Source organism: Anabrus simplex, chromosome 2 (assembly GCF_040414725.1).
Source record: "Anabrus simplex isolate iqAnaSimp1 chromosome 2, ASM4041472v1, whole genome shotgun sequence".
In the NCBI taxonomy this organism is placed as follows: Eukaryota; Metazoa; Arthropoda; class Insecta; order Orthoptera; family Tettigoniidae; genus Anabrus; species Anabrus simplex.
The window spans coordinates 931940255-932084433 of record NC_090266.1 but is presented as its reverse complement, the minus strand read 5'-3'; the positions used below and the strand labels follow the sequence as shown (position 1 = coordinate 932084433).

At 41.5% G+C, this 144179-nt stretch overlaps 1 protein-coding gene across 1 annotated transcript; it reads left to right on the top strand.

The window, feature by feature from the left end:
- The first annotated feature begins 29518 nt into the window (after positions 1–29518).
- On the top strand, positions 29519–129362 carry Hs3st-A (Heparan sulfate 3-O sulfotransferase-A). Its single transcript, XM_067139557.2, has 3 exons — positions 29519–29742; positions 101133–101604; positions 128763–129362. The coding sequence occupies exons 1-3, from the start codon at positions 29714–29716 to the stop codon at positions 129360–129362; spliced, it is 1101 nt and encodes a 366-aa protein (XP_066995658.1). The 5' UTR covers positions 29519–29713.
- Positions 129363–144179: the final 14817 nt, after the last annotated feature.

The following is a 144179-nucleotide window of genomic DNA, read 5'->3' as shown; positions in this document are numbered from 1 at the left end:
GACAGGGAAAACCGGAGTACCCGGAGAAAAACCTGTCCCGCCTCCGCTTTGTCCAGCACAAATCTCACATGGAGTGACCGGGATTTGAACCACGGTATCCAGCGGTGAGAGGCCGACGCGCTGCCGTCTGAGCCACGGAGGCTCTGTATTAGTTAAAATGCATGAATAAATCAATTTTGGCATTGCATGTAGATTTTTAATTTTTCTAGTCCTGAGAAGGGGTTAAATACATGTTGCAGCTCGCGAATGGACTTACCGGGAAATGGTAGATCACGTTAAAGACAAGTTGGCCGGCCTGGTATGGACCAAAGAAAGGAGTGATTACAACATCATTACATTATGACAGTGTTCAGCCCATCTGTGGCGCAGAACACGATCACCTCGAAGGACCACCTCGTGCCTGAATACATGCGCTGACGGGATTCAAACAGACGTGTGTTATCCCGCGGTAGATTTGTACTTAGTTGCAGCAAATTATCTCCAAATCACGAGCAATTCGACTTAGCGGAAGCTCGTGTGACATTAATTTCTTTCCACAAACGGTTGAAGAGTGACAAAACAAATGCCTGAACAGGTCAATGAAGCGTTAAAGCATGGCGTTAACATTCCTGTCAAACCCGCGCTGTGTACTGGGAAATGGCTCCTGGACATCCGGTTGTGCGAGGTAGCATACAGTGGCACAAGATTTCTTTTTCAGTATCCAGATACGATCATATACTATGGCTCCCAAGATCATCACTAGGGACCAGAAGTTCATACATTTGCGTATATTTTTCCCACCATCGTATGAATATGCTGGTAAATTATTAATGCAAATCGCTAAAATTTGAACATAATTTGGCCTATTTTATCGTGCATAAAAATGCATATGTTGTCGTTTTTAATAGATGAATCATAGTTTGCGTGTTATGCCCTAAAATGGCATATTAAAGGGATATTGTAATTTTTATTGTGCTAATAAATGCATGTCCTGGCATTTTATACCAAAGTTTAATATGTTCTGTGAGTGCCAGGATTGTTATTGATGACAATGATGACTCATAGATAAGAGTGCTCATTCAAATAAGAAATGAGCAATTCTTCTGAAGGAGTGGGAAATATGCTACAGCAATGCATAGCATCACAGCAATCAGGGGAGCATGACTCACCAACGATACTTGATAAGCGAAGCAGACGTCATGTGTCTTTGATGCAATCCTGGTGTTTCCCCACACACGCTTGGGAATCAGTTTTGCCAACCAAGCGATTTTGAGTTATTGTTTTGCTACAAGAAATTGAAAAGTCAATACTGCTTGTATAGGGAATTAGCTACTTTTTGAAGACTTTCAGCTACAAAAAATGGACTTATCGTTGTTGGTATAGGGATTTAGCTATTTTTCCCATGGCTGAGCAGCGATTTCCTCTTTATGGAAGTTGAGAACACTGTTGATAATCACAGTATGAGGGCTTCACGTGGCAAATCAGTCTTTCACATTAGTAGTGGCGCAGCTTCGGTACCGGCTGAAAGATATTTTGTTTAGCCCAGTCGTCTTAACAGTGCTGTGTGCGTTACGTGTGAGTTGTGGAATGTGACTAAGTGTTAAGTGTGTGCATACATTGTTGTTTAATATTCATGCCGAAAACTAAATTAAGTAGTGCAGGTGAAGGGGGCTTAAAGGATACCAAGACGAGTTTTCTTCTGAATTTATTTCTACAGATTCTAAAATACTGTATTGTGAGGCATGCGAGAAGGAAGTAGGTGCCGGTAATGAAAAACGGCATCAAGTATTGTAGCATATAAACACATCAAACATAAGGATTAAATCAGGGACAATGTTAAAATGTATTTTCCCTAATTTAATTCATTTAAGGCGACACTCCGGAGATAAAAAACGATATATTATTCATTTTGGTGAATTTTTTTAATGACTGAAATTGAAAGGATAGAGTTTCGTTTTTTTTTGTTTTTTTTTGTCACGAAGTTATTCCGCTGAATTCAAACAATTTATCACTGTAATAACGCTTTGTTTGCCAATTGTAATTTAACATTTAAATCCCATTCCCCCCCCCCCCCATAATATTCTGCCAAATGTAACAAAATTTGTGTGGTATATGTATCACAGCTATATTAGGAAACCTGCGTATGGAATTTTTGATTGGAAATTTTTTCAAGTAGTAAGGATTTTTAAGTCCAAAATTTTAGAACATAAAAATTACACAAAATTTAGTACGATATATCTCCTTATATAAATTATGTACAGAAAAATCAATACGTAGTGCTTTAAAAAGAAGTTATTATCTACCTAATTACGAATTTACATTAACATGTCAATTAAATTTCAAGTAAAAACGAAATTAAAAATTTCAAAAAATTATTTTGGAAAACTATTAATTGTATACGAAAGAAATGTTCGTGATATCTCTACTTTTATGTAGGTGACATTCCCGCAAATTTTCGTGAAAATCCATGCATTAGATAAAAATGTATTTTATCTAGCACATGGACTCCATCGCATAGCAGAGACTATTTATTCATGCTTTCCATTACTGTTAAGAAAATATTTGTAAAAGCTCCTTCACGGTTTCAGATATTCAGAACAAAAGCACCTGATACTCCCTTACCACCACAACCTACAGGCTCTTTATTTATGCTTGGTAAGAACTTTCAACGCTCTGGGGATCATGGCTTGAGGCTGGGATCTATTATTAGTATTATTCTGAATATTTACCGAATATTATAGAAGTCGTAAAAACATTAGATTCTAATGAAATGGCGTATGGCTTTTAGTGCCGGGAGATCCCAGGACGGGTTCGGCTCGCCAGGTGCAGGTCTTTTGATTGACGCCCGTAATTAGATTCTAATGAAACGTCATCTATTCAGCTGGCTTAGCAAACACTGTCAAGCAAAGAATTAGGAAGTAACCTTGTGTTTATAACAGCTCATTTTCATTGTATTCTTAAAGCTATTACATCATTGGAAGCAGCTGGAATTCCTTTACACCAGTCATTTGGAAAATTTGACAAAACCGTGTCCACTTTAAAAACTGTTCCAAGGGTTGGACGAGAAACAGTGAAACAGAAGGGTTCTCTCCAAAAATCCTGGGTATAATGTACTGCTTGAAATTGTATATCTTCTAGAAGGCAAAGCACCCACAACACCAACAGAACAATCATTATCTACAGAACATTTAGCAGCATTTGTTAATTCCCCTGTCACTTCGTGCGATGTAGAACGGAATTTTTCGCGCTACAAAGCTTTGCTGAGGGTCAACAGACGAAGACTGACCAGTGAAAGCATCCATCACTTCCTATTTGTTAACTGCAATAGTGTCCGACTCGTTGGCTGATTGGTCAGCGTACTGGCCTTCGGTACAGAGGGTCCCGGGTTCGATTCCCGGCCGGGTCGAGGACTTTTAACCTTAATTGGTTAATTCCAATGGCCCGGAGGCGGGGTGTTTGTGCTGTGCCCAACATCCCTGCAACTCACACACCACATATAACACTATCCTCCACCACAATAACACGCAGTTACCTACACATGGCAGATGCCGCCCACCCTCATCGGAGGGTCTGCACAATTCACCGGCAATCGAGCTGGTACTTCAAAATCCATAAATAAAGACGTCAGTTACGGATAATAATTTGATTTTATGGAAATAAGCTCAAATTGATGATTCATATTTTCTGTCATATTTAGGTACTTTTAAGGCATAAATGCATACATATTTATACAGTTTTTAGGGCATGAACTTTCGATCTATAACCATCACACCGGTAGCAGAAGATGTGTGCCACTTGAAAATGCAACAGGTATTGTAGCGCTCAACCACGGTCCTCCATACTCCGGCATGGTGGTCATCCGCTCAAAGCCGGATTCGTTAGTAAAGATAGTAAGTCGCCATTGCGTAGCATTCCTATTGCTCTCTGCTGACGGCAGTGCAAGAAAAGGCGACGATGTTGAGATGTTAATGGCAGAAAATGTAAAGGTACCGGTAGTCGAGATCGCTCGACATCTGGAACTTTTTATACTGTAGTTGCGACAATTTGCCCTAGTGAAGCTGGCGCATGTCACTGGATGGTAGACAAAGGAAGCCTTGTATCAGTTCTTGCCTGTCTGACGAATGGTCCTCCCTTTTGGTGGTTTGTCAGCGTCATCCAGAACTGATCCATCGTGCATGGTTACCTTAACGTATGCAATGTTTCCAACATGACCTGACTGAAATCCGAAAGGCTCAAAAGACAGGCAATTCTGCGCATCGTCCACCCTTTCTCTTGTAGTCTGATTATACAGTGTCTCTCAAATTTCCTCAGCTTTTCGTACTGATGTTTCCTGCTTCTTCTAGGAATGTCTGTTGCCCATGGACAACACCTGGCAAGTACGGTGTATACACATCAAATGCGAACTGCTCATATAATCCACAAGAAAAGCGTATGAAGTTCCTTCGTTTGACATATAAAAGCGCAAGCATCATGTATTGAATCTTTAATCGGTGGCATGTCTTCCATCGATGTAACTATTTACTAACTCTCGCTGTTACTACATCCTTTTTAATAGAACGTGCAATTTTTGTGTCAACCAATATATATTTTATAGCTGGAAACTATACAGCATACGTAAATGTCTATGGCAACCTATACATTTTTGGAACTAGAAACCACACTGTTATTAAATTCTCGTATTATTTTCCAACTGTTTCTTCACTCTTGCGTGGAAAGTATCATTCTGGCATTTGCTTTCCTTTCAGTGAGTATGTCAGTTTCGGTAAAACTCACTCGGGATATTTCTTTCACATTTACTCCATGAGAATTCTGGGACAGAATACTCGTTTCCATAAATGTCTTGTCTGCAATGTGCCCCTTGCGTCCCCAACACTGACGTGGGATAGAACACTAGTTTCTGATACTGGCAAATTTACAATGAGCACATCATATCCGTTTTGTAGTAGAGAAAAGTTATACATGAGTGATCAAGAATTAACACATCTGAGCAAAGTACAGTAATACTGTGTGGCTCAGACGGTTAAAGCGCTGGCCTTCTGACCCCAACTTGGCAGGTTCGATCCTGGCTCAGTCCGGTGATCTTTGAAGGTGCTCAAATGCGTCAGTTTCGTGTCGCTAGATTTACTGGCACGTAAAAGAACTCCTGCGGGACTAAATTACGGCACCTCGGCGCCTCCGAAAACCTTAAAAAGTAGTTCGTTTGACGTAAAGCCAATAACATTATTATTAGTAATACTGTGCTATGTATCAAAATACTGCACTCACGTAAACGCTAGGGGGCTGCCTGGCCGAGGTGGTAAAGGCGTGCTCGGCTCATCCGGGTAGATGTGGGTTCGAATCCCCAACAGGAAGACGAAAAATTTAAGAAACAATATTTCCATTTCTGGATGTGCAGATGGCTCTGAGTTTTACTCAACCTACACCACAAATGAATACCTGGTTAATTCATGGGAGCAAAGGCGGCCGGGAGTAGAGCTAACCAATCTACTTCTACCCACCAAGTGCCGAGATTACCGATAGTGGAAGCTTTCTACCACCCCAACGGACTTCATGGCTTGTACGAAGATGACTTTGGTTTCTTTATGGGTTATAATTTGTTATCTTTCCTCATCTCTCGGTCTCACCCTTGCCTATGACAATATGTAAGTGAAGGAAGCCTAATTTATACGATGCCAGTCGGCGTTCCAGTTGAGGTTGCCGGTCGCTGGAATCAAGTGTGCCAGGCCAATGAAAGCAAACATGTCTGAATTGACTGGCAACCACCGCTGATACCGAAGCCCATGACATTGATTGACCTCTTGTAAAGACACCTAGGAATTGCATTTGATGTGGAAGCTTTGGAGATGCGAAGAAAAAACACTGATAACATTCGAAAATTGATTCCTGACTCTGGAAGGCTAGTGTAAGGTAGTGCACTGTGCAACACAGTATCCGAACTTGTTTTAAATTGGCGTCGTTAAACGCAAGAGTGACTCAGATTGAGCTTGTGTAAGCCCCATCACCGTTTTGAACATTCTTACGATACCTGCAGAAGCTCCCAGAGTTTATCATTTTACGCATCCAGTCTCATACAACATTCTTCGCCTTTTTCCGTTCTGTTTCTGATCGATTCCAATAACTCGTCACACACCACAAGAAACAAACAAAAACAACTTGCTGTCAAGCTCTACTCCCTTCGGACATTCTGACAAGGTTCAACTGGCCGCCAGCTCGTCCACATTCAACTGCCTTTGCTATCGCTGGCAACGTGTAAATGGCGATGGACAGTCCTATATACAGTTACTGTCAAACTGGCATTCTAGTCACTGCCATCGTGTAAATTATGCTTGAGGTATGAGCAATGGAAGTAACGCCATTTCATATGCAGCCAGTCGCTGCCGTGAATGGTGTGTGTCACTCATAGGATCGCTGATGGTAGAGCCGTTGGAGATCTAAGTAGTCTTTGGGCTGAATTACTCAACATACCTGCACTATTACTTTATTTATTTAATCGTGTCAGAAATCATATACGGTACCTTAATAGAATTAATCTCCGCAGAGCTCCAGCGCGACTTCCGATTGTAGTAGCGTGCATTCGGGAGAGCGTAGGTTCGAGACCTGCCTCGCCCAACCTGAAAGTGATTTTAATGGTGTCCCATCTTTAACACCAGGCAAATACCGGATAAGTACCTTTGTGATAGGCCACGCCCGACTTCCTTTCCAAATCCTTCCCATTCCCATCCGTGAGAAAAAACGCTAAACTGAGCGCAACTTATTACATGTCAAAACAAAACAATACAACTTTAATCTCCCTTCCCGTTGTGTGTTAGCCAGTCATACAATAACGTTGCACACCCAGGGTATGTTACGGTACATCACATTATGTTTACAGTACATGCCTGGTATTCGTTCTGTGGCTGGAATCAAGGCCAGCAAGCAGCTTGCGCCTCAATATGTCCTTGCCCGACTTCACGCCGTCTGATGCAGCAGCAAAACCGCGCATGCTGTTCTTATTTACAGTCACTCCCATAAATATTCGGCCACTGATAAAATCCGCGAAAAAGTGATGACAATAAAGCACCTATGAACCGAATGTGAAACCAAATGTGTCCAAGTTATGAAACTACATTTGGTTTCTTAGGCCGAAGAGGAATCACGGAACATTGATGTACAGTATTCTGTAAAAGAAAGGACATAATGGTCATGGGTGAAATGGCTCGCCTCAAATATATTCGGTCACCTCAAAAGGCCGGGATTGCCGTTGTGTTCATTGACGGAGACAGGGCAGATAGCGTTGCAAAACGTTCAGTTCAGGAGTGCGGTGCCGCGAGATACGTCGTGCAGAAATCATTTGCTGCAGTGTTGCGGAATGGTATCAAATGGGGTGCAAAAGACAACACAATACCACTTTTGAAGAACGCCAGCTCGTGATATTCCATCGTGCTCGAGGTAAATCGCATAGAAAGATATCGCAGATGCTTAACATAACCAGAACAACAATTGGAGATATACTACGACGATGCAAAAATGAAGACAGAATTGATTCAATTCCCCAGACAGGCAGAGCAAGAAGGCTGACACAACGAGAGGAGCGGTTGTGCTTCAGAATGGAAAATGAAATCCGAAAATTAGTGCTCCGAAACTGGCAGCAGCTGTTTTGGAGGAGTGTGGAAAAAAGTGGGTACTGATACCGTGCGAAGAGCACTGCGAAGGAATGAGTTCTTTCGGAGAAGAGCTAGGAGGAAACCATACATTAGTGCAGTAAATGAAAACAAGCGGCTAGAGTTCGCAAAAACCTTCGTACGCAAACCCAGTGCTTGGTGGGAGGATGTGTTATTCGTTGATGAGTCAAAGTTCAACGTCTTCGGGTCCGATGGAAAGCAATTTGTGTGGCGGAAACGTCACGAGGAACTGAGAACAAGCAATTTACAAGCAACGGTAAAAAAAAAAATGTGGAGGAAGAGCAATCGTGTAGGGATGTGTAGCATCGAACGGGGTTGGTGCACTGAGTTTCATTGAAGATAATTTGACAAAAAAGGGGGTATTTGGCTATCCTCAAAAACAATTTGCGACAATTTGGGGAACAACTTGGTATAGAGTGTACTTTCAAGTTCTACCATAATATCGACCTCAAGCACAAGTCGTAACTTGTCAGGGAGTGGCTGTTGTACAACTGCCCAAAGGTCTTGAAACTCCACCACAATCACCCGACCTGAACCCCATCGAGAAGGTATGGAGTAGAATGAAGGCAGGTCTGCAATTGCAGCGGCCAAGTTCCTTCAGAGACTTGAAGAGGAGACTGTTACAAGAATGGGCGGCATTAAGCCCTGATTATATCAAGAAAGTTATCGCCAGTTTGCCGAATCGACTGGAATAGGTCCTAAAACATCAAGGTGGACCTACAAAGTACTGAATGTATAACATTGTTGTGAATTATGCGAGTTTATGTTGCTTTTGTATAGTGGCCGAATATTTTTGAGGTGGCACTGGAATTATTGCTTTTATTTAATGTACGACAGAGGGCGTACTAATGACTGTCAGAAGATTTTGAATTACATCACAATGTTTGTAGAATGTGTCACTATGTTTTCCTACATGTTTCGTTGTATTAAACGTTATCATTATAGTGTAAGAATAACTACCCAATAAATGTGTGTGAAAAATCAGACTGACCGAATATTTATGGGAGTAACTGTATATCTCAAAAAGTAATTGTCCGATTTTGAAAATACTTATATCTTGTACGCAGTTGATCTTTTAGGCCAGCTGTACGAATTTGTGCCATTGTATTTAAAAATATGGAGTTAGTATCAATATCTCGGTTGTTAATTATCCCATGAGACTAAGTATCACGTTATTTTACAAGGCCCAGGGTACCATTTACGAATATAAAAACAGAACGCCGATATCTTTAATGGTTTAGAAGTTATTTCCGTGTAACATGTTAGGTGAATAACCCTGTATATATTTGAAAACAGAGTACCTGAACATTGAAATTGTTGCTATAAGTAGTAATGACATTTCTATAAATAAAGGTGACTATCCCACATACATGCACTGTACGCCGTATATTGTATAGTGCAAACAATTCAAATGGAGTTCGGCCAGTATTTTACCAGCTCGTAGGCTTCATGCGTTTCATCCTTCAGTTCCTCTGGAGAGCATAATGTCGGCTACAATTTACAGACGAGCAGATGGTGTATAAGTCGTTCTTCATCATATTTGCACAGGTTGGAGTCGTAGGAAATCCCTACTTCTTCAAGTTAGTCCTTGACCTGCCAACTCCTCCAGGGCGGAGCCTGTTGAGAGTTTTCCATGCCGACCAGCTCTCCTCGTCACCAGAAGGGAAGCTTTCACATGGTATCATGCATCCTGCAACGTCGCTGGATCTGGAATGCCAGGAATTCACCCTAAATTCCGAAGGTGGAACAGGCTTTCAGTTATGTGAAGAAAACTTATTTTCGATTTGAGCCTTGGTGTTGCTGGTAAATGCTCATATGCAGGGCATTTTTTCTGGAAAAAGAGGTGCCGGAACTCACAGGAGGGAAATTAAGGAAGAAGACATGGGATTTACCGAACATTTAAGAAAGCATGTAATTTTCATCGAAACCTACTACACTGAATTCAAAACAATTTCCAAATTTTTGACATGTCATCATCCTCCTCAGTTCGTTTTCTGGTCTTGCTCTTTGTATCCATGGCTGAATGACGACCTTGTAACAACATAAATACTAATGAGGTAATGGTTTTCACTGACAAAGATGATCTTTCTGGAGTCACAATCAAGTTCATCTGAGAAAATCCCCTTTCACACTCACTTGAAGATATAGCTATTGTGTTGAGAGTCCTCCGAACCCGGGAAAGTTCCCTGGGCAATTCTTCTCTGAATTTCATATGATCTCTGAAGGCTCGTTGGAATCTTCTTGCCAGTCTACCTATTTTTGCTTCTACATACAGAATATTTTCTCTTGAGTTTGCTGGCCAATTCTTAGAATCCAGAACTCTTGCACATCTTGACAGTTCAGTCTCTTCTTCGGAAAGTAACCTTTTCTGTAGAGAAGTTTTACGTTGTTCATAGAAAGCATTCGGGGAGACTGGTGGATCATAATTTCTGTTTTACTTATGCAATGGAACATCCTAAAACTGTAGATTTGCAGTTGCCTCAAGAGCTTTCTGATAGTAAGGCCCTGGGACAGACCTCCTCTTCTCACAAATATAACAAGACACTCAGTCGTGCTGTGGGCTTTGTAAAGATCAGCATTTCTCTCCTGCAGATCTAAGCTTAGTTCAGGCAGTTCTTGCAAAGCATCGCAAATTAATCCCAGATACAAAGTAAATTCCACAGGTGTTATTTTCCTGTGAAGACCTTCATAAGTGCATTTTTCCTTGCTGTCACAACAATCTTCTGATTTACCTCTTTCAAAATGAAGTACCAGTGCTTCAAAATCCTGCCAAACAGCCAAGACAGTTCTATAGCTGGATGCAATCCACCTTGTGGACAGAATTCTTCCAATTTTTAAAATCTGCATCTCCAGTGTAGCTGCACATGACTGGAGTTGCCTTGCATTCTTTGGAGAGGCATGATATATATATATATATATATACAGAGTGAAGCGTAATTCGCGCACTCGGGCGTCGCAGCGCGACTCCTCACATGCCAGCAATAAAAAAATGTCTCTTACAAATTTTCGTCTTGCGAGTATATCCGGTAGAAAACGGACGTTGAAGAGTAGCAATCTGGCAACACTGTAACCATATGTAGGGTAACTACCGCTGTCAGCACGTTCTCGTCGTGCTGTACAGTTGGTGCAGAGGGTAGAGTTTTTGGTTGGCATGCAGGAGGTAGATGGTTCGATCCTGGGTTGAGGCACATTTTTATTTGCTAATTTCCATCTGACATTACCTACTGTAATACAGTAAGACACCGTTTCTGAGGTCACATGCATCCTACATTGACAACATTTTGTAACGCTGAAACAACAAATACCTGGTTAGACTAATAAGAAATAGACAGCTGAAACAAACAGGTTTCGCATCTAGTAGATGAAGTGGTGCGAATAAATTCACGCCCACGACGTGGAAAGGGCGCCTTACAAAGCTGACCAATGAAAACGACTGTTTGTCCATTTCTAGGATCGTAGTATGTAAGTGCAAATGGTTTCTAGAGTACCCACTGCAGTCGCTGATGACGATTAAGATGTCAGATACCACACCACCTGGACTACATTTACGAAATAAAAAACAAACGCCTCAACCCAGGATCGACCACTCGACCTCCTGCATCATCATCATCATCATCTGTTTACCCTCCAGTTTCGGCTTTTCCCTCGGACTCAGCGAGGGATCCCACCTCTACCGCCTCAAGGGCAGTGTCCTAGAGCTTCAGACTCTTGGTCGGGGGATAGAACTGGGGAGTATGACAAGTACCTCGCCCAGGCGGCCTCACCTGCTATGATGAACAGGGGCCTTGTAGGGGGATGGGAAGATTGGATGGGACAGGCAAGGAAGAGGGAAGGAAGCGGCCGTGGCCTTAAGTTAGGTACCATCCCGGCATTTGCCTGGAGGAGAAGTGGGAAACCACGGAAAACCACTTCCAGAATGGCTGAGGTGGGAATCGAACCCACCTCTACTTAGTTGACCTCCCGAGGCTGAGTGGACCCCGTTCCAGCCCTCGTACCACTTTTCAAATTTCGTGGCAGAGCCGGGAATCGAACCCGGACCTCCGGGGGTGGCAGCTAATCACGCTAACCACTACACCACAGAGGCGGCATGACCTCCTGCATGCTAACCCAAAACTCTATCCACTGCACCAACTGTACAGTATGACTAACTTCTGCTGACAGAGGTAGTTACCCTACATGTGGTTACGGTGTTGCCAGATTGCTGCTCTTCAACGTCGTTTTTCTGCCGGATATACTCGCAGGACGAAATTTTGTAACAGACATTTTTTTATTGCTGGGATGTGAGGAGTCGCGCTGCGACCCCCGAGTGCGCGAAGTACGCTTCACCCTGTATATACTAGCTGATGTACCCGTGCTTCGCAGCGGGATTCTCAGAAAGACTGTCTTTGTGGTTTTCTAACTTACAATAAACGTCAGTAGGAATGTAGCGATTAAAAGCAATGTTATCATATAAAATACTCGATCAAATGAAAAACCGCACATATTCTCACTTTTAATGAACAGTACTACGGTGCCGATATAACAGTCCAAAGTCCCAGTGCTGGAATGACCAGGCCGCAGACAGCCGTGAACACTCCTCTGCCATTGATTATGTAAGTGAGCACACTGCTCATTTAAATCAGTGCCACAGAGTAGGGATTGAATAGCTCGAATGCTATGATGAACCAGTGTGTTATCTAAGTTATCTAACTCCTCAGCTACTTCCCGCCAATATTCAAGCAGGCTGTTACTCGGCACGACCGGGCGAGTTGGACATGCGATTAGGGGCGCGCACCTGAGAGCATGCATCCGGGAAATAGTGGATTCGAAACCCACTGTCGACAGTCCTGAATATGGATTTCCGTGGTTTCCCATTTTCACACCACGCAAATGCAGGGGCTAAACCTTAATCAAGGCCACGGCCTCTTCCTTCCCACTCCCAGCCCATTCCTATCCCACCGTCGCCATAAGACCTATCTGTGTCTGTGCAACGTACAGCAAATTTTAAAAAATACTCGGTACGCAACAGTAATCCCATCTATCGGAAGTGAGTGGCAACAGAAGACACAAAGCATATCACAACAAACAATGGTCAATGTCATGTTATTGTTGATCAATTTTATGAGGCCTTCAGATTTAGTTTTCTTTCAACTCTGTGATATTAGGGCGTCTTATAAAATTATTTACAGCGTAGATTGTAGTTCCTTATTCCCCAACTTTACATACCGATTTTCATGAAATTCTGTTCACCCATTTTCTCGTGACTCGGCGCTGATATGGACTTAAAGCAACAAAAATCAAATTCATGAATATCTCTGTTATCATAGCCGGCACGGCAAAAATGTATAAGACATAAATGATCGGAAATTTAATACTATATAACTTTAGTTATGTAGTATTTATCGACAGGACCACTAATAACATAAATATTTAATTAAATATTAGGCCTTCCCCTGAACTACCATTTTACTCAGTGTGAATAAAATTATTTACGGCCTCGATTATAGTGGCCCATTTTCCGACTTTACATACCAATTTTCATTAAGATAGAACCCCTAATAACAAACATTTGAGAAATAAATTTTAGGCCTTCCCCTAAACTACCATTTCACTCAGCGTCAATAAAACTATATATAGCGTAGATTATATAGACTTATTCCCCGACTTCGCATACCAATTTTCATTACGATAGGACCACTAATAACATAAATATTTCAAAATTAAATTTTAGGCCTTCCCCTAAGCTACCATTTCTATCAGTGTGAATAAAATTATTTATGGCCTAGATTGTAGCGACTTACTCCCCGAATTCGCATACCGATTTTCATTAAGTTCTCTTTAGCCGTTTTCTAGTGATGCGTGTACATACTTACATACATACATACATACATACATACAAAAATTACGGAAAATTAAAAAGTGCATTTCCTTGTTACTGTGGACACGACCGATACATAAATACCAACTCTTTTTAAATTTTGACCAATGTACAGACAAAACTCTTATTTTATATATATATATAGATTTTCATTAAGTACCCCACTGTCAGCAGCCCTGAAAATGGTTTTCCGTGGTTTCCCATTTTCACACCAGGCAAATGCTGGGGCTGTACCTTAATTAAGGCCACGGCCGCTTCCGTCCTAGTCCTAGCCCTTTCCTGTCCCATCATCGCCATAAGACATACTCTGATCACAGCCGATATGGTAACAATATATAAGACATAAATGATCGGAAATATAATCTACATCACTTTACTTATGTAAATATATGTAGTATTTGTCGATACGACCACTAATAACGTAATCATTAGGGAATTAAATTTTAGTCCTACTCCTAATCTACCATTTCATTCAGCGTGAATAAAATTATTTGTGGCCAATATTATAGCGACTTATTCTTTGACTTTGCATACCGATTTTCATTAAGATAGGACCACTAATAACATAAATATTTGAGAATTCCATTGTAGGCCTTCCCCTGAACTATCATTTTTCTCAGCGTGAATACAATTATTTATGGCCTAGATTGAAGCGACTTATTCCTCGACTTCCTCTACCGATTTTCGTTAAGATTCGACCATTAATAAGAAATATTTGAGAATTAGATTTTAGGCCTTCCCCTAAACTACCATTTCACTCAGTGCGAGTAAAATTATTTACGGCCTAGATTATAGCGACTTATTCTCCGACTTTATATAACGATTTTCATTAAGATATGACCACTAATAACATAAATATTTGAGAATTTTTTTTTTTTTTTTACAGTTGCTTTTACGTCGCACCGACACAGATAGGTCTTATGGCGACGATGGGACAAGGAAGGGCTAGGAGTGGGAAGGAAGCGGCCGTGGCCTTTAAGGTACAGCCCCAGCATTTGCCTGGTGTGAAAATGGGAAACCACGGAAAACCATTTTCAGGGCTGCCGACAGTGGGGTTCGAACCTACTATCTCCCGAATTAAATTTTAAGCCTTCCCCTAAACTACCATTTCAGTCAGCGTGAATGTAATTATTTATAGCCTAGATTGTAGCGACTTATTACCCGACTTTGTATACCGATTTTCATTAAATTCTCTTCAGCCGTTTTCTCGTGATGTGTGTACAGACAGACAGACAGACAGACAGACAGAAATTACGGAAAAGTAAAAAGTGCATTTCCTTGTTACTGTGGGCACGACTGATACAGAAATACCATCCTTTTTAAATTCTGAGCAATGTACAGACAAAACTCTTATTTTATATATAATAATAATAATTTCGTGTGGCTATTTCTAGCCGAGTGCAGCCCTTGTAAGGCAGACCCTCCGACGAGGGTGGGCGGCATCTGCCATGTATAGGTAACTGCGTGTTATTGTGGTGGAGGATAGTGTTATGTGTGGTGTGTGAGTTGCAGGGATGTTGGGGACAGCACAAACACCCAGCCCCCGGGCCATTGGAATTAACCAATTAAGGTTAAAATCCCCGACCCGGCCGGGAATCGAACCCGGGACCCTCTGAACCGAAGGCCATTACGCTGACCATCCAGCCAACGAGTCGGACATTTTATATATATAGATATATAGATATATATAAAAATAAGAATTTTGTCTGTACATTGCTCGGAATTTGAAAAGAATAGTATTTCTGTATCGGTCATGTCCACAGTGACAAGGAAATGCACTTTTTACTTTTCCGTAATGTCTGTCTGTCTGTCTGTCTGTCTGTCTGTCTGTCTGTTCACGCATCACTAGAAAACGGCTAAAGAGAATGCAATGAAAATCGGTACGCAAAGTCGAGGAATAAGTCGCTACAATCTAGGCTATAAATAATTTTATTTATGCTGATTGAAATGGTAGTTTAGGGGAAGGCCTAAAATTTAATTTTCAAATATTTATGTTATTAGTGGTCCTATCTTAATAAAAATTGGTATGCAAATTCGGAAAATAAGTCGCTACGATCCAGATGATAAATAATTTTATTCACGCTAAGTGAAATAGTAGTTTAGGGGAAAGCCTAAAACTTAATTCTTAAATACTTAGATTATTAGTGGTCCTATGTCATTGAAAATTGGTATGCGAAGTCGGAGAACAGGTCACTACAATCTAAACTACTGCATAAAGGATTTAATTCACGATGAGTGAAATGGTAGTTTAGTGGAAGGCCTAAAATTTTATTCTCAAATATTTATATTATTAGTGGTCGTATCGATAAATACTACATAACCAAAGTTATATAGAATTAAATTTCCGACCATTTATGTCTTATACATTTTACCGTACCGTTTATGATAACACAGATATTCATGAATTTTTATTTTTGTTGCTAAGTCCCTATCAACGCCGAGCCACGAGAAAATGGTTTAGCAGAATTTAATGAAAATCGGTATATAGAGTCGGGAAATAACAAACTACAGTCTAAGTTATAAACAATTTTATTCACCCTGGATGAAACTGAAGTTTAGGGGAAGGCGCCTAAAATGTAATTTTTAAATACCTATGTTATTGGTCCTATCGAAAAGTACCATGTAACAAAAGTTATAGAGAATACAATTTCCGCTCATTTATGTTTTATTCAGTTTTAACGTACCGACTATGATAAGAGTTGTACGAGGGCAGATCAGAAAATAAGTTGCATTTCCCAGTTATAGCCATTTATTACACCATTACAACAGCAAGACGACTATAACGACATACACTGTAACGTCATTTTTGCACATAGTTTCCAAGAGACTCTAAACATTTCTGCGAACGCACAACCAACTTGTCGATGCCAGATGCATAGAAATTTCCTCCAGCGTTCTGCAACCACTCGGAGACAGCGGCCTTCACCTCCTCATCGGTCTGGAAACGTCGACCACCGAGCTCCGTTTTGAGCTTACCGAACAGATGAAAGTCACATAGCGCTAGGTCGGGACTGTAGGGTGGATGTTGCCAGACCTCCCACTTGAAATGCTGCAGCAGTTCTCTCGTTTGGCAGGCCTTGTGAGGTGTTGCGTTATCGTGCAACAAAATGACACCGGCGCTCAATTTCCCCCGGCGCTTCTCTTTAATCGCTTTACGCAACCGGTGCAACGTTTGACAATAAGACGCCGCGTTGATCGTCGTTCCTATCGGCATGAATTCCACGTGCAGCAAACCCTCCATGTCAAAAAACACTGTCGCGATAACCTTACCGGCTGAAGGTTGAACCTTGGCCTTCTTTCGTTGTGGTGATGAAGGGCGCACCCATTCCATTGATGTTCGCTTCGTTTCGGGGGTGAAGTGGTGGACCCACGTTTCGTCGCCTGTGACGATTCGCCGCAGAAACCCGTTGCCGTCTATGGCATAGCGTTGCAAAAAGGCCAGGGAGGATTGGAAACGTTGTCCCTTGTGCTCATCGGTGAGAAGACGTGGGACCCATCTTTGACACAGCTTACGATATCCAAGGTCCTCGTGAACAATGGCGAACACACTGCCATACGACATGTTCAGCTGCGTCGGGATTTCTCTCAGTTTGATGCGCCGGTTCTGTCTAATGATCGCATTCACACTGTTGACCTTTGCACGGGTCCTGGACGTTGCGGGCCTGCCTTCGCGATGGTTGTCCGCGATATCCGTGCGTCCGGCTTCGAATTGCTGACACCACTTTACGATACCTTGTCGGGAAATGGCCCGCTCCCCATACATAGCACTAATTTCACGATGAATGTCCGTGCAATTCTTCCTTTTGGCCCATAGGAATCGGATTGTCGCACGCACCTCATAGTTGACGCGCCACTGCATTTGACCGCTATTCACACAATACTAGACGAGACACCACAGCGACCTGTCTAACAGACGTGTGGGCAGTGTCTATATCTTTCTCCTCCGCTGTGCCCACGTTTGCGACACACAGCGCACTGCTGCGGCGCGTTCGCGCAACTAACCTTTTGATCCACCTACGTATTTCAGATGCTGATGATGATGCTTGTTGTTTAAAGGGGCCTAACATCGAAGGTCATCGGCCCACGTATTTCAGAGTCGGAAGAAAACTAAATGTGAAGGCCTACCATATCGAAATGATCAACAATAACATTACATCGACCATTGTTTGTTGTGATGTTCTTTGTCTCTTATGCTGCCTCTCAACTCCGATAGATGGGATTAATGCTGCGTACCGAGTATAATAGCCTGGCTGAATTTTGGTGGGGAATAGCCGCAGAGTTAGAAAACTTTCTTCTTTAGCATGCCATTCCTCTGGTTCATACATTTTCTGATAGAGCTGGTACGTAACACACTGGTTCATCACAGTATTCCAGCTATTCGATCCCTACTCTGACGCGCTGTTTTGAATGAGCAGTGGGCATACTTACGGCAGAGGCTCACTTAGTAGAGTAGTAGTAGTAGTAGTAGCATGGCCTGGTCTAGAATAACAATTAGCGCTATTCCAAATTATAGCACACCGAGCGATTTGGTCGTGCTTGTAGAGGCGCGCGGCTGTGAGCTTGCATCCGGGAGATAGTGGGTTCGAATCCCACTGTCGGCAGCCCCATTTTCACACCGGGCAAATGCTGGGGCTGTACCTTAATTAAGCCCACGGCCGCTTCCTTCCAACTCCTGGGCCTTTCCTATCCCATCGTCGCCATAGGACCTATCTGTGTCGGTGCGACCTAAAGCCCCTAGCAAAAAATATAGCACAACAATTCGCTAAATAACTCAAAATTCAACCCTCTAAAGAGCCGTTTCATAAGAAAAGCTTCTTCCTCTTCATTTTTATTAAATTCTGCATTCATTTTATTCCAAATTAGCGGTGAAGAGGGGGTTTCTCCTCTGGCTTGGAGGAAAAATTTGCCTCCAAGTCAGATAGATTTCTCGGCCGCCAGTGTAGTGAATTGATACTTTCCGACTCATCGGGTACTCCTAGAGAACATATTAGTAAAAGGGCATAGTTTTTGCCCTGGGAGTCGCCACTATTCGACCCCCTCCCCGCCAAAAAGGGACGAAGTGTGTTCACGGCTCACGGCTGTCTGCGGCTTGGTCATTCCAGCTGTGGAACTTTGGACTGTTAGATCGGCAGCGTAGTACTGTTCATTAAAAGTGAGAAAATGTGTGGTTTTTCATTTGATCGAGTATTTCATGCGAAATCATTGCTCTTAATCGCGCCATTCCTACTGACGCCATTGTAATGACCTATGTTCATTTCAGTTGGGAAAACCACTAAGACAGCCTTTTTGAGGATGTAAAGAGGCAGGTGGAGAGTGAGTGTCTACCATTATAATGAAAGCTCCCCAACCTAATTGTGACTGATGGTATGCAAGCAGGTCTACCATTACAGTGAAAATTCCCTAACTTAGTCTTCATATGAGAAAATTTTTTGGTGACTTCCCCGTCACGTTTCTAGGGTAACGTTAAGAGCTATGCAATTTCATACAATCTTGCTCACAGCGTGTACACTGCCTAACCTAGAATTCCGTAGCGAAGCACGGGTACATCAGCTAGTAACTCTTAAATCTATTGATGACAGAAACCTTTTTCACAACATCGTGTACTGATAATTCCAGTCTATGGCTAGCACAATGCCACAAACAATGGAAGGAAATCTGTCTTTGAAAAGTTTTGAAACTCCTCCACGTACTCCGAACATTACTGCGGCACCATCACACGTCAGTGAAACTAAATTTTCCTTTAGAAAATCTTGTGTACCCTAGTGCTCCTATAGAAGACATCAAGCTTTTGTAAATTCCATTTGCTGTTACGTCGTCTAACTCAATTAAATCAATGAAAAGGTTGACCGGTTCTGCCATTTTTATTTCTTCAATGTAGGTGCGAACATATACTATCAGAACAGACTTTTGACTTAGAGTAGTTGATTCATCAAGAATAAGAGAGAACTTGCTCTTTGAATCAAGTACATTTTTATCAATCTTGTTCTCATTTCACTGCCTCTGTGGTTTACTATATTTATACGGGTATTACATGAATGCAAAATTCTCCTCATATCAATCCCGTTCAATTCTTGAAAATCAATTTCAGTTTCAAAATTGTAGAACGACTGGTTCTTTTTTGCCACCTTATAAGCAGTACGAAATACTTTACAAGTAATTTCCTTTTCTCTCTCTAATGACTTTAGACATACTGTCTCAAGTTTTTCCTTTTTCCCTTCTTCAGTTATTTTATTAGCACTTTTATGTCCAGCACTTTCTTTGTGGTCAAAAATCTTTTTCCTGAGAGATGTTAGCTTCTGTTTACGATTTTCCTCATAAGACACAATTTCACAGTTTGTCCACTCTTTTGATAGTCGCATGCCCACATTCTTCTGTACACCTAAACTCCAACATTTTTGCACACTGAGCAACCTAACTTGCCGAATACAACCAATCGTTTTTCTTTACAAAATCGTTCTTTTGTTCTATAGTCCAGTAGCTAGGCCACAGACTTTGAAATTCACTTTGAACTTTACAGACCGTTATGGATCTCGTCGACACATCTATTGCTTCAAGTTCCACACTTGAGTTTGATGATACTCCATCTTGATGGACTGACGAACTGCTTGGGCAATTTTTGCGTTTGGTGGTAGGCACACAAAAATATTCTGAAATTCTTTTCATTCTCGCCTCGTGGTCGACAGATTTAGGTTATATCTATTGCCGCGTAAGAGTAGTACAAACTACTGCTGAGAATGCAACAAATACAGGCAATTATCTACATCAACGAACAACATTACTCTATAGTGAGGGCAATTATCTACATCAACGAATAACAGTACTCTATATTGAGGGCAATTATCTACATCAACGAATAACAGTACTCTATAGTGAGGGCAATTATCTACATCAACGAATAACAGTACTCTATAGTGAGGGCAATTATCTACATCAACGAATAACAGTACTCTATAGTGAGGGCAATTATCTACATCAACGAATAACAGTACTCTATAGTGAGGGCAATTATCTACATCAACGAATAACAGTACTCTATATTGAGGGCAATTATCTACATCAACGAATAACAGTACTCTATATTGAGGGCAATTATCTACATCAACGAATAACAGTACTCTATATTGAGGGCAATTATCTACATCAACGAATAACAGTACTCTATAGTGAGGGCAATTACCTACATCAACGAACAACAGTACTCTATATTGAGGGCAATTATCTACATCAACGAATAACAGTACTCTATATTGAGGGCAATCCAGATGAAATGTAACTAGAACTGGGACCAATATACAAAACAGCTACAAAGTGACCAAAGAAAGAACAAGAACGAATACCGTATAACTTATCCATGCTGCCCGCAAACCGGAAGAATGTTTTCGATTTCGATTGATTTCGATTCTCGAAATAACAAGGCGATATGCGATATTTACTTTTCAATTAAGGTCATTTAGCGCGGGAACAGTAAAAATAATATTTTTAAAATTCCTTAACCTGAAAAAAATCATATTTGAAGTCTAAATATTCTTTAGAGATTTGTATCCACGAAGAGGTTCCGGAACGCCGTTCCCGTGCGTTCCGCCAGGAAGAAAGCCCTGCTAATATGAAGTATAGGTCTCAGATTCAGAGCTTTAGATCTCTCTAGTCTGGCTGTAAACTCACAGCGGATACCTGGAGGTGGGATACTTGGCAGACAGTAAATCTTTTCCAGCGATGAAAATCTCAAATAGCCTGTAATGATTCTATAGATGTCACTCAATGCTACATATACCTGCTTAGCATGGCGAGATCTGTACCGGACAGGACAGGTGTGTTCTGCAGCAGAATAACAAAGGGCTATAGCTGAAGTTCCTAAGGTCCGAGGCTGTGCCTCCAAAACTGTACCAGATAATTTCCGGTGAATATTCCTCCTTGCTAATACCTTACTTTTGGTGCACATGCAGTGCGTTCTGTAGGTAATTGCACGATGAAGACTTTCTCCTAAATATCTGGGAGTGAAGCACTGTTCTAGCCAGTCCAACAAAAAGGCAAGTCTGCCCCTTTCATCTCAAAAGCAGGCAGGCAACAGGGAAACTGCAGTTGATCTGAGATTCAGGTGGTCCTCATACCCCACATCAAGCTCCAGGAGTGCCCGGCTCCTTGGACGAATGGTCGTCGTCAAGGTCTTCGGTTCTGAGGGTCGAGGGTTCGATTCCCGGCCATGTTGCGCATTTTAGCCACGTCTAATTAATTCCTCAAACTCGGCGACTGGGTGTTTATGTTTGTCCAAAAATACGCCTCTTCATACACACACAATACATCACATTACCAACCACCACAGAAACATGCAATAGTGAACACATCCCACATCCCCTCCCATGGAGTTGGCGTTAGGAAGGGCAGCCCGTCATAAAAAAGGACTAAGTCCACATGTACATTCCGCATCCGTGACTCCGCCAGAGTGTGAGAAGAGTAGCGGAAGAAGAAGAAGAAGAAGAAGAAATAAAGCTCGACGGGTAAGAATTATACATATACAGGAAGTCATACGTTAAAGTAGATGTAGCATGTTGGTTGAGCTGTTTGTTACTTTGTACATTTGCATAAACTGCTTTTTTGTTAAGGAATGGACTCATGGGCATCCTAACCAATGAACTATGAGTCCGAATGTTTTCACCTGAGCCGTTAGGCCGTATTTATAAGTTTCGACATGTTTCACTAATCTAAAATATTATTTAAGCATCAGTTCGTATTACTTTCCTGCGCAACTTCCAGATAATGGTGGAACTATCATCAGGAAGATCCCTCGGAAAAGTATGAAAAGTCTAATAAGCTACAAAGAAATTGTATGTGGGTATACATTCGTGAGACGAAGGAACGAGGATCCACCTCCAGTGAGGAAGGTGAAAACCCAAAGGAATATCATCTGTCACTGCCACCCAGAGGTATCAAATCGGAAGTTTTACAGCCAAACGCCGCAGAAAGCGTATTTCTAATTCAAATTAATCCTGAGCCAACTAAGACCAATGCAGCAAGCTAGCTTGTGTTTCTTTACGAGACTGTAGATATCGTAATCATAGCTACAAGACTGCCAGTTGTATAGGGCTTACCATAAGGACGTGACTTTTCATTTCAAAATTTCCACGTGCTCGAACCTCAGGCGCCTTAGTAAACTAGGAACGACGCCAGTCAGCGAACTGATTTGGGATGCAACTTGGAGAAGTTAAAACTCGTCTGTCCACGCAATGCGGGAGAAGTCAGTATGATATACGTACTTTCTTTCTTTTTTAATCTGTTTACACTCCAGGGTTGGTTTTCCCCTCGGACTCAGCAAGGGATCCCACCTCTACCACCTCAAGGATAGTGTCCTGGAGCGTGAGACTTTGGGCCGGGGGGTGAACTGGGAGGAAGGATTAGTAGCTCGCCCAGGCGGCTTCACCTGTTATGCTGAATAGGAGCCTTGTGGGGGGATGGAAAGATCGGAATGGATAGACAAGGAAAAGGGAAGGATGCGGCAGTAAGTCAAATACCATCCCGGCATTTGCCCGGAAGAGTAGTGGTAAACCACTTCGAGGATGGCTGAGGTGGAGAAACTCCCTCTACTCAGATGACCTCCCGAGGTTGAGTTGACCCCGTTCCAGCCCTCGTACAACTTCTTAAATTTCGTGGCAAAGCCGGGAATAGAACCCAGGCCTCCTGGGGTGGCAGCTAATCACACTAGCCACTCTGCCACAGAGGCGGACTAGTATGGTATACTAACAAATAATAATAATAATAATAATAATAATAATGAAAATCTATAGCCCGTTTCCAGTCACTCGACCGGGTCATGAATGGAATGAATGAAGCCCCCATGTAGCGGCGAGGATAGGAATTGCGTCGGCTGCCGAAGCCTGTCGCACACCTCTGGGGCAATGATTAATGAACGACAGATTAAATGAAATGATATTGAAGAGTGTTGCTGGAATGAAATATGATAGGGAAAACCGGATTGCCCGGAGAAGAACCTGTCCCGCCTCCGCTTTGTCCAGCACAAATTTCACATGGAATGACCGCCACGGAACCCAGCGGTGAGAGGCCGGCGCGCTGCCGCCTGAGCCACGGAGGATTTCAATAATAATAATAATAATAATAATAATAATAATAATAATAATAATAATAATAATAATAATAATAATAATAACAGTTTTACGTACCGTACCGTTAACTACTTTTGCGATTTTCGGTGACGCCGAAGTGCCAGAATGTTGTTCTACGGGAGTCCTTTTTAGGCCTACGTGTCTGTAATATACCCCAAGCTGGTATATTTCAGTACCTTCAGTTACTACAGGACTAAGTCGGGATCGAGCCCACCAAAGCGTGCTGAGTGGTTCAGACGGTAGACTGTTAGCCTTCTGAGTTCAAGATGGCGGGTTCGGTTCCGTCTCAGTCCGTTGGTATTTGGAAGTGGTCAAAGACGTCAGCCTCGTGTCGGTAGATTTATTGGCATGTAAAATAACTCGTGCAGGACAACATTCCGGCACACTGACGTTACTGAAAACCGTAAGGAAGTAGGTAGTGAGACGTAAAACCAATAACATTACAATGAACTCGCCAACTTGGGTTCAGAGGGCCAGTTCTCTACCGTCTGAGCGACCTAGCACGGCCAAAAAAATTGACTAAAGTAATTTTTTTTAACTAAAATAATTCTGACGCTGTCCACCTGTTGCAGTTTCGTGGTGGATGCAGTATTTTCTCATCTGTCTCTTGGCACAAGCCGAAGCAAAATGAAGCTTCCACTGAAGTCTCAGTCTCATTTACGTCTGTGACAGAATGGAAGCTGCTGAGGAGTGAAATTCAGAGTCATGGGCGCCCGCAGGATCTTTTCCAAGGGGGAGCACATTAACAATTTTCTTGAATATAAATACCAATATAACGTCAGCAACATTAAATTGTTTACAGAAATTTGCGAATATAACAGATGCTGGATGACTGTCAGTAAGTTCAGTTTATGAAATACTCTGGTATGATATTAAACAATTCAACATCAACTTTTTAGAATTCCAAGGGGGGAAGCTCCCCCCTTGCCCCCCCCCCTTGCGAGCGCCCATGTTCAGAGTGGAAGTAGTGCGTCTGTATATAATGAAAGGTGCTACTTATAGGACCAGACGTAAATGCAATGCCACTTTCTAGCCTAGTGAGGAAAGCAATGGCAAACTATTTCACTCATCATGCCTTGCATGCCACATTATAACGTCTCTATTGGCTTTTTGCCGTTTCCTGATGGTTTTAGTGGTGCTACCTGAGGATTCCACCGGCCTTTGGGATGAATATTTAGCAGACATATCAGCTTAGAAATTTGACCAGTAAGCTTCAATCATATGTCTTTCTTTCTTTCTTTCTTTCTTAATCCCTTTACCCTCCAGGTTTGGGTTTTCCCCCCGGACTAAGTAAGGGATCCCATCTCTACCGCCTCAAGAGCAGTGTTCTGGAGCGTGAGACTTCAGGTCGGGGGATACAACTTGGGAGGAGGACCAGTAAATTGCTCAGGCGGCCTCACCTGCTATGCAGAACAGGGACCTTGTGGTGGGGGGGGGGAGATGGACAGATTGGAAGGGATAGAAAAGGAAGAGGGAAGGAAGCGTCCGTGGTCTTAAGTTAGGTACCATCCCGGAATTTGCTTGGTGAAGAAGTTGGAAACCACGGAAAACCACTTCGAGGATGACTGAGGTGGGAATCGAACTCCCTCTAGTCAATTGACCTCCCTAGGCTGAACGGATCCGGTTCCAGCCCTAGTACCACTTTTCAAATTTCGTGGCAGAGACGCGAATCGAACCCGAGCCTCCGGGGGTGGCAGCTAATCACACTAACCACTACACCACAGAGGCGGACAGGTTCTGTCATATATGGTTCAATAGTGTGGGAGTAATTTCAAAGAATTCCCATCCTCGATTATATACTGTGTGCTGCGGGTCAGTATTTCTCCCACAACAATATCGCGTGGCGGTTTCCGCAGACGCAACGACGATATATCTAATTTATAATAAAATACAGTAATTTAATATATTAATGACGTCCTAGAAAACTGCATAACCAACACTGTCTTTCAAATGAGCAACCAATGGAATCAAGCACCATTTCAACTCAAAGAGTTTGTAAATTCAGTTGGTGAGTAGCATATGCAACGTAGTCTCTTTGGAGTCGAGTATTCGTGTTGTGCCGCACCGCAATAGCGATACAAGTGAAACACGGCCAGCCGTCAGTAAGATCTTACTTTTGTTGTACTACTGACGCAAACTTACACAATACTGATGTACCTCTTCCCTAAAAGAAAGTTATTTAAGAAGGTAGGTAAGGGTTATTCTGCCCGAAGGCAGGTCCGAACCTCCGCAGAGGTGTTCCTGAGCCGAAGTTTACGTGCGGTAGGGTGGCCAGTTCCTTTCCGCTCCTCCATTCCCTCTCACGGGATCCGGTGTTTCAACACGGCTAAGGCCGTTGGCATTTAAGAGGAGGCTTGTACTTTTATGTGACCGTTGATGTCGTGGTAATAGCCACAGGACCTCCAGTTTCACGTTCAGTCCAAGCCACAGAGACGTAATGCTTCAGTTCAAAAATCTTCTATGCATTGGCTGGGATTTGAACCGCGTTCGCTATGTCACTCAGCTATCTCATACACCCTCATGAGTATTTCTTCACGAGCGAGGAAACCTTAAAGTAAAACGTTAAGAAGTGGTGAAAATATTTTTTTCAAATTTTGTAAAATATGAAGAGATATCTTGCAATTTCTATTGGTATGTTGGCATTTTTTTCAATAATTGGCTTTACGTCGTACCGACACAGATAGGTTTTATGGCGACAATGGGATATGAAAGAGCTAGGAATGGGAAGGAAGCGGCCGTGGACTTAATTAAGACACATGGCTGCCGACAGTAGTGTTCGAACCCACTATCTCCGAATGCAAGCTCATAGCTGAGCGTCCCTAACCGCACGGCCAACTCCTTCATTTATTGAAACTCAGGGCCTGCCTATCCTAGTAAACGTGCGCTCGATTCACCCGGATGGACGTAGGTTCGAATCCCCGCCAAGAAGTCAAAACAATTAGAAACGAGACATTGACTTCTGGATGGCATATAGCCTCGAAGTTCACTCAGCCTACATTAGAAATTAGTACCTGTCTAATTCCTGGGTGCAAAGGCGGTCAGGCGTACAGCCAACTACTCTATCCCGCTTACCAGGGATGTTTGAGTGGTGTACACAGACTTTATCGAGCTTTCGGTTTGGAGTCACCATCGAACCCTATTTTCTTCCTTTAATTTTGTATTTCCTTGCTTTCCCTGTCTTCTTATTCTTCTTCCTCTCCTTCTATAACATTTTCTCAAACGTGTGGGGTCCCTTCCTAACGCTAACCTGATGTGGACGGATGCAATCACTATTGCGTGTTTCTGTGGTGGTTGGTAGTGTGGCGTGTTTTCTGAAAATGAAGAGAAAAGTGTTGGGACAAATGAAAACCACAGTCCCCGTGCCAGAAGAATTAACCAGACGCGGTTAAAATCTCCGACCCGGCCGGGAATCGAACCCGGAACCTTCTGAACCAAAGGTCTCAACGCTGACTATTCACCCAATGTGTCGAACTCTTTCACTTCTCTGCATTTCATTAAATTATATGCTTTCAAATTTATTAACTCTTTTGTACTCTGTTATTACTGACGCGATACGTCTTGCAGTAATATAATTTCGTGTGGCTATTTCTAGCCGGGTGCAGCCCTTGTAAGGCAGACCCTCCGATGAGGGTGGGCGGCATCTGCCATGTGTAGGTAACTGCGTGTTATTGTGCTGGAGGATAGTGTTATGTGTGGTGTGTGAGTTGCAGGGATGTTGGGGACAGCACAGACACCCAGCCCCCGGGCCATTGGAATTAACCAATGGAGGTTAAAATCCCCGACCCGGCCGGGAATCGAACCCGGGACCCTCTGAACAGAAGGCCAGTACGCTGACCATTCAGCCAACGAGTCGGACACGTCTTGCAGTAAAATGTATCAATTCTGCATTAAATGCTACCATAGCAAAATCGTGTACCACCGTCAAGGAGTTCTGGACATACACTCAAAAAAACCAGCAGGGAGTGAAATTAACTTTAAAATTAAATTAAAAATGACTTGATGATGACTGGACTCCGAAAAACCTTACATTATGGAGCCAGCGCCGTGATGAGTAGGCCTACGCTTTTTTGAATGCTGTCTTATGTAACGGCTTATAATTTATTCTTCTTCTGCTCTTTTCCTGATGATCTTAGGTCAGTACCAATGCCGATAGCATCTAGTTTCACGGCCGAATGCCCTTCCTGACGCAAATGCTACGTGCAAGAATGAATTCAAATATATTCACTGGTGTGTGTTTCTCGAATAGTTAGTATTGTGATATGTTGTATGGAAATGACTATTAAGACGATCACAAACACACATTCCCCGAACTAGAGGAACTAACAAAAATTGGTTAAAATCCCCAGCCCATCCAGGAATCGAATCCATGGGCCTCAGAAGCAAAAGCCACTACGCCGATTATTCAGCCAAGTAGCTGGACTCATGACTGTTAATAACCGGTGTTTGAAAAATTGAAACACTGAAATCTCGAAAATTACGGTTCATTCGCGGAAATGCTTAAATTAGTAGGCCTATTGAATTTGCACCCATGTAGATTAACCTCGCGGAAGCTCAATAAAGTCTGCGTCCGCCACGTTATTGACTACCCTTCCAAGTTCGCAGGTTACATCTAGTGGAAGCCTTTACCTTCCATTTCTCCAAGGACTTTCATGACGTACTTTGCATTGGTTTGCTTTGTTCTATAGAAAAGCAGATATCCAGTATTTCTCTGTCTAGACACATATAAGCCTACGTTGTATACCATTTTTTTGCAAGTTTTTACGTCGCACCGACACAGATAGATCTTACGGCGACCATGGACAGGAAAGGGCTAGGAGTGGGAAGGAAGTACCGTGCCTTAATTAAGGTATCCCCAGCACTTACCTGGTGTGAAAATGAAAAACCACGGAAAAACATCTTCAGGGCTGCCGACAGTGGGGTTCGAACCCACTATCTCCTGAATACCGGATATTGACTGCAATTAAGCGACTGCAGCTATCGAGCTCGGTACGTTGTATACAGTCAACTCGTACGAAGCCACTTGAAGCAGTGGTAAGTTCCAAAAGTAATTTTATTATTTAGTGTCCCATCAATTGCCATTGATTTTGAGAGAAGCCAGGGTGTCGGAATTTTGTCCCACATGAGTTTATTAATCATTTTGTGTGGCTGTTGCTAGCCTGGCGCAGCTCTTGTAAGGCAAACCCTCCAGCAAAGGTGGGCGGCATCTGCAGTGTACAGGAATCCGTGTGTTTGTGTGGTGGAGATTAGTGTTGTGTATGGTATATGAGTTGCAGCAAGGTTGGGAACAGCACAAAAATCCAGTTTCCGAGCCAAGGGAATTAACTTTTTATGATTCAATTTCCTCAAATCAGCCGCGAATCGAATCCGGGGTCCCCTAGGACCGAAGGCCAATACACTGACCACTCAGCCATGGATTCGGACACAGGAGTACTTTAACGTGCTGGGAGCCAGCGACACGGAGTTGTTTAATATTAACACCATCAAACACTACTGACCTCAGCCGGGATATAACCCACGATCTTGTGAACAGGACAACTTTGCCACTGAGGCCGACGGCAACGTTCAAGCATGTAAACATCCTCGTGGGAGGAGGATCAGGAGAGATGAGAAAGTGACCACGCACATGTGCACATGGCTGCACGGCGCCTGTCCCCTTCCACTAGCGGCTCGACGCGTCATACAGCGCCAATCTCTCTCAGTTACGTACGCGCCTCAGTTCAAGCGTGTCTTCAACTTGACAACTCCTTCACGCTAATTGCCATGCGAGCGCCAAACGATCGCATTTATCCGAGTAATTACACAATATCAAGGGCATGTGTGTAACTGTATGAAGCTGATAGGATGAGTGAAATACTGTATACCAGAGTATTTAGATCGTCGTAGCTTCAAGGTGACAACCACTCTTATCAATAAGTGTTCTGTACAACGTGTTGTTATTTCAAAGGACCGGACTGTTTCCTTATCTTAGAAACACGTGTGAGACTTACTCAAGTTCCCATCACATCTTTTCGTTGACTTTTCTCCAAAATAATCCATCATATTAACAGAACACCGTAAACCGTTCTTCATGCTCAGACCGTGACAGCACGTTTGTTTCAGGAATGCGCCGATGGAATGTTCTTGGATGCCGGTAAGTAGTCTTAAAGAGGCTATTGTTGTTCTGTATACAAACTGAAAAATCTTCTGAAGGTTAGTTGTCTTCGCATGTCTGTTCACTAAGGGGTTTATTTATTTATTTATTTATTTATTTATTTTTGCTAGTTGCTTTACGTCGCACCGACACAGATAGGTCTTATGGCGACGATGGGACAGGGAGCGGCCGTGGCCTTAATTAAGGTACAGCCCCAGCATTTTCCTGGTGTGAAAATGGGAAACCACGGAAAACCATCTTCAGGGCTGCCGACAGTGGGATTCGAACCTACTATCTCCCGAATACTGGATACTGGCCGCACTTAAGCGACTGCAGCTATCGAGCTCGGTCTAAGGGGTTTATGCACGCCCTGAAATATCATAACATTCACTTGCTGCAGTTAAAAAGAATATGATAACAGTCTAGGATTCATCTGCAGCTCTCTTGAAGACGGTAAAATGAACAGATGCAAATCGGCGCTATGCATGCAAAATGACGTTATCTTCCTCAGCAAACTCTAAACAACTGAGCAAGTTGGCCGCGTGGTTAGAGACGTGTAATTGTGAGCTTGCATTCGGGAGATGGGGGGTTCGAATTCCACCGTTGGCACTCCTGAAGATGGTTTTCTGTAGTTTCCCATTTTACAAGAGGCAAGTGCTGGGACTGAACCTTAATTGAAGCCACGGCCACTACCTTCCCAATCCTAACTCTTTCCTATCCTTGCGTCGCCGAGAACCTTCCACGTGTAAGTACGACGTTAAAACACTAGCTAAAAAAGAAGCACTCAAAATTCTCAAGTTGGCGGGTACTAAACTGTTTCAGACCGGTGGTATTCAAAGGTACACAACTACACCAGCCCCATGCCGTTGGATTTACCTGCACATAGAATAACTCACGTGGGACAAATTCCGGCACCTCGGGGTCCCCGAAAACCATAGAAGTAATTAGTGGGACGCAAAATACCCTCATGACAATTCAGCCCTGATGCGCCTTGGCCTACAAGCGACCGCTGCTCATTCCGAAGCTCAACAGATTACGAGATGGCGTGTGGTCAACATGACGAATTCTCTCCACCATTATTCTTGGATTATTAGACCAAGATGGCTATCTTTCCGCCAGATAGTTACTAAATTGTAAGTACGTAGGCGGAGTGGACCTCGATCAAGCATCAGGTCCAGCTAAAAATCCCTGACGTGGTCGAGAATCGAACCTAGGGCCTCCGTGCGAGAGGCACGCACACTACACCTAGACCGCGGTGCCAGCTTGGACGCAAAATTATTATTATTATTATTATTATTATTATTATTATTATTATTATTATTATTATTATTATTATTATTATTATTATTATTATTACAATTGGCTTTACGTCGCACCGACACAGATAGGTCTTATTGTGACGATGGAATAAGAAAGGCCTAGGACCGGGAAGGAAGGGGCCGTGGCCTTATTTAAGGTGCAGCCCCAGCATTTGCCTGGTGTGAAAATGGGAAACCACGGAAAACCATCTTCAGGGTTGCCGACAGTGGGGTTCGTACACACTATCTCCCGAATGCAAGCTCACAGCTGCTTGGCCCTAACCGCACAGCCAACTCGCCCGGTATTATTATTATTATTATTATTATTATTATTATTATTATTATTATTATTATTATTATTATTATTATTATTATTATTATTATTATTATTATTATTATTATTATTATTATTATTATTACAAAACACTGAGTTTCAAAAGTTCGAATGTTAATTTCTCCGCCAGAATTTGACAAAAGATCGATCTGAGAATTACAATTGTGGACCCTGTTAAATCCAAACAGTACAAAATTATCATTTCTTAGTAGCCTATTCTGCAAAGGATGCGATGGACGGTTAGTATATTCTTTTGCAATTCTCACGAACTTCAAAAACTCAGAATTGAATCGGATTAAAATGTTATTTTATGTTATGAAGGAAAGCTTTCTTAACAACCCGTAACTGGTACACCTAGGCTCTGGAGACAAAAGAGAAATTCTTTTTTGCCAGTGCCGGGAAGTGTGTAATTTTCTAGCTCTGAAGTTAAATATCAGACTACAGTGCAGTTGCAGATGTGTCTTTGTAAGTTTTGCTTGCATAAAGGCGATCGAGTCCCAAGGACCCAGGTGTGCCATTAGTGAAAGTATTTTTGTTTTAACACCACTATAAATATTTTGCATTTGTGCCATTAGACTGCAGAAAAATTAATGAGGAAGAGATCATAGGCGCTCGAAATGAACCAGTGGACAGTGATATCGATGATATAAGCGGAAGTGATAGCGACTGTGAGAGCAGTGAACGTGATCAGAATTTCGACATGTGATATTCTAGGAATGAATCGCTTAGACTCCAGGAACATCCCAAGCTCACAAGGAAAATTCTGCTACTTAATCAAAGAGGAAAAGATGCTCAGTGTGCCCATATCAGTAGAACAGGAGAGCATCACGGAAAAATGGATATATTGAATATATATTGATTAAAAGTCATGTTTAACATTTAAAATATGCTTGTGACTAGTGCCGTGATGACGACCATAAAGCATGAACCGACTAAAATATACTTTTACTGGTTGCTTTACGTCGCAGCGATACAGATAGGTCTTAGGGCGACGATGGGACAGAAAGGGCTAGGAGTGGGAAGGAAGAAACCGTGGTATTAATTAAGTTACAGTCCCAGCATTTGCCTGCTGTGAAAATGGGAAACCACGGGAAATCTTCATAGCTACCGACAGTGGGGTTCGAAGCCACTCTCTCCCGAATACTGGATACAGGCTGCACTTAAGCGACTGCAGCTATCGAGCTCGGTGATTAAAATATAGGAAATAAACAGAGCAGACACATATTACGTAGAATGTGTACAAAAATCAGTCCGCCTCTGTGGTGATTAGCTGCCACCTCCGGAGGCCCGGGTTTAATTCCCGGCTCTGCAACGAAATTTGAAAAGTGGAACGAGGACTGAAAGGGGGTCCACTCAGCCTCCGGAAGTCAACTGAGTAGAAGGTGTTTTTATTCCCGCCTCGAAGAGGTTTTCCGTGGTTTCCCACTTCTTCTCCTGGCAAACTCCACGGCCGCTTTCTTCCTTTCCCATCCCTTCCAATTTTCCCGTCCCCCACAAGGCCGCTGCTCAGCATAGCCGGTGAGGCTACCTTGGTGAGGTACTGGTACTCCTTCCCAGTTTTGTCCCAGGCCAAATGTCTCACGCTCCAGGACACTGCCCTTGAGGCGGTAGAGGTGGGATCCCTCGCTGAGTCCAGGGGAAAACCAACACTGGGGGTATAAACGGATTTAATAATAATAATAATAATAATAATAATAATAATAATAATAATAATAATAATAATAATAATACCGAGCTCGATAGCTGCAGTCGCTTAAGTGCGTCCAGTATCCAGTAATTGGGAGATAGTGGGTTCGAGCCCCACTGTCGGCAGCCCTGAAGATGGTTTTCCCTGGTTTCCCACTTTCACACCAGGCAAATGCTGGGGCTGTACCTTAATTAAGGCCACGACCGCTTCCTACCACTTCCTAGGCCTTTCCTATCCCATCGTCGCCATAAGACCTATCTGTGTCGGTGCGACGTAAAGCAAACAATAATAATAATAATAATAATAATAATAATAATAATAATAATAATAATAATAATAATAATAATAATAATAATAATAATAATTTATACAAAAAACTCGAATTGCTATTGGTATGTTCGAGGTTCCACGCTAGCATTCAGAGTTAATGAAGTAACGTAAGTAATGTTCGATAAGTGCGGCCAGTATCCAGTATTCGGGAGATAGTAGGTTCGAACCCCACTGTCGGCAGCCCTGAAAATGGTTTTCCGTGGTTTCCCATTTTCACAACAGGCAATTGCTGGGGCTGTACCTTAATTAAGGCCACGGCCGATTCCTTCCCACTCCTAGCCCTTTCCCGTCCCATCGTCGCCATAAGACCTCTCTGTGTCGGTGCAACGTAAAGCAACTAGCCAAAAAAAAAACAAGACAAAAGTAATGTTCGAAATATTATATGCACAGATTGTAATCTTGGGGAATTTCTGGGTGGTGGAGTACACCGCGGTGCGTTTTCTAGCGAGCAAAGTTGACATTCTGGTTGGTAGTGATTCATGTAATTCTGATCGTTGCTGAGAACATCGGTTGCACTGAAAATATTTATGTAAGGACACGATGTCACACATACAATACGGAGTGCCGGTAACATGAATGCGGGACAAACGACTGCGAAAGCTACCGCTGTTGAATCTTGTTTTAATAATCGTTCTAATATGTTGCCTGTTCGAATTCCATTTGTAGTATCTTTAACATCTATGTTATTACTTCGTAAAACGTGTACTAGGCCCGTCTTTTTCGCCGGGCTGTGTGGCTCAGGTGACAGAGCACTGGCTTTCTGAGCCCAACTCGGCAGATTTGATCGTGGCTCAGTCCGCTGGTATTTGAAGGGGCTCACGTACGTCAGCCTCATGCCAGTAGCTTTGGTTAAAGAACACCTGCGGGACAGCATCCCGGCACCTCGGCGCCACCGTAAACTGTAAAAGTACTTAGTGGGATTCAAAATCAATAACATTATTATTGTTATCATTATTAGGCCCGTCGCTTCCTCCACATTGACAAAAATATAAATAAATTAAAAATTGAAGAAATTACTTTGAACGAAATGAAAACGGACATAATTATTTTCGGTGATACTTTAAGACGACGTCATTTTGACGTCGAATCTTTAGAGTTTCCCCAGCTCCGCGATCTTCGTTCTCCCCACACCGCCAGGAACTGCATCCCGCTGCAAGTAATTCTGCAACATGTAAACTCAATCGCACAAAAATTATCCGTCGCAGAAGATGATTTTCTTTCAAAATCCTTTCGTTTGAAATAGGGTTAGCATATTGTGCAGGGGGGTAGGATTCCTACGAGGGAACACATACATCTGTTACACTCGGATTCGGTTGAAATTTGGTAGGAATATTCGTGGGAGGCAGTAGAATGCTAAGGTGAAAACCGCATGTGCCCAGCGCAAGATTAAACGCCAAAATTTAACAAATAAATAGTCGTAAAATTAGAAGTTCCGCGGGCGTATCGGGGTGTGGCGGAGAGGTAGGGAAGAGCGAAGCAGCGGACGTGAACCAACCGGGCTGCGTCGAGCTGCGCCAGCAGCCAGGCAGCGTATAGTTAGCGCGTTCCCAATAACTTCCCGATCAGATGTGCAAAACGTAAATATGAAAACATCGCATGAAACAAGTGTACTAAGGACGATGTTTGAACGATTCCAATAAGGTTTGAAAAATTACAACGAGTAACAAGAACTCGGCGGTGAATTCTTCAAACCTTATTGGCATCGTTGTTCAAACATCGTCCTTTGTAACTTGTTTCATGTGCTGTTTTCATATTTACGTTTTGCACATCTGATCAGGAAGTTAAGGGGAACGCGCTAACTGTACGCTGCCTGGCTGCTGGCGCAGCTCGTTACAGCCTGGTTGGTTCACGTCCGCTGCTTCGCTCCTCCCTACCTCTCCGCCCCACCCCGATACTCCCGCGGCACTTCTAATTTTACGACTATTTATTTATTCAATTTTGACGTTTAAACTTGCGCTGGGCACATGCAGTTTTCACCTTAGCATTATACTGCCTCGCACGAATATTTCTATCAAATTTCAACCGAATCCGAGTGTAACACATGTATGTGTTCCCTCGTAAGTAACATCTTTTCGGTCACCGCTTATCCACAGTTGCGAATATCCCCGCGTTTCGAGAATGTAAAAAATTAAATATTTCTTTTCCGGCCAATTTGTATGTGCTTCAGGGTACATACTTGTGTCATAGTGATCATCATTGCCACAGTTCACAGATAATCTGGGAAGTGATGATGACTCACATTGGGGACTGAAGACATGATTGGTCATCAACCTTTTGTATTTGGGTATCTTTGTGTCTGTATGAAGGTGTGTGCGGAACTCATTCTCTAACTTATTGTATTTACTTCCGGGTTTAGGAGCGGTGCCTCATGAATGAAGTGCTGTCAAATACCTTCTTCGGGATTGACTAGATACATAGGTGAAAATCGTTGAAAGTTCCGTTTCTGAAGATCGAAACACTCCACCTTGGCTCTTAAATCACATTATGGGACGTACACTCATGAACATAAAATCCAGAACACCTTGAAAGACTAGAGATAGGAAGTTCATACTCATAGGAAATGTGCATTACTATTTGCATCTTGTTGACCCACAGGTTCAGGGTCCACATCGATATCTCGGCGCACCACCACCGACTGGTAAAATGTGTCTGCGGCTCTCGTTGTAGCTATAAACCGAAGGTAATTGATCAGTGTGACTTGAGCAGACGTGCAGGATGCCTCGCAGACGTATGCGAGAGCCGTACCGTCAAATGAGTGAGTTTGAAAGAGGGCGCATTACTTGGCATGAGAGAACGTGATGCATTTATCCGGGGAATTGCTGCTTGTGTGGGACGAATTATGTCGGCAGTGCAACAGGTGTGTACAGAATGGTTCACAGAAGGCCGTAGAACATGACGAGATGGGTCTGGTCGCACCACCCAGAAACCCCCCTCCCCCCGAGAAGATCGGCACCTCATCCGAATGGCATTGCAGGACAGATCTGCGTCCTCCTCGACTCTGCTGCAACAGTGGAACAGTGTAACACATCGTACACTATCGGGATTGACAGTCCGTCGCCGTTTATTACGGTCTGCGTTACCGACGCGACGTCCACTTCTCCGCCTACCATTGACTAGTGTGCATAAATATGCTAGACTGCAATGGTGTACGGAACGACGTCACTGGGGACAGGAATGGCAGCAGATAGTGTTTTCGGACGAATCCAGGTTCTGTCTGAAAATGATGGCCGCATTTTGGTTCGCCACAGACATCACATCAAGGCATCACATTGACTGCATTCGCACAAGACATACAGCGCCAACTCAAGGCCGTATGGTGTGGGGTGCTATTGAGTACAACCTCAACCACAACCACATATCACAGTTGGTGTGTGTCCAGGGCACTGTGACCAGTTTGACCCACATGAATGATATCCTGCGACCCGTAGCTATACCCTTTCTGCACGACACCCCAGACGACATATTTCAGCAGGACAATGCGCCATCAAATGTTGCTGCATGAAAACATACCTTCTTATTGTCACAGGCTGTCAGACTGTTGCCCTGGCCCGCCCGATCACCGGACTTGTCGCCAATCGAAAATGTGTGGAATATGGTGAAACGGCGGGTGCGGCGCTATGACCCAATGCCAACCACTAAATATGAACTGTGGAACCAGGTGAATGCACGATGGATGGCTACATAACAGGACGCCATTAGCGCCTTATAGGCGTCGGTCCCATCACGCATGGAACAGGTTATCAGTGCCCATGGAGAATCCAGTGCCTACTAGGCAACAGGACACATGCTGAACCTAGGTGATTGAAATGCTAATCTTTTCTGCAGAACATACTATTGAATATGTCCTGTGAATGTGAACTTCGCACCTCTAGTCTTTCAAGATGTTCTGTTTTTTATGAGCATAGTGTATATTTGCCTGTTCGGCGCTAAACGTGACTACTCTACTTTGGTGTCCTTCACCGCTAAAGGGGATATGTACGGTGTCCTCTCAGTCCTGTGTGTTAATTCTGACCATCCTATCTAGGTGACACCTTACTTTGTGTTATTGCTAATCTTGGGTCTATTTGCTGAAGTATGATGTCATTTCGGCATTTTTGGAAAATAATACTCCCAGAAACTGTCAGCTCCAGTATTCCGTCATGCTACTGCCCAACTCAAAATAAATAAATAAATAAATAAATAAATAAATAAATAAATAAATAAATAAATAAATAATGTCAACTTCTGTGGTCTAGTGGCTAGTGTGAATAGCTGCCACCGCTGCAGGCCCGGGCTCAATTCCCGGCTCCGCCACGAAAATTGAAAAGTGGTATGAGGGCTGAAACGGGGTCCACTCATCCTCAGGAGGTCAACTGAGTAGGGGGTGGGGGTTCGATTCCCACCTCAGACAACCTCGAAGTGGTTTTCCGTGGTTTCCCACGTCTTCTCCAGGCAAATGTTGGGATGGTACCTAATTTAAGGCCACGGCCGCTTCCTCCTCTCTTCCTTGCCTTCTCTTCCAACCTTCCCCCTCCCCACAAAGTCTCTGCTAAGCATAGCAGGTGAGGCCAACTGGGGAAGTACTGGCCCTCCTCCCCAGTTGTATCCCCGACCAAATGTCCCATGCTTCAAGACACTACCCTTGAAGCAGTACCGGGCGAGTTGGCCGTGCGCGTAGAGGCGCGCGGCTGTGGGCTTGCATCCGGGAGATAGTAGGTTCGAATCCCACTATCGGCAGCCCTGAAGATGGTTTTCCGTGGTTTCCCATTTTCACACCAGAAAAATGCTGGGGCTGTACCTTAATTAAGGCCACGGCCGCTTCCTTCCAACTCCTAGGCCTTTCCTATCCCATCGTCGCCATAAGACCTATCTGTGTCGGTGCGACGTAAAGCCCATAGCGAACCTTGAAGCAGTGGAGGCGGCATCTCTTGTTGAGTCCGGGGAACAAAAACAAACCTACAGGGTAAACGAATTTAATTAATTAATTAGGCCTAATTAATATTTTACATCCCAGTAACTACTATTACGCTTTTCGGAGGTGACGAGGTGCCGGAAATGTGTCCCGCAGAAGTTCATTTATAAGCTGATAAGTCTACTAATACGAGGCTGGCGTATTTGGACGCCTTCGACCACCACCGGATTGAGCCGGGACTGAACTCGCCAATTTGGGCTTATAAAGCCAAGCTATGAGATACGTTATAAAGCCAACGTATTATCGTCCGTGCCACTCGCCTCGACAGGCTGCGATACTCAATTTTGTTGAAGAATTCTTCTGATTACAATCATTTTTACAACAATAATACCGCTGGAACCAGTAACGAGAAATTCAAATGGTCGTTACCTATTACAATTAGCCTCTATTTCAGGAATTAACGTAGTGCCTATTTCTGAGGCAGGCCGACTGAATCCTTTGGCGATAGGCCCTATGCCTCTCCAGATGTGTTTCTGTCTGGAAATCGAATCTATGTCCTCCCGATCGAACCAAACGCGCCTACTCAGTTTGAAAACCATGATTATTAATTAAAACCTCGTATGACAGGAGCAGACGTAAGACAGCGTATCGGTAAAGGCCTACCCTCCACACAAGAAGTCTGTATCTGCAATCACAAGCCATTTCTTACCGCGCTCTGAGTTCCTTGCAGTGTTGTGAATTCGTCGAGATTGCTATGAGATCTCCTTATCCAGACAAAGTCCGGCTCCATAGCTAAATGGTTAGCCTGGTGGCCTTTGGTCTAGAGGGTCCCGGGCTCGATTCCCGGCCGGGTCAGTGATTTCAAACTTAATTGGTTGATTCGTCTGGCTCCGGTCGCATACGACACCAAAGACATTTTGAACACTTAATAAATCCTACAGACGCACACCCGATCACTGTCGTGTTTACTTCCCGTCACTATCTCGCCGCCATATTGGAAACAGCTGACCGTAAGCTCCTCCCCCGTTTCGGACGTCAATAGCAGTGGCATTGCCCTGCCTGACTAAGAGTAGCGTACGGTGGTCCCTCATAATGCTGCATCAGGGAACCATCACCTTGCTGCACGTGCTGGACAGTGTGCCTAAAACGTGAAGCCTGCAGACATGTTGCCGACGATTTTCGGGAACAAGCCTTACCGTATGTGACACTCATCGGCGAAAAAGACTTTATGCCAATTATGAGGAGAACTTCAGCATAATATTGGACCCATCTGCACCGCGTCCCGCCATGGGTGTCGAGAGTAAAGCCGTGCCTCGCGCAAACTGTTTCTTACATTTTTTAGTTGAAAAGTAGCGAAGATCATTATTCTGCACGGAGACATTGCGTCCAGGTTTCCTCCGAGCTGAAATTCAAAGGTAACGGTCATGGACTGCAATCGTAGCCCTTGGACGACCTGTACGAATCAAGACATTAATAGTTCCTGTCTTCTTTTACCGCTTCTATGTTCGAAACAATCACTCTGATTAGGGCTAACACGTCGAGCAACTGCCCTTGTTGACCATCCTTCTTGACATAATGTGATTAGGTGTACGCGTTCGCATGTCTACATTACAGGTCATGCCATCCTAGTTACTCACCACGCTGCTTAGAACACACCTCTAGCGCTTCCACAACATCAACTGAAATACTACCTCGTATCTGTAGATTTACCAGTACAGTACGTAGAAGAACTGCAAGACGACATTCCGGCACCTTGGCGTCTACAAGAACAGCAAATATTATTATTCATGTGTAATTAATTTAACCTTTCCTAATGTGTTGTAGATGTTAAGATAAGTCAAGGTACCACAATGTTATCCCGCAGGAGTTCTTTAACGTGCTGGAAGTAACCGACACTGAGTCATCCCATATCAATACCGCCAACCGCCACTGACCTTAGCTAGGATCCAACCTCCTATCTTGGAGACTGAAAGACAACGACTGACTGACTGGCTGACTGTGACAGTAAGGTCAGCACAAATACTGGGACGATACCGAACAATGGCTTATGGTCGCTTCCTGGCCAACCAAAAACCAAACCAACCCCCATGGCGTAAGAGCTTCGAAGGGCCATGGCCTACCAAGTGTCCGCCGCTCGGTCCGAAGGCCTGCAGATTACGAGATGTGGTGTGGTCTGTCCGACGAATCCACTTGGTCATTATTCTTGGCTTTCTAGACCGGGTCCTCTGTCTCACCGTCAGATAGCTCCACAATTGTAATCACGTAGGCTGATGATGATGATGATGTTATTTGCTTTACGTCCCACTAACTACTTTTACGGTCTTCGGAGACGCCGAGGTGCCGGAATTTAGTCTCGCAGACGTAGGCTGAGTGGACCTCGAACCAGCCCCTAAGATCCAGGTAAAATCCGTGACCTGGACGGGAATCGAGCCCGGGGCCTCCGGTTAAGAGGCAGGCACGCTACTCCTACACCGCGGGGTCGGCTTCTTGGCGAACATTAGCCGTAAATTTTTGGAAACATAGGCTACTTACTTGTACGGGCATAACAATCTCAGAGTTTATTAGATTTTACACAGCAAGTAGTCGGGGCCGTTGACCGCAATGCTCGAAGATCCTCACACAAAGTAATCACAGAAAACCAAAGAAAGCACGTGAAAAGTGTCACTGACGTTTGACATTCCAGAATCTGACTACTCACTTTACTCACTTCCTAAGAAGTGAGTTAAGTTTTCAGTGATCAGGTGATGTGTTGGTGAAAGTCAGCCTGTGTTTCGTGGGTGTATACTGTAACGGTGCATTTAACCCGAGGTATTCTTGTGGGGTCACTGTGTTTCATCTATTTTAGCACAAATGTCAGCCTCCTTTGTCCGGTGTTTTGCGGCCTAAATTAAATCGGATAAGCTCATTCACCGTAGGAGGAAAATATGCATGCTCCATAGGATCAAAAGTCACCTCACCATTCTCGTGAGCCGGCCGGCTCGAGTGAGAGTGGGGGCATAAAAGCCTCAAGCCGTACGGGTTTGACATGACTATGCTGAGAATGTACTCACTGAAAGGTGAGTTCGATGATAAGAATGTGATCGAGTTCTGTGACCTCCAGCAGTGTACAATTGTGTAAAGAGGTATAGGGATTTCTGATCTTTTGACGTGAAATTGCCACCTTTCCTCTCCCTTCCTTCCATGCCACGTCGAGCGTACGTCCCGGGTGAGTGGGGTGACCAACCGTCCCGCATTTAAGGTATTTTGTAAATGTCCCACAATGGTTCCGTTTTCTGTCTGAAAGAATTTTCGCGTTGTTATCGGTACGAATTTTCACAATACCCAATTGTCCTGCCATCTAGCTTCAACTAAACATAGCACAACTTTGCCAAAAGTACGATCTTTGAAACTGAAAACAAGCAGGTTATATCATCTTCGGAGAAGAGCTCCGGATGTACCCTCCGACTTCTCAGTTACCGTTAGTCCGTGGCGTGGCGTGTGTGGCCATTCTGTAGTACGAAGCGCATCAACATAGACTTGTTGTATTAACTGGTGTTTTTCTGTAAGCTTTTGTTGATTTTTAAATGGATTCGGCGTCGGATAGTAATGACTGTACTTCTACTTCGTCACAAGAAAGGAAACTATCACCTAAACCCGAGAAGGCAAAAGGAAATATAAACGCGTATGTGCTTATAATGCAAAGTGGGAAACCAACACAACATACTCATCTCCTGATCGAAGTAATGTCCACAAGAAAAATTAAAACCTACAACCTGTTTTCCAGTCAGTGACCGGGTCAGGGATGGAATGAACGAAGCCTCCAACTTGCGGCGAGGATAGGAATTGTGCCGGTTGCAGAAGCCTGTAGCACTCCTCTGGGGCAATGATTAGTGACTGACAGATGAAATGAAATGATAGTGGAGAGTTTTGCTGGAATGAAAGATGACAGGGTAAACTGGAGCACCCGGAGAAAAACCTGTCCCGCCTCCGCTTTGTCCAGCACAAATCTCACATGGAGTGACCGGGATTTGAACCACGGAACCCAGCGGTGAGAGGCCGACGCGCTGCCGCCTGAGCCACGGAGGCTTCCAATGTCCACAAGATATTTTGTAAACTTTTCAAGAAGACGTTCAGTATAACTCATGGATCTTACTCGCGGGTCTTGCTGCTAAAATTGTGGAATGTCCCCCTTATTCGACTATCTTGTTCCTCATTTCTTCCTTCAACAGTTGGCCATCCTACGGGTGAGGAACACACCATTAGCTTGCAGTGAGGCCATAGTTCTATTGTTGTATCTAAGCGTTACATCATTGCTGCGAGGTACTCTGTAATTTTGATAGTGATGTGTATACAAACAAACTAAACCACACCATCCAAACCCCATGGTGCAACAGTCCTGATGGATCTTGGCATAGTAGGCGACCGCTGATCGGTCCGAAGACCTGCAGATTATGCGGTGACGCTTGGTGACAAGTCCTCTCTCCCGTTATTCTTGGCTTTCTAGACCGAGGCCGCTATCTCACCGTCAGATTGCTTCTCAGTTGTTCTCACGTAGGCTGAATGGACATCGAACCAGCCCTCCGATCCCGTTAAGAATCCCTGACCTTGTCGGGAATCGAGCCTGAGGCCTCGAGGTAAGAGGCAAGAACACCACCACTAGACCACGGGGCCGGCTGATGTGCATAAGAGGATTAATAAAATGAACCAAATAATTGGCACTATCAACAGAAATCTAGAAGAGAAGCTAGAAAAGAAACAAAAATAAAGTTATATAAAACAATCGCACACCCCATTTGCGTAGTCCATGATTTCTAACGACAAACAGCCACTAATCACATGTCGAGTTTGTATTATTGTTAATTATTTCATTTTTACCCCCACCCAGCAGCTTCTCTGGTCATATTATGGCTTTGACTTCAGAAACAATCTCTGTTGTTAACTCACTGAACTCACTGAACTCTAGATTCAAAATCCTCTATATCCACTTCCATAAATTGTTCAAGAAGTGACTTTTTCTTTGACAGGTTATTATTGAAATGGTATTGAACAATTTGTGTTATCTAAACATGCAAAGAGTATCTAGAGGAAATTATCAGTTATATAAAATGTAGTCCGCCTCTGTGGTGTAGTGGTTAGTGTGATTAGCTGCCACCCCCGGAGGCCCGGGTTCGATTCCCGGCTCTGCCACGAAATTTGAAAAGTGGTACGAGGGCTGGAACGGGGTCCACTCAGCCTAGGGAGGTCAACTGAGTAGAGGTGGGTTCGATTCCCACCTCAGCCATCCTGGAAGTGGTTTTCCGTGGTTTCCCACTTCTCCTCCAGGCGAATGCCGGGATGGTACCTAACTTAAGGCCACGGCCGCTTCCTTCCCTCTTCCTTGCCTATCCCTTCCAATCTTCTCATCCCTCCACAAGGCCCCTGTTCAGCATAGCAGGTGAGGCCGCCTGGGCGAGGTACTGGTCATACTCCCCAGTTGTATCCCCCGACCAAGAGTCTGAAGCTCCAGGACACTGCCCTTGAGGCGGTAGAGGTGGGATCCCTCGCTAAGTCCGAGGGAAAAACCGAACCTGGAGGGTAAACAGATGATGATGATGATGATATAAAATGTATTAAGAGATATTAATATACAGTAAAATCAATGTTAAATATAAACATAGGTGGTTTTGAATCTCAAATACTAACATAGGGGATTTTGAAACTCATAATCATGAATATTACTGGATATGGAGCATTTTGAAACTAACTCACTTTACTTCAGGTCTTACCACGAAAATGATGTTAAACAATATAAGATCACTGAATCACATTTTATACAACTGTTTTGCATTCTTCGCCTAGTAATCATGAATACAAACTTCTAAATCACAGTCAACAATGTAACTATAAGCACTTTAATAATAATTTAATCGCTAAACATTACTCACCTTTCTCACTTTTCCCTAGACCTTTTCCAAGTATCTACCTGCCGCAACCTTTTTCGCCCTCTTCCTGGAGTTGCTTTAGCAACAAGGACAGTTTCGCCCCTCATTTTTCAATAAATGATGCCAAGGAAATGGACAACAAATTGATTTCTCCTTAATGCATTAGAAAGCCACCTACTATCAGAATAACGCATATTGCCAACATACTGCTTTAAAATTCTCCTGTCCGGGGTAGAAAGAACGGACACTTTGTCCTTTCTCCAGTGATTAAGCCTTTTACTTTAATCAAAATCCCCGTGAATACGTTCAAATTATCCTCTGACAATCATTATGTTTGATCTTCATTCGGGTCCATTAGTATACGAAAATCTGTGGTTAAGAGAAGATAGCAAGAGTTGGCTGCACTGCTAAACAAGTGACGTCATTCTTATTCCTCAATATATCTGGAATTTCTCATTGGTTGATACCAGGGAGTAAAGAATACAGGGAGCTGCCCGCTACACTACTCTCTGTGGCTACCGCTTGAAGCCAACGGCCACGCCCACCATGGTTACCAAAACATGGCTATTCTTACGTGGTGGACATATACAAATTAAGACATTTTCTCGGGAGCAGGGAAACTTCGAATCGCATAATTACGTACAATCGTTTTCAAAATAACACGGCGATTATCTGTAACAAAATTTTCCGGGAAACATACCTGTTAAGGCTTTGTTTTTACATAGTTCTAAGGAAGAGTTTCTCACGACCCGCGGCCTTAAATCTACTCTCTTGCTACTTGACTATCGGTACTATAAACCGAGTACCGTTATCTTAAAAAGAGGACATGCAAATCTTCATCAGATATCAGTCAAGATAAGGAGTAGGCTGTTAATAAGGGCATACCGCAATCTGAATGTTCGAGCGGAATGCGCAATTAATCACCAAACTAGACTTAGCATTATTGCTTTCTACATATTTTGGAGTGGTAGTGGCGGTCATTGTTTTAATAGGAAGTACAACTATCAATTAAATCATTCTCTTACATAAGTGGGAACAATACAGGACTCAGCTAAGGGCCCCTTGGACGCCAACCCACACTCCGAAGATAAGAACCCTTGAAGGCCCCCTTAATTGCCATTTACGACACATGGTGGTGATTATTGTTTTAAGAGGGACTACAACTAGGCAACCATTCTCTGTTAACACTAATCAGAGAGAAATGAAGATATCAACCAAAGAAATACAAGGGCCATGATGGGCGAGAAAATGAAAGACTCCCTAGTCCTCAAAACCTCTTTTAGCCTCGGGGTTAGAAAAGAACAAGAGTTGACCATCAGAGGTGTGACACAAGTAAGTGGAAGCAATGCCAGGATTCAGCTAAAGGCCCCGTGGTTGCCAACCCATGCTCCCAAATTGACAGCTCCTGGGGTCCTTTCCAGTCGCCTCTTGTGAAAAGCAGGGTATACCATGGGTGAACACCTCCACACAGACTTTTACGACAGGCAGGGTATAGCGTAGGCCTTATGTCATCCTCACCCATAGGGGGATATATATTTTAGAGGTGGTGGTAGTGATTACTGTTTCATGAGGAAGTACAACTGGGCAACCATCATCTAAGTTTATTAACACTAATTGTATGTTTAGTCATCAGCCCGAAGGCTGGTTGGATCCTCAACAGCTTCGCCATCAGCTGTAATAGATGGCCTAGGCATCACTGAAAAGGAGTACCAGGGAAATGAGGAGTGAGGTAGTTTCCCGCTGCTTTCCTCACCGAGCCTGAAGTTGCTATTACATATCAGTCTGCCAAGCCCACTGAAATGCATGCACCAACCGACCCTATGAGCAACAGTTTCACACCATTCATAGCAGGGACTGGCTGCATAAGAAATGGCATTACTAGCATCGCTCATACCTCAGTCACTTTCATATTGTCAAAGCCAAGATAAGACAGAGACAGATCAATGAAAGTAACAAAATTGCTCTAGCCTATACCAGAAGACATAGTGCACTGTAAACACTAGGTCTCACTAGGAAAGGCACTAACACTAATTAGGAGGGAAAATGTAAGGGATCCGACACTTCGAAAAATTAAAGTATCGGCCAAAGGAATACAAAGGCCACGAAGGATGTGAAAATGAAATACTCCCTAGGCCTCGATACCGAATACCCTTGGAGTCAGAAAAGAACAAGAGTTGACCAAGGGCGGTCGAATAGGATAGATGAAAGTGAGGAGCCTGGCACGAGTAAGTGGAAGCAATGCCAGGACTCAGCTAAGGGCCCCGTGGTCGCCAACTCACGCTCCCAAGATGAGAGCCCCTGGGGCCCCTTTTAGTCGCTTCTTACGACAGGCAGGGGATACCGTGGGTGTTATTCTACCTCCCCCACCCACAGGGGGATACATAATTTAGAAGTCATAGTACTAACCTATATACATTTTATCCTACTGGCCTTGGAGAAGAACAAGTTTGTTGTACAAGTGCCTTTTTGAGGTAATGCAACTGACAAATGATTTGGTAAAATGCTTGATTCTTGCACTGAGGTAAGTATCAACTACAGCATGAATCAGGTGGGACAGATGATTGTCAGAACGCTCAAATTCCATTGAGTGATCATTTAGGCACCTGAAAAGTTCCATAGTTAACAAATCTTGGAGGATGTTGATCTTGAGTTTCAGGATCTTGCTGCTGTTCACTGAAAGACCTCCGGCAGTACTTCTCCTGAAGTGGGTCTCACATATTTTGCATATTTTGAATACGTCATTAGAAGGATATACAAGAAATCCTTTGTCTTTATAACATATCAGGGACTTTCTCTGCCTATCAGGATCAAGTATGAATAAGGAATTCACACATGTTACACACCTTAATTTCAACATTAACTTTCTAGCCACAAACCCAGAAATATAATAGACAACATTTTCAGCACAAAGTGACAATGCATGAGGAAGAAACAAGTAATCATGCTCTCCATAATCAGGAAGGGCAGAATACTCTACATTCTCCATAATCTCATTAGCCTTTGTAGTCACATTGGTTAACTCCACAGGTTTTGGTACCGGTACAGAAGAAGAAACTGACATTATTGAAACTGCTGAAAGAGGTAAACAGTTACCATTTCCAGTAGTGCCTATCTGAGAATTTACCAGCAATTTCTTGTATGCTGATGAAAACTGTTGAGCAGTAGGATTATTGTTCTATCCTCCTTTGAGACGGATGCAAGCAAAGAATAATTCAACATGATCTTGGCTCAGTTTATGCATAGGCAAATACTTCAGAGGGGCACTACTTGACAAAACATGTTTTTCCACTAATACTATCATGCTCTTAATACAGATCTGAAATCCTAAAAATCCAACTTTCCTATTGGACTGAATAATGAAATCTCCACTTGTGCTGCATCTGAGCTTACCAATATATGAAAATGCATCATTCAGAAAACTTAAAATATACTCCCACTGCTCAGCACATGCTGCTTTTTTCCATCCAACCTGCTTCAATGATCTTGAGTTTAGAATGTCATACAGATCATTGAATAACATAATGAACTTCACAGTTGCTTCTGAACCAAGAAATAAACTCAACCTCAGCACTTTATTACAAAAGTCTATGGCAGTTGCACATGATTTGCTTAAAACTTGAGCAGCCAAAGATACTTTCATTTTGTTCTGGCCAAAATTGACATGATTTGACCTCAGTTTGTTCCCTAAATGGAGACCTTCTTTCTCTTGCAAATCAACCAACTCTTTCACATACTTCCATGAAATAACCATACCATCACCATCAATAATAGTTCCCTTTTCACCCAGGGCATTTCTGACAAGCTTAAGCATGTGAGGAGGATCCAGTAACACTGCAATTTCTTCTTCCGATATAGGATGCTTAAATGTGGTACAGAAATTTGCTGAAGAGAAATTACAGCCAAGCTGTCTTGCCATTCCCATGTTAGAGGCTAGCCCATCAAAAGTAAGAGAAACTACTCTTACATTAGCACTATGTAAGAGGGTAAGGCACTGCATAACCAAATTTGCCCTTTGAGGGGCATCAATTGCATCTACAAAGAAATACCCAACTGGAATTTTCCATTTCTCATTAATACATGTCAACATAAACACCAAAGCATCTTTTGCTATTGGCAGTTCATCATCATTTATTTCAACACCCATATTAACATAACCATGAAATGATTTGCCATCAAAAGTCACTTGCCGCCTAATAGCCATCTCATCCATGGATAATGCAAATAGTAATTCATGATCACTGTGACTTACTTTCTCTTGCAATGTTTTTATGGCTTCTGCAGTAAACCCAGGAATACCCTCAATTTGTTCATACCACTTCGAGAGTGTTCTAGGATGTGGGAGACACAAATTAAACTGCTCTCTTACAAAACTGTAAGCTCTGGGAGAGTAAAAGTGCAGTGTTAGGGCAAATGCTCGCAATTCTTCTGAATATTTACTAGGCAAACTTTCACTCTGAGCTTTAGCCAACTGTCTATTTAGAAACTCTTTATTGGGAGCAGCAGCCTTAGCAAGAATATCGAGAGCTGAATCATTCATAAGATGATTTTTTCTGAGTTCTTCAATTAGAGATTTCAGTTCTCCTACCTTCTTCCTGCTTCTTCTGACAGTTTGTCGCAAGACTTTAATTTTCTTCAACTGTCGTGCTTCCCTTTCTTGTGCTTCCTCAAGTCTTCTTTTATATTCACTTTTGGTTGGCGAAGGAACCGAGGACTCATTTCCACTGGCAGCAACTGGCTCAGGTCTTTCCGTGGGAGGAGGACGAGCATTTGTTTTCTAAAATGAAAAGAATACTTGGGTAATTATGACTTAATAAATAGTATTATTATACATTAATTTTATATCATACTATTATGATACATTAATTTTATATAGGTAGAATTTTCACTAATATGCCAACTTACATTCTGTAGGTAAGAAGGGAATGCTTCAAAAATAGTAGGTACTGCATTCTCCTTCAAAACCACTTTCTTCATGGACCGATCAAACAATTCCGGTTTGAAATGTGCAGAACATATTCTGGTGTAAGAAGAAGGTATCCAATTTTCCCTTCTAATGGCCTTAATCCACTCTGCTCTCCTTTCTTCATGAACAGGAAATCTGAGGAAATATTGACGATAAACAACAAGTCTAACCTAAAAATTCTTACGAAATGCGGACGGTGCTTCTGAGACTCAGAAATACTAGCAGAATAACAATGGAAGTAATATAATGTACTGTACTACATATTACAAGCCATACTTAGAATCTTACCTGTGAAATGTTATTCCAGGAATATTTTTGGATTTCCGATTCGTGCAACCGTACGCACAACACGACATTTTAAGAGCTACAACATCAACTAAATATTAGTATCTCTTAAGATTTAGCGTGTCGTACACTGTTTGCATCAGAAAATTCCAGCAATTACAATTTTCGTTCACCGTATTCACTTCAATGACCTGGGATAAATTTGACTATCATAAAACAGCATTCGTTCTCGCGCCTATTTACGACCACGCCCCCTATGTAGACCACTGTCATTGGGCTTCATTCTCAGAGCTCCAAGGCATCTCCCTGTATTCTTTACTCCCTGGTTGATACACATAGAGGCTTTTGAAAGTAACTGGTGCTGGATGTAGAGGATTTTGAATTTAACAGTGATTTTCAAGTAGCTCGTTCTATGTAACTGAGTGAGTTTTGAAACTCAGAGGTTCACCAACCGATCGAACTCATCCTTAGAAATCTACTGCTATGCATATCTAATTTTTGAAAATGGTCTGTAGGGTGTTTTGAATCTAGAGGATTCGGTGGTTTGTTTTCTACTACCTTTATTTCGGCAGTGATCAGTACTATTTGCTGATCGAAAGCCGATTGTTTTCTATTTTTGAACAGGAATTCATATGAACAAAACATTCATTTCGACAGTGACCACTGTCATTTGCTAATCAAAATTATACTATAATATTGATCTTCTATTTTTGAACAGTATGTCCAATAAGCTAAAAATTAATTCTTTACAGTTATCGCTATCACATGTTCATTCATCTCGTCAGTAAAGAATTGTAACGTACTCCCTACAATCGCAAGGAAAACATTGTTCTGTACCTACTCATCGCCCTCGTGCACCCGCCATCTTCGCCTTCCAGATTTATACTAAACATGTTGAAATTGCATCGACTTCTTCGACCATGTGACTTGTGACGTCAGCGAACTTTCTCGAAGCCGCGCCATGCTTCCTTTCTTCGAGGACATTCCTTCTGTCCTCCTATGAATACCTGAAGTGTTTCCCTCAAAAATCAGTCCAGCTTCGATAGCGGTCTGTTGTGGAGGGCCTCCAGCACTAGTACGTGTTTCGGAACATATCAATTTAATTCCGACCATCTGGAATTCATCATCGTGTGACGCTGGGTGAGCTAAAAACTTATGCTTAATTGAGCATTGAACGTACGGAGCTTGTCTACCGTTTTGCCCTTCAGGCCTTAACTGGAACTGTTATCCGTTTCTTTATTTTATATTACGTCCGCTTTTCAATTGTGAAAACTAAATCGTCATTTTGTACAAGAATTAATTTTGTGGGACACATAGTACGCAAACGCATGGTTAAGCACTTGTGTTCTATTTCACTTCATCAAACTCTAAGCAATGAAGTGTGCCCCATCGCATCCTTTATATTCAAATTGAAATAAACGCAGACGCGGGGTTCGACCTCCCTCTCCCGACTTCCCCCTTAAAGTTCCCTATTTGCTCCCTTGGGGCAATTTCTATTTATTAAGCATCTTCGCTGGAAAGAGATGTTTAAACTTGCCTGTGTTGCAATTTATTGCGGCTGATTTGATGGATCGTGTGATTTCCTATGTCAACATTCAATTCTAATTTGCAACACATTCTGTTCTTTCAAGTTCCATGTTATAGATGTTGTTATTGCCTGTTCGATTCTAAATACATGTTATCTATTGTTTGTCGAAATTCGTTTATATTTCCATTTTTTGATTGCTTTATATTCATCAAAAGTCTGTACCTACCACGGACTCCTCTGCTTATTCCATACCAATCCCCTGTGAAATGACAGAGCATGACGCGTTCATGCACTTATGATATGTGTGTTTGAATGTACTGTATCTGAAAATCTACTGAACTTACTTTACCTGATAAAGATTCTATCTTACGCTTGTTACTAGATAAATGCTAATCAGTATACGTAACAAATGGTGGCAGAGCGTGGTTTCGATCCACGGACCTCTGGGTTATGGGCCCAGCACGCTTCCACTACGCCACATGTTTTAACTTTTTCGTAGAAATATAATTCTTGTTATTTGGGAAAACGCATTTATTAATAACAAATAACCAATCGTGTCTATTTATTTCTTGCTATTACACAAGAAGATAAACTGGGAAGTATACACACATGGAAAATATAAACAGCATTTCCGCAATCTCGAAGTCCTCACTTTCTGTTTATGTGAAGCAGGTTGTGTCTACCAGAGTCACATTTACAAGATGCAGAAAAATTGACGCTATCCTCTACGGTACAGTCTACTTCTCACTATATAGCCCCATCTCATTGCTGATTTACTATTGTGAGGGCTAGAATCTATTTAATCCAACTTCATAGATCGATCAACGCTGACAATTTTTTTAAACTAATAATAATTTTAATGTTACTTGCTTTACGTCCCATTAACTACTTTTACGGTTTTCGGAGACGCCGATGTGCCGGAATTTAGTCCCGCAAGAATTCTTTTATGTGCCAGAAAATCTATCGACACGAGGCTGACGTATTCGAGCACCTTCTAATACCACCGAACTGAGCCAGGATATAACCTGCCATGTTGGGGTCAGAAGGCCAGCGCCTCAACCGTCTGAGCCACTCAGCCCGGCTTTAAAAAACTTGGCGACCAATCACGATTTCACGCAATGTTTGCGTACAGTGTCACTTAAATATTCATATACATCCCAATTGTTTGATTAGGGGAACTCCCAACATTTCGTAAAGTTAGTGAAAAGATTGACATATTTGTGTATAATGGCTAAAATAATGAAATATAAAAACTCACTTCATAAAGTATCCGAAACGAGAAAACTGTATTACTCTGTGTTTATTAACAAGATCTCATAATGAAACTTACCTTCAAATTTTACGAAAATCATCTACGTCCTATAGGATGCTCACGTACCCAAAATTAGCTGCAAGTTTTAAATGGAAGGTTCCGAAGTCGAACCTGGAATATATCATGTGAAAGCAATGAGTTAGAAGCAGTTGGACATCCCTGAACAGCTTTAGATGCTTGAGTGAGTGTGAATGGTGGTGTTCCGCTACTAGTCATGGCTGATCAAACGTATCTCTAACATCTCACGCTATCTTTCTTGGGATTCAAATGATTTTCTCAAAATGTCAAGTTAGGTTTCGATATGGGTTCATTTATAGTTCCCTTGTTAAGTTGGAAGTATGTATTCTCCCAAATAATGGTCACTTTGTCGTCCGGCTGCTTGGCTGAACGATTAGCGTCCTAGCCTTCGTTTCAAAGGCCCCCTGGGTTCGATTCGCTTATAGCTAATTCCTCTGGTTCGGGGACTGAGTGGTTGTGTTTGTCTTAATACTCATCTTCAACTAAACACAACACACAACACACTACAAACCACCAGAGAAACACGCAATAGTGAATCCATCTTTTCACCATAGAGTGGGTGTCAGGAAAATCATCCAGCCGTAAAACTTGGGCTGAATCCATACAAAGTGCTGACTCCATGTAACTTTGTCATACAATAATAAGTATGCTTCCATTTCGTGGTCGAACGTCTGACATGTACAGCCGTACAACGTAAATACAAGCTGCTGCAATCCTTTCAACCACACGGCAGTACCACTTAAGATGGGGAAGGGTAACAGACTCAGTTCTGATCTCAAAGTGAACACAGCGCTCGGGGCGAACCCATACCACTTCGAGGTCGGGAATGCACAATAGTGGGTTTTTTTTCGTAAGTTGCTTTACGTCGCACCGACACAGATGTGTCTTATGGCGACGATGGGACAGGAATGAAGCGTCCGTGGCCTTAATTAAAGTACAGCCCCAGTATTTGCTTGGTGTGAAAATGGGAAGCCACGGAAAACCATCTTCAGGGCTGGCGACAGTGGGGTTCGAACCCACTATCTCCCGAATACTGGATACTGGCCGCACTTAAGCGACTGCAGCTATCGAGCTCGGTGCACAATAGTGTTGATACCGATGATACCTCCATACAGCGTTCAATCTGCATCCGTAATATTAGATGTTAATGGAAAAATCTTGTTCACAGGAGAACGATGAACATATTAATTTTGACTGGTGCGAAGAGAATATGCCTCCGTATAGGAAGATGGTCGATAGGGAAAAGGAGTTACGTTTTAAACAGAGTTCGTCACCAGAGTCCACAAAATGATCTAAGCAGACCTCTAAGCTGCACAGTGAGTAGCCGATGAAGAACGCGTCACTGCAATGATCACAAAAATTCCCTCTATCTTTATCAAACATGTACCCCTTCGGTACGGTAAGCGATTCAAACCATCATATGCATAACCACTTTTGAAAATAAATTTCGTAAATCGTAAGAATCAAAAACTGATCAGTGATTTTCTCCAAGCGAAAACTCACCAGAAAATCGACAAAAATATGTAAAGTTCAGTCGTGAGCTACTTCTGTATCAGCCTGTATAGCGCGTGGCCAGCCGAGCTGTTATGCTTGATAACGCTGGGCGGTGCACTACCGTAGCGCACTGACATGTCGTTCGCTCACATGCAGCACTACCGTAGCGCACTGACATGTCGTTCGCTCACATGCAGCACTACCGTAGCGCACTGACATGTCGTTCGCTCACATGCAGCACTACCGTAGCGCACTGACATGTCGTTCGCTCACATGCAGCACTACCGTAGCGCACTGACATGTCGTTCGCTCACATGCAGCACTACCGTAGCGCACTGACATGTCGTTCGCTCACATGCAGCACTACCGTAGCGCACTGACATGTCGTTCGCTCACATGCAGCACTAGCGTAGCGCATTGACATGTCGTTCGCTCACATGCAGCACTACCGTAGCGCACTGACATGTCGTTCGCTCACGTGCAGCACTACCGTAGCGCACTGACATATCGTTCGCTCACATGCAACCTTGCTACTGATAGTGGCATATCGCAAAGCAGCATCTGGCCACCATGCCCAGATAATGCAGAGTTTTCATTCTGATTTTCATGCGCTAAGGTATCTTGAATCGACTTGCATGCAAAACTTAGATCCTAGCAATTAAATTCCTCCTGGTTTTGGATGAGCAATATGTAGTTATTTTATAAAGCATATTATAACATTATTGTTTTTACGTTCCACAAACTACTTTTCAAGGTATTCGGAGCCCCGAGGGGCCGGCATTCGGTCCCGCAGGAGTTCTTTTACGTGCCAGTAATCTACCGACACGAGGTTGACGTATTTCAATACCTTCAAATACCACCGAACTGAGTCAGGATCGAACCTGCCACGTTGGGGTCAGAAGGCCAGTGCCTCAACCGTCTGAGCCACTCAGCCCGGCATAAAGCATATCAGAAAGTGAACTGCACTTCTCGTAGGCCAAATTTCACGAAGCGTGTCTTGATAGCTGCTAATCAGAAACGTACGCCACTATTAACTATATGACACCTTCCTTCCGTACCGAGCGAGATGGCCGTGCGGTTAGGGTGGCGCAGCAGTGAGCTTGCGTTCGGGAGATAGTGGGTTCAAACCCTACCATCGTCAGCCCTGAAGATGGCTTTCCATGCTTTCCCATTTTCACACCAGGCAAATGCTAGGGCTGCACCTTAATTAAGGCCAAGGTCCATTCCTTCCCACTCCTAGCACTTTCTTATCCCATCGTCGCCATAAGAACTATTGTGTCGGTGCGACGTAAAATAAATTGTAAAAAATTCTACTTTACGTTATTATATTCCCTGTCATAGCAAGCCAGGCATTTACAGCTCGACTTCAGAGATTTGAAGCCACCGAGGAGATGAGATTTCTGGGGATATACTAAAAGCAATGGGTTGGGATATAGCGCCGCATCTGAAATATTTATTTGATTACTGTTTGCACAAAGCAGCTATAGCAAATGAATGGAGACCAGCTGCAGTAACCCCAGTGTACAAGGGAAAGGGTGATAAACATCAAGCGGATAATTACAGACCGGTCAGCTCGAAATGTGTGGCATGTAAGCTCTGGGAAAGCATTCTTTCTGATTGTATTAGGTACGTTTGCGAAATTACTAACTGGCTTCATAGAAGGCAGTTCGAGCTTCGGAAAAGTTATTCTAGTGAGGCTCAACTTGTAGGATTCCAGCAAGATACAGCAGATATTTTAGACTCAGGAGACCGAATGGACTGTATCGTTATTGACGTATCCAAGACTTTTGATAAGGTGGAACATGGGGGACTGGTGACGAAAATGAGGCCTACTGAACTAGACAAAAGAGTGGTTGAATATATTTCTTGAAAACAGAACTCCGAGAATAAGAGTAGGTGGTGCATTATCCTGTAACGATTAAGAGCGGGGTCCCGCAGGGCGGTTTGATGTTCTCTGCTGTATATAAATGACATGAGTGAAGAACTGGAATCACAGATGATGTAATACTGTATACAGTAATAAATACGTCACAGATTGTGAGCGACTGCATAAAGACTTCTACAATGTTGTGAGATGGACAGCAGATATGATGGTAAACGGGGTGAAAATTCAGGTTGTAAGTTTCACCAAGAGGGAAAGTTCTCTCTGTGTTGATGGGGTAAATGAAATGGCGTATGGCTTTTAGTTCCGGGATGTGTCCGAGGACATCGGCTCGCCAGGTGCAGGTCTTTTGATTTGACGCTCTTAGGCGACCTGCGTGTCGTGATGAGGATGATATGATGATGACGACACATACACCTAGTTCCCGTGCCAGAGAAATTAACCAATTTTGGTTAAAATTCCAGACCCTGTCGGGAATCGAACCCAGGACCCCTGTGACCAAAGGCTAGCACGCTAACCATTTAGCCATGGAGCCGGACAGCCTCCACGTAAGAGGCAGGCACGCTCCCCCTACACCGCGGGGCCGGTACATATACCACCACACATATTCAAATTCTGAAAACTGGATCAATGAGGTTTCAAAATTGGTGATTTCAAGTTGAAGCCACTAAGTAGGTCCCGCATAAACTGACGCAAATTCGGGGGGGGGTAATTCTCGTAACCATTGTATTTCAAAGGGTAAAGTAAAAAATTGCCACCTGGGTGACAGTCCTAAATGCAGATCAATAATGATTGATTATTGGCTCATAAATACAGTGTTTATTTATCGTGTATATTGCGAGCATTATTATGTTTTGTCTCATTTTTTGAAGTGTGTTTCAGCCAACGCAGGGCACAATCATGAATACTTCCAGTAAATCGATGGCTTACTTCTAAAACCTCGTATCTCCCAATGCACTTCCTATCCATTTCCTTCCTTAAGACTGGTCACGCCTCCCAGCCACATATGGATGTACAGTCCATCAGAACAATTTTAGTAGTGTTCATTTTCCTATGCTGACGTGTAAAGTAAAATGAACCGTAAATACTTTAAACTGTAGGAGTGCTTAAATTCGCCATGAAAACAACATCCCTACAATACGGTATGGTAAGGCCCATTTTCCTTTACACGTTAGCATAGGAAAATGAACACTACGAAAATTGTTCTGATGGACTACATATACACATGTGTCTGGGAGGCGTGACCAGTCTTAAGGAATATAATGGGTAGGAAGAGCATTGTCACATACGAGGTTTTAGAAGTAAGCCAACGAAACGCTGTTTTGAATTTCTCCTTCCCGATGCCCCGCATGTCACGCAGTGCACTCTACTGTATTGCTTGCCAACTGCACAGCCCATATCCTGCGATCCTCATTTGCGCGCTCATATCTGCACACCGTTCACTTTGTAATTGTCTTTTTTTGTTAGTGGTTTAAAGTCGCACTAACAGATCGAATGTTTTCAGCGCCCCAAGAATGGGAAAGGGTCAGGATTGGGAGGGTAGCGACCGTGGCCTTAATGAAGGTATAGACGCTCTGAGTGGCTCAGACTTTAGAGGCGCTGGACTTCTGACCCCAACCTGGCAGGTTCGATCCTGGCTCAGTCCGGTGGTATTTGAAGGTGCTCAGATTCATCAGACTCTTGTCGATAGATTTACTGGCATGTAAAGGAACTCCTGCGCAGTAGCGGTGATTAACGGGGGGGGGGGCAGTGCCCCCCAGTTTGTGATTAAAACATATTTTTATTCCATTTTAGCCGGCTGAAACTAGGAATATAGTAATTATTTTAAAAAAGCAAATTGTACAAGCCCTGTTGTCGTATCAGCTAATTCTTTACTTTATTTTCTTTAATTATTAACACAATTATTAGCGGAAATACGCACAAAATGTCGTTCGTCGCAGCTAACCGGTTTACATAGCGCCACAGCAAGTAGTGGATACTTTGCATGTGTTGTTAGAGAGGGTATCAAGGTAGTGGACACTGAGGTATGATTCACCGACTTGCCGCGCGCATTCTTCCGTCTGGCAGTCTCTTTAGGGTCTGTTAGTTTCTTAGTGTGTAGTCAAATACTAAATGATTTTTAATTGCATAATCACGCCGCACTTCTATTTAATTTTAATACATATGTATATTGTTCCTTTGGTGAAAATTGTATTGAATCAAAATTTCAAAAACTATCATTACTGCACTTAAGGTGGTAAAATCTTTACCTCTCTGTGGAAATTCGCTCAGAGAGCACCAAAAATCGTACCACTTTGTAGCCTTTTATTTCTTCAGTTTTCTTGCATATAACTCACACCCACCCCCCTCTATATCTCACTAACCCGGGTACTTTTTGTCCGTACATTTTTCCCTCCCCCACTTTTAATTCCCAATCACCGCAACTGCTCCTGTGGGACAAAATTCCGGCACCTCGGCGTCTCCGAAAACCGAAAAAGTAGTTAGTGGAACGTAAAGCCAATAACATTATTATTAATTAAGGTACAGCTCCAGCAGATGCCGTGTGTGAAAATCAGAAACCATCTTCAGGGTAGCCGACGGTGGGATTCGAACACACCATCTCCAGAAGGGAAGCTCACAGCTACGAGACCCTATCTCCGCGGCAAATTCACTCGGTGTAAAGGTTGTGATTATTTCTGCGTACCCCATGCATTTCATAGAAAGATGAATAAAAAAGAAAGTTACAGAAGAATGGTAAGACATGTAAGATCTATCCTCCTCAGTCCGTATGTAGTATATGCTCTACATGTGCTTTTGTCTACTTACAATAAAACAAAATAATTTAAGGAAAAAAGTAATAATGGTAGGAAAGTCAACTCTGAGTCCTGATGTAGCATATATGCTACACGAATAAAACAACTTAGTGAAACACACTAATTTTCTATGGTGAATTTTTTAAAATTATTTGATCAAAATATAACGCATTGAATGCATCAACAGGCTCGGGACTGAAGAGGCTATGGTGCACAGATGGCAACCTGTAATTAAAGCTAACAATGGCCCTTGATTCATTCAGTTTAATTACTAAGTGATGTTCCCTGCTTAAACAACAGTGTGAACAATTGAAATACATCGCACAGTATTCCTACAGATTACGGGTCACAAATTTGTAGAACGCATATTTTTATACGTTACATGCAGAAGTGAGGGGCTGCCTGGCCGAGGCGGTAAAGGCTTGCTCGGTTCACCTGGAAGGACGTGGGTTTGAATCCCCGTCAGGAAGTCGTCACATTTAAGAAATGAGATTTCCACTTCCGGAGGTGCATATGGCCCAGAGGTTCACTCAGCCTACACCAAAAATATGAGTAACAGGTTAATTCCTGGAGGCAAACGCGGCCGGACGTAGAGTTAACCACTCCACCCCATCAAGTGCTGAGGTTACGGATAGTGGAAGCCTTTACCTTCCATCCCTCCAAGGGCCTTCATGGCCTGTACGGAGAAGACTTTGCGCTTTGCTTTGCATTTTACATGCAGAAGCATGTTTCTGAAGCAGTTCATTGTAAACTGTATTTTAATTAGCAGTACCGGTATGTTCTATGTGCTATAATCCAATGTACTGTATATAGGAAAACGTGAGTGCTAACATAGGAAGAATACACTAACCCTTATCTGTAAACTGCAAGACAGCTTAATATACGTGAAATCATAATATACAAATTCTTTCATGACACTCCGTGGATGTTTATATTTCTACAGATGACGAAAGGTAAACATTGTAACTTCCGTCTAGTCACCCCCAATGCCATTGTCACGAGGGTGAAGTAACAAACAAGTACACAAAAGAGAGGTCACTAAAAATGACTGCAAGTAAATGGTAGCCTAGAGTAAGCAAGTACAGTAAATAATAGCGAAATCAAATTAACTTAATCTAACCTAACACAGCAAAGTAGGTCACTGTCAAACAGATAATACGTTATAAAATTGCTTTTGAACTACAAGTCAATACCTTTTAGCTTTTTTCCTCAATCAACCGAAGGTTCACCTGAGCAGTTGTAAGTACTATTGTGAGCAAATTGCGATGTAGCATGGTGAGCAGTGGTACTCAGCACTGTAAGCGGGCTGGCAGACGATGAGCGTAAGCTATTCAGCCACAGCGACGTTTTGGTTTGCTCACAAGCCATGAAGGTTGGGTGAAGTTCTCACACTCACTCTCAATGACTGCGGCGATACCCGAGTTTGAAATGAAAGAAAGTCGGTCGAAATCCACGTGATTTTCTATGTACGTTGTAAGAAACAAGTTATTTATTTTCACCGGATAAAATAAAGAGTTAGGCCTACAACCTCAAACATTTTATAATATACATAATTAATTACAATATTCACTATTAAATTTTAAGAGGTGCTTTAAAAGCATATCTAATGGAATACAGGGTTAAGGTGTATAAACTGTGGCTTGTGGTTACTTGAGTTTAAATTATCTTATAAACTCACCAACAATCCAATCATACTTCTACTTATTCTTTATCTGTTTACCCTCCAGGATCGGTTTTTCCCTCGGACTCAGCGAGGGATCCCACCTCTACCGCCTCAAGGGCAGTGTCCTGGAGCTTCAGACTCTGGGTCGGGAGAAACAATTGGAGAATATGACCAGTAACTCACCCAGGCGACCTCACTTGCTATGCTGAACAAGGGCCTTGCGGGTGTATGCGAAGATTGGAAGAGATAGACAAGGAAGAGGGAAGGAAGCGGTCGTGGCCTTAAGTTAGGTACCATCCCGGCATTTGCCTGGAGAAGTGGGAAACCACGGAAAACCACTTCCAGGATGGCTGAAGTAGGAATCGAACCCACCTCTACTCAGTTGACTTCCCGAGGCTGAGGTGGACCACATTCCAGCCCTCGTACCATTTTTCAAATTTCGTGGCAGAGCCGGGAATCGAACCCGGGCCTCCGGGGATGGCAGCTAATCACTCTAACCAATACAGCACAGAGGCGGACCTCCAATCATACTTACTGGAAATAATATAAGTTGGGTTATTTATTTGATGATATACCGTACATCTATTTGGTAGATATATTTGCATTGTTGTTGTACTTTAATTTTGGATAGTAAATACCTATGTCCCCTCTCGTTATGAAACTCCCCCGCCATTCAGGGGCTAGCTATTATCGTTGGACGCCTGATAAGTTTTAAAATACTATTTTCAAATTCAGTGAGCAGGGAAATGCAAACAACACTACAATCACTGTGCAAAATCAAGCAGTAAACTTGTTGAATTATGTAAATATATTACTTTTTCTGAATGAATAACAGTCATTTTACTTTGTAATAAATGGAAATACTGTTACTCCCATCCAAGAAATTGTAAATTGAAATTGCATATACGCTTAAACCCTGTGCCCTTGTAAAATGTAACACAAAAATTATAACGTGTTAGTTTTATTTGAATGTATAAATATAAGAAAACGAATCTGTTTATGTCGAGCGCAGTACAAATAGAACTGGAATATCTTGAAAAGATCGATTTCCTTGCGATTATAGCGGTTTTCTTTTTTAAATGCTGTACCCCATTCAGAATTTTCCTGAGTAGTGGAGGAGAATGCAGCCAGTCCCTGCTATGAATGGTGTGAAAATGTTGCTCATAGGATCAGTTGATGCATGCATTTCAGTGGGCTTGGCAGACTGATATGTAATCGCAACTCTGGTTCGGTGAGGAAAGCAACGGGAAACTACCTCACTCCTCATTTCCCTAGTACGCCTCTTCAGTGATGCCTAGGCCATCTATGACAGCTGATGGCAGAGCTGTTGAGGATCCCAGCGGAATCGCTGACGGACTGAACATACATACATACAGTGGAGGAGAGCTTCGTAATGACAATCGAACGTCACTGCTCCCCTAACTGCAAATTGCATTCGCTCTCTCGCTTCACTGTGAGGTATGCTAGCTACGTAAGCTACCCGCATTTACGTAACGTCAGCCCGGCCGCACTGGGTTAGCCTCAGCGGGCGCCCAGGTGAGTACCTCTGATTTAGAGCGTGTGGCCAGCTGATCTTGCCCGGTTACCTCGTGCACTGCGAGTATTAAACTGACGAGTATCAACCTTTATCCTAGTAGCGAGTGGCATCTGATCGTCACCGTATAAGGAGCGCCCTGGTTAATTATCATGCGTGAGAGTACTGAGTAGGAATCCCAGCGACATCGATTGAGAATTTCTCTAGAACCACCGTGTGGTAGCAGAAAGATAATCAACTCAAATCCCCGGTCAAAATCAAATTTGAGCCCTGGTGCTCGGCAGAGTCCATGGGAAGGTAACGCATAAAGCAAAAAAGTGTAAGACTGCTCGTGGTTCAGGGTAAATACGATATACAGGGTCTTTCTTATAAACCAAGACCGAACGCACGGTGTTTGTACTGTGCGCTACAGCAGCTGTCTCAGCCCAACTTACGTCGCGTGCGGCCGCCCTGTTTTAAGCTTGTATGCAATCTTATATGAAACCTTACCTTATAAAAGATGCTGGAAGTGTCATCTTTCATAATGAGGGACTTCATAAACACCATTATGATTTTCTGCACATCAGTAGTAAGAGTTATGAATGTTCACACGACCATTACAATCAAACCTGGCCTCATCCGAAAAGAGCATAAGTTGTGGGTCAGTGATGCAAGAAACCACTCACATCATCTCACTCTTGTGGCTGGATCAGCAGGTTTTAAACAATGGGCCCGTGTAAACCTGTACGGTTTGATGTGTAACAACTTTGTAGCTCTGAGTGTAGAAGAAACCGAAATCCCTACTTGTTGTGCTAATTTTGTGAGTCATTTATTCGGTGACCGTTCAAGATTCGCACCAATGTCATCTAGCTTTTTCTCTGTTAAAACTGTTCGTGTGCGCGCATGTCTTTTTATTGTGCACTGAGTCAGTAGTTTCAAATTTATTTACAATTACGTGAATATGTGCTCGTGAAGGTGGCGCTTCACCAGAAAATTGCTGAATAAATGCATCACGTACCCGTCGAGCCGACTCGCACTTAAAATAACTTTTACATACGAAAATACGGTGTTGCAATGATAACTGTCTCACCAAGTTAACAGCTGAGATTCAGACTGGCTACTGATGCTAGGTCGAACATGTGCACGCTCCTTGCAAGGTTGAGAATTATGCGTACGCCTCCCGTACAGCTGCTTAGGTGTCGGAGAGCAGAAACGCCGTTGGACGGTCTGGGTTTATAAGAGAGACCCTGCAGTGTTTGTGTGTGTATATATACTGGGATATCGGTAAATGCAATGACCGGCTCCTTGTCTCAATGTCAATGGAGCGACCTTCGATTCAGAGGAGTCTAAGTTCGATTCCCGGTCTGTTCGGGGATTTTAGCCGCGTCTGGTAAATGTCTCTGGCTCGGGAAATGGGTGTTTGTGTTCGTCTCAACACGCACCTCTGCATATACAAAACACACATCACACTACCAACCATCAAAGAGACACGCAATAGTCAATACAACCCACTTGTTAAGAGGAGCATCAATCGTAAAACTTTGCCAAACCTGCACGTAGTGACGATTCCAAATAATTGAGAAAAAAGTTACGAAGAAGAAGAATAAGAAGGCATAGTTAACTTAAATACAGTGAGTCACATGATTTAGAAACATATTCACTGAAACGACACGCCTATGTGATTTACGATATTTAGCGAGTTGGGTATGCGGTTTGGATCACGCTACTGTGAGCTTCCATTCGGTAGATAATGGGTTCGAAACATACTGCTGGAAGCCCTGAAGATGTTTTCCTGTGGTTTCCCATTTTCACACCAGGCTATTACTTACTTAAGGCCACTGTCGCTTTCTTCCCTGTCCTAGCCCTGCCCTGCCCTGTACCATCGCCACCGTAAGACCTATTTGCATCGGCTCACGTAAAATATAAAACACAAAATATGGTATATCATTTAAAGTAGAATTAAAAACACGTCACGTGGTCATGAGGGTTTTAAGAACTATCTTCAGCACAGATTCCTACGATACAATAAATCATAGTTCCAGTGTCTGGCTCCATAGCTGAGTGGTCAGCGTCCTGGACTTTGGTTCTAAGGACCCTGGTTCGATTCCCAACTGCGACGATGGAATTTAATAGTAAACGTTTAATTTCCTTGGCTTCCGGACTAGGTATTTATGCTATCCCCAAGATGCCTGCAACCCACACAACACAAACAACACTGTTCTTTACAAGAGTAACACGCAGTTTCTTATTCAAGGCAGACGGCGCCCACTTTCATCTCAGAGTCTGCCTTACAAGCACTGCACCAGACTAGCAATAGTTTCGGTGGTTTTCATCTACCATGCCTGTGAACGCTGCCCTCTCTCCGTCTGATCGCACAGTACACTGGATCGCTTGTTAAATGCTTAGATCTAATAAACAGTTGTACCGTGCGGTCTACAACAGCACATTTGTACAAAAGCTTGTAAGTTTGTAGATTTATGTGGCTGTTGATATCGTGATCGTAGCCAAGTAATCTCCAGTTTTATGTGGAAGCCGAACAACCCGGATGTGACATCTCAGTCCAAAAATCCCACATGCATTGTCAGGGACTCGAACCGCGGCAGCCGTGATAAGAAGCCAAAGTCTATATTGCTGAGTTATCACGTCCTCACGGCTGTATTCTCGTCATTACTCCTGTTACTTGCTGGAATCCATGGCCGCGCAGAAACGTAAATAGCTGGTGACGAGCACGTCGCATGCTATGGTGAAAGAGTTGTACTATCCAGACAGAAATCATCAACACACCGCACGCCTGACCACACTCCAACAAGATGTCTTCTGAATTGCACGTAGTCACCCTGACGCAAGCAGATGAACTGTACCTCTCTCCCCGCGGGAGATGGTATGACCCTTCTAGCACGGCCAGGGAGCCTAGCAACTAAGAGTAAGGGTTCCGCATACTCCATGCATTGTGATTGGAAACTCTAAATGCTAAAATATCTCTCTGTTTCCTGATACGAGATTGGGGATGAGGTTGGTTGAAATTATATAGAATGTTTTAATGGCCGGCTGCTCCACCTAATGCCAACCTCAGTTGAGGAGCTAAAGAAGATAAAATGAATGATAGTGAATGAAACTACTAAGGAGGTGAAAAGAACCGTCTGTGGACTAAGAATAGAAACTGCCCTGTCATTTGCCTGGAAGAGAAAATGGGAAACCTCAGAGAACCATTGTCAGGACAGCCGACAGCAGAGGTCAAACTTACTTCTCTACCCGAATGCATGGCTTGGTTCCACAGCTATAGCGCGTTAACAGGCGCGACCACTCCGCTCGGTGGAATCCAAATGCTATTATTATTATTATTATTATTATTATTATTATTATTATTATTATTATTATTATTATTATTATTATTATTATTATTATTATTTACATGGAAGACGTTGACCGCGGGTTTTGGGTCACATAGCTGTAAGCTTGCATTCGGGAGATGGTGGGTTCGAACCCCACTATCGGCAGTCCTGAAGATAGCTTCCCATTTACACACTAGGCAAATGCTGGGGCTGAATCTTAATCAAGGCCACGTTCGCTGCTACGTAAAACAAATACCAATATAAATGATTTACTCTCCCTTATAATTGCTAATGATCTTAACAGACTTCGGGATGTCACTATGGAAGGAAAGCAACCCCAACAACACATGGCATAGAGTACTTTCTGCTGAATTTTGTTCTTAAGAGATAGAGGCTAACAATATTGCGGTAATGAAATGGCGTATGGCTTTTAGTGCCGGGAGTGTCCGAGGACAAGTTCAGCTCGTCAGATATAGGTCTTCTGATTTGACGCCCGTAGGTGACCTGCACGTCGTGATGAGGATGAAATTATGATGAAGATGACACATACATCAGCGAAATTAACCAATTATAGTTAAATTTCCGACCCTGCCAGGAATCGAACCCGGGACCCCTGTCACCAAAGGCCAGCACGCTAACCATTTAGCCATGGAGCCGGATAATATTGTGGTATCCTGAAAGAACGTGTTAGGACTGCTTTCCTGTTTTATACACAAATGTGAGAAAGATACAGACAAAAAATAAACATGCCAAGTAAAAATGGTAATAATAATTTCTTGCGGCTATGCAAACCTGGTGCACCCCTTGTAACGCAGACCCTCCGATGATAGTGGCCAGCATCAGCCGTGTATATGCAACTGCGTGTTATTGCGGTGGGAAATAGTGTTATCTGTGGTGTACGAGTTTCAAGGTTTTTGGGGACAGCAGACATCCAGCCTCCAATCCAAGGGAATTACACATTTAAAATTAAAATACCCGACCAGACTAGGCAGTAAATCCGTAGTCCTCTGATCTGAAGGCCACTACGCTGACCATTCAACCAAGGAGATGGACAGTTAACTGAATTAAATCACGCAAATAATATATACATATTTGTTATCATGGCCGGCCTCGCGGTGTAGGGGTAACGTGACTGCCTCTTACCCGGAGACCCCGGGTTGGATTCCCGGTCATGTCAGAGATTTATGACTGGATCTGAGGTTGGTTCGAGGTCCACTCAACCTACGTGTTTACAATTGAGGAGCTATCTGAAGGTGAAGTAGCGGCCCAGGTCAAGAAAGTCGAGAATAACGCCCGAGAGGAATCGTCTTGTCCACTACACGAAATCTGGTAATCTTCAAGCCTTCAGGCTGAGCATCAGTCGCTAGGTATGCCATGGCCGTTCGGGGCTGTTGCGCCATGGGGTTTGGTTTGGTTTGACTGGGTTTTTTGCTATTTTCTTTACATCGCACCGAGACAAATAGGTCTTATGGCGACGATGGGACAGGAAAGGCCTAGGAATGGGAAGGAAGCGGTCGTGGCCTTAATTAAGGTACAACCCGTAGCATTTGCCTGGTGTGAAAATGGGAGACCACGGAAAACCATCTTCAGGGCTGCCGACAGTGGGGTTCGAACCCACTATCTCCCAGATGCGAGTTCCCAGCTGCGCGCCGCTAACCGTACCGCCAACTCGCCCGGTTGGTTTGATTTGGTTTGATATTTGTCATAACTCATAATACTGCACGTCTGATATTCATTATGCAAAACTACTGGAAAGGAAAACCACAGTGACGGCTGAAGATCAAAACAGTCGGCTCGAAAAGCAAAGCGAAATAAAAATAAATAGGCATAAATTTACAACGGAAGTCTTATCCCTCAATGGGGACTGTTTTTATGTATAATTCATTGCAGGTTGAATGTTCTCGCATGCTTTAATGTCCCAGGACTCCCGCGTACTGCGCCTGTTACTTAACTGTATTCCTTCCCATAGTTCATCTTGCGTTGCTACGAAGACCCCAGTTACTGTGACCTCACAAGGAAAAAGAAGTGAGGCTGAGATTTGGTAAACGAGCCAGCTATGGAGTTGTTGCCTCTTCCCATCCATCGTCTCCTGAAATGACGACAAAGTCGCGCGCGTACAGGAAACAAGCTGGGACACCGCCACGCTGTGGGCCTACTTGAACTACATTTTAGCTACGGTTCCTAGCTGGACATCAAGTAACTGATCAGATCAATTCGAACAGGAACGAAATAATCATAGTCTGGTGTATTTTTGTAATCTACTGGTTTGACGTCATCCTAATAAATCGAAGGTTCTCGGCGACGAGAGATTGGGAAAGGCTAGAATTGGGATGTAACTACCACGACTTTAATTAATGTACAGCCCCAGTATTTACTTGGTTTGAAAATAGGGAAACCACGAAAAACCTTTTCAGGGCTGTTGACAGCGGGATTGGAATTCACCATCTACCGAATGCAATCTCACAGCTACGCGATCCAAACCGCGTAGCTAAGTCGCTCAGTGACACCGTCTGTAAGAGAAGGTATAAAACCGAACCGATAATATCATTTCCTATAAGATAAATCCTCACATGGGTACTGATCTAATTTTTTGTGTAGTTACGCCAGTTGCCTACAGGATTTCTTCAGCGCAATGAGGCAAAAGTCTCCTAAATGTACCATTAGTTCATAGGCTATTTTATTATTACTAGTGGTCTTCTACGTCCCACTAATCACTTCTGATGGTTTTCGGAGACGCCGAGGTACCGGAATTTTTTCCCACAGGAGTTCTTTTACGTACTAGTAAATCTATCGACAAGAGACTGATGTATTTGAGCATCTTTTAATACCACCGGACTGAGCCAGGATCGAACCTGCCAGTTGTGGTCTGAAGGCCAGCGCCTCAACCATCTGAGCCACTCATCCCGATACCATGACACATGCGGTAGCGAAAGTACGTGCACAGTAATTAAAAAGTTATACAAGATCTGCGACAATGTTGCTTTTGTGAGAATCTGTCGCGTTAACTTACAAATTAAAGGACGCGTTTTGACAGTAGTTTAGAATTTTGAGGGACGAAGGAATAATTTCTCGCACTGAGAACGCAAATACCTCTAAATATTAAGTAATAACTTGTATGACGTCCACCATCCTTCGCCATCCAATGGTTTTCAACACCGCAAGTCAGACACGTAGGGCATTTTCTATTGAAAAAGTGGACTGAACAGATGGAGAAACGAAAATCCGGAAGGTTTTACCTCAGGACGAGCCCATCGCCACGGACTACCACATCACCCGGGTTGACTACACTGTCCTTGACAGTCTACTGGGACATACATAATCACTATGTTTCCATATTCACCTCACTGTCTGGCCACCACACGGCTACAACTAGTACCACCACGACTACCACCATCAGGGAACTCAGGCCATTAGCCGCAGTAGCCTACTACTCGGCGGTAATGTCCAGTTATGCAGCGCCAGATTATCAGGCCAGATTCATCCCTACGCCGCCAGCTCCACAATGTAACACATCCAACTTCAGGTTTCAATTCACGAGTTTGTCGCCACGTTCTACGGCAGCAGAAGAACGAGCTCCGCGACACCAATCGGTACCTCCCGCAGAGACGACAACTGACCCACCGCTACCCATGGACACCTCCGCTCAGGCTATTCGTCCTACAACCACCCCCGCCACCCCCTACCTCCACTTCTCCCCAGCTTGCATTTTCCACTGTATACGGTACTCGAACCCCTAACACTCGCTCCCGCTTCATCCAACCCGCTCCAGCAGGAACTCGCTCATTCTTACTTTCCACTCCTTCCCCTGACTTCCACTCACCCCACACCATTCTCTCCACCCTTCTACGCTACAATATGCGCCGAAAAAACATAGCGGATATCCGCAGAACTGCAAATGGAGTCATCACACCGGTCAATGGGGACGCTGCTGCCAACCTTCTCACCACGGCCATCGGTTCTCAACGTCTAGGATCCAACACCCCCTTCAACGCCTCCCACTGCCAGCGATCCAAACTCCACCTTGCCCTCCGCGCTACAGACTTCTCAGTTGCGTCATTTGCGGCGTCGACCCTTCTATTGCTGAAGACAGCATACTCTCCGAGATCAACGCAGAAGGCATCCCGGCTAAAAAGGCATTCCGAATCAAGAACGCCACGGGTCCAACATACATGGTACGGATTCTTCTCCCATCACCGGAAGACATCGACCGGATACTGCGGAGTCTCGATTCACCGTCACCACCATAAGGTTGAACTTTCTCGTGCACTGCTTCCCCAATCCATCAGGTGTGAGAGATGCCTCGCCTACAACCATCATTCCACAACTCACTGCACTGCTCAAACTCCACCATGTGGACCCTGCAATCAGCAACACGCTACACCCAGATGTCCCAACACACACCAACCACCCCAGTATCATACCTGTGGAGGCACCGTTGCAGAAGCTGCCCTCCACCTCCCCACAATCGCCCAGACCTTGTGGCCCCTATTAGAGCCATAGACCCGCCCACAACGCCCAACCTTTCCCTATTCTCACCACCCACAGTTGAATATCTTGTCCGTTTCATCACTCTCTCCTTGCTCAACATTCACCCCTACAATAGATTCTTAGTCCTGCATCACTTACAGGCTGCAGCCAACCAAACCTTAAATCTCCACTTCTCCACCACGCATTCCGGCTTAAATTCTTATATCAATTTCATCCCTCTGGAAACACTGGTTTAACCTTCCATGTTATCTCGTCTTGAAGCTTCATCTTATACAAACTTGTCTAACCACTAATGTTGCCATTTATAGTTTGTATCTAGTAGGTCTGTAAGTGTATTACAAGAACAATTGTCACATGGTCACCTACTTACACCTTTCGTTGTCTGTTTTTATACCTGGCACCCCAGGCGTCGGATACAATGGACAATATCTCATGTTTTGTTAAAGCTGTAGACATATTTTAAAGAAAATCATCACCATCTGTACAAATAACTTCAACTCTCTTATGCATATACTTGTTTTGTCCCATCATATGTATGTATGTATGTGTGTATGTATGTATGTATGTATGTATGCATGCATGCATGTTTACTCTTGTATGTACTTAAACTAATAAAGCTCCACACCCCCCACGAACGCACACCCTTAGCCAAGCGGCCGCATCATTCTCCTCCTCTTTTCCCTCCACAGCTCTTTAACCATCTCCCTCTTCCCTCACATCTCATCAACCCCGTCCATTCTCCTTGTCAGAGAGAGGGCGTTACCGTGTATGTGGCCCGCCCCACCCCTTCAGGGTGAGGAATGAAAACTTTTTCGTTCTCATCGTCATGACGTCCATTCACTCATGAAAAATGTCAGAACTTTGTTTTGTAAATTTCCTTATTTAAACTCAGGAAAAATGTAGAAATAGAATATTATGTGGTGACAAAGTTTTTACAAGAATTTGTAAAAAAACACAATTCTACTCTGTCACACAATACTTACCGCCCATCTTAAGGTTACTCCATCAGGACATATATTCCTATGGGGTCGTTAACAATTCATAATATCGTTTTTTCTACCCTCATTGCTCAAATTTTTGCTTGGAAACCACTAATATGAATTCATTAGAATGTTCATAAATTTTTGATAGTGTGATTGTGAAGTCAAACCAGCATTCTTGACATTCCAACAGCAAGCAGATTACTGTATTGAACTCTTCAGTGTAATGAAGCAGAAATATAAATGAGCACATTACTTAAATATTTTGCTTTTACAATGGTGAGGAATATTGTATATGCTTACATAATATGACGACTTCTGTATCAGCATAAGTCGTTTCAACGGTTGTGGAACGCGGATTTAATATTCGCATTTCCGTACTAGTATTTAAAGTAAAGATTGAGAATGAGAAATGCCTATCATCAGAATTAATTTTTCTACAAAATTTATATTTTAAAAAGTTCCAGAAAAACTTACGTTATTTAGATTTGATTTGTAATTCTGTTTTAAAATTATGGAAGAATCAGGAAAAACTGAGGAAGTTTAATAACTGAATGTTATGAAAGTTCTAAAATAACGTACCATTTCCTAAAATTATAAACAATGAACTTGTAATAATGTACAATTCAACAGGCTCATTGATACAGGACGCTGTTTAACCATTTACTGCAACATATAACTTTCACCTGTATAAATGGATACAGATTGTGGACAGAGGTAGTTTTAAGGCACACCTTCAACTGTGCACTCAATTAAACACATGTAACAGTGATGCCTTGTCTTTTTACATAACATATGACAAAACAGCCCTACAACTAAAGGTACTCCTTCCACCCCGTCAACATCCACCGATTATTTTACGTGGGCCCTCCCTATCACATTACCACAGGCTTTAGGAGTACCTCTGGCTCAACCTCAAAGATATTACCGACCTACGGTCGTGCAATAATCAATCATTCTGGTAATCACACTGTACGATTATTAAGTAATACAAATTACTTCATAGTTGCATTATTTTCGAAATGCTGATTCTATGTCATTAATACATATTATTATTATTATTATTATTATTATTATTATTATTATTATTATTATTATTATTATTATTATTATTACATAGCCTATATACACACATTATTCATACAGGCTTTTTTCTCAGTTACTTAGGATAGGCACTTGATGTGATGTTGGCCCAGTTTCACAGCTGGACGCCCTTCCTGACGCCAACCCTATGAGTAAGGATGCATTCACTTTTGCGCGTTTCTGTTGTAGTTGATAGTGTAGTGTGTTGTGTTGTGTGAAGAAGAAGAGATGGGTATTAACACAAACACCCTGTCCCCGATCCGAGGGAATGCATCATTTAAAATTTAAGTCCCCGACCCGACTAGGCATCGAAACTGCAGCCCTTTTAACAGAAGGCCAGGACACTAACCATTCAACCAAGGAGCCGATCACATAAGATTATTTAATTATATTCAAGAAATTTATTGCAACCTGAATATATTGGTAAAATAATCCAAAATAATTTAACAGACAATGATAATTAAGGAAAGAATGTTCGTTATATTCAGAAAAGCTGACTTACATATTTTTTAAATAATATACTAACTATTGTTCATTTTAAAGTTGATGATTTTAAGGAACTGTAAATTACTATAGGAATATTTGAAACATTATGTTAAATCTCTTATATATAACTTTTCCACATTTACGAGAGGCCTAACATCGTGAATGTAATCGTGCCCTCCTAACTATGATCACGATGTCAACAGTCACGTAAAACTACACGCTTGCTTGCTCTTAATCGTCATGCCCAGTTAGAAATACTATTACAATAATCAGGAGTTGCTGGTGTTAATGTATATATACTGTATATCGCTAGTGGTTTAACGTCGCACTAACACATCGAAGGTTTTCGGCGGCGGAAAGATGGGAAATACTAGGATTGGATAAGTAGCAGCCGTGGCTTTAATTAAGCAGCCCTAGCATTTGCCTCGTGTGAAAATTGGAAAATACGGAAAAACATCTTCAGGGTTGCTGACGGTGTGATTCGAACCCACCATCTCCCGAATGCAAGCTCACAGGTACGCGACCCTAACCGTAATGGCAATCATTGTATGGACGATAACCAACTACTGGCAATCATTGTATGGACGATAACCAACTACTGGCAATCATTGTATGGACGATAACCAACTACTGAAAAATATTATCTTATCTGTTATTATTTCGAATACTTTATCTGTACATCTACAACCAGTAATCAATTACTTAATAACTATATCTGAGGCAAAGCTCGAGATAAGAATCCTTGTATGTGAAACGTACCATCCCAATAGGTTTTCTTGAGTGAGTGTAGAATCCTTTGGTGAAAAGCTTTCCTCACTGTCAGGATGAGTAGTAGTAGTAGTAGTAGTAGTAGTAGTAGCAGCAGCAGCAGTAGTAGTAGTAGTAGTAGTAGAGCGTTATCAAATAATAATAATAATAATAATAATAATAATAATAATAACAATACCCTATACTATTGCTCAACCCGGTCATCCTTGAAATGAAATACCGAGTTTCCAGATATTCTGTCCAACCTTTTTTCCGTACAGTAGTAACAACGAAAAACAGTAACTGAACCTACTTTCGACTATTGTACACGTATTTTTTAATTTTTACAAGTTGCTTTATGCCGCTCCGACAGTTAGGTCTTATGGCGAAGATGGCAGAGGAAAGGACTAGGAGTGGGAAGGAAGCGGCCGTGGCATTAATGAAGGTACAGCCCCGGCATTTGCTTGGTGTGAAAATAGGAAACCACGGAAACCAACTTCAGGGCTGCCGACACTGGGGTTCGAACCCACTATCTCCCGAATACTGGATACTGGCCGCACTTAAGCGACTGCAGCTATAGAGCTCGGTTTACACGCATTTTGAGATAAGAACGAACTATAAGGTAAAACCTTACAGTGTAGAGACAAAATTATTTTAATTTTTAGAGAATACGAGTGATTAGAGTGAGTCTAGTAAAGCACATATCTTCCGATAAGCCATAGAGGCCTAATACAGACTGGTGATTTCCTTTAAGAACAAGATTGAGTACCTGGCTGAGATAGCGAGTAGGAAGATGAAGTAAAAAGAAAATACAAAAGACAAGAAAATCATGGGCACCTCCCTGGTCATCCTAGGATCCTAACAAGATTTCTATTCTCTTTCACGCAAAAGAGAGACAGAATTTTTCTTTAATTTAAAAAAACACTTGTGAAGAGTAGGTGATTCCTATATAATTTCGGACAAACTTTCAGCTCTGTATAATTACAATCAGTTAACTGTTGGGCAATGAACACAGGATGGATATTTAAGTGACCTGGTCCTTCCTGTGTTCTATTGCACTTGGAAGAAAACTTAGCCCGAGCCTTGCCTTGTGCAATGTAACAGAACATAAAACTGACAGATAGGCAAATGTTAACTAGAGATCAAGTTTCAGACATTTGGTCTTACTACACTGTAGTTCATTCGAGTTATGCCCTTCTAAGTTCTAATTCTGATACAGTGACCGGAGATGAAAGATTCTGGTAACGCCATCCCATGCAAGTTGTATGTTTAGTATTCAACCCGAAGGCTGGTTTGATCCTAAACAGCTCCATCATCAACTGTCATAGATGGCCTAGGCATCACAAAAGTGGTATACTACGGAAAAGAGGAGTGAGGTAGTTTCCCGCGGAGCCAGAAGTTGCTAGTGCGTATCAGTCTACGACGCCCCACTGAAATGCATGCAAAAACTGACACCACGAGCAACATTTTTCACACCGTTCATAAGAGGGACTGCTGTAGTGCGAAGTAGGTCTGCAATGTCCTCGAACTGGAAGAAAGTTCATTCCTTGAAACGTTGGCGTTATTTCTGAAAATACTAAAAAGTTTAGGAAATTGTTAGAAAAATTAAGCTAGTGGAATGTCGAGTTATGATAGAAAGGAGGAGCGACAGACTGAGAAGCGATTGTTTTCCTTGGAATAAAGTTGACAGTAGTGGTGACAATTAAGGACAGTGATCATATTGCTGCTATATTTAAACTAGCCCACCAGTGACTTCGAATAAGATCTAATTATTGCTATTTTAACAGTCTTACTTCGACATTACCTGCTCCGAATGAAATCTACTTTATATTGGGAATGCATATTAATTGAAAGGACATGTTATATTCTGACTACAGAGAAGATATTGTAACCGTACAACAGGGTTACAAATTTCATTCAGCATTTATTATTGTCATTTATGCATTCACAGCTATAGAGGTAAGAGGAATTAAGAGTTGATGAAAACTCTCTGTAGTTAAAGAAAGGTATCAAGTTTTGTGATCAGAAGGAAACAATCGTGACTTCATTAATATTGAGAACAATGTGAACGTAGACGTGGTCAAGACTGTCAAAAAGAACTGGCAGTAAAATCTGATATCAACGGGCTCCATGCCTTCATGTAGCCTTTACGAGCCCTCTGCTTGAACCAAGTGACCGTACGTCTGAACTCGGTGACGTTGCCCTCAAAAGTAGGGTGATGATACTGACCCGAAATACAGTAAGTCTGTCACCCACTAAACTGAGGAGTCGGATTCGTTTGGCGACAAATCGATCCCCTTAATGCAGGATGGTTGACGTGAATCAACCTCTGGCAACCAGTCATATCATTGGGAGGGTTTATGCATTCACAGCTATAGAGGTAAGAAGAATTATCCTATTCTTAGAAGGCTTTTAAAACAGCAGTAACAAGTTCATTACTGTGGATGGGTCCTCTTGATGTTGGAGAGACTGTATGGCACTGAGGAAGCAGAGATTGGGGGCATTCAGATCTGGGCTATTTGGAAGCTTACAATACAAACGTATGGTTAGACCGGTATTGGAAGCGGTAGCTATAAATTCAGGATCAGAAGGATAAATATGTGGATTTGCATTATCCTGTTGTGTCTAAATGGGTTTTGATGATGTCCATGAACGCCATTTTGACCGTGACAGCAGGAAGAACTTTCTCGAAGAGCATTTTTCTGTATTCATTTTGTCTAACAGATCGGTAGGTTTTGTAGCCATTGTCCCCTTAGGCCTATTTTTGCTACTCCGATTTGCTGGCTCCTGGACGATGAGTGGAAATAGCCCAATTTTACCAATAAAGTACTGGTTACTTACTGAATGAAGACTGGAGCGTGCCATTGCTACTAGAAACATCACTTTCGTAATGAAGCGTTTATTCTGATAAGTTCTATGTGGATCAGGTTCTTCTACTGCAAGGTAAATCTTGCCTGTTTCTTCAGCCAAGTAAAACCATTCTTCACCAATATGGATCCGATTGAACATGTCCTGAAATCTTGCTCTACGTATCGAAACTGCAGGATCCATCATTGACAAGCAGAATTGCAACCGTTTCTGTTCTCCTGTTAAATTCGGTGGTGGTTTCAATCTTGATAAATGTCGTCGTACGTCTTCTTCTTAAATTCTGCGATACACTGTTGATTTTGCCATACCCATACCGACAGCCAGAGATCTGACAGTCTTTCTCTAACGCAATGAATTTCTTGAAGTCTGTCCTGAGAGACATCAACAACAATGGTATCATTGATTATGGAGTTCTCAATTTGTTTCCATATGCGCTCTATGGACCGCCTATAAACGGCAAATTTCACAGCATTTTTTATTTATTGTACCTCTTCGCAAGACGCTATTATTGCTTACTCGAAGTAAATGGCCCGCCGCTGATCATCTCCAACATTTTTCACTCTTCCCACCGTTCCAATGTTACATTACCACTCCGAGCTCGATAGCTGCAGTCGCTTAAGTGCGGCCAGTATCCAGTATTCGGGAGATAGTGGGTTCGAACCCCACTCTCGGCAGCCCTGACGATGGTTTTCTGTGGTTCCCTATTTTTACACCAGGTAAATGCTGGGTCTGTACCTTAATTTAGGCCATGGCCGCTTCCTTCCTACTCCTAGTCCCTTCCTGTACCATCGTCGCCATAAGACCTACCGGTGTCTGTGCGACGTAAAGCAAATTGTAATAAATTACCTAACCACAAAAACTACACGATGTAAACAATAGTGTTTTTTACTATGTCAACAAACCATCAGACTCAAGTAACAACCACTGCATTCACTGGTAGCTTGCTTTGAACTGAACACCCCAGTTTATGCGACGACCTACCAAGGTCATGCATATTGCACAGAAAGCTAAACTAGTTGCACATGCATATGAAATAATACTTCAGATTTAAAAAGTTGAAATAAACGTGATGCAGTGTTTTATTTCTAAGCCCCTCGTTCATAATTATCGACAAGACCGTATGGAACATCATGGACTCTAATCAATTAAACGCCGGCAGATCTGAAGATGGTTTTCCGTGGTTTCATATTTTCACACCTTAATTAAGGCCGTAGTCGCGTCCTTTCCACTCCTAGCCTTTCCCTATCCCATCATTGCCATAAGACCTGTCTGTGTCGGTGGGACGTAAAGAAAATTCAAAAGAAAACACTCAGTAGTAAATACTACAGTGACTCTATATGTACAGTGTAGCCAAGACCAACTCCATTCCTCAGACCGTAATATAAAAATAACATGGCGGCCGAAGTAGCCGGACTGCTGGTATTGGCTAACAAGAAAATAACACGTAGATATTATAAAAACGGCGGTAATTTAACTTGATAAATGTAACGTCATAGGGAAAATATATTTTTCACATATGAAAACGCTTCGCCAACAAGTACGCACCACATATAATCAACTAGAATCACACATATTCTACTAGAAAAGAGAACAACAAGCTAATTATTTAGAAATTTCAATTAGTCAAATAACGATTTCTCTTAGATTTCACTTCGTTGGATAGATGAATATACATGATAAAACTGTTAAATTATATTTATAATATCATTTTGAATGTTTCAAAATAAAGTAAGATGCAAAATTCCTCAATTTATTCGCTCTCATGGGAACTGTGAAACATAATTTGTTGCCTTAGTTTTGAAGTGGTGGACAATTTCTTATATTCAGCACCCACTGAAAGGGTGGGTACACCCGAAATAATAATGTTATTGGCTTTATGCCCCACTAACTACATTTTTACGGTTTTCGGAGACGCCGAAGTGCCGGAATTTAGTCCCGCAGGAGTTCTTTTACGTGCCAGTAAATCTACCGACACGAGGCCGACGTATTTGAGCACCTTCAAATACCACAGGACTGGGCCAGGGTCGAACCTGCCAACTTGGGTTCAGAAGGCCAATGCCTTAACCGTCTGAGCCACTTAGCCCGAATACACCCAAAATGAATATCTTAACCCAATGAACGGCCCTGGTAATGCTAAAATAATGTTGACATATGGCATAGCAGCACTTCACACAATTGTGATAACCTTAGTGATGAAGCGCTCACACTAAATATATAACAGGTTTTTTACCCATTAAAGAACATGAGTGCAAAAACTCTATTGACTCTAAACATTGATATATTTAACTACATGTACGAGTTTCAGTTCGGTGTAGTCTGATTGTTAACAGATAACCACAGCATGAATCGGTAGGTGTTGGTAGTGTAAAACCCTGCGTTACGAACACAACTAATCCCTCCAAGTCACTATTTCTTCTGTGTAACAGTGTACAAATTGCATCATCTCTCACACTTATAAGTTTTGTTATACTCCAAGATCCAGCCAAACATTTCCGCTGGCAAGCACAGGTTATTGTAAAATACACTTGCATCTAAATCACTCGACACTTTGAAGCACATAGACACGCGCGGACTATCACAATATCAATTATATTCTATCTAAATTATTATTTTTCGAGGAACACGAATAGGTTCACCATTTGGAATTAGAAAAAAGTCTTCCCTAACCTCAGACTTATTCTTGAAATGATGTATGCACACTACAGTCTTGTCATCGACTTCAAAATAATCAAGATGTATATTCCTAATCCATTTCTCTCTTAATTTTTTATTATGTAGAAAACTTAAGAATAGTTGTATGAGAGGCGTTACTATAGTTAGACTTAAACCTGGTTCACAACACGATAAAAAAACACATTCTCACATTACTGCGTATAATTACAGATCCTCAGTGTCCACTGACTCATATAAATACACTCGCACACTTACATTCTGTCCGACTCGTTGGCTGAACGGTCAGCGTACTGGCCTTCGGTTCAGAGGGTCCCGGGTTCGATTCCCGGCCGGGTCGGGGATTTTAACCTTAATTGGTTAATTCCTACGGCACGGGGGCTGGGTGTATGTGTTGTCTTCATTATCATTTCATACTCATCACGACGCGCAGGTCGCCTACGGGAGTCAAATTGAAAAACCTGCACCTGGCGAGCCGAACCCGTCCTGGGATATCCCGGCACTAAAAGCCATACGACATTTCATTTTTACTTACATTCTACAAAGACACTAAGATTTAGCGTCAACTTTCATGAAATTACACTGACTACATACGATAACAACTAACCAAAACAAACCCACATTTCCAAAATATCCGGCTACTTTGAACGATCGAGAGTAGCATTAAGGTCTGAGGATTGGAGTCGGTCTTGGTGTGGCCAAGTCCAGTCCAGCCGCCATGTTTTAATCAAGTACTCAATCAGCTGATACATGGAGGAGAGTAATATTATTATTGTTTCAATTAAGAATAGACTGGTTCAATGTTTTATGATGTTATTTATTTTGCTTACGCTGTGTGTATAAAGACCTATCAGTTTTTGTTATGTTCAGAGTCGGACTACCCGACGTAAGACTTCAAAATTTAGATTTATACGTGGTATAGGCCTACAAGTCACAATTATTGAAGTGGGTAGAAATTCTGTGTAGGTAGCTAGGCCTATAATAACATTTATATTATAATACATATGGCATAACATAGTATAGTTTTTGTCTTATGTAATGTACTTGATGACTGTGAAGTTAGCCTACATTTACATTTAAGAAATTAACATTACTTTATCGCAGGTTACATGGTTTTACATATCAGAACATGCATCGCAGAATCATCAAACTATAGCCTACTTCGAAATGTTCTTTTCTGTATATGAGTTATCGGTATGTATATAATCCTAACACACGCAGATGATAGAAAGTAATATGATTAGTTAACCGATGAGTAGACAAAAATTGTATTATATAGCTCCATATTTATGTTAACATGATATAAGTTAACATAATATACTGTACCATTCTACTCGTGGTACTAATAGAAATAACAACAAAAACCTGCTACTCTTTAGTGGTGAAAACAAGCAACTATACAAAGTGTTGGGACAAACACAAACACCCAGTCCCCAATCCCGAGCTATTAAAATACCCCACCTGGCCGGAAATCAAACCCGGGACACTCTGAATCGAAGGGCAGTATGCTGACCATTCAGACACAGAGTCGGACTATTATTATCATTGAAATGTAAGGGAAAATTCTACTTGATGCTAGGTGGCACTTATAACCACGTTCTTGAAGAGATGAATAGCCATGAAAGTTTGAATTCGAGAATGTATCAATCATAATATCTCATACGGTGAAAATGAATGAGACTTACAGTAAATGATCGGGAGTGACCTTTCCTGTACAGGTTTTAGATAAAACAGATATTTTCTCGGATATTTGGAAATTTGTGAAAAATAATTTAATCGTGAAAATCTCTGTTATTTTTCCTTACACGGTAAAATCGCACGAAACATAAAAGACCGGAAATAATATTCCAAACAACTTTCGTTATGTACAGCTTTTCGATACGGCGAATATTAACGGAGAAACCTGACATTTACTGCCTTGGCCTCCATAAAATTACTAACCACTTTTGTTATTATTGTTACCATTATAATACATGAGACAACTCTACTCGTTGCTGGGAGCGTCTTATAACGTGCTAATTTCAGAGCTGAAAACAAGCAATTGTCCAATTTCATTTTAAAACCCTTTCCGGATCTGTTTCTGCATCCATAAGCACAACAACCTGGCGTAATTTTCTTCAAAACTCAGATCCTAGAAATTCGTAAATTCACACACATTTCGAAACTAATAATACTAAATAATCTTCCGTGTTTAATAAAAACATATTTTCGGTTGTATTAAGGTTAAAACAGGTAGCCTGTACTTCGCAAAAATTGCACAAAGAGTGATCTTACCCGCTGCGGAATACATACGTTTGAATCAGCTGACGGGCCATTTGGCTAAAACATTGCGGAACCAATCAGAATGAAGCAGTCGTTGGCCACACTGTACATATAGAGTTACTGTAGTAAATAGGGTTGGCGTCAGGAATACATCCGGCCATAAAACCGGGCTAAATTTTCATCCAGAACAGACTCCAATAAATTGGTAAAAAGTCTAGAAGAAGAAGAAGAGAAGGAGAATCGTTGCAATGGGAAAAGATGCAATAATAATCCGACAGGTTCACGACACCAGTAAAAGCAACGAAGCGGTGTTTTACTCGATGTTGAACAATGGTGTTCAGTGGCTAGATCCTCGGAACGGCGTGATGTTAAAAAAATCCGTTATTTCAATTCTCCTTTCAAATTCAGCTTAACGATGTTGTTATAGAGCTGGCGCCTCGCTGAACACCTTCAGCTGATAATGGCAGCGCCAAACAGAAACTTGTTATCGGTTATATTGATCCTCTTGGAGAGACTGACGAATTCCATTCATTAAAACTTCCCTTAATCAGGGTGTATGAAATGCGCAGCAACAGCAGGACAATATCCTTTTTCACCAAGACCTGTATAATAATTTATAGATCACATTTCTCGCAAAGTCAGAATTGTTACGGAGTGCTTTGTATTCACCTTTTGAGTGCAGGCAAATGAGAATGGTTCAGTATTTTGGGTCTGGATAGATCGTCCTTGTAAACGAGTATAAAGGTAACATATATTCCGAAACTGTCAGTAGAAAATGGAATATTGCGCCTAATAACGAATAGCCTCAGCCGTCTTCAGCGTTGTCCCCTTTGAATACCGGAAAGATGCGGGCGGAGATGAACTATTTGCAGTGACTTGCGGACAGCAGGGCTTGTTGTTACCTGAGAGAGGCCTGACGAAATTCAAAAATACTTCCGTAAGCAGATTTGAGGACACCACCTTCGCTAGGGTTCCAGGAAGCGAAACCCCTTGGTTCACTGATTAAGCGCTAGCGAGGCGAGTTATGATCAGCTAGTTTATTTATTAAGGTATTTGGGGAATTGTTTCCAGGTCTAAAACCATCTTTAACTGACACGTTGGGGCCGATGACCTTAGATGTTACGCCCCTTTAAACAACAAGCATCATCATTATCATTAATTGACACAACTAATAAAGACTGATTCCCATCACACCTCACACAGGTTTTCGGTTGTCAAAATGATAATTAATCCATTATTATTTTGGCGTGTTTAAAATAAATTTAAGAGGTTTCCTCAAATGTTTGTACAACGCACCGTATTGTTATAAATAAATAAATAAATAAATAAATAAATAAATAAATAAATAAATAAATAAATTCATATACAAATGTCTTAAAATTCAACACTGGTTAGGCTTCGTCAAAATATACACATGTTAATAAAGAAAATCTGCAAGGCGACCGTCGTCTTCGTAGCTTTTTATTATAAAGCTTGTCAGAAGAATACGCCATGTCGAATGTTGCCACTATCACTAGCGGCGACTCCCCCCCCCCTTCTCCACCGCCCCCAAAATATTTGGAGAATAATGACATTTTTATTCCATTTTAGTCGACTGAAACTAGGAATTGTAGGATTTTTTTAAAAAAAAGCCATTTTTCAAGCCCTGTTTTATCAGTTAATTCTTTCCTTTATTTTCTTTAATCATTTACAAAATTATTAGCGGAAATGCGCACAAAATGTCCTTCGTCCCGGCTAACCGATTTGTAGAGCGCCACAGCAAGTAATGGAGACTTTGCCTGTGCTATGAGGAAGGGTAGCAGGGGTATATTTATTTTGCTGAGGTCATGGGTACTGAGGTATGATTCACCCCTTTGCCGCGCGCATTCGTCAGTCTGGCAGTCTCCTTATTGTCTGTTAGTTTTTTACTGTACAGTCAAATACTAAATGGTTTTAATTGTATAATCACGTCATATTTATTTTTAATTATAATAAAAGTGTAATATTATTCCTTTTTGAAAGTTTTATTGTATAGTATTGAATCAAATTGCCTTTGCTGGCAAGACCTAGTGTTTACAGTGCACTATGTATTCTGGTATGGGCTAGAGTAATTTTGTTACTTTCATCGATCGGTCTCTGTCTTATCCTCGGCTTTGACAATATGAAAGTGACTGAGGTATGAGCGATGCTAGTAATCCCATTCCTTCTGCAGCCAGTCCCTGCTATGAATGGTGTGAAAATGTTGCTCATAGGGTCGGTTGGTGCAGGCATTTCAGTGGGCTTGGCAGACTTATATGTAATAGCAACTTCTAGCTCGGTGAGGAAAGCAACGGGAAAGTACCTCACTCCTCCATTTCCCTAGTACACCTCTTCAGTGATGCCTAGACCATCTATGACAGCTGACGGCGGAGCCATTGAGGATCCAACCAGCCTTAGGGCTGAGGACTGAACATACACATACATTGAATTAAAATCTCAAAAAAACTATTATTATCGCACTTAAGTTGGTAAACTGTCAATCTTTACTTCTCTGTCGAAATTCTCTGAGAAAGCATCAAGAAACTTACCATTTTTGTGGCTTTTTTAGTTTTGATATATATCTCCCCCCCCCCCCCCCCGTTCGCTTTATCCTACAAACCCGGGTACTATTTGTTGTCTGTGTATTTTTCCCCCCCGCACTTTTAATTCCAAATCACTGCTACTGGCCTGGTACGGGATCGCCAATGGCATGTTCTTATGGCCGGATGCCTTTCACGACGCCAACTTCAACTGAGGATCTAATGAAGATGAAATGAATGATGGTGAATGAAATTGGATAAGGAGGCGAAATCAACTGTAGCCTTATGTATAGGAACTGTCCCGGCATTTACCCGGAAGTGAAAATGGGAAACCACAGAAAAAACATTCTCAGGACAACCGACGGTGGGGTTCGAGCCCACTCGCTTCCCGAATGCAGAGCTTGACTCCATAGCCGTAGCAGGATAACACGCGCGGCCACTGCGCTCGGTGGATGTTACCTCTATAGTTTAGTCCAATTCCTGAAAGTAGACAACGGCTTTCAAGCAGGACCTAATGTTACCGGTCTCTTCATACTTATTTACGGTTTTCTCAATCATGTTGTTTAGCTTCAAGAATATTTTCTTCCTCTTATTCCTTGAAATGAAATGTCGTATGGCTTTTAGAGCCGGGATATCCCAGGACAGGTTCGGCTCGCCAGGTGCAGGTCTTTCTATTTGACTCCCGTAGGTGACCTGCGCGTCGTGATGAGGATGAAATGATGATGAAGACGACACATACACCCAGCCCCCGTGCCATTAGAATCAACCAATTAAGGTTAAAATCACCGACCCGGTCGGGAATCGAACCCGGGACCCTCTGAACCGAAAGCCAGTACGCTGACCGTTCAGCCAACGAGTCCGACCTCTTATTCCTTCAAGATTGATCTCTTATCTTCATGGACATGCAGTTTGTGAGTTCCGCTTCCCTCTTCAGGCATCCCACCAAATAGTTTACTCTAGGGTGAGGATTTCCAATAATGGTATTGATTTTGTTGTGTCACCCTTCAACAGCATTCGTTGTGCGGTGGATGCCGTCTTCCGTAGCAGTTCCACTTTGCGATGGGGATCTCTTCATTCTATAGCCACGTATCCACAAAGTACAGTAGTTAAAAAATGCAGAGAGTTTTGATCAGGCGCATGCGCATGAATCTAGAGCGATCATTCGTTCACGTCCCCCAGATTACAAATATACACCACACTGCACACATGCTGACGTGAAGTCTTACATCTTCATTCTGATGATAGTCGTCAGTTAGACCCAGATCTTGAACTTTCCTCCATAGAAACCTTTTCGTTCGGAAGTAACATCCATTTATTTCAGTTGAGGGGCAAACTTCTCGAAGGGCCGATATCGCAGCTTTCTCAAAATCAATATTCACTTTACTTTGACAACAATGAGGTACTGCTTTTTTTAAACACTGTGGGCCGATTGCAGAAACGAAGACTAGTTTTAAGCCTTAGACAACGTCTACCTAAACTACGTCTAAATCGAGCACCATGTTCCATTGCATAAACAAGATTCAGCGGGTGTTTAACCAGACATCGTTTAAAGTTTCAATATTGGTTTGAAAATGGAGATAGAAGTATCTTTCTTGCAAGTGTTTTCTTGTCGCAACCAATGAAGTTCGTCGGTGCGCGCACCGAACGCCAGTCACCTGTTTATCTTCGTACACATTACTCAAATATGGCTAAGCATGAGCATGACTTGCCCACAGATAAGAATATCGCTTTCGGTAGAAATTAAATCTCATGATATTATCGACACTATAGCGGCACGCCAACGTACAGGGAAGTGTAGCTTTGATTATAGTGTTGTTGTGGTGAGTGTAATCTAGTCGTAAATAGCTTCGACGAAGGAAAGGTGAAACAATAGTAATGTGTAACCGAATGTGTTGTACGGGCCATATAGATGGAGATTGTAGGTTCGAAACGCATCATCGGCAGCCCTGAAGATTGTTTTCCGTAATTTTCCTATTTTTACACCAGGCAGATATTAGGGCTGTTATTATGGACACGGCTGTTCTTCCCCAGTCCTCCTCTTTAAACAATAATCACCACCATCACCACCAGTTGCCTTTTCCTATCTCATAGCTGCCGAAAACTTATATGAATTAGCGCAACGATTATATATAAACCACATAAAACCTACTTTTTAGTTTTCACTATTATGTGTGTTTACTTGGCAGTAAATGTAAGTGAATCGCTCCCGGTTGATGTATGTAACAGCCCTCTGACGATTGGGACAAGTAATTCTGACATATGTGTAGTCGAAGTGTCCTATAATTCCATGGAAATTACCCCACGTATAATAAAATATATCTGTTGCCAAGAATTGTATTCCAGTTGGCAGTTACCGGACTGTCCCTTTGTCAGTCTCAAGAAACAAGTCTCTTGAAAAGCGAAATCTTATTTTAAGCTCTACCTACCTGTACATTTCAAATTAATTGCTTCGATTTCGCAGCGGGCGACCCACAGAGTGGCCGTCGGACTAACCTTTCTTCCCGGAATCGTCTCAACATGATAATACAAATTACATGTTTCATGGTACATAACCTCTGATTGATTTACTCCTCTCATTTGAGGTTAAACAGTGCTCTCGGTAGTGTTTAAACATGGCCGGTTGAACATCGGTTTAGACAGTGTCTAAGTGATAAATAACGTCTCTGCAATGCAGCAGCCTTACTTAGGCATTGTTTAACCGTAGACATCGTCTAAACACCGTTTCTGCAATCGGCCCTGTGAGCCCGGACGAGTCATGATAGCGTCCCTACCCTGTGCCGGCGTGTTTTAAACTCTCAGAAAAAACAATCACAGTTCCGTCAGTTTTGCTATATAAATAAACAATTTCATATAAAGTACATATTCTAGAAAAAAGTGGACTATTACATGAAATCAATTCAAAACTGCTTACATTCAGCATTGGCAAGAAACTCAGGCTACAATACTGGTACATTCTGTTATCCTTGTTCACGCACTTGAATTTCTAATTCACTCAGAAAAGTTCGATAGTTTTCAATCATTTAACAACAGATTTACACATTGTTATTCCCAATACCTAGCTTTGGTATAGTAACACTCAAAACATTCTCCTATGCAAAGACCTACGTCACATTTACGGCAATATACGGTCGTCAATTTCTTCACAGCACGGCCGGTGTTGTGTTTGGACTTGTAGTAAACCTTGCACGTACGCTGCGCGTGCCCTTCCTTCTTCGCGCCCACAGCAGGTTTTCTGTGTGGAAAATTAACTCTACCTACTAGCCTTACCGCAGATGATGCTCGTGATTCTTCTGTAATTTCGGCCCCAATACTACTCACCAAATCATCCGCCAAACGTTCACAAAATTTCGATAAGGGGAGTTTTTGTGAATAAGCCTTACGGTACAGTACATCGGCATTCACTATGGCAAGATCGAACAAATGGAAGAATAATTTTATCCACCACTTGATCGACTTCCTTGTGAATGCATTACATGCCAGCAATTGGTCGGACTTATCAACACCAATTCAGAATTTGTTATAGTCCACTACTGCTGATGGTTTGGATTTCTCGTGGCTCCCTCTTGCTGCGGGTACTTCAATAATGTCATCATCATGTGCAGTGCTCGACATTATACACGCTCATCCATATCTCAACATACGCTATAAACCGACTACTGTGTAAAGATGAGAAGAATGCAAGAATGAGGAATGTGGCCTGGAAGCACGAACTTCCTGTTCTGCCCGGACAGATCGGCTCTTATCTGCTCGTATCTCCTACACGAAAACATTGATTCACACTTTGGAGTTTTTTGGATTACAACTGACAAGAGCGAAGAGCTGTCAGTAGAAGATAATATAAAGTCGCCTGGATAGTAGCGGAGTTGCTATGGTAACCATTGCGTCACTGGATCGGCTGGTGAGAACCCCTTCGCCCCGTGCCTCACCGGGCATGTGCATTCTTCTGATCTCCCAACAGTAGTTGGGAGATGATTACAGACTGTTGACTCACTGCACTTCCTTTCTAAATCTATGAAGTAATATAATTCATCATTAGAACACACGCGCATAAATTTGAGCTTATCTAATCGCGCGAGGAGTACGTAAGTCAGCAATTAGGTAAGATCTAGCTGAGCGCAAACGTCTACGAGACAATGAGTGAAATGAATAAAAATGAGATGTAGCTCGTGAGACAAGTCTCAAAGGCGGACTGATATACAAGTCGGCTGCGAGACAGATCTCGTCATGTATATGAATAAAGTTTGTTTCCCGCTAACGAGACTTATTACCTTCCGCTTGATATGAGTTTCGCACATTGGCTCTGGTATCTGTCAGCTGACATCGTAGCTGTATAAACAAACACATCCTAATAAGAGAAGAATTTTAAGTGTCCCATGCTCTGCCTACGTCCTTTAAATTTCTTCTGACTTAATTTACTTCAAATGATGGCGATGGAGGAAGAAGGTGCGGAGTTTCAGGCTCGATTTATCGATATTGCCCCAGAGTATGGCAAGGTGATCTTCGCAGAATCTCAACTTCCCGCAATGCCCAGAAGGAAATCCACCGCAATGGGTCGCATACGTGACCGTTGCCGTGATCTCTTAAATATCAAGTTGACGGAGGCTCAAATTTAAAAGAAGGATATGAAAAGTAGATTGAAAACAAAAACGGATCTGAAAAGAACGGGCAATAAGCCTATTGTGTTCAGGGATGAGAAGAAAAAGCTTCTAAAGATGATGCAGGTGGATACAAACCCTACTATTGCCAAAATACCAGGTAGGAATGAACATCTTTAGAATTATAAGTCATGAATTCACATTTATTAATAGTTAAGTGATATTTATTTCAAGATGATATCTGTCTTGTTATATTTCAGGAGCGGATGCTGCGGGATACGGCGCATCGACGAGTGATGTTATATCTCCCGACCTTCCTTTGGAGGACGTTCCCCCTGAGGATCTTCCGTCACCACATAATTCAACCGATGTCACACGTGGAGGACCATCTAGACATTATAAGAGGAGACTAGAAGAATTCGAAACAGATCTGACGAGTGACTTAACAATCGGAGAGCTACAAAGCGTGGTTTTGTTGAAAAAGTTGAAAGTGTTATATTTACAAGTGAAAAAGACTGAAAAGCGACAGTGTGTTCTCGAAAAAACAGAAGATCTAATTTCAGTACAAAAACAGGTTTTACAGTTGCAAATGGAATATCTTTTACATTAGAAGAGAAAAGAGCAAAGAAACAAGTACAACCGAAATGGAACACCCACCGATATTTTTTCATTTAGAATAGTGGTTGACAGCCTTTCCTTATTCTTCAATTGTGTTTCACTTGGGAGTCTATTCTCTAAACTATACCTTTCGTGCTAATCATTATTCAATAATCACTACAGTTATTATTTTTTAATTCTTTCTAGGCTTACACAAACGTAGTGACTCGTACCCTTGGTATACCTGCACCTCAGCTTGGGAACGACTGATTTAAGGTTTCTTTTCTTGTAAGTTCTTCAAGATATTATGTAAGAAGTTATATTGTGTTTATAATCATATTTAGTGCTAGGATCCATATTCAAATGCATATTTTTCTGCGGTCTTTGAACGTCACTCATACACTTTTTAATACACGCTTCGTACTTCATTCTTCACGAACATGAAGAGTTTATTTACCATCCCTGTGCATAGTTACAGGTGTTTCTGCTTATAATATACTACCGATACCTATATATTGTTGCTTATTGTCTAGATTCTGCTGCATAAACTGTCTAACGGCGAAGATTTCATATGACATATTTTAGCTTCAATTGTAAAATAAAAACGTATTAAAACCCTAATATTTTGAAATATTCATATACTGTGCATGTTAGTAAAATGGATTTAACGAGCATGAAATTCTGTTCATGTTGTCAAAATCTCATTTTCAGTCTAAAGTGCACTGTTCAATTTAACTTTAAAATATAATTATCAGTGCATTTCTACAGTGCATTCGCGAGGTAATACATCTCCAAACCATCCAGCTATTATTTAGCAATTAATTATAACACTGTCGTTGACTTTATGACAAAGTGAATATTGACATGATATAAGCTTTTGGGCTTATGCCGTGTCAAGAAAATAAGGTGACATTATTTACGTTTCGCAGAAAACTGCCAGAACGCAGAGAGAGAGCCATCTAGTGACGAATGACCGTACCATTTCCACTTCTATTATAACGTCTAAATTCAAAGCTCATTGTTTGATAAGCCTTTCTCGTGGAGAGTTGAGATTTTCTTCTGGTGACGCAGAGCAAAGTTCTCTGCGAAACGTAAAGAATTTCACCGTATTTTCTTGACACGGTATACGCCCAAAAGCCTATATCATGTCTATAATTACGGGCCGTGAAAGTATCAATGGCAACAAAGTGAATATTACCAATAAATTTAAGAAAGGTGGATTGACTATTCACCGAAGTTTTATCGAAATCCGTCTTATCCAAACCAAATAATTATTTTGTAGTATTCGGCGCAAGTGACATGTTCGTGCGATGGTTGAGAAAGAGCAGCACATATGGAGGCAGCAAATCATCGGCCGAATGTCATTATGCAAATCTGTTAAATTTTGTGGAATCTGTTACAGCATTTCTCAAGGGCACGAGCCGCCAGTTGATACTTTTGAAATAAAATCAGAAACAGTACAATCGAAAAAGGCTTGGGCGGGGTATTTTATGGCACTTAAAGTAAACATAAATGGGATAGAACATTCAAGCTCTTAAGTCTTTAGGCTTTTCCAATCGTGAAATTACCAGCGTTTCGCCCCAGTGCAGCAGCGGGCTCATCAGTTGGAATGCTGCCCGTTTAACATTTGCAATGGATGAAATTATATGGTTTCCTTCTAGGAAACTTATTTTTTGATGTAGGTCAAAGGCAGGCATTTCTGCAAGTGGAGGCACATACTTCCCCTGGTGCACCGCCACTGCATTGTCCTACATAGGAGGTTCGCAGTGGTGTCTCAACGGCGTACTAGCGCCAGCGTCTTGGAAACGTGACCCGACTGGGAATCGAACCCGGGGCCCCCTGAACCGAAGAGCACTACGCTGACCATTCAGCCAAGGAGCCGGAAAAGTGCATAATGAAAGCCTTGAAGAGTTGTTAGTCGATGTTTTGTTTAGGCCTTTTCCGTGATTGTGAATTAATTATTTATAAATTGTTAGTCGTATTTTGTGAACACAAAAAGTGTCAAAGTACAGAAAAAGTCACAAATGCGGAATAGATTAAGAATAATTAAATTAGTGTAATAATTAATTACTAAGAAAATGTCCAGAACTGTATGTTGAACGATTTTGAATATTTCTGGTTTGATTTTGAACATTTTAGACTTAATGATGCATATAAATCCTATCGCTGTCTGGCTCCGTGGCTAAATGGTTAGCCTGATGGCCTTTGGTCACACGGGTCCCGAGTTCGATTCCCGCCAGGGTAGGTAATTTTAACCATCATTGGTTAATTTCGCTGGCACGGGAGCTGGGTGTATGTGTTGTCTTCATCATCATTTCATCCTCATCACGACGCGCAGGTCGCCTACGGGAGTCAAATCGAAAGACCTGCACCTGGTGAGCCGAACATATCCTCGGACACTCCCGGCACTAAAAGCCATACGCCATTTCATTTCATCCTATCGCTAATGGCTATAATCGGCATCATCTTTATCATTATTATTATATCAATAAAAATAAAATTTGCACTCACCTACAAACCATGAATTACTCGTGCAATGGCATTTTTTTCTTTTCCTGTACCCTCTCCGCACAAGTGTGTCCCGGACCACCACATCTGCGGCTGCTTCTCCCTCCTCCTCGCTCTGCACTTCGTCAGCAGGTACTTGAAAATCCTCATCTGGAAGATGTTTAGCCACGTTATGTGGTATAATACAGCAGATGACAACCGAAGGCACTTTTTCTACGGGTAGTCTTTTGTTATTCAGAAGGATTGGGAAATGTTGTTTCAGCTGCCCGAAGCACCTTTCTATTATAACATGTTCCTTTATAATGCATTTATTAAACGCTCTCTGTTCCGGACTGTTAGCATTCTAAAAAGGTGCCATGAGCCATGGTGCTACCCCATATCCTTCATCATCCAGAATAAGTGCTTTTGCTCGATTGCCAGTCATTATTGCACATGCAGTGGAATTCCTCCATATTCTTGCATCGTGAACAGATCCTGGCCAAGAGGCGTCTAAATTATTCCCTGATATTGCACTGGGAAGCCCCTTTCTGTTAGTATATACGTGTCTTCCTCGCGCATTAATCCGCTGGTGCCGCAAGACCTTCTTCGAAGTTGCTAGGTAGGGTATTACTGTGACAAAAAAAAACTTTATTTCATCTCTTTTTATCTCAGATAACTGGGTAGTTTCTTCTCGGGCCCACTTCTTCGCCTTCTCCATTTGCTCTTTCACTTCTAGAGCCGCATCATCAGGTGGTCCACATAGATTTTCAGACACATATAACACTTCTCCATTATTCGACCGCACACTTTCCCTTGCAATAACTTTTCTTTTGGCGTAAATACATACACGTAACAACAAAGTCTTTCGATTCCCTGATTTACGATACGAGTAACCGTTATAATGAACAGGCCACGACCAACGTGGCAACAAATTTAGAATATCTACTCAATTGCACTGTACAGTCAACACTTATCATTAACACAGTTGTACCTAGTATTTGGTTGATCTGTTTCAAGGGGACAGTTTATATTCTCTTAAAATATGTGAAGGCAACGTCAGATAGGAATTATCGGAGGTCAATAATACGAGATCATTCAAAACGTATCGTGTTTCATCTGTCTTAAGACAGAAGCATACATATCTCAAGATATTTTATTTATTTTTGCACGTTGCCACAGATAGGTCTTTCTGGAGGTAGAAGAGTAAATTTAATTAAAACTTAAATAATAAGATGGTGTTCTTTTTCCTTTCTTAATCCGTTTACCCTCCAGAGTTGGTTTTTCCCTCGTAGTTAGGGAGGGATCACACCTCTACCGCCTCAAGGGCAGTGTCATGGAGCATGAGACATTTGGGTCGTGGGTGAACAGGGGTCTTGCGGGGGGTGGGAAGATCTGAAGGGATAAACAAGGAGGAGGGAAGGAAGCGGTCGTTGCCTTAAGTTACGTACAATCCCGGCAATTGCCTGGAGGATAAGTGGGAAACCACTGGAAACCAGTTGGAGGATGGTTGAGGTGGGAATCAAACCCCACTCTACCCAGTTGACCTCCCGAGGCTAAGTGGACCCCGTTCCAGCCCTCCTACCACTTAACAAATTTCGTGGCAGAGCTGGGAATCGAATCCGAGCCTCCGCGAACGGTAGCTAATCACACGAACCACTAGACCACAGAGGCAGACATAATAAGTTCTTGTTAACTATAAACCTGATCATGAGGGGAAACTTACATGTTTATTTCAACCTGGAATTTACAAGAAGACCCTATTTGCTGTGTAGAGTTTTATATACCTTCTTTTTTATTTCTATTGCCTCAATAAGAAAAGGAGCCAGAACAAGGTCGAGAGTAAACTTGAGACTACCGAGCGAGTTGGCCGTGCCGTTAGGGGCGCGCAACTGTGAGCTTGCATTCGGGAGATATTAGGTTTGAACCCCACTGTCGGCAGCCCTGACGGTGGTTTTCCATGATTTCCCATTTTTACACTAGGCAAATGCTGGGGCTGTATGTTAATTAAGGTTACAACCGCTTCTTTCCCACTCCTAGGCCTTTCCTGTCCCATCACCATTAGACCTATCCGTGTCGGTGCGACGTAAAGCAACATGTAAATAAAAAGATCACACATTTAACAAGTCAATGCGATCTTTTCAATACCTCTGGGACATATCTGTGTTGCGCTAGAAAAGAAGTTTAGTGGTACCATCGCCGACAGAGAAAATCTTACCTCTCTGCAGTATAGGGATTTCTGGTCATTCAACAAGAACTTCTCATCCTCTCTCTTCCTCTTTTCCTCCGTGAGCACATATCAGTGGTGAGAAATGCATCATCAGCTTGGAGAAAAATCACTCTTCTACTTTCTTCTAACAAAACTTTATATGAGTATGAAATGTCGTATGGCTTTTAGTGCCGGGATATCCCAGGACGGGTCCCGTAGGCGACCTGCGCGTCGTGATGAGGATGAAATGATGATGAAGACAACACATAGTCTACACCCATCCCCCGTGGCATTGGAACTAACTAATTAAGGTTAAAATCCCCGGACCCGGCCGGGAATCGAACCCGGGACCCTCTGAATCGAAGGCCAGTACACTGACCGTTCAGCCAACGAATCGGACTTCATATTAGTGAAACGTATCTTCTGCTGAGATCATTCTGTCAATCAGAAGTAGAGGAATATAGGTATATTTTTTTTTTCCTTAACGGAACTTCATATGAGCGTAAACTTTATTTCGGCAGCAATCACTGCCATTTGCTAATCAAACGCAGACTATTACATTTCTTTTCTACTTTTGAACAGCATTTCATATGAACAAAATATTTATTCCACCAGTTATCGGTATCACGTGTTGACTCACCAAGCAGTAGGAGTAATATCTAACCATCTAACCATCTAACATCTAACCATCGCTTCCTTCCCACTCCTAGCCCTTTCCTGTTCCATTGATGCCATTAGACCTATCTGTGTCGGTAGGACCTAAAGCAACTTGTAAAAAACAAGGCATACCTTTTGTAAATGTTCTTGAAATATTATTTTTACACAGATGGTGCATGTTAGTCGTTGTAGAAGCATCCTATGCTTTTTCCAGCAAAAGTATGTAAACCTAACAAGTGGCTACGTGGTTTTGGCCACATAGCTATCACCTTGCATTCGGGAGTTAGTGGGTTCGAACCCCACTGTCGGCAGCCCTCAAGATAGTTTTCCATGATTTCCCATTGTCACACTAGGCAAATGCCGGGCCTGTGCCGTAATTAAAGCCACGGTCGTTTCCTTCCCAGTCCTAGCCCTTTCCTATCCCATCGTCGCCGAAAGACCTATCTGTGTCGGTGCGACGCAGAAAAAAAAAGGAAAAGCAAGTGTGTAGGTTTATTTCCTTAACATATCATGACCGCTTTAGGTGGAATTCAAACCATAGAAATGTGGTTTTTCATTGCAAATATCCCAGATGTGTTATCCGGTATCTGAACAGCGACCACCTTAGTGAGGAGCCAGTGATGGTGTCACTCAGCTATCAAGCCCTCAATATTCTTTATTCATTCCATCTTCAGAGTAAATGTTTCATTTTTCCAATGGTTAGAGATGAGGTAACCTTGCTCAAGAGTCTGGAAATACTTATAAACCTGACCCTACTTCGTCTAGTTATTTCAGGAACCTGATAAGGCATTTTCGTTTAACATTCGAGTATTGCATGTGTTCCTAATACACCCAGTCTTTTTTTCTTTCTTTTTGCCCGTAAACGAAAAGAAAGGAACTAGCATGCTAAGGTATAGCGTGCTAACGCTGTGCATTTTCCTCCGTCTGCTGCATGCTACGGAACGTTCGAGTGACTTTAATACCATCATTACAGTGATAGTTGATTACTGTAACTGGTCTTAGTGACGGTAGCATGTGTCTCATGGAAGAAATAATGATAAAGATAGGTTTAAGTGACGATGTTAGTGATTATTATTATTATTATTATTATTATTATTATTATTATTATTATTATTATTGTTGTTGGTTAAACGTTGCACTAACAAATCATAGGTTTTCGGCGACGGAAGGGCGGGAAGGTAGCGACCGTGACCTTAATTAGGGTACAGACTCAGCATTTGCCTGATGTGAAAATGAGAAACCACGTTAAACCATATTCAGGGCTACCGACGGGGGATTCGAACCCATCATCTCCCGAATGCAAGCTCATAACTGCATGACCTAACCGCGCAGTCAACTCACTCGGTATTATTATTATTATTATTATTATTATTATTATTATTATTATTATTATTATTATTACTATTATTATTATTGCTGTTCCGGGGTTATTCGTGGATCAGAAAGAGGTGAAAGAAGGTGCTGGTGTTGAATGGGTCTAACTACGATATCAAAAATTGAATTAAAACTTTAAAAGATTACATTTCTTTTCAAAAAAACTTAACAATCTTTCACTTAGGGCCGTTTTCCCCAAATGAGTTTAAACTAGGTTTATTTTAATCTGGTTTAAGTCTGAGTTTAAACTAACATTCATTTTCCCCATATTGGTTTAAACTTTGTATCAAGTTTAAACCTGGCTCTATTGTTGGTTTAAACTGCTCTTTATATTCAACTTTCTTGACATTTTATTAACGTATCTGTGATTTTCCTAATAGAAGGGTTAGTACTACCAGTACTGCAGCACTTTAATGAAAAACGTACTAAAATTATAACCTAGTATTAGCATTAGAAAAATGGGAGAATTTATTGAAGTCTTTGGTTAAATAGGAAATAATTTTGATGTGCAAGAGAGGTTAAGAAGCCGCGTTCCAACAAAAGTTTACAGTCTTGGAAAATCGGATGTAACGGAGTTCTTTGATGGATTTATAATAATCATCATCATCATCATCGGTTTACCCTCCAGGTTCGGCTTTTCCCTCGGACTCAGCGAGGGATCCCACCTCTACCGCCTCAAGGGCAGTATCCTGGAGCTTCAGACTCTTGGTCGGGGATACAACTGGGGAGTATGACCAGTACCTCGCCCAGGCGGCCTCACCTGCTATAGTGAACAGGGGCCTAGTAGGGGGATGGGAAGATTGGAAGGGATAGGCAAGGATGAGGGAAGGAAGCGGCCGTGGCCTTAAGATAGGTACCATCCCGGCATTTACCTGGAGGTGAAGTGGGAAACCACGGAAAACCACTTCGAGGATGGCTGAGGTGGGAATCGAACCCGCCTCTACTCAGTTGACCTCCCGAGGCTGAGTGGACCCCGTTCCAGCCCTCGTACCACTTTTCAAATTTCGTGGCAGAGCCGGGAATCGAACCCGGACCTCCGGGGGTGGCAGCTAATCACGCTAACCACTACACCACAGAGGCGGCGGATTTATAATTCATAAGCGAATAGCAAGGATTGTCTAGTATCGAAGAAGGATTCATTTAAAACGTCAACTGCACGAAATAATGCTATTTCGCTAGAAGCAATGATTCTGGTTGCTTTAAGATATGATGCAGCAGACATTTTTTTCATTAACAACGGGGACGAGAGACCTTAAATTGCAGTCTCCTTATAATATTATATACTGTAAAATACTGTTCGTGGTATGAATACTGTAATGTGAAGCATAAAAATATTCCTACATAAGTCGTGTAATACGTCCGCTCTTCATGGGGTACCCGGTGGCTATGGGGTACCCGGTGGCTGTGGTCGCTAAAGCGTGAAGTCAGCATCGTCCGAATCCGTGACAAGGCGGTTCGAATCTAATTTGTCGAAAATATTTTTACCATCAGAATGTCGACCGGCACGGTAGGAGAGGCGGTGGTATACAATTTCTAATCGCTAGATTATATATTTATAGGATCAGAAAAACAATAAAGTATTTCATGCTTGCTAGTAAACTTGTAATAGAATAGATTATAGTTAAGAATGTTTCGTCGTAACTATTGCCAGCATACCAGCAATAGAAATATTAATGCTATAGGGAGAAGAGTATTATGCATACAGTACGACATATCGCGAACTTGGTTATGTTATAAACGAATATGGAATCAAGTAATACATCTCCAAATAATACATCCTCAGTGGTCTGTCTGCTGGAGCCAAGGTTTGTGAGATTGATCCCGGCCGAGGGCGATGGATTTTGATAGGAGATAGATCCCGAGCATGCTTGGAATTTGTTTACTTGAAATTCACATAAATGTTGATTTTCTGAGGAAAGGAATACCGTAGGCCTATTGCTGAAAGACCAGGATTTTAATATTTCAACGTTCCCGTGTGTTCCGTAAGACAATACAGACATCAAAAGACACGTATTAGGCCCACGGTACTTGTTTATGGTAAAGCATGACAGAGAAAAATAAGAAATAAAAGTGCGTTCCAATAAATTGTAGACAGCAATAGGTAGAATTATATGACACAACACTTCGCACAAATGTAAACAATTTATTTATCAGTAAAGCTAATATCCCGCCGAATTTGTTCTTTATTCACTACGTACGATAGCATTAATTCGCCACAAACAGCTGATATTATTACAAAAATGTCGGTCATTGAATTACTTGGCTCTGATTGGCCAATTCCAATCGACCATGCCTTCGACTATTCCTTCAGTGCAGCCAACGTTAGCGCCAACGACAGCTCGCCCGTTTAAACTAAACGAGTGTCAGAAATTGGTGGAGAAACTGGACGCAACTTTAAACTAGGTACTAAAGTTAAACGGGTTTAATTTATACCAGGTTTAACTCGATTTGGAGAAAATGGCCCTTAGTGAAATAACAATGACAACTTTGGAGAGTAAAATAGAGAACCCTAGAAAAGGGAATTTAACAATTTTGGCTTCAAGCCCCAGATTTACAAGTATCGAGCTTCAGGCTCCAAATTTACAAGTTTCAGATAAGGAGAGATGTCTCCCAATACACAGTGTTCACGAGCACTTGGCTCCAACAGTAACAATTTACGGCCTTCCAGTATTACAGGAATTTCAGAAAAGATCTTACATGCTCTCCGACATTAACCAAGTTTTAACAGCCCGCTAAAGGCAACTCACAATCTCTGGCCTCTCTAGGCGCAATTAACAATTAACAGAAGTTAGGGCACACGGGCATCTAGTACCCAACCTACTGGGCCTTCGTGGAAAAAGAATAACAGGTTAAATTAATGGCCCGACCACAAAATGAATGGAGGCGTACACTTGCACTCCTAGATAATGAAGGATAAAATCCTAACGGGGCTCTCGGCCCAGTGATACAGGGGCTAACCCCAAGCTACTGAGGTGACTCGAATGAAGGCTAATTTAATACATTACAGGAAATAAAAACAGTTACGAAATCGTAGTCACCTCAAACCATTTTAGACTTAATGATGCATATAAATCCTATCGCTGTCCGGCTCCATGGCTAAATGGTTAGCCTGATGGCCTTTGGTCACACGGGTCCCGAGTTCGATTCCCGGCAGGGTAGGCAATTTTAACCATCATTGGTTAATTTCGCTGGCACGGGAGCTGGGTGTATGTGTCGTCTTCATCATCATTTCATCTTCATCACGACGCGCAGGTTGCCTACAGGTGTCAATTCAAAAAACCTGCAGCTGGCAAGCCAAACTTGTCCTCTGACACTTCCAGCACTAAAAGCCATACGCCATTTCATTCTTTCTCCCTTAATCTCCCATTGGAGATAGCGTTTACTGGCAGTTACACCAACTCGATGTCGATTCTCCCCTAAAGCCAACATTACCAACGATGCTTGGGACTAGCACTGGTAGGAACATCAGTAACTGTTGAGGGCGGAGTTCATATTATATGTTAGTTTCTAGAAAAAGAAAGTCAATAGTCACATTGTCGACGTGGACTAATCTGTGAGATTGAGGGCCATTTTCTCCAAATCGAGTTAAACCTGGTATAAATTAAACCCGTTTAACTTTAGTACCTAGTTTAAAGTTGCGTCCATTTTCTCCACCAATTTCTGACACTCGTTTAGTTTAAACGGGCGAGCTGTCGTTGGCGCTAACGTTGGCTGCACTGAAGGAATAGTCGAAGGCATGGTCGATTGGAATTGGCCAATCAGAGCCAAGTAATTCAATGACCGACATTTTTGTAATAATATCAGCTGTTTGTGGCGAGTTAATGCTATCGTACGTAGTGAATAAAGAACAAATTCGGCGGGATATTAGCTTTACTGATAAATAAATTGTTTACATTTGTGCGAAGTGTTGTGTCATATAATTCTACCTATTGCTGTCTACAATTTATTGGAACGCACTTTTATTTCTTATGTTTCTCTGTCATGCTTTACCACAAACAAGTACCGTGGGCCTAATACGTGTCTTTTGATGTCTATTGTCTTACGGAACACACGGGAACGTTGAAATATTAAAATCCTGGTCTTTCAGCAATAGGCCTACGGTATTCCTTTCCTCAGAAAATCAACATTTATGTGAATTTCAAGTAAACAAATTCCAAGCATGCTCGGGATCTATCTCCTATCAAAATCCATCGCCCTCGGCCGGGATCAATCTCACAAACCTTGGATCCAGCAGACAGACCACTGAGGATGTATTATTTGGAGATGTATTACTTGATTCCATATTCGTTTATAACATAACCAAGTTCGCGATATGTCGTACTGTATGCATAATACTCTTCTCCCTATAGCATTAATATTTCTATTGCTGGTATGCTGGCAATAGATACGATGAAACATTCTTAACTATAATCTATTCTATTACAAGTTTACTAGCAAGCATGAAATACTTTATTGTTTTTCTGATCCTATAAATATATAATCTAGCGATTAGAAATTGTATACCACCGCCTCTCCTACCGTGCCGGTCAACATTCTGATGGTAAAAATATTTTCGACAAATTAGATTCGAACCGTCTTGTCACGGATTCGGACGATGCTGACTTCACGCTTTAGCGACCACAGCCACCACGTACCGCATGAAAAGCGGACGTATTACACGACTTATGTAGGAATATTTTTATGCTTCACATTACAGTATTCATACCACGAACAGTATTTTACAGTATATAATATTATAAGGAGACTGTAATTTAAGGTCTGTGGTCCCCGTTGTTAATGAAAAAAATGCCTGCGCATCATATCTTAAAGCAACCAGAATCATTGCTTCTAGCGAAATAGCATTATTTCGTGCAGTTGACGTTTTAAATGAATCCTTCTTCGATACTAGACAATCCTTGCTGTTCGCTTATGAATTATAAATCCATCAAAGAACTGCGTTACATCCGATTTTCCAAGATTGTAAACTTTTGTTGGAACGCGGCTTCTTAACCTCTCTTGCACATCAAAATTATTTCCTATTTAACCAAAGACTTCAATAAATTCTCCCATTTTTCTAATGCTAATACTAGGTTATAATTTTAGTACGTTTTTCATTAAAGTGCTGCAGTACTGGTAGTCAAAACTAACCCTTCTATTAGGAAAATCACAGATACGTTAATAAAATGTCAAGAAGGTTGAATATAAACAGCAGTTTAAACCAACAATATAGAAGGTTTAACTCTGAGCCAGGTTTAAACTTGATACAAAGTTTAAGCCGCCTCTGTGGTGTAGTGGTTAGCGTGATTAGCTGCCACCCCCGGAGGTCCGGGTTCGATTCCCGGCTCTGCCACGAAATTTGAAAAGTGGTACGAGGGCTGGAACGGGGTCCACTCAGCCTCGGGAGGTCAACTGAGTAGAGGCGGGTTCGATTCCCACCTCAGCCATCCTCGAAGTGGTTTTCCGTGGTTTCCCACTTCACCTCCAGGCAAATGCCGGGATGGTACCTATCTTAAGGCCACGGCCGCTTCCTTCCCTCATCCTTGCCTATCCCTTCCAATCTTCCCATCCCCCTACTAGGCCCCTGTTCACTATAGCAGGTGAGGCCGCCTGGGCGAGGTACTGGTCATACTCACCAGTTGTATCCCCGACCAAGAGTCTGAAGCTCCAGGACACTGCCCTTGAGGCGGTAGAGGTGGGATCCCTCGCTGAGTCCGAGGGAAAAGCCGAACCTGGAGGGTAAACAGATGATGATGATGATGATGATGACAAAGTTTAAACCAATATGGGGAAAATGAATGTTAGTTTAAACTCAGACTTAAACCAGATTAAAATAAACCTACTTTAAACTCAGTTGGGGAAAACGGCCCTGAGCCATGTGCGTTGGTTCCTTTCACTTGTTCTAACTTTAGTAACCATAGGGCAAGTCTGATCAACCAGGGTGATTTGCACCTCCTTTTACGATATTCCTTCCTTTTTTCAAATTTGATTTAATTTCGCCCAAATCTTCATGATTTCATCTATGTCTATACCAAGAACTTCAAATCACTGTTGATTGTAATCAATGTAAATTATTTTGCATTTTTTCCCTCGTTATCAGGCAAGCAGCTGTGTTACAGATCTCAGAATAAGAGTTTATTGTGAATTGTTTCCAGATGGTTTCCCCGCGACTGGACCATGCGGCCGGCTGACGCCGACGCTGCGGACTGTTCCCTGACGCGGCCCAAGTTGGCTGCGGCGCTGCTCTCCGTCATGCTACTGTCGCTGTTCCTCACGTTCCACGTGCTGTACGATAGCGCAGTGATGTACAGCTTGGAGACAGCGACGGGACCTGAGCTGCGAGCTGCCCCCGATGTGCTCTTCGCTCCGAGAAGAGTGCACTTCCCTCGCACCAGTCGTCGCCTCCCGCAGGCTATCATCATCGGCGTGCGCAAGTGTGGCACGCGTGCGCTCCTCGAGATGCTGGCCTTACACCCTCGCGTGCAGAAGGCTGCTGGCGAGGTTCATTTCTTCGACAGAGACGATAACTATCGCCGAGGCCTTGAATGGTACCGCCGTAAGATGCCGCATTCCTTCCGCGGCCAAATCACCATCGAGAAGAGTCCCAGCTATTTCGTCACTCCTGAGGTAAGTAACCACCGTCTTCGAGACGACAGAAGTAAGAACGTGAATGAGAGACGGGTGGAACTGGACAGTGTTACCTCGAAGGAACGAGGTTAAAAAACTTACTAATTTGATATGTTATCGCTTACATATACAAATATGAGGTTATTGGCACAAATCACAATCAAGCGTTGCTGAGAGAATACTTCAAAACATTTTCGAACGTACAGAAACTCGAACTGAAGTTTTTCTAGTATAATTATTGACTAATTTCCTAGAATAATCGGAAATTATATTATCATCATCCCAGGTTTTGCTTTAAAGGTGGTAAACCTTTAGTAGTGATCTTCAGCTAGGACACTTTACTTGGCGTGACTAATTTCATATTCATCTATGCTGATAGTGGCTACATCCAATGGGACGTAAGTTCAGAAATAACATAGAATCCAGTGTTTTGATACGTTCCCTAGTCGGTATATATAAGATTTAAAAAATTCAACGGAAATTAAATTAATTAATATCCACCAGGGAAATGGAACTCAAGGAGCTTACGCACAGTACACAGAGAGAGACAGACTAGGAAACAGCATGTGCTACTTACAGCTCAAGCCTTGAAGTCGATGACAGTGAGAATTCATACTTACATTCACTCTCCTCCGAATGACTGAGTAAACAGGTGATTATACACGAAAGTTGTTCACTGTTACATTTACTTCCCTTCTCGTACTACCGAAACAGTCCACCTCATTGGTTGACCATCTAACACAAAACAAAACACGCAATAGTGAATACATCGCACCACATAGGGTTGGCGTCAGGAAGGACATTCTGCCGTAAAAATGGACGAAATCCACACCAGGTGCCAACCCCAAAAACTGGGGAAAAAATCCAGGAAGAAGTAGACTCACTACCGAAATAAACAGCAATGTTTTTAAAGTTTAAAGTAAATATTTGCAAAATTTATTATTATTATTATTATTATTATTATTATTATTATTATTATTATTATTACCCAAGGAGTATTTACCAGTACTATTTTTCTGCCGGTACCCTCCAGTGCGCGAACCAGTAAACTTCTATGAGTGAATTGATTTGTTTCGTATGGTCTTTACTGAACGCAATGAATTCAAAAATCATTCAGTTCTTCTCTTCCGCTCCAGCAGATAAGAAATTGAAACCATCTAAGAGTAAATCCAGTGATTGTAATGTGCTGAAAACAAGTTTGGAGGAGAATCTTGCAATCGAGTCTGTAAAAGCTGAACACGTGTTTGTGGCTACTTAACATATGGTTGCAAATGACGATCTTCGTGAGTGTTGGACACCACAGAAAAATATTGTTATTTGCGGGGAAAAACGACTGGTTAATCATGAAAAATAAAAATTTTGGCTGTAAATGATACCAAGAAGTAATCAATTTAAGTCGGACAGAAACAAGCTAGCAGTGGCGAAAGTTCAGATTACTTATTTCAGTGAAAATAAAACCGAATCAAATGACTTCACTGTGAACAAAATATCCATTTTTAGTATTTAGTCCGATTCTATCACATTACATTAAAATATTTCTCCCAGACATTGAAATGCACAATGCGTAGTACGCTGGTACATCACCTCAGACCAATCTGAGAGGGAGAAAGTAAACATGGCTATAATACTGTTAACTCGGAAAACATAATTATAAATTAATCAATACTGATCTGCATTTGGGGCAGTCCCCCAGGTGACAGCTTTCCTATCTGTTGTTTTTCTAGCCTTTTCTTAAATGATTTCAAAAAAATTGGAAATTTATTGAACATCTCCCTTGGTAAGTTATTCCAATCCCTAACTCCCCTTCCTATAAAATGAATATTTTCCACTATTTGTCCTCTCGAATTCCAACTTTATCTTCATATTGTGAACTTTCCTACTTTTAAAGACACCACTCAAACGTATTCGTCTACTAATGTCATTCCACGCCGTCTCTCCGCTGACAGCTCGGAACATACCACTTAGTCGAGCAGCTCGTCTTCTTTCTCCCAAGTCTTCCCAGCCCAAACATTTTAACATTTTCGTAACGCTACTCTTTTGTCGGAAATCACCGAGAACAAATCGAGCTGCTTTTCTTTGGAATTTTTCAGTCCTTGAATCACGTAATCCTGGTGAGGATCCCATACACTGGAACTATACTCTAGTTGGGGTCTTACCAGAGACTTATATGCCCTCTCCTTTACATCCTTACTACAACCCCTAAACACCCTCATAACCATGTGCAGAGATCTGTACCCTTTATTTACAATCATATTTATGTGATTACTCCAATTAAGATCTTTCCTTATATTAACACCTAGATACTTACAATGATCCCCAATAGGAACTTTAACCCCACCAGCGCAGTAATTAAAACTGAGAGGACTTTTCCTATTTGTGAAACTAAGAACGTGACGTTTAACCCCGTTTATCCATCTCAAATTTATTATCGAGTTCGTTTTGCAGTTGCTCACAATCTTGTAACTTATTTATTACTCTATACAGAATAACATCACCTTCAAAGAGCCTTATCTCGGATTCCACTTCTTTAATCATATCATTTATATATATGAGAAAATATAAAGGTCCAATAATACTGCCTTGAGGAATTCCCCTCTTAATTATTACAGGGTCAGATAAAGCTTAGCCTACTCTAATTCTCTGAGATCTATTTTTTAGAAATATAGCAATCCATTCAGTCACTCTTTTGTCTAGTCCAGTTGCACACATTTCTGCCAGTAGTCTCCCATGATCCACCCTATCAAATGCTTTAGACAGGTCGACCGCGATACAGTACATTTCACCTCCTTGCTGGAATCCTAAAAGTTGAGCTTCAGTGGAATAACCTTTCCTAAACCCGAACTGCCTTCTATTGAACCAGTTATTAATTTGGCAAACATGCTTAATATAATCAGAAAGACTGCCTTCCCATGATCACGTGTTCGCTAAATCTACGACAGACATGTACAAAATGCCACTAACGCTGATGAACTGTATACCACTAGCGTTTCAAATTTTGTTTTTTCTATAATAGTTATACATCCCACTAACTACTTTCATACCGGGCGAGTTGGCCGTGCGGTTACGGGCGTGCAGCTGTGAGCTTGCATATGTGAGATAGTGGGTTCGAACCACACTGTCGGCAGCCTTGAAGATGGTTTCCCGTGGTTTCCCATTTTCACACCAGGCAAATACTGGGGATGTACCTTAATTAAGGCCACGGTCGCTGCCTTCCAAATCCTAGCCCTTTCCAGTCCCATCGGATCGCCATAAAACCTATCTATGTCGGTGCGACGTAAATCAAGAGAATATAAAGGTGATATTTGTATCACCTGGTTTTCTTTAATATCACATCTCCAAGCTGGCATTCGCTCTCTTAAACATTCAATACATGTCTTGGAGCGTCCCTGCTGTATATTCAAAGCGCAATTTTTCCGACTTGGCAGATCACAGCTAGTTAATCTGACGCCTGTCAAGCCGTTTTCTTACCACTGCCACAGTGCTACTAGATACATGAAGAACAATGTCAGTCTCCCATTGAATAGCTTGGCATGATAAAACATTCACTGGCGGGAAGTTGTAAAAGTTACGACTTTAGAGCGACGATCTCTTTTCCCACGCATCTTACATTTAATCTTGAGGCAACTAAGATGCGCAAGCTCCTTATGTTCTCTTGTTGTAAGAAGCTTTGCGAGGGCGATGAGAGAGATAGGTGTCTTGGGTCCTATTTCTCGCCTTCATCTTATTATTTTCAATTTGAACAAGAGACGAGGACTCTTGTATAAAGAAAATTCCTTCAACACAAAACCCTAGGGACAAGGTTATCCCTCCGTGTGATTAGAAACTCCATCATGAGCACCTCTAAAAATAAATTATCTCGACTTAATTCATGATACCACTAAACCAGGTAGTAGCATTGTCAGCTGAGGCGGAAAGACGACTATATTTTCTATATCTAAATAATGATAGGTTCTCGGGTAGAAATGTTTCCATACATATTTTGAAAAAGGATTAAATCTCCAACGAGACATCTGTAATATCAGCAAACACCATTACGCACTTCTCCTTCCTTTAATTGTAGTCACCGAGCTCGATAGCTGCAGTCGCTTAAGTGCGGCCAGTATCCAGTATTCGGGAGATAGTAGGTTCGAACCCCACTGTCGGCAGCCCTGAAAATGGTTTTCCGTGGTTTCCCATTTTCACACCAGGCAAATGGCTGTACCTTCATTAAGGCCACGGCCGCTTCCTTCCCACTCCTAGCCCTTCCCTGTCCCATCGTCGCCATAAGACCTATCTGAGTCGGTGCGACGTAAAGCAACTAGCAAAAAATTAATTGTAGTCAAAAATCGTTAATGCACAGTAGAGACCCTTAGTTGTTGCTTTCCGGGTGGGAATACGGGGGTTGGATTTCCAAGCTTCTCCTAGACGACTCAGCCAGTAGTCCAAAACAAAAGGATAGGAGAACAATTCGCTCTATTTGTGGGCTCCTTCTTGGGGTAAGCGGCACAGCTCGTATCACATGAACTTGAGGTCCTTTGGTTCATATCCCTCATAAACCAGAAGTCCAGAAGGGGCACTTAAACATGATCTTAACTATCCAATAGAACAACCCCATCCAGTCTAGCCACATACCCGAAAGTGCAATATATCACTAAAATTTTCCACATACTGTAGCAAATACTAAGTTGGCTATGAGATAGGTGGATACAGTATTCACAACCGTAACAGTTCTCTATGTCAAGTTCTTCATTTCTTTCCACGAAGCAAGAAGATGCTCAAAGAATATCTGGCAATCGTACTACAATTGAAATTATATTCTTATTCACCCCTCATCTATTTATAAGTTCTCTCGAGTTTTATCATACGTTCGGTAGTAATTTGTTGCACAGCTACTTTCCTGGTGAAATATAACTTCAGTTTCGAGTTTGTCTTGTCATATGTAGAATCGTGTGCCATATTAACTTAAAATTTACCTGGAGATAATCACCCCACGGGATTTAGGAGTGTCTAAGCATCAGAAAGCAACATCGTCTCTGAACTCGAATTATGAATACCTAATTTCTCATTATTTTACTGTCAATAAAAATGCCAGCATGTTCGATTGTGGTAATTTTCGTAACATTTTTCGTGTGTTCACGAACTTTTCTTCCAATTTGTATATCCGGTGCCTCATGAAATGGATTGGGCTTGGGACATCTAGAAGTACTTCATGTTTGAAGTCTGATAACATGTGTGGCCTGTGGCGTCTCTTTTGGTATGTAACAGTGTACGATTAGGCCTGTTTAACGCCCTCAACGATCTCGTATAATCAGTTTATGACTCCCAGTAATTCGACCTCCCTTATCCTGTTCTATCATAAAGCTGCAGATACAGATGTTTCGTAGTACGTGAGCCCCATTTCACTGGCCGATAGGAGACGTTACGACAATGAATAAAGTTCACGTACGAACAAGCATGTGTTGCATTATTTGATCTTGTGTTTTAGTTACAATTAGGGCTGGGATTTCTACGTAAATACATATTTGTTTTTTCATTAGCTGTAGTTAAAAGTTTGTCATATCTTTACGAATTACGATATTTGGAGTGATTTCAGACATATTTTATTTTCTATATTTTTCCGTACTTCCAGCTTCAGTACATATCTTTACATATCTGCGGAAATCTCACACATATTTACATAATTTAACGTTTTATAAATATCTTCCATATTTTATGGTTTCAAAGTTATTTTTCCCAGAAAATAATTTAACATTTATTTTACTAGCATCAATAATTTGAAGCTTAAATGTGGTATTTATGTCAAATACGGAAAGAAAGTTCTGCTCTATGCACGTGTTTTTCTTGTTTTCTGTCTTTGGCCTTGTCACACAACCCACTGTGACCCATATCCAAAAGGTTAAACTCTTGTTCTGTGACATTAATTTAAATTCGTATTTTTGTCACTCATGTTTAAGTAATGCATCTTACTGTACAAGTAAGATACAATATAATATATATATTGAACCCTTGAACTTACCATTCCATCGTTGGTCGTCTGTCTCGGCTACTTCGGTAGAGCAATGTCGATTCTCGGATCTTGGAGTCGTTTCGGGTTTTTTTCTGTCACTTCATGGACCAGTCGATAAGGTTCAGAGGAGAGCATAACTACTTCAAATGAGGAGCAAAACTGTACTTACTAAAATGTTATTCAATGAAATCACGATAATTAATTTTACCATAATAGGCAAGAAAGAAATAATAAATTTGTCACAACATGTTATAATGCAGTCACAATGCATAACGTGTGTGGTAAAAGTCTCTTGAAATTATTTATATTATTGTCTTCCAAAGAATGAAACCGCAATGTCATATTTGTAGACAGCAAAACCAGAAATAGAATTAAAAACCTGAAAATCGGGCAACATTGATCCAAACGATAACTGAGAATTAACCCACACGATCCGTGGAAAATCTGACCTTCAGCCAGTAGAATTCCAGATTTGCATTTAATTAAGGTTATCACCAGTCGACTATCCCCTCGGATATTGGAATATCCTTAATATCCTTGGGTCCTTAATCGAACCAGACTGTCTATCAATTCCTTTGGATAGGTTGCGAAATTTTACTTGAAAGCATGGTGTTTATTATAAGTTAACAGCAATTATCACAGCCAAAGATAAAATTCCACCATGTGTTGTCATCTCGTGACACCCTTAAGTTGCAGAGGAATCCCGATGCTGAAACATGCATCACCCCAAACAGAAGTTCAGAATGAATCAACAACACTTGACCCAAGGGGATCTCAAGGGGATCTTACATTATATCGTCCTGAAGGAACAAAACTGTGAAGTGCAGGGTAACTTAATTCATTATGCGTTCAGAAGAACCGCGAAACACTGAAGTTAAGTAAAAGTGCTAAATCACTCGGAAAGTTTTCTTACTAAACCAACTTTCAGGTTAGGAAACAGTTACGTCGTTAAATTCGTTGAAATACAAGTCCACAATATAAAACAAACAACATGAAATCTTTCCAGTTCTGCGTAACTAGAACTACAATTACAGATCTTTCTATCTACACTTGTCCCCTTAAACGAAGCTACAAGTGATCGGTAGATCAATGTCTCCCATAAACAATGTGAATAACGTAAAATGAAAATAAAATATAATAGCTGACGAATCGAAACAGCATTCATAGTGTACATCCTACAAGAAGAAACTAAATGTCAACACACGGCACCATCAAAACATACCGTACATCCGAGCAACAAATCTTAAAGTAAAGAAAAAGAAACAAATAGAAACGAAAGTTCATTGAACTTGAACGCAAGCGGCTAAGTAGTAGTAGGGATCAGTCTCCATTAGCCAGATTTCCACGAGGCAACCCTTACATTTATGTCGCTACTTACGCAACGCTATTAGGGGAGCACCTTCCAGCTAGTTAAAATTATACCGAAACATGGCCTAAATAGTATCTGCTAATATCTTGTGTATCTGTATCCACTACTGCAGACACAAACATCGTTCAAGTCGATTCGCAAAAATTCCTACCTATGACTTGGCTATGTACAGACGGCGTCCTAATGCTGCCGTTGAGTCAACGTTACAGTGTTTACTCACGTCTAACGATAATTATAACACACGCGGCATCCTAAATATATCGTTGAGCCAACGCTATGGTATCTACATATCACTCATACTGCCGGGCGAAATCGAGACTTTAACACAATGTCCAGATATTCAAATCTGATCCTAGTAGAAATTCTAACACATTAAGTGAAATTCGCTACAGAAATGAACTCGAATCTGGAAATATTACTATTTCCTACGATAAAGCGTGAAATCGAAATTAAACAACAGGCTTGAATAGCTTAATCTATTACTCATTGCAATTTAAACACATGCTGTGAAATTCGCTAAATAAAAGTAAACTCAAATATCGCTTGATATTACTTAATATCACTTAAAACAACCATCACAACCATCGCGATATTCACTGCATAACTCGAGTGTAGGCTCCAAATGACCTGCAATGTCAACACTCCAAACATGTATCATCGTGAACTGTCCGTTTAAGTAGATTCTCATCAACAGACTAAATTCTCAATCTAATAAAATTCATTCTCTCATTCGCAATGTTTCCAATCCGCGATGTTTTCGTCTCGTAAAGATATAGAATAAAATTCAATTTACAATAATTAAGTATTATCTTGACCGTGTGTAAGAATGTATTTTGTTCGTGAGTTCGGCTATCACCAAATGCACTTCGCTGGTATCAAAGAATAGTCACATCGACTTAACTGCCGTTAACTACGGTCTTACATAAAATCATAATCATAGGAGAACATCAAATTGTACTTAAAATGCGCTTTATAACGCACTCACTTGGATTTGACAAGCCTTTTTTTCAATCGTTCTGGATCGCTACAGTACATCGCTCCTCTTATACAGCCTGTATCAGAAATATTACACCATGTCACAAAAATATCTCGCCATCGAACTACAGGGCCTCTTATCCTCGGAATCCTGCTTATTACATATCACTCATAAAATACAGGCTTACTCTGCCTTGAACTTCTTCTTAATTATTCTCATGATATCACTGCGGCGATACCCGAGTTTGCAATGGAGGCAGAAAATAATGAAAGAAAGAACGCATTAATCCACGTCATTTTTTATGTTCATTGTGTACGTATTTTGACCGGATACAGGAAAGAGTTAAATTTTAAGAAGTGCTTTAGAAACATTTCTAATATAATACGAGTTAAGGTGGATAAGCTGAGGTTTGTGTTGCTTGGGTTTATCTGATAAACTCACCAATAATCCAGTCATGCATACCGGGTTATTTACCTGAAGGAGTACTTTACATCTATTTCGTTGATACATTTACGTGGTTGTTGTACTTTAATTTTGGATAGTAAATAACCATGTCCTCACCCAAAATGAAACTCCCTTGCCATTTAGAGGCTAGCTATTATCATCGGACGCCTGAAAAGTTTTAAATATTATTTTCAGAAATTCAGTGAACAGGGAAAGTTGCACAACACTACAACACTGTGCAAAATCAAGCTGTAAACTTGTTGAATTATGCAAGTATATGACTTTTTGCTGAATGAATAACATGAATTTTACTTTTGTAAATTGAAATACTGCCATTCCCATCCTAGAGATTGTAAATCGTAGCTTGTACGCTTAACCGTGTATCTTTATAAACTGTAACACAAAGATTGTAACGTGTTAGTTTTCTTTGAATGTGTAAATATAAGAAAATAAAACTGACTGTTTTTATCAAGCGATTATAGCGGGATGTTTTAAATACTCAGTACCCCAGTCAGCATTTCACTGAGAAGTGGAGGAGAGTTTCGTAATCACAATCGAACGTCACTTCTCCCTTCCCTGCAAAGTGTATTCGCTCTCTCGCTTCAATGTGACATATGCTTGCTACGTAAGCTGCACTGGGCTAACCTCAACGGGCGCCCTGGTATATAGCTTAATGTGAAGTTCGATGTTTGTTATTGCATGGAAAATAGGTTAATGATATTACCAAGGTTTACCAGATATATCAGAAATGCATATTTATCAATCATCAGATTCGCTTTAATTAGGGAGGAAATTGACAGCCATAAACTTCTGTATTCACGTGGGTTACATTCAAAGACGCTATGCCAGCGTACTTAATAATAATATGATGTTGGTATCACCATATTAATGTCATTATCTTACGACCAAAATTTTAATAATTTTCTTCCAAATATAGAAAATCCATCTAGTAGCAGGCTAGAGAAAATTACAGAAGTTCCTTGTACTTTAAGCCAGAAACAGGTTCCAGGAAGGACATTCAAGGAATTCTTAATGAACACCGGGAGTGTGTATGTGAGAATTTAGAGAAGGCAGAAGTATTCAGTAAACGGTACGTAATGATTGTTGGTTACAAGGATAATGTCCATATAGAGGAGGTGACTAATACTAACGAAGTATTTAAATTTACCTACGATAAAAAAAGCTATTTAGAATAACATACATAAGTAGAAAACTAGAAAATCAGATGGAATTGATAAGATTGATACTAAAGGCAGTGGGTTGGGATATGTTTTAGCACCATATCTGAAGCAATTATTTGATTACAATTTGCATGAAGGAGCTATACCAAATGAATGGAGAGCAGCTATATTAGCCTCTGTGTATAAAGGATAGGTGATAAACATAAATCAGATAATTACAGCCCAGTCAGCTTGACATGTGTTGCATGTAAGTGTTTAGAAAGCATTATTTCTGATTAGAGTAGACATGTTTGCGGAATTACTAACTGGTTTGATAAAAGGCAGTTTGGGTTTAAGAGAAGTTATTCCACCGAAGCTCAGCTTGTGGGATTCCAGCAAAACATACCAGATATTTCAGATTTAATAGTTCAAATGAACTGTATCCCTATTGACGTTTCATAGAGTAGATCATGGGAAGCTAACAAAACTGAGTGCAATTGGATTAGTCAAACGAGTGACTGAATGAATGGCTATATTTCTATAAAACAGAAATCAGATACTTATAATAGGTGAAGCATTATCTGATCTTGTAATCGTTAAAAGGAAAATTCCTCAAGGCAGTATTATTGGACCTTTATGTTTTCTTATATACAGGGTCTCTCTTATAAACCCAGACCGTCCAGCGGCGTTTTTACTCTTCCATACCTAAGCAGCTGTACGGGAAGCGCGCGGTTAGTTCTTGACCTTGTAAGGAGTGTGCACGTGTTCATCAGTAGCCAGTCTGAACCTCAGCTGTTAACTTGGTGAGACAGTTATCATTGCAACACCGTATTTTCGTATGTAAAAGTTATTTTAAGTACGAGTCGGCTCGATGTGTACGCGATGCATTTCTTCAGCAATTTCCTGGTGGAGTGCCACCTTCATGAGCACAGATTAAAGTAATCTATATAAATAAAATTGTAGGGGGGTCCGCTGTCTGTAATTTCTTTTGTTTTGCCAATTTTTCAGATATTTATCCGTTTTAGGTCAACTCAAGACCGAATCGGTGGTTTTTACGTTTCGTGTCTGTTTGTTTGTCTGTTTTTTAATTTATTTGGCTTTTTGGTCCATCGACCATACAGCCAGCAAAAAACATTACAAATTCACAAGTCACACAGTAATATATATACATATGACAGACACAGGAATGAAATGACATAAATGGCAGACAGAAAAATCGCCTGAAAGTCTCTTTCGCTTCACAAACTCCTGGATGTTCTGAAATTTACATTTTTTTAAACAGGACTAAAATCAATATAAATGTCTGGTAAAATAAGAGCGGTCAAAAAGATACAAATTATATATTTAAAACGCTATATTTGAGAAATTGTGCTGAAGTCACTTACATTCTCTGTTTGATAGGAGAAAGAAAAACTGGCACGCTGGTTAGAGACAGTCTCCTTCACACACATATGCCTTGGATATTCTGACACTCACAGTTCATGATTTACACTTTTTTTTCTGAACATGACGAAAAACCATTACAAATTTTTGATTAAGAGAGGTAAAAATAAAAATTAAAAGGACACTAATTAGATATTTAGATCACTATTTTTGAGAAATTCGGCTAAAATCGCATATACTCTCTGGTTGGCAGAAGCAAGAAGAGCTGGCACACTGGTTGGAAATGGAGTTCCAATTTTAATCCATTTTGAGAGCATTACTGTTCGTGCAGCACTGTACTTTGAACAAACAAATACAACGTGGTTCAAATCTGCGACACACGGAGGGTCATACTCACACGTGGGAGAGTCCAACACTTTTATACGGTAGAGATGGTCGGCGTAACATCCGTGTCCGAGTCGCATGCGTATGAGGGATGTGATGTGACGTCTGGCCAGTTTGATGCTATCGAACCATGGTTTGTTAGGGATATTAGCTTGAAGTGCGGCATAATATCGTCCTTTGTGCAGATCCTGTGTATTCCATTCCGTTGACCATTTTCTTTGAGCTTTCATACGGATAATGGGGAGAAAGTCTGTATAAGGGAGTTGGATGGCTCGTAAGTTGGTTGCAGTTGTACTTTGTTTAGCGAGGAGGTCTACTGTTTCATTGTGTTCGATACCAGCATGTCCCTTTATCCATAGAAAGTGAACTGTTATTCCTCGGAGTTCTGCGTTTCTTACTAATTGCAGAATGTCAAGGATGTACTTATTAGTCTTTGTGGTCTAGTCAGGTTGTTTTAAACGTTGTAATACGCTGAAGCAGTCTGTTAGGATGAGAATTTTCTGGAATTGTTGTGAGGTACCATAAATTATAGCTGCTTGAATTGCTAGCATTTCCGCTGTGTAGATGGAAGTTGGCTCTGGTAGGGACCGTTGTTCAGTAACTGCTGTTAATGGGCAATAGTAAGCATATCCTACTCCTTCTGAAGTTTTGGAGCCGTCTGTGTAGATGCATGTGAACTCTGACCAAGCTGTTTGTAAGAGTACCTTGAGTGAAGTGTTCATATTCGTCCCTGCAGTCACTGTATCAGATATAGAGAAAGTGTTCGGTGGTGAGGATATGAGCTCATAGTCGTAGCAAAAGGCAGGTACTGAGGCGCCCTTGAGCACAAGGGGGAAAATATACCGTAGTTCATGGTAGCTCGTCACCAGCAGTGGAGTGCGACAATTTCGTAAGTGCTCATATGAATTTATTAATCTACTGAGGGTATGTACTTTAGTAGAAAGTGGATGGTTGATCTGGGTAGCTCGGCGTAGGAAGAATATATCTGATAGCATCTGTCGTCTGATTGAAAGTGGCATTTCGATGGCTTCGACTAAGAGAGCGTTCGTGGGTGAAGAGTTCATAGCTCCTAAACAGAGCCTGATCGCCCGATACTGAAGGACATCAAGTTTGCGAAGAACATATTTTGGTGCGTTGCCGAAGAAAACGCTTCCGTAATCCAGGACCGGTCGAAGAAGGGCACGATAGAGTGTTAACATAGTGGACGGGTCTGCTCCCCACCACGTGCTAGTAACAGCTCGAAGAACATTGAGCACACGTCCGAATTTTGTTGTTACGTGGTTGATATGTCGACTCCAAGTCAGACGCCTGTCTAGATACAGACCCAATAATTTTGCTGTTGTCTGAAGAGGAAATGAATATGGACCGAGTCGAATGAAAGTTGATGCAATTGACTGTTGTTTCCTGGTAAATACTACCACTGAAGATTTAGCTTCCGAGAGACTGAATCCATTTTGAAATGTCCATGTGGAGAGAGCCTTTGCTGCATCGTCAAGCCATAATCGTGTGACCCAGAAGCAGGATGAGGACGCGTAGAGGCAGATATCGTCTGCATACTGGAGGATCTTAATGTTTGGTTGGAATATGGTGTCTAGGTCGGCCGTATACAGAGCGTATAGTAACGGACTAAGGATGGCACCTTGTGGTAAGCCTTTCGTTACTATTCATGGTCCGTAGAGTGAGTTGTCACGTCGACGGATATATATCGTACGTCGTTGAAATAAGGCATGAATCCCACGAAGATAAACTTCGGGCAGACCCAGTCTGTGCATTTTGCGAACAAGAATTGTTATAATGACGCTATCGTAGGCTCCTGATATGTCTAAGAATAAAGCTGTAAGGAATCCTTGTTTAAGAAAGGTCATCTCGATATCTGTTGTGAGGAGACTTAAATTATCTAGTGTGCTTCTTGATTTACGAAATCCATATTGAGAGGTAGATAAGATGTTGTTGTGTTCTAACCACCACTCTAATCTAAATTTTAATAGCCTTTCAAAGGTCTTACAGACGCAAGATGACAAAGCTATCGCTCGATAGGAAGCAGCTTCCTCTGGATCCTTCTCTGGTTTCAAGATCGGTACAATGATCTGTGTAGTCCAGTCATTAGGGAAAATACTTTGCGACCAGAACTCCATAAAAAGTTGTAATAGAATAATCTTAGCATTTAATGGAAGGTGGGCTATCATGGCGTATTGGATTTGGTCAATTCCTGGAGCAGTATTGGATGTATTTTTAAGGGCTGCTGTAAGTTCTCGAAAGGTGAAAGGCTGCAGGAGAATACGGTGTGGCATTTGTGAAGAGCTTGTAGGTGGGAATTCCGGGTCATCAAATGATGTTGTAGGTGGGGCTATGGAATCGGCAAAGTCATCGATCCAGCAGCGCAGTGGTTTTGGGAAGGTTCGTTTCCTCTTAAATCTGTTTATCATGGACCATACCTCGGGGAGCGGTGTTTCTTTATTCATCTTCTCACAATATCCCTTCCAACTAGTTTGTCTGTTTGTCTGTCTGTTTGTCTGTTCCACCATCACGTCGAAACGGCTCGATAGATCTCAACCAAACTTCATATTTAGAGTATACTTATCCCAGGAAAGGTTTCGATAAGCATATCGTTTTAAAATCTTTGAATACACGGGGAGTTTATAGGAAAACCAGAATGGTTTTTCCACCATCACGTCGAAACGGCTGGATAGATCTCAACCAAACTTCATATTTAGAGTATACTAATCCCGGGAAAGGTTTCGATATGCATATCGTTTTAAAATCTTTGAATAGACGGGGTGTTTATAGGAAAACCAGAATGGTTTTTCCACCATCACGTCCAAACGGCTGGATAGATCACAACCAAACTTCATATTTAGAGTACACTCATCCCGGGGAAGGTTCCGATATGCATATCATTTTAAAATCTTTGAATAGACGGGGGGGTTATAGAAAAACCTGAATGGTTTTTCCACCATCACTTCGAAACGGCTGGATAGATCTCAACCAAACTTCATATTTAGAGTATGCTCATCCCGGGGAAGGTGTCGATATGCATATTATTTTAAAATCTTTGAATAGACGGGGGGTTTATAGGAAAACCGGGATGGTTTTCCTCCATTTTCTCTTATACTATTGATTTTCTGTAAACTTAGTTTACCGTACGTGAAACGTCTCTTCATTACAAACAACTTTCGTTATGTTCATAATTTACCTTACTCTTCACATGACGGAGAAATTTACAATTTTCCGCTGGTATCATGCTCTGCATTGAGTGACCGACAGACCGACAACGAACCTACAGGTTACCATGGCAACGTCTCTGACTGCATGCCAGCAGGGAAGTAACGTATTGCCATTTTCATCATGCTTTTAAATTCGTGGTTGTTCCTTGCGTAGAAGGCAGGGGAGTCGTCAATCGGCCTATCTGCGGGATATTGGCGGAATATCGTTGGAGTTTACAACCGCCCTCAAATAGATTAAGTAATAACACCATTAGTCATCTTCTTATTATTTGTTTACCTAAGAATCACTGGACCTAAATTTCTCCTCTGTTACCGCTTTATTATATCCATAACTCACACTAGCATAATTTATTGAGGGGCATTTGATTTTCCAATACATTCAATTGGCATTTACATATTTGTCGTTATCCGGCTGTCCTCATTTATAATCCATTTTCTATTACTTTCAACTTTCTTAACTGTATTATTTTCTTCCTTAATTACGCCGTATGTACGCGAGTGCTACAAACTACTGGATGTATTTCCACCAAGACTCATATTAAGAATACACCTGCCCTTGATAAGTTTTAGGGCAAATATTGTTTCTAAATCCCTGAACTGACTGGGGGTTTATACGAAACCGAAACAGTGATTTTGCACTTCCACAAAATATACACAACCATCGTTAATTTAAATCTACCTGCCTTGGTAGAAATTAATTTCTAAACCTTTTTCCTCATGTGCATCATTTCGATACGAGGATTAATAAAGGAGATATCATTTGCGGACCGTTTTTCTGTACAAGTCCCATCGGACTTAACTCACGAGCGGGTGCGTGTAAAGCGTATTCCTTACAACTTGAAAACTACTGAAGACATTCGAACCAAAATTTATATTTAGCATCCACCTGTCCAAAGGTAGGTTTTAAACGTAAATAACATTTCATGTTCCGGAATGGACTGGCGGTTTATAGGGAACCGAAATGGTGATTTTACTCTTCCACAATATATAGGCTACAGAACAAGACCAACCTGACTGGAAATCGACCAAACGTGATGGAATTCCACCTCTAAACCTTTTTTTCATGTGCATTTTTTCGTCAGGAGGATTAATAAGGGAGATATCATGAATGGTCAGTTTTTGCAGGTTAAGTCCAGCGGACATAGCCCAAAAGGTGTTTTACATGGAGCAGATTCCTTATCTATATAAATCAAATTGTAACGAGTGTGTGCCTCTACACTGACTATTTTGGCGAAATTTTCCTACAGCTTTCCGTTTAAGGGGTAATAATGACCATCTCCATAATTTTTTGTTTAGATTCCTGAAAGTCCTAATTTTAACCCGCCTCGCCCAAAATCCAGATTGCGGCATAATCTGCCAGAAGAAAAAGAAGATAATTGAAATTTGACAAAATTATACGTTTTAGCCTGTAACGAACGGAAAACATCCTAGATCATTAAATTTTTCACTTTTTATCCCCGAAGAATATCGAAATATGCAGGCAATTTTAATGATGGTGCAGACCTTCGGAAATTCCTATCACATAACAGATTGCACAATCTCCGTTCAATTTGGAATGATCTACAACCTTGGTCTTATGACTTTTTGCCGTATCTGTATCCCTTTTACGTTTGATTTTTCTCTATTAATCGATGTTAAGTCCATTTGGAATTTTCACATGCATAATGCATACTATCAATTACTTATATGAAATACAGAATCATCAAACTCTTCACGAAAATTGGCCCACCCAGTAGCCATATGTGAGCCAAATACTATGTATGTAGCTGTCACATAATTATCCGAAAAGTAATGTAATGTGAGATAATCTTACAAAACCTTTATCCTGTTCCACGTTTCTAACTCAATCTGACCCAAGAATAGATGACATATCATAGGACAAGCCATTTAGGCCACTAAATCCGGCGTGTCTTATGGTATAATCCTTTGTCGATATGACGTACGTTTAGTAGCAGTTTATCTGTAAATGAAGGTCTTCAATATTGTAAACACGCATATACTTTCGTATGTCGATCTATATATATTCACTGATGTCGATTTGTAGCGATCGAGAAAGGGTGGGTCTGCTATTGTAATCAGTACTCCCCACACCGACTTTGAATGGCAGTAGGAAAGGGTTCCTTCTCCAACTCCTGTGTAACGGTCATTAGTAAGGAAGGCCTACAATTGTAATGAATAGTTCCCTTCTCGATTTGTCTTGCAGAAGGCAAGTGAGCATGCAGTTTTGTTTAAAACTCCCCTACCCGATTGTGTTTGGCAGTAGTCAAGGGTGCCCGCCATTATAAAGAAATGTCCTGATCTAAAATGTGACTGGCATTAGGCATAGTGGCCTGCTGTTTTGATGGAAACCCACCAACTTGGTGTGACTGGCAGTAAGCTGGCTGGCAGTAGGAAAATGGGCCTGGCATTATAATGATAACTGCACAACTCAATTTCGAGTGATAGTAGGGTAATTGCCTGCCATTATAATAGAAACTCCTCAACTGTAATCTGTCTGGAAATAGGAAAGGGGTGCTGCCATTTTAACGAAAACTCCCCAAATCGATTCTGTCCGCGTAGTAGGCAATGGGGCCTGCAATTATAATGTAAACTTCCCAACTCGATTGTGAATGGCAGTAGGCTAGTGAGCCTGCCGTTATATCACAAATCCGTAACAAACACTTTACATTGGAAACAACGTACGGGGACCTCTCCATGCTCTTTCTCGGATAACGCTAAGAGACATGCAATTTTAAAACAATCTTATTTACTGCATGTACACTATTTACTTCGATATTCGAATACAATGTAGAATACCGTAGCGAAGCACGGGTACATTCGCTAGTTTATCTATATAAATAAAATTGTAGGGGGTCCGCTGTCTGTAATTTCTTTTGTTTAGCCAATTTTTCAGATATTTATCCGTTTTAGGTCAACTCAAGACCGAATCGGTGGTTTTTACGTTTCGTGTCTGTTTCTTTGTCTGTTTGTCTGTCTGTTTGTCTGTTCCACCATCACGTCGAAAAGGCTCGATAGATCTCAACCAAACTTCATATTTAGAGTATACTAATCCCGGGGAAGGTTTCGATATGCATATCATTTTAAAATCTTTGAATACACGGGGGGTTTATAGGAAAACCAGAATTGTTTTTCCACCATCACGTCGAAACGGCTGGATAGATCTCAACCAAACTTCATATTTAGAGTATACTCATCCCAGGGAAGATTTCGATATGCATATCATTTTACAATCTTTGAATACACCGGAAGTTTATAGGAAAACCAGAATGGTTTTTCCACTATCACGTCGAAACGGCTGGATAGATCTCAACCAAACTTCATATTTAGAGTATACTCATCCCAGGGAAGATTTCAATATGCATATCATTTTACAATCTTTGAATACACGGGGAGTTTATAGGAAAACCAGAATGGTTTTTTCACTATCACGTCGAAACGGCTGGATAGATCTCAACCAAACTTCATATTTAGAGTATACTCATACCGGGGAAGGTTTCAATATGCATATTATTTTAAAGTCTTTGAAGAGACGGGGGTTTATAGGAAAACCAGAATGGTTTTCCTCCATTTTCTCTTATACTATTGATTTTCTGTAAACTCCGTTTACCGTACGTAAAACGTCTCTTCATTACAAACAACTTTCGTTATGTTCATAATTTACCTTACTCTTCACATGACGGAGAAATTTACAAATTTCCTCTGGTATCATGTTATGCATTGAGTGACCGACAGACCGACAACGAACCTACAGGTTACCATGGCAACGTCTCTGACTGCATGCCAGCAGGGAAGTAACGTATTGCCATTTTCCTCATCATGCTTTTAAATTCGTCGTTGTTCCTTGGGTAGAAGGCAAGAGAGGCGTCAATCGGCCTATCTGCGGGATATTGGCGGAATATCGTTGGATGTTATAACCGCCCTCAAATAGATTAAGTAATAACACCATTAGTCATCTTCTTATTATTTGTTTACCTAATAATCACTGGACCTAAATTTCTCCTCTGTTACCGCTTTATTATATCCATAACTCACACTAGCATAATTTATTGAGGGGCATTTGATTTTCCAATACATTCAATTGGCATTTACATATTTGTCGTTATCCGGCTGTCCTCATTTATAATCCATTTTCTATTACTTTCAACTTTCTTAACTGTATTATTTTCTTCCTTAATTACGCCGTATGTACGCGAGTGCTACAAACTACTGGATGTATTTCCACCAAGACTCATATTAAGAATACACCTGCCCTTGATAGGTTTTAGGGCAAATATTGTTTCTAAATCCCTGAACTGACTGGGGGTTTATACGAAACCGAAACAGTGATTTTGCACTTCCACAAAATATACACAACCATCGTTAATTTAAATCTACCTGCCTTGGTAGAAATTAATTTCTAAACCTTTTTCCTCATGTGCATCATTTCGATACGAGGATTAATAAAGGAGATATCATTTGCGGACCGTTTTTCTGTACAAGTCCCATCGGACTTAACTCACGAGCGGGTGCGTGTAAAGCGTATTCCTTACAACTTGAAAACTACTGAAGACATTCGAACCAAAATTTATATTTAGCATCCACCTGTCCAAAGGTAGGTTTTAAACGTAAATAACATTTCATGTTCCGGAATGGACTGGCGGTTTATAGGGAACCGAAATGGTGATTTTACTCTTCCACAATATATAGGCTACAGAACAAGACCAACCTGACTGGAAATCGACCAAACGTGATGGAATTCCACCTCTAAACCTTTTTTTCATGTGCATTTTTTCGTCAGGAGGATTAATAAGGGAGATATCATGAATGGTCAGTTTTGCAGGTTAAGTCCAGCGGACATAGCCCAAAAGGTGTTTTACATGGAGCAGATTCCTTATCTATATAAATCAAATTGTAACGAGTGTGTGCCTCTACACTGACTATTTTGGCGAAATTTTCCTACAGCTTTCCGTTTAAGGGGTAATAATGACCATCTCCATAATTTTTGGTTTAGATTCCTGAAAGTCCTAATTTTTACCCGCCTCGCCCAAAATCCAGATTGCGGCATAATCTGCCAGAAGAAAAAGAAGATAATTGAAATTTGACAAAATTATACGTTTTAGCCTGTAACGAACGGAAAACATCAAAGATCATTACATTTTTCACTTTTTATCCCCGAAGAATATCGAAATATGCAGGCAATTTTAATGATGGTGCAGACCTTCGGAAATTCCTATCACATAACAGATTGCACAATCTCCGTTCAATTTGGAATGATCTACAACCTTGGTCTTATGACTTTTTGCCGTATCTGTATCCCTTTTACGTTTGATTTTTCTCTATTAATCGATGTTAAGTCCATTTGGAATTTTCACATGCATAATGCATACTATCAATTACTTATATGAAATACAGAATCATCAAACTCTTCACGAAAATTGGCCCACCCAGTAGCCATATGTGAGCCAAATACTATGTATGTAGCTGTCACATAATTATCCGAAAAGTAATGTAATGTGAGATAATCTTACAAAACCTTTATCCTGTTCCACGTTTCTAACTCAATCTGACCCAAGAATAGATGACATATCATAGGACAAGCCATTTAGGCCACTAAATCCGGCGTGTCTTATGGTATAATCCTTTGTCGATATGACGTACGTTTAGTAGCAGTTTATCTGTAAATGAAGGTCTTCAATATTGTAAACACGCATATACTTTCGTATGTCGATCTATATATATTCACTGATGTCGATTTGTAGCGATCGAGAAAGGGTGGGTCTGCTATTGTAATCAGTACTCCCCACACCGACTTTGAATGGCAGTAGGAAAGGGTTCCTTCTCCAACTCCTGTGTAACGGTCATTAGTAAGGAAGGCCTACAATTGTAATGAATAGTTCCCTTCTCGATTTGTCTTGCAGAAGGCAAGTGAGCATGCAGTTTTGTTTAAAACTCCCCTACCCGATTGTGTTTGGCAGTAGTCAAGGGTGCCCGCCATTATAAAGAAATGTCCTGATCTAAAATGTGACTGGCATTAGGCATAGTGGCCTGCTGTTTTGATGGAAACCCACCAACTTGGTGTGACTGGCAGTAAGCTGGCTGGCAGTAGGAAAATGGGCCTGGCATTATAATGATAACTGCACAACTCAATTTCGAGTGATAGTAGGGTAATTGCCTGCCATTATAATAGAAACTCCTCAACTGTAATCTGTCTGGAAATAGGAAAGGGGTGCTGCCATTTTAACGAAAACTCCCCAAATCGATTCTGTCCGCGTAGTAGGCAATGGGGCCTGCAATTATAATGTAAACTTCCCAACTCGATTGTGAATGGCAGTAGGCTAGTGAGCCTGCCGTTATATCACAAATCCGTAACAAACACTTTACATTGGAAACAACGTACGGGGACCTCTCCATGCTCTTTCTCGGATAACGCTAAGAGACGTGCAATTTTAAAACAATCTTATTTACTGCATGTACACTATTTACTTCGATATTCGAATACAATGTAGAATACCGTAGCGAAGCACGGGTACATTCGCTAGTTTATCTATATAAATAAAATTGTAGGGGGTCCGCTGTCTGTAATTTCTTTTGTTTAGCCAATTTTTCAGATATTTATCCGTTTTAGGTCAACTCAAGACCGAATCGGTGGTTTTTACGTTTCGTGTCTGTTTCTTTGTCTGTTTGTCTGTCTGTTTGTCTGTTCCACCATCACGTCGAAAAGGCTCGATAGATCTCAACCAAACTTCATATTTAGAGTATACTAATCCCGGGGAAGGTTTCGATATGCATATCATTTTAAAATCTTTGAATACACGGGGGGTTTATAGGAAAACCAGAATTGTTTTTCCACCATCACGTCGAAACGGCTGGATAGATCTCAACCAAACTTCATATTTAGAGTATACTCATCCCAGGGAAGATTTCGATATGCATATCATTTTACAATCTTTGAATACACCGGAAGTTTATAGGAAAACCAGAATGGTTTTTCCACTATCACGTCGAAACGGCTGGATAGATCTCAACCAAACTTCATATTTAGAGTATACTCATCCCAGGGAAGATTTCAATATGCATATCATTTTACAATCTTTGAATACACGGGGAGTTTATAGGAAAACCAGAATGGTTTTTTCACTATCACGTCGAAACGGCTGGATAGATCTCAACCAAACTTCATATTTAGAGTATACTCATACCGGGGAAGGTTTCAATATGCATATTATTTTAAAGTCTTTGAAGAGACGGGGGTTTATAGGAAAACCAGAATGGTTTTCCTCCATTTTCTCTTATACTATTGATTTTCTGTAAACTCCGTTTACCGTACGTAAAACGTCTCTTCATTACAAACAACTTTCGTTATGTTCATAATTTACCTTACTCTTCACATGACGGAGAAATTTACAAATTTCCTCTGGTATCATGTTATGCATTGAGTGACCGACAGACCGACAACGAACCTACAGGTTACCATGGCAACGTCTCTGACTGCATGCCAGCAGGGAAGTAACGTATTGCCATTTTCCTCATCATGCTTTTAAATTCGTCGTTGTTCCTTGGGTAGAAGGCAAGAGAGGCGTCAATCGGCCTATCTGCGGGATATTGGCGGAATATCGTTGGATGTTATAACCGCCCTCAAATAGATTAAGTAATAACACCATTAGTCATCTTCTTATTATTTGTTTACCTAATAATCACTGGACCTAAATTTCTCCTCTGTTACCGCTTTATTATATCCATAACTCACACTAGCATAATTTATTGAGGGGCATTTGATTTTCCAATACATTCAATTGGCATTTACATATTTGTCGTTATCCGGCTGTCCTCATTTATAATCCATTTTCTATTACTTTCAACTTTCTTAACTGTATTATTTTCTTCCTTAATTACGCCGTATGTACGCGAGTGCTACAAACTACTGGATGTATTTCCACCAAGACTCATATTAAGAATACACCTGCCCTTGATAGGTTTTAGGGCAAATATTGTTTCTAAATCCCTGAACTGACTGGGGGTTTATACGAAACCGAAACAGTGATTTTGCACTTCCACAAAATATACACAACCATCGTTAATTTAAATCTACCTGCCTTGGTAGAAATTAATTTCTAAACCTTTTTCCTCATGTGCATCATTTCGATACGAGGATTAATAAAGGAGATATCATTTGCGGACCGTTTTTCTGTACAAGTCCCATCGGACTTAACTCACGAGCGGGTGCGTGTAAAGCGTATTCCTTACAACTTGAAAACTACTGAAGACATTCGAACCAAAATTTATATTTAGCATCCACCTGTCCAAAGGTAGGTTTTAAACGTAAATAACATTTCATGTTCCGGAATGGACTGGCGGTTTATAGGGAACCGAAATGGTGATTTTACTCTTCCACAATATATAGGCTACAGAACAAGACCAACCTGACTGGAAATCGACCAAACGTGATGGAATTCCACCTCTAAACCTTTTTTTCATGTGCATTTTTTCGTCAGGAGGATTAATAAGGGAGATATCATGAATGGTCAGTTTTGCAGGTTAAGTCCAGCGGACATAGCCCAAAAGGTGTTTTACATGGAGCAGATTCCTTATCTATATAAATCAAATTGTAACGAGTGTGTGCCTCTACACTGACTATTTTGGCGAAATTTTCCTACAGCTTTCCGTTTAAGGGGTAATAATGACCATCTCCATAATTTTTGGTTTAGATTCCTGAAAGTCCTAATTTTTACCCGCCTCGCCCAAAATCCAGATTGCGGCATAATCTGCCAGAAGAAAAAGAAGATAATTGAAATTTGACAAAATTATACGTTTTAGCCTGTAACGAACGGAAAACATCAAAGATCATTACATTTTTCACTTTTTATCCCCGAAGAATATCGAAATATGCAGGCAATTTTAATGATGGTGCAGACCTTCGGAAATTCCTATCACATAACAGATTGCACAATCTCCGTTCAATTTGGAATGATCTACAACCTTGGTCTTATGACTTTTTGCCGTATCTGTATCCCTTTTACGTTTGATTTTTCTCTATTAGTCGATGTTAAGTCAATTTGGAATTTTCACATGCATAATTCATACTTTCGATTACTTATATGAAATACAGAATCATCAAACTCTTCACGAAAATTGGCCCACCCAGTAGCCATATGTGAGCCAAATACTATGTATGTAGCTGTCACATAATTATCCGAAAAGTAATGTAATGTGAGATAATCTTACAAAAACGTTACCCTGTTCCACGTTTCTAACTCAGTCTGACCCAAGACCAGCCATTTAGGTCACTAAATCCGGCGTGTCTTATGGTATAATCCTTTGTCGATATGACGTACGTTTAGTAGCAGTTTATCGGTAAATGAAGGTCTTCAATATTGTAAACACGCATATACTTTCGTATGTCGATCTATATATATTCACTGATGTCGATTTGTAGCAATCGAGAAAGGGTGGGTCTGCTATTGTAATCAGTACACCCCACACCGACTTTGACTGGCAGTATGAAAGGTTTCCTTCTCCAACTCCTGTGTAACTGTCATTAGTAAGGAAGGCCTACAATTGTAATGAATAGTTCACTTCTCGATTTGACTTGCAGAAGGCAAGTGAGCATGCAGTTTTGTTTAAAACTCCCCTACCCGATTGTGTTTGGCAGTAGGCAAGGGTGCCCGCCATTATAAAGAAATGTCCTGATCTAAAATGTGACTGGCATTAGGCATAGTGGCCTGCTATTTTGATGGAAACTCACCAACTTGGTGTGACTGGCAGTAAGCTGGCTGGCAGTAGGAAAATGGGCCTGGCATTATAATGATAACTGCACAACTCAATTTCGAGTGATAGTAGGGTAATTGCCTGCCATTATAATAAAAACTCAACTGTAATCTGTCTGGAAGTAGGAAAGGGGGGCTGCCATTTTAACGAAAACTCCCCAAATCGATTCTGTCCGCGTAGTAGGCAATGGGGCCTGCAATTATAATGTAAACTTCCCAACTAGATTGTGAATGGCAGTAGGCAAGTGAGCCTGCCGTTATATCACAAATCCGTAACAAACACTTTACATTGGAAACAACGTACGGGGACCTCTCCATGCTCTTTCTCGGATAACGCTACGAGACATGCAATTTTAAAACAATCGTATTTACTGCATGTACACTATTTACTTCGATATTCGAATACAATGTAGAATACCGTAGCGAAACACGGGTACATTCGCTAGTTGTAAATAAATTTGAAACTATTCGCTCAGCGCACAATGAAAAACATGCGCGCACACGAACAGTTTAAACAGAGGAAAAGCTAGATGACATTTGTGTGAATCTTGAACGGTCACCGACTAAATCACTCACAAAATGAGCACAAGTATGGGTTTAGGTTTCTTCTGCACACAGAGCTACAAAGTTGTTACGTATGAAACCGAACATGTTTACACGGACCGAATGTTTATAACCTGCTGATCCAGACACAAGAGTGAGATACTGTGAGTGGTATCTTGTATCACTGAATGATTGTTTATTCGACCCACAGCTTCTCTCGGTCTGAGTGTATAAGAGAGACCCTGCATATATGATATTAGTAAAGAACTAGAAAATTATAGTAAATAAAGCTTTTTGAGAATGATAGTATGCCGTATAGAGTAATAAATAAGTTAAGAGTTTGTGAGCGACTGCAAAACGATCTGGACAACGTTGTAAGATGAATGCCAAGTAATGATGATAAACGGGGTGAAAAGTCAGGTTGTGAGTTTCATAAATAGGAAAGACCCTCTCAGTTTTAATTGCTACGTTGGTGGGGTGAAATTTCCTCATGGGGTCATTGTAAGTATGTAGGTATTAATGTATGGGAATATATTCAATGGGGTAATCTCATAAACGGAATTGTCAATAAAGGTCATAGATTTCTTCTCATGGTTAAGGTTTTTTTTAGTATTTGTTGTAAGGATGTAAAGGAGAGAGCATATAAGTCTCCGGTAAGATCACGATTAGAGTATGGTTCCAGTGTACGGGACCCTCACCAGGATTACTTGATTCGAGAACTGAAAAACATCTAAAGAAAATCAGCCCGATATGTTCTGAGTGATTTCCGACATAAGTACAGCGTTACGAGAAATGTTACAAAGCTTGGACTGGGCAGAATTGGGAGTAAAGAGACGATCTGCTCGACGACGCGGTGTGCTCCTAGCTGCCATTAAAGAGATGGCGTGGAATGACGGTAGCAGACGAATAAGTTCGAGTGGTGGTTTTAAAAAGTAGGAGATAAGGTTAGAATTCAAAGATGAACAATTGGGGCAAACATTCGTTTATAAGAAGAGGAGGTAGAGGTTGGAATAATTTTACAAGGGAGATGTTCGATAAATTTCCAAATTCTTTGAAATTATTTGAGATAAGTCTAGGCAAACAACTTTTTTTTTGCCAGGGGCTTTACGTCGCACCGACACAGATAGGTCTTATGGCGACGATGGGATAGGAAAGGCCTAGGAGTTGGAAGGAAGCGGCCGTGGCCTTAATTAAGGTACAGCCCCAGCATTTGCCTGGTGTGAAAATGGGAAACCACGGAAAACCATCTTCAGGGCTGCCGATAGTGGGATTCGAACCTACTATCTCCCGGATGCAAGCTCACAGCCGCGCGCCTCTACGCGCATGGCCAACTCGCCCGGTAGGCAAACAACTGATAGGGAATCTGCCACTTGGGTGACTGCCCTAAATGCAGATCAGCGGTGATTGAATTAGACAGTCGGCTGTCCTGATAATGGCTTTCTCTGGTTTCACATTTTCACTTTCAGGCAAATGCCGCAACAATTCCTACTCACAGACCACTGCCGATTCCTTTCACCTCTTTACCCAATTTTATTTACTATCATTCATTTCAGCTTCAATAACTCCTCGACTGAGTTTGGCGTCAGGGAAGGCGTCTGGCCGTAAAATACATGCCATATAATTTCATCTTACCTCATCCCCGACGCTGTATCAGGAAACGAGACTAAGAGGTGGATATATATACATACATTGTAATACAGTGAGAAGTCAGTATACGCAAATAAATGGCAGAGAAAGGAGTAAAACAGTATTTTAAGAAACCCATTCTTTTATCATCAACACTGTGTAAGGCCCTTGAAACTTTATTTGTCCGTTAGACGAAAATAGAATTCTGAGTATATTCAATTATCAAAGAGAGTTGACAAATCAGTTTTTCATTTTAAAAAATACTGAAATGCCTTGTTCATGTGAAACGTGTCTTATTATTTCATTGTGTATGTTGGCAGGTACCAGAGAGGATCCGCGCAATGAATGCAAGTGTGAAACTTCTCTTGATCGTGCGGGAGCCCGTCACTCGTGCGATCTCTGACTACACGCAGTTGCGTAGCCATGCAGCCACTGCCTCGTCATCCGTGGCCTCACAGATCCAACAACAGCAACATCAGCAACAAGTTCTCCAGTCGCAGCGAAGTTTTGAGCAGCTCGCAGTCCGTGCTGACGGCTCAGTAAACCTTGGATACCGGCCGCTGGCGATTTCCCTCTACCACACCTTCCTGCATCGGTGGTTGGAGGTGTTTCCTCGCCCTCAGCTGCTGGTAGTCAATGGTGACCAGTTGATAGCAGATCCCGTGCCGCAGCTACGCCGGATTGAGCGTTTCCTGGGACTTGAACCGCGCATTGGTAGGCACAATTTCTACTTCAACCACACGAAGGGCTTCTTCTGCCTGAGGAATGAAACAGCAGATAAATGTCTGCGAGAAAGTAAAGGACGCAGGCATCCTAGAGTTGATCCTGGAGTCGTGGCTAAGTTGAGAAGGTTCTTTAGTGAGCATAACCAGAGGTTTTATGATCTGGTAGGCGAGGATCTCGGCTGGCCGGAAGAGTGAGGCTACCATGCTCATCACGCATAATCTAAAGCACAACACACAGACAGGCCGGCCAAGAAACACGCACCGTTGGGGGTCAGGTTCCAAAGCAGATAGGCTTGTTTTAAGTCTCTCGAACGATGCAGCTGGCTTCACCTTTGGTAAGCTAGAACATCCGAGAAAACAGCTCTGTCCAGATAACGAAAGTATAGATGGTCAAGTAAGTTAACGCAATTATCTTTATATATTGAGTTACAATATCAGAAATTATCAGAATCGACACATATCAGTTCAGTAGTAATGCGTTGTACAATTTCCCATTTTAACCATTTATTCGTAGTTGTAGGTACAAGTCAGTCGTGACCATCGTGGGGCAATGATATAGCAAATCAGCTGATCGGAATGTTCTGCAAGAAGGTGGATGTAGGCTGAATAAGGGGCCATGCTGCAGTATGCGTTGTTCTAGAAAAGAAACGCACTCTTTCAGAAATATGTGATATTTTAGTCAATATAGAAACTGAGGGCCTGTACGAAGTTCACATATCGTTAGGAACCTGACCCCAAACTCCGGATCACATTGGTCCTTGACTTAAAGTACGTTTAATATAAATATATTTTTATAATCCATATTGGAGGTTGTTAATGATTGTTAAAGGTAATCTATTATATTATCTAAATAAGAGAATGAGGACCTCCGCGGACCAAATATTCACTGAGATAACATGAGCCAACCAATGAATTATAAAGTTCAATGCTGCCTTCAGGACAAATTTTTCTCTACCTTCTATGGATAATTAAGGTTATCAACAACATTTCAGTTTTGTTTACATTTATTTTATAGACAAGTTCTTCAGATGATATACAGTTAATTCATTAATAATGAATTAGATTATTGACTAAGTTACTACAAGAAATGTAAAATTCGACAATCATTGATATACTCTCAAACAGTAGCCTACATGATTGACTGGGATATAGCAGGACATGAGAACGCAATCCAATGTTCGAATATTCTGCAAGTGGGATGAGTAACCATTTGAGAGTAATTGATATGACACAGCATTTCCCATCCATTCTGCGTGATAGTAGGTTTTTTATGCTTTCCCTACGAGAAATCCTTGTGAATACCTTCTCTAGGCTTTATACAAAATATCAATATTGAACACCGCTCAGTTTGCTTATACAGTAGCATGTGCATAGCACGGGTATGATAGCTGAGCGACACCGTCATTGATTTCACACCAAGCTGATCATTCGTGCGGATTTTTTAAAAACGTTCCCGTCCCTGTAGTTCAGATTTTACGCAAAACTGGAGTTCCCGTGGCTGTGATAACAACCAACAGTCATAAAAACAAGCTAGGATGCTTTTTGGCTTTTAATGTCACTTCAGAATTCTCAAAAACAAGTGTCGGTAACTTAATGGATCTATAAAATCCTTGTTCTGATGTTCCATAAGATGACAGAAATTCACACAGTACCGATACCTAAAATATGGTATAAATGATAAGAAAACTAAAGCTAAATCGGACTTACAAAGTCCAATTTTTCTATGGTTCAGTAAATTGCTATTTCTACAAACCAAATTTAAAATAAGATTCAACGCGCAAGTTGACTGCGTGGTACGGGCTACGTAGCTGTTAGGCTGCATTCAGAAGATGTTGGGTTCGAACCCCACCATCGGCAGCTCTTAAAATATTTTTCCGTGGCCTCCTACATTTGCACCAGACAATTAAGGCCATGACAACTTCCTTCCCAATCCTAGCTTTTCCTATTCCATCGTCACCGAAAACTATCTGAGTTAGCGTGTCATTAAACTACTAATAAAACATAGTAAAAGACCCCTTGGTTACTTATCAACAGCGAACTTTAATGCTACAACCGTTAATGCACGAGCACTAGGTAGTAGTATCGTTATGCTACGGTCATATTGATAAATCCGGTAAATGTGGGCAATCACCAGTTACTTCCCATAATAACAGATTTTGTGAATATGATCGAGTGTTCGTGAGTCCGCAAAATTATGACCTTAATCTATTTTAAGTGCACGGCTCAGGACAGTCTCCACCACTTGAACGATCAAGTTACAGTGCCATACATCCTTAAAGACCGATACTGTTCTAGAAGAGATCTATGAACATTTGTCCCAGCAAGAGTTCCCACGGCTACATGCACAGGCATGCCGACGTGCTGCAATGTTTGGCTCAACGTATGTTTGATAGGAAATATTTTCAATAATGAATATTAATAAGTCTAAAAGAAGATCATGCATGTCAGATGCAGTTTTAGAAGGTATATTACGCGTTAAATCAGCGCAAAACATTTATTCCAATATTACTAAACTGGTAGTCTCTACTTTAGACAGATGAAGAAAATTGTGTTAATTTTGGTTGGGTTATATGAGATATAAAAACTAATACACTTAATTGTGGTAAATTACAAACGTAGAATTTGTTTTGAATTTGTGAGAAAACTCATTTCCGTTTATATACTTCTACAAATAATTTCTCTGGTTTAAATTCCTAAAACAAGTTTTTATGATTTTGTGAGATAAGAATAATTAACTTTTATATTTTAAAATGATAATACTTCACTTTATTTTTGATTTAGTGGTTTAAATACAGTTTACATTTATAGTTTGATATAAAAATTGTGTTTGTTCATAAATGTGTTAAAATCGGGAATATCGAATTTCTTTTTGACGTTGGAGACAAAAAATATTCTTTTAAATTAATAATCACTCACGCTTGTTTAAATGTTTAAAATATTTCATTTTAGTTTATTTTTAAAAGTCATTTAAGTTCACTTTATGACTTAACTTCACATTGTCATCCAACTTCATAATGCCGTACCGTTTCAGTCTTTATAATCCTCAGGTTTCTTTCTCCAGCAGTTTTGGATATTACATCATATACTTAATCAAATGCTGGTGTCTTTCGTTACTCATAATCCCACAAAAGTTCCGCTTATTCGCGTACTTTACATCAAAATCATCTTCCATTGTGTTTAAACAATACAACACTTCCGCGCTTAGTTAGACCTTACACTGGTTATAAAATAATGCCATACAGACGAGAGAGGTAACTAGAATAGGTTTCTATGGTGTTTGATAGTGGGATCTGTTGTATGTGTATCAAGGCAAGCGTATCCACGTCCAGTCTGTGTGAATGCTGGGTTTCTTCCTAATGTTCGTAAGTTATGTACCCCAAGTCCAGCCCCAGATAATTATGGATGAGCTCGGTTGTACAGGTAACACATCCATACAGTTTATCACACCGGATTCACACACACACAAAGGACTTAGTGGATTACGACGGTGATTTCCCTAACCACCCAATAAGTAGTCAGCAAATTAATATTAATTACACAGCCCTCTATGAAAATGACGTGTGCAAATATCTGTTCTTCACAAATATTTGCTTGAAATATCATATTTTATTTGCTGATGCAATGTGTGCCGTGCATGCGCGGCCTGTAGCTGGACTGCAGTATGAATGATCTGTGGGGCGGTCGATGTAGTACGCGCTAACCGCAGCCACCACGCCACTCGTGTTCAGCTTAATACTCGGGATTTGTTAACATGAATATCCTCTAACAACTGAGCATTTCTACGGGGTAAAATCCAATTCACACTCGAATATTGTTGGAAACTTCGTTGAAACCTATATTTTCAAGTAATCCCATTCTGCAGAACAGAACTATTACTCCAATTGCATCATTATCATTAAATAGTAGGCTGTTTTACATGGGATAGGACAGCACTAGGACTGGTACGGTAGCGACTGTGGCCTCAATTAAGGAAAAGACAAGAATGTGCCTGGTGTGAAAATATGAAACCGCGGAAAACCACCTAAAAGGCTGCCGATAGTGGATTTCGAACCCACTATTTCCCGAATGCAAGCTCACAGCTACGTGACTCAAACGGCGTAGTCAACTCACTCGTGTTAGAAGTAAATCCAATAATCATCATTATTCACATTTTCTTGCTTTTGAAGGAGAGAACGCTTTTATTTGTTAAATGTTTAACGCCACACAAACTCAGTACAGATTTCGGTAATGATTGTAAAAGAATGTGCTAGAACTTGGAATGTAGTGGCCTTGATTAAGGTACAGCCGCGGAATTCACCTGGTGGGTATATAGGAAAGCTAAGAAAAGCCATCCCCATACAGGTCATAAATGTCCTTGGTACATTTTCGCTATCGGTATTGGTTTTACGTCGCACCGACACAGAAAGATCTCATGGTGACGAAAAGATAGGACAGGGCTAGGACGAGAAAGAAAGCGTCCGTGACCTTAATTAAAGAACAGCCCCAGCATTTGCTTGGCGTGAACATGGGGAAAACATTGTAAACCATATTCAGCACTGCCAACAGCGAAGCCCGAATCCACCATCACCTGAATGCGAACTCATAGTTACGTGACCAAAACCATGCAGCCAACTCGCTCGCCACTAAGTGGGTAAAAGTGGTCGACCATATACCCGGACACATTTGCCCCCAGGAGTGAACCTCAGGGCCATATAACTCTCCAGAAGTGGAAATCTCGTTTCATAATTTATCGATTTCTTGACGGGAACTCGAACCCACGTCCTTCCGAGTGAACTGACAACGCGTTTCCCGCCTCGGAACCCAAAGCAAACCATCTTCAGGCCTAACGACGGTGAGGTTCGAATCCATTATCTCTACACTATTGTGTAGTCAACTTTCTCGGTGGGAGACATTTTTTCCATGTTACAGAATGTTCGGACGAACAAACGTGGAGTGCAGGCGCAAAAAATCGGCCATCGTGGAAAGGACAGTAATGTATTCGTCACAGCGCAGGTATACTCGGGGACAAAACATGACGACCTCGCCTCATACCACTACCCTCCAGCGGCAGTCCGGTGTCTATTAGCGGCTTATAGGATTTACTACATCTACTGTAGCGAAGTTGCCAAATCGTCTACTGCACTCTACACGAAGAAAAGGGTAATACTAAAGAGAATGTGGAAGAAATTGACTTGGCAACCTCTCGACACCAATCAAGGATCACTTAGAACTTGTTAACTCAGCAGGGTGCAGGGAGTGATTGACTGCTGGCTTCCAGCTCGCTTCCAGGAACTGAGGTCGTTATGTTCTGTCCCCAAGTATACTGTGAATAACAAGCCCTTTATATCCGCTCTTGGGTTGGACAAGACCGACTGCAATGGAACGATAAAGGTTGGATGATCAATTAAGGCATCAGATCATGGCTAAACACCAGCCGTTCTTGCATAGGCTGTCCACATCATGACAAAATTAATTATTCTGAACAGGTATCGAACAGTTTCCTCGCTTGTCCTAATAACATGTTATATTACTAGCATGAGCGGGTATTCAGGATGGAAAGTAACTGATGCAATAAGGTAACAGAAGTATTAGTATTAGATCTTGGAGAATGTCGCAAGTTTCAGGTATGCACCGTTACGCTATAATATCACAAGGAAATAAGTGATGTAAAGGCTTAATGGTTGTAAACTCAAGACGATGGAGTGAACAAATGAATAGGAGTAAGTGTCAGAACAAATGATTATTGGATATTTATCCTGTATCTCGATGCGTTTAGTGGTAAAAAATTGACCTGAATGGCACCAAAGAACACGTGGCAACGCAGCTACTATGAAGCGAACGGTATGCAAGGTCGGCAGCCTCGTTGGAAGGGGAGGAGCGACCTGTGATGTAATGTTTACAACCCGAATAAGACTAGCACAGTGAATACACACGCCTTAGCCATGAGATATTTCACATACCTCTTTTACTAATATCGGTCTTCGGAAAAGCCAGAGTACCGGAATTGTGGTTCTTTAAAGTGATACGGGACTTAAGCGCTCGTATTTGCCGAATATGATGGAAGCGTGCAAGTTTCGATTCCACAACCTTGATTACAGATGGTGTCTGACGAAATGCACTCATTCTCTTGGTATGTGGTGACTTTCTCCTAATGTAGATTCATGAAGGAAAGTGTTCCAACAAGGAGACTGTTTGGGTTGGACTAAACAGATTTCATTGAAACTTGCCTGAATAATCTATTAACATATCGGACATTCAATGGTAATACACATTTTGCCGTAAAATCAACGGTAGTGTTATCATTAATTGCTGAAAAATAGCTGGATGATTCGGAGTAATCAGGTGATGGTGTGTTCTTGCATTTGCACTGTAGAAATACGTAGTACAGTTATTAAGTTCTGAGACTGACCGCACGATGGCGTTGTAGTGCACTATAGCACATAGGTTGCGCCGTGGTATGGTACTATATTAGTTAGTCTCCCGTCCCTACAAGAGACAGTTGAGTGCATGAACTGGAAGCAGACGTTCGGCCGTTGTTATGACGGTGATTTGAATGCGCCCGTCGGACCTTGACGTGTCACAGTTTGGGCAACAGGCAAACATCAAGTTCTGCCAGACATTAGGCAAAAGCACTGCCGAAAGGTTTGAAATGATGCAGCAGGTTTACGGTGAGGACGCATTGAGTCGCAGTGTTGTGTTTAGGTGGCACCGACGTTTGGTGCAAGGACGGGACAGATTGGAAGATGATGTGCGTACTGGTCGGCCACAAACAGTTCGAACGGAACGCAAGATCCAAGAAGTAGCAATGTTGGTGCGTGCTAACCGCTCCCAATCGGAAGACGATCTCGCAGCAGCACTAGGGGTCAGCCATGGTACTTGCCACAGAATTCTGACGGATGACCTCAACATGTGTCGTGTTACCCAGCACAGTGTGCCACGAATCCTGCCTCTAGACTAACGTGATGATCGAATGACGATTTGTGGTGACCTCATCAGTAGCGCTGACGATGATCGGACGTTTCTCAATCGGATAATAACTGAAGATGTAACATGGAGTTTCCTTTCAGCGGTGCTTCCAGCAGCTATGCCAACGTTGGCAAACGTGCATAACGGCCAACGGCGACTATTTTGAGGGTGGATGTGGTTCTGTTTAAGTGGTTAACGGCCAACGACGAGTATTTTGAGTGTGGATGTGGTTCTGTGTAGGTGTACGCCGTGTAATGCGGCATTATGTGCAACATACAGAATCATGTGGTTGCCTATCCTCCAGACGTCAAGTCTCAGTACTTAATGACTGTACTACGTATATAGATAATTGTATTTTAATGTTATACAAAATATACTCAAAATGAGAATTTTGCAACACGAGCAGAATTTCACGCGTTACAAACCTTATTTTACTAACACGTACAGTATATGAATATATACTATTATCAGGGTTACAATACTTGTGTATCGTTTGTAATGGAAGCATGTTATGTAGCATGATATTTTCGTCGTCTATATACAGGGCGGAAGGTAGCTGATGGACCATTGTAACACAAGTAATATATCTTGAAGAGGAGATAACAATGCCGCAAGTTTTGGCTCTATAGCTGGCACCATTCTCGAGGAAAGTCGTGTTTTGGGAATTGCAAGAATTGCAACGCAGCGGCTGGCGGTAGCTGCTGATGAGGCTGTCGGGGCACATGCACAAGTGTCTAAATCGGCTGCGGCCGCCTGCTGTTATACCTTCAAAGTCGAGCGTCCGCTGCCAACAATAACGATAACGTCATGCGTACCCTCTTTCCAGAGAACGACTGACACTAGTGCATTGGCCGTCTTTTTGTGACTGTATAGGGCGTAACTTCAAGCTTTAAACTTAACAAACTTAATGAACGTTCGGTAACTATTTTACAATATAGCAATAAGCGTATTCTAATTATGATGATTCCTGCCCCTTATTTATACCCTCAAGGTGAAGATGGGAAACAGCGGAAAACTATGTTCAAGACGGCCGGAAATGTGATTCAAATAACTCACCATCCGATTGCAGCAAACTCGCTCGAATAGCACATCGTTGACAACTGCGCCATGCTACTCGGGTTGGCCAGCCTGTTAATAAATAATACCATAATAAGAACAGAACTATCCGGCTGTATAGCTGATTGGCTAGCGTAGTAGTCTTCGGTCCTTGAGGCCCCGGGTTTGATTCTCGTCCAGACAAGGGATTATTACATTAGCAAGTGCATTCCTATGGCTCAGGGACGGGGTGTTTCTGTCATCTTCAACACTCGTTCACAGCACACAGCAAGATACGTCACTCACAAACTCCACCACCACCACCACCACCACCACCACAATAAGACGCAGCACTTCTCCCTTAATGGTTGCATAAAGAAGGGTGTTCGGCCGTAAGACTCTGCCAAATCTCCTATAACCCTTAACCTCGGAAGTAAAACGGGATAAAATGGGGTGTAATAGAAACAATCCCAGCGGCATCGCTGCTCACAGCTCACTGCTCACCAAGGCAGTTGGGATTTGATACCTGGCCAATGCATAAACTTATGCGATTCATGAAAGGAAATGTCACATCCTATGAGTCGGATTCCACATAAAAATGGAGGTCCCATGGCTTGTGGTCACAAAGGTAAAAGTCACGTAAAATTAAATATAGTTTACCTTTTTATCAGTAAAAATGAGAACAACGACAAAGGTGTTAAGTACAGGTGCACAATATAAAACAAGCAAAAGGAAATCTGTCCAATTTTCTATAACTACGACTATAATTACAAATCTGTCTACGTACACTTGTCCCATTAAACCAAACTACAAGTGATCGGTAGATCAACGTCTCACATAAACAATGCGAATAACGCAAAATCAAAATAAAATATATTAACAACTGACGAATCGAAGCCGCATTTATAGTGTAAATCCTACATAAATCAACAAAGTGTCAACACACGGCATTATCGTAATATATCGGTCGCCCGAACAATAAGTCTTAAAGCAAAGATAAGCAAATAGAAAACGAAAGTTCATCGAACTTGAACAGACACGGCTAAGCAGTAAGGATCAGTCTCCATTAGCCAGGTTTCCACGTGGGACAACCCTTACATTCATGCCACTACTGATGCAACGCTATTATGGGAGCACCTTCTGGCTAGTAAGAATTATGCCGAAACATGACCTAAATAGTACCTGCTAATATCTTTCACATTCGTATCAACTACTGCAAACACTAACATCGTTCAAGTCGATTCGCAAAAATGCCTAACCTATGACTTGTCTATGTACAGGCGACGTCCTAATCCTGTCCTTGAGTCAGCGTTCCTGTTTCTAATCATCCTTAAGTTATATAATACACGCGGCATCCTAAATCTAACGTTAAGCCAACGTTATGGTATCTACACATCATTCACACTGCCAGGTGAAATCGAAACTTTTAATACGACGTCCGGATATTTTAATCTGATCCTCGTTGAAACTCTAACACATGAAGTAAAATTCGCTACAAAAATGGACTCGAACCTGGAAATATTACTGTGTCTATTTCCTAAAAGAAGGCATGAAATCGAAATCAAACAACCTGTCCGGATAGCTTAATCTATTCCTCAACACAATCTCAACACATGCAGTGAAGGTCGCTAAATAAAAATAAACTCAACTCTCGTTTGATATTACGTAATATCACTGAAAACAATAATCATTACCATCACGATATTCACGGCACAACTCGAGTGTGAGGCTCCAACTGAACTTCCATATTAACACTCCAAACAGGTATCACCGTGAACTGTCCAGTGTAACTTCCCATCGATCTACGCAAGCTAAACTCTCATTCTAATAACATTTATTTTTCACATCCGCAGTGTTTCCAGTCAGCGAGTTCGTCTCGTAAAGATACAGAATAGAATTCAATTTACAATAATTACGTGCCTATTATCCTGACCGTGTCAGAATGTATTTTGTTCGTGAGGTCGGCTATCACAAAATGCACTTCGCTGGTATCAAATAGAACCGTGACCTAGACTTAACTGCCGTTACCTACGGTCTTACATAAAATAGTAATCATGGGAGAACATCAACATGTACTTAAAATAGGCGTTATAACGCGCTCACTTGGATTTGACAACCTTTACATTCATCAAGCGTTCTGGATTGCTGCAGGACATCGTTCATCTCATACAGTCTGTCTCAGACATATTAACACTTCAACCTATACACCAAGTCAAAAAAATTCATCTTCGTCGAAATACAGTACTTCTTATCCTCAGCATCCCGCTTACTCTACATCACTCTAAAAATACAGGCTTACTCTGCCTTTAACATCTTCCTAATTATTCTCATAATATTTCATTTCCATTACAATCCATTTTCTTCTTGCTTGAAACATTTTTTTAAATACAAGCGATCCCATGACCAAACAACTTTATAATGATTTCACAATTAACTTCTCGAAATTTTTCTGGGACCTCAGGAGCAAAATAGCATCCCGTGACTTTCTGTATCACGAATACACGGTGTCACAAAATTTAAGCTTCCCAAAAATGACGACTTTATCATACTTCACTGGATTTCGATAAAAACCGCCAATCTCGTTTTTACCTTACTGCTGAATGCATAATTACCATCATCTCAAGTTTTATCCTGACGTGATTATTATTATTATTATTATTATTATTATTATTATTATTATTATTATTATTATTATTATTATTATTATTGGATACGTGGATATTTGACTCTATCACACTCATAACGGATATGTTATCGTTATTGTAACTTTCCCCGGCCCGAACATTATTTCACTGATTTTCATAGTAATATGTAACTTCAATTTTATTGTTTTTAAAGAAATTTAAACACATTTTAAAGTCTCGCGCATTGACCTAAATAATAAACAACTCGCCTCCACACTAGAATAATTAAAGACACATCATCGTCGTCGCAACACTTAAATTTACACCCGCCACATATACAACGCCATGTTATGAATCATTAATTAATTAAATTAAAGGGACAAGCATTTATATTTCTAACTACAAAATATTATATTTAAATTAGACCGACCTGTAATTACATCGTTGGCATGGCGTTATCTCGGCTTCATTTTATGCCAACCACCTCGGAGTTAGCCTCTCATAATTGCAGGACACATTCTTCACTTAAACCCTACCTTATAAATACACTGATTTTTCATTCGGCTTGAAGCAACACACATTAAATTTTTTATATAACAATTTACCATAAATTTTATTGTGTGTACATATAACAGTTGAACCGCCCCGCTTCGTGTCGAGAACTCAATTAATACGTTTTGCGGAGACCTTCAACTCCTTCCTATCCAGGTGTTTTACAGGTGTGACTGACCGTGAGACAAAAGGTTATCTCCCCCAGACTACCACAGTCCTCCCTTACCGATTACCAAAATAACATCGTCCGCAGTAATTCACAAGAGCTCTGTATGAATCTGTTGTCACCCTATGCAGAAGTTCAGGAATCCCACAATTATTTAACTTATGATTTTCCTCCCCGACCGGGATTGATATCGTGGATAAAATGTTCTCAATATCTAATTTATCTCCTTTCACCATTTACCACTTGGTAATGAATTCCTCCCTCAAGCCAACTGGCTTTAGAGGTTCTACGAGTCTATTTCGCCCACTTTAAGCCTTCTTCTTAATGTCGCTGACGTAGATTCACCCTTTCGGACAAAATTGAATGATGACTGACGCTCTTCCTTGAGGAGGGGGTACATATGCATGTATAAGGGACGCTCTGCTTGGTGCTATCTACTGTGGTGCAATCATCCCAATTGATGACCACTGGACCGATTTCATCGAGACTCATCCCACAGATTCCACCTATTTTTCCAGTCATGATGGTGTTGTTTGCTGATTTTTCCGTTACTTTAATGGGCGTATTTAACTAATTTCGTGCACGAGGATTCCCGCGCATTTTGACTTTATGTCCTTGACACGTGTTTTCCTCTCGGCCAAGATAAATGCTAACTTCTCTCCAAGCCTAATTAAATACATTTCCACCCTGTGGACTTAAGCTTCATCAAATATTTCCAAAAATTTTTAATTACTTATTTCTTTGTTGATGACAGTGTCGAAATCTCTCGCAGTGATGGTTATTTTCCAGAATTTCATTATTTATTACCCGAGGTCTTCCGAAATGTTCCGACCTCGTTCGACGTTTGGTGGGCCACTTCCCGCTGTGAGTTGTCACGCCACAGAACGCGAGATGAGCTTGCAATAAAAATATGAATGCACTTCATCTTGTAGTTGAAATTTCAACAAGGTAGAATTATGGGTTCAGTACGAGATAGTAACCTAAATCGAAACTGGGAGCTCCTAATCGAGTCGTAGGTCCAAATGATTGAAGTTGGACACATTCCTACAGACAATGCTATAATACATACTCCACATACTCAGTTAAATGGTACTGACGGCCAAACTCTCCTTTAGACCATCAAATGAACCGGTGTTGAAAACTCATTTTCAAAATCTGGAAAATGTGTTTTATGACAATTTCGGATATGACATATTTTTCAATTCTATAATATACATAATACGTTTTGTGAATGTTCACCAATATTACAAAAGATCTTTAAAGAGTCCAAGTTCTGATATAACACGTAATATTCGGAGGAAATCTCGGGGAAGCTATAGCCTAAACCAAGCTAGATTTAACTAACTACTTACTAACTAAGTAACTGACCACTAACTAATTTTACGGTATTCTGAGACGCTGGGGTGCCGGACGTCCCGCATGAGTTCTTACGGGCGGTAATTACACCCGAGTCACTCACATGACCATTGATATCGTAATCATAGCCACGGGACCTTTAGTTTTTATGCGGAATCGTAACTACAGGGACGAGTCTTTTCATGATCAATTCCCGCGTGCACTGTCTGAGATTTGAACTGCGGCCGCCTTTGTGAAAAGCCAGGGATAATGTCACACGGCTAATTCGCCCTCTCGTACTGATATTTTGTTTGATACATTAAAAATCTAGATACCGTATTCGAACATCTTGACTTGAGTGATCATCTGTCAAAAGAAAAAAAACGAACATCTGATCCCGCCGCCGTTAATACTGGGTTCCTTAAAATGAACAACAGTTAGCGTAACAGTTAGCGCTATCAGCTGCCGTCCTCGGAGGCGCGGGTTCAATTCCCGATACTGGCAGAAATTTAAGAATGACAAGAGGGCTGGTATGTGGTTAAAATGGCACATGCAGCTCACCTCCACTGAGGGTGTGTCAAAAACAGCTGAACCACTTCGCGACGAGGACACGAGTTTAGTTTACCAGCTGAACAGTACCGTAGTGTTGAAGAACATGAATATGTGTATTTTTCTGCATAATATTCAGCTATGTCTGTTTTTAACTGTTGTAACTCACGAAGAATATAAACAAAAGAAAAAACACAAGCACTCAGACTGACTTGTTGTATTTGTTACTCATTTATTTTTACAGCTTAAGGATTCAGTGAGCGCAGAAACTGTTTGTTAATTGGGTTACTTTATAGTTTGCAGTAGCAAGGGTCTATCCTGTGTCCCAGAGAGCTGGACATATGAAGGGAAAAATAGAGACATAGGAAGAAAAATGGAGGGTTCGCTGTCACTGAAATACATACCCTCTCAGGACAGAAAATGTACAAATTAGTTTCATTTGAGAGTACTTGGTGCAAGTAGTGTGCACAAAGACTTACTTTCGGTTCTATTAATGGTGTTAATATTATATTTATTTAAATAAATTTATGCTCATGAAGAAATCCGTTACAGTAACTAAGAAACTGCAGCAGATAGGGACGTTGTTATCAAGCTAGTACAGCCCTCACTCAAGCACGGTGTTAGCCGTAAAACATTTCCATACCAGTGGCTCAATCGTGACTGATCAGTTTGTGTACATAAACGTTTGGAGTCTTCGCGAAACTAATAAAAACTAGTATTAAATAGTGTATTGTTGTTAGGTTTATGTTTTCCTAATTTAATGTTATGCAGTGCAGTACAGCGTGGAATAGCGAATGTCTTCCCGAAAGTCACTAGGACTACATACACGTGGTTAGGCTGTGTTTGCGTTGAGTCTCAGACCTCTCTGAGATAAAGAGCAGGATTGGGGTATGTACCTCAGGACTTGAAACAGCCTAAAGACTTTTCTGGAGCAAACGTAGAGAAACTCTCGGGGTGGGACGCAACGTAGCGATGGTGGAATTATTATCGAGATTCGAAATTCTGATCTCCGGACAATACAACCCTCCATCGCTACCCTGGAGCGTGAATTAACACGTCCAAATACAAAGGTGATTCTACTCGTATGTTCTCGCATTTAGAACAACGATTTGAAACCCGCGGGTAAACTGCTTCTACCTTTAAATAGTATTTTTGGGGTTGCACCAACACATCGAATGTTTTCGGGACGGAAGGGTGGAAAAGGACTAAGATTGGGAAGATATCGGCCGTGGTTACTATTTGCCTGGTGTGAAAATGGGAAAGCACAGAAAACCATCTTCAGGGCTGTCGGCGGTGGAATTCGAACCCACCATCTAACGAATGCAAGCTCACAGCTGCGCGACTCTAATCTAACGATCAACTCGTTGAGTTATATAGTTTAGTACCTAATAACAATGTTATTTGATTTTCGTGTCAGTAACTGCTTTTACGATTTTTGTAAACAACGACGTGCCGAAATCTCGTCCCACAGGATTTTTTTACATATCGCTAAATATATCAACACAAGGCTGGCGTATCTGAGCACCTTCAAACACCATGGAACGGAGCCAGGATCGAATGCCACCTGAGCCACTTAACCCAACTACGTTTTTTAAACGTAGGCCTATAGCTTTGTGTCGGGAGTGTCCCAGTACATGTTCTATAGCTGCTAGGAATGGGAAGGAAGCGGCCATGGCCTTGTGAAATATTAATGATAATGTTATTTTCTTTACGTCCCACTAACTACTTTTACGGTTTTCGGAGACGCCGAGATGCCAGAATTTAGTCCCGCAGGAGTTCTTCTACGTGCCAGTAAATCTACCGACA

What these genes read in the sequence shown, in the direction of transcription:
- Hs3st-A (XM_067139557.2), top strand. Translation starts at nt 29,714, where the DNA reads ATGCGCCGATGGAATGTTCTTGGATGCCG. An exon ending in TGGAATGTTCTTGGATGCCG is followed by an intron (nt 29,743 to 101,132) that starts GTAAGTAGTCTT and finishes AATTGTTTCCAG; the next exon opens with ATGGTTTCCCCGCGACTGGA. An exon ending in GCTATTTCGTCACTCCTGAG is followed by an intron (nt 101,605 to 128,762) that starts GTAAGTAACCAC and finishes GTATGTTGGCAG; the next exon opens with GTACCAGAGAGGATCCGCGC.